The 144,179-nt window shown below is 43.7% G+C and overlaps 1 protein-coding gene across 1 annotated transcript; it reads right to left on the bottom strand.

Annotated features, from left to right (window-relative positions):
- Positions 1 to 37,382: 37,382 nt before the first annotated feature.
- On the bottom strand, positions 37,383 to 133,753 carry ISM1 (isthmin 1). The gene is made up of 6 exons (XM_040429969.1): positions 133,109 to 133,753; positions 83,934 to 84,155; positions 49,511 to 49,775; positions 46,628 to 46,771; positions 42,352 to 42,441; positions 37,383 to 40,628 (listed from the first exon to the last, which is right to left on the bottom strand). Exons 1-6 carry the CDS (start codon positions 133,223 to 133,225, stop codon positions 40,111 to 40,113), a joined length of 1,356 nt encoding a protein of 451 aa, XP_040285903.1. The 5' UTR covers positions 133,226 to 133,753; the 3' UTR covers positions 37,383 to 40,110.
- Between the last annotated feature and the right edge of the window lie 10,426 nt (positions 133,754 to 144,179).

Raw genomic sequence — 144,179 nt, 5'->3', positions numbered from 1 at the left:
GGCAATTTTCTTAAAAATTTTAAGAATTGCTTCTAAACTTCTAAGCCTTCTAATGTCCTTAAAAAAATAAAATGACATTTCCAAAATGATGCCAACATAATGTAGACATATGGGGAATGTTAAGTAATAAATATTTTATGAGGTATCACTTTCTGTTTTAAAAGCAGAGAAGTTGAAATTTTGAAAATTGCGAATTTTTTTAATTTTTTGGTAAATTTGGGATGTTTTCATAAATAAAGGGGAAATATATTGACTAAAATTTATGGCTATCATGAAGTACAATGTGTCACGAGAAAACAATCTCTGAATGGCTTGGATAAGTCTTCTAACGTTATTACCACATAAAGTGAGATAAGTCAGATTTGCTAAATTAGGCCTGGTCAGGAAGGGGGCAAATGGCCCAGATGTGAAGTGGTTAATGATAAATGTGTTATCATTTTTTTTATTTATTTTTTTAATGAACACCATTCTTGTTTTGTGTTGTTCTAATAGTGGACAGATGAACAGAGGTCTTTATAGTTTGTAGACTCTTCTGTATTCCCTTTGCTGTTACCCTTGGGTTCTTTCTCACCTCTTTCAGTACAGTGATTTTTACAGGACTAGGGGTTAGCGAATCGAGCTTCTGATCCAAGATACAATGTCGACTAGTTGCAAAACTTGACCTGTCTTCGTATAGCATTAAAATGTATGTGCTTCGCGGAGGCAAAATTAGTTAAGTCTGAAGTCGCGCAAGACTTCATTCAATAACCAAGTTTTGCAACAAATCTACTTTGGATCTTGAATCAGAAGTTCGATTTGCTCATCCCTTAACAGGACGCCCACTCCTAGAAAGAATAGCAACAGTCTTGATTCCATTTTTAGACGGGCTTGTCTAGCTATGTACTCCCAGGTCTTCAGGAGTGCTTTTGTAGCCTTTTCCAGCTTGACACATCTCTATAATGTGTCTTCTGAAAGTAGTTTGCATGGAGGCACGGTTCACTCTAACGAATATTTCTTGAGTCGAACCGATTTGTCGGAAATCAGACTGTGTGCCTTTCTTTAGCCCTTGCAGCCCAGCGATTTAACGTTTTTTTTTTTCTTTAGTTTTTTTTTTTCTTTAGTTTTTTTTTTTTACTTCCGGCCCTCCCCCAGTCATAACTTTTTTTTTTTCGTTCACACAGTCGCATGATGACTTATTTTTTCCAAGTTGTACTTTCTGATGTCACCATTTATTGTTGCATACAATGTAGTGGGAAGCTGGAAAAGAAACTCCAATTGAAGTGGAATTGGAAACAAAATGCAATTCCACCAGTTTTGTTTTTATGGTGTTCCCTATGCTGTAAAACTGACCTGTGCCTTCCATTCTTTGGTTCAGTAATATTGCAGCGATACCACATTTGTATTTTTAGTATTTTAATACTTTTTTTTTTTTATTAATAAATTTTTATTTTATATCCACAACATGAAATTTTTTTAAGAAAACATGATGTTACACAAATACAGTAATTATCCACAAAATTTACACCACATTTCCATCATGAATACAGAGTTAGTATATATAAAAATAAAGGACCTATTTATTCCCATACCCCTATTCCCTCCCCCTCCCTCATTATCGCTGCCTCGGAGCACATCCACGCCGAACAGGGCCCCATGACCATGTTGACCAGGTTCTATCCCATCAAATTTTCTGGCTCATAGTAAAACTGGTGAATTTCTCATATTTCTTCACTTTATCCACCAAATGATGCCCTTCAGATACCAACAGGGGACTTATTAGAGCCCCAATTCCTAGCAATTACCACCCTGGCCAGCATCAATGACTTCATCCAGAACATATTTTCCCGTCCCTGCTCATCAAGTAAAGAAGCACCTAAGACTGCGGTTATTATGTCTACATCATAGTTATATAAGGAGCATCTCTGTAGCTCAGAAGTAACATTAGTCCAGAAATCCTGAAATAAAATGCAATTCCACCACAGTTTTGTTTTTATGGTGTTCCCTATGCTGTAAAACTGACCTGTGCCTTCCATTCTCTGGTTCAGTAATATTGCAGCGATACCACATTTTTATTTTTGGTATTTTAATACTTAACAAAAAACTTTGGAAATAATGTTTTTCTTTTTCAGCACCATATTCTGACCCCCATCAGTTTTTTATAGTTACGTCTAGAGAGCTGTGTAAGGGCTCTTTTTTTGTGGGGAGATTGATTTTTCGGTGTTTATTACGTTTTAATAACTTTTTATTCAAGGTTTTGGGGAGGTGAAGCAATGCCGTTGGCCATATGGGATAAGTATTTATGTTTTAATAGTACGGGTGTTTTGGGACACAGTGATGCCTATGTTGTTTATTTTAATTATGGGGAAGGGGGGGTGATTACAATTTTTACATTTTTATTTTAGTTTTTTATGTTTAGCCCCCCTAGGGGACCTGAACATGCGCTCATCAAGTTCCTATACACTAATTAAATTTAATACATTTTAATTGATAGGAAATTCTGTATATTCCAATGTAGTGCTCTCACCTGCACATTGGAAAATACCTGTGATAGGCCTGGTAGCCTTCTACAGACTCTGGCCTTTCCCCACCAAGGAATAGCTTCCCTCATCTTAGCACGGGGAAGCTGTCCTGGCCCCGGGGGCACAGCACTCCCTGGGAAGACCACCTCAGATGCTGTGGTCACAACTGACCATTGCATCTGGGGGGTTAAATGTTAGCGCTGGGTCTCTGCTGTGTAAAACATGTACGGCAGCGATCTTGAAGACGTTAATTGGCAAAGCATCCCTATCGATTAGCTGTTTGAAGACTCCTGTAATTGCTGACTTCTCTTCACTGTTTACCTGCTCGCTGTCGACATTAATTGGACGGCAGTGCTGTAATTACACCGGCTCGCTGTCGACATTGCAGCAAGAGAAGAGAACACAGTTTGCTCGTACTATTCTGTGTTCTCTTCAAACAGCTGATCGACAGGAGTGCTGGGCGTCAGACTCCCGCCGATCTGATATTGATGACCTATCCTGAGGATAGGTCATCAATATAGAAAACGGGACAACCCCTTTAACACGTCAGTAAATCACGAACCTGTGCTGTCCTTGTTCTCCATGGACAGCACACACCGTCATTAACTTTAATGTGTTTATTCACAATTCAGTGGTTTTCAGTGGAAAAACCACGAAGACATAAACTACTTTGGTCTGTGGTATGAACTAAACACGCCCATTGAAGACTGTAGGTCAGTGAAAACCACTGACTCAACACAAATGACATCTGAAAATTAATTATCAGCGTGGCAGTGTATGTAAAATACAGATAACGCACAGAGGGCAAAAAATGGACACAAGGACCAAACAGATTCTTCACAGACATCTTCTCTGGTGAACCATTAACCATCTTGTCACAGCTATCGTCACATACGTGTGAAAGGGGCCTAACTGAAATCAATGAACTGTCTGTATAAAGCTTGGTTCTTCAGAGTGAGTAATGTTCTTCATCGCTGTTCTGAACCAAACACCTTCATCTGTTGACTTCTCTAGGGTTAGCTATTCTTGTCTGGAAAACAGACAAGAACAGAACATGTTCTATTTTGCGGAATAGCCACATGGATACGGACAGCACACAGATGAAATCCACGCGCTCTCTACATTTTTTAGTAGACCCATACAAATTCCAGTCCGGGTGCGATCCCCAAGAAATGTGGATCGGGTGTGGATCCAGAATATGGTTGTGTGCATGAAGCCTTACGCAGTATTGCCCATGGGTCGGCAATTTTTTTTTCAGACAACCCCTTTATCAGTTATGGTTTGCATCTCTAAAAAGTAAGATTTGTCTCCTATTACACCATGCAGTATGTTCTATAGAAGTCCAACATGCTGATGTCTTCTTTCAGTTCTCCTCGATGCTTATACTTTCATTAAACCGTTGCTGCAGATGGAAAGTTACAGTGGAAATTGTGACCCATAATCCACACATTTATTAGGATAAACAGACGAATAAGTCAACTTGCCAATAGGCTTGCATCTACAAGTGTCATATCAGGTTATTTCTAGACTATACAAAAGCCAGCGGTAAATACTCTCCTTTCAAACATACTTCATTTCTGACTTTGATGACTCATTACTTTGTGATAATTGCAATGTACCATGTAAGCAAAATGGAGAAATCACCACAGTACCCAAGAATCGCTAGTGTTGGCCTTTATGGTTCCCAATTATTCAAAACGTATTTTAATTGGGTTTTTGAGAACTGAGTATATATTTTTTTCAGCTTTAATCTTGGCAAAATGTACAGAACTCCAGCGCTGACGAGGCACGATGGGAACACAAAAATGCACTTTGGCTGTAAACTGTATAAGTGAAGGAAGGATTAAATCTAAAATTGGCAGCACCATACACTACAGAAATTTAATGACAGCAGATCATGTTCAGAAATGTCAAAGAGAAGCCAAAGATGGCTCAATGCAAAGTAAACGCAAAGCTGTAGTAGTGAAGAATTACCTTGCGGTTTTCACATTGAGGGCTAAGAACAATACTCAACGGGGGTTGCTGGGAGTATGTCCAAGCTAGATTTACCCCGAGCTTTGCCAAAGGAACCAGGATTGCGAAGGGAGCCAATACAATGGTCACCCCTCCAATGATACATTGTTTGTCTAAAGCCATCATAACTCTTCTGTATAGAATGAAATGAAATCCCGGTTAAAGGATCGTGCAAAATTTGAAAAAAAATTAAATTATCTTGATTGTAAGTATGTCAAAACATACTGAGGCAATTAAGAGATTATACGAGGACTTAAGGGAGGCCAGTGGATCTCTTTCTGGATCAAGATGTTTCCTTTCTTGCAGACTCTGTACAAGTCTTCTGTGACCTGTGATACATATTCTGAATTAATTGCAGTATTCCCGTTTCTTTTTAGCTTTTTTTGCTATTTTTTTGCACTCGGAGGTCTACAGAGGGGACATGCCATGAAGCACACAGGACCACAATGTTCATGTATGTATAAAGCCCCATGCACATGACCATATCCGGTCTATGTTGCATCCGCATTTTTTGTGTACCCTTATGAGACAGTGACAGGTCTCACGCAGGTTGGAGGCAAGGAAGGGGTGGATAGTGCGGTCCACACCCCTATTTCACCACAGGTGAGACCAGCTGGAGGTACTCATCCTGGCATAAAGCACCTCCCAGAATGTCAGCAAGGGGGGAGTGTGTTACCTGTGGATAGAGGCCTGGTGTCAGTGTGCTCTCAGCTGGGCAAGGCTGAGGGACCACAAGGCTGGGAGATAGCCTGGAATTGGGTGACGAAGCGACGCCTTGGAGGGTCGCAGGGCTATAGTTAGGCGGACTACTAAGCCCCAGTCCCCCACAAGAAACACTGAACTGGAGAGGCTGTGGGACATTGGCTGACAAAGCCGCATGGGTTCACAGGGTGTGGACTGTGACTTAGGTGAGTCAGGAACTTCATGTTTAGTTAGAGCCCAGCCGGGCAGGTGTTTATTTTGTATGTATGTTTGGTTTGCTGAAGCGCAATAAATGCACTGTTTGGACCTGAAACCTGGTGTCCTGAAGTCGTATCTGTGAGAATGACCCCCGGAGAAGAGCTAACTCCCCACAATTGGTTTCGGATGCGGGCAAGCGTCCCTGCTGACAAGTAAAAGGGCTGGAAGCCTGCTAGTTTGCAGGAGCAGGGACTGCTGGTGTTAATCTGTAGATTTTTTTTTCTGTGGTGCAAACTGTGCAGGATTTAAAGGGCCAGAAGCCAGCGAGAGAGACTGACCTGTGGAAGTTTTTTGGTCAAAATGGCGACCTGGATGAAAGATGGTCCGGTATGGTGGAAAGTTCGCATACCGGAGGTGATGTCCTTTGGGGGAAGTGGCCCGGTTTGGCAGAAAACCGAGGCCACCAAGAAAGAAATTAAGCAGCTGTTACAGGAAACAAATTCCTTGTTGAGGAAGCCGAGTGCTGCGCTTGGAGAGGCTTCTCTAAACTTGCCTGAGAGTGGAGTGCTAGAGGAAAAAATGCATGCCGTTGCCAAGGGAAACCGACGGGAAGAAAGCGAGATAGAGAGTGGTGCGACTTTCAGGAGTTCCGGTATTCCCTGCCAGTGGGTAAAGAGTTCTAAAGTGTGCGGCTGGAGTGACCGTCCGGAAGGAGACTGGAGTCGAGGTTTCCAATGGCAACGACTGCACTGAGGAGCCTGTGTGTGTTCAGGTGACCAGGAACCAAGGGCTGGAGGTTCCCAACATCCTGGAGAAGGAAGATGACTGCTATGGAGACGTGCGTACAGCACTTGGGAGCGCCAAACCCATGACTGCTGTGGGTAAGAGCGTTCCAGTTGTTTCTTATGCATCAATTAAAGTGACAGGCAGCAGGGCTCTGGAGGTTGGGCATGTTGCTGACCAGAGCCCTAATGCCTCAGAAGCCCTGTGCTGTGGTATGAGCCGGCAGCAGTTGCTATCTGCCGAGCCAGTCGGTGTAAAAACACCCAGACTAGAGACTGCTACGCCAATGTGTGACCTTGTGGAGAAGGGCAGTCCAGTCCAGGCGTTGGACGCAAAGAGCCAGGTGACCCTGGTACCTGCCAGCCGGGTGGCTGAGACCTGTGTGCGGGACTTTCATGGAGTTAGCATGAACTTTCCGGTGGCTCTCCCTGAGTATGAGACTCCAGTGCAATCTGGGACTTGTGAACTTATTGATATTGTTTTGTTGCTGTGGGGTAAGGTAGACACTTCTGCAGATAGTGACAAAACTCCTGCAGAACCTGTACCTGTCCCTTTAAGTGAAGATTTAAGGGAGCTGCACTTTGACCTGCATGGGGAAAGAATATTGACCATTGAAAACAATGGTGCTGGTAAAGTGCAAAGTGATGGTGACAAGAGTGCGGAAATGCATAGTGAAAGTATGATGTCATATGAAATATGTGGTGACAGTGATATACCTTTTTCGATGCAGGTTGTGATCAGGGGAGAAGCGCCCCCTGGTGGTAAAAATGTAAATGTTGATGAAGCTGTATTTTCTGCATCTGCTATTTTTCATGAAGAGCTATATGACTTGATCAAAAGATTTGAAGAAATGCATATAAGTAGTGTGGAGCAAAGCCCAGCTCCAGCTCAGTGTTTGAAGGTGCAGGAAAATATGATGGTGTTAGAGGGTGTACCGCATGTACCAGAGGTGGATATGCAGTTTCCACAATGTTTATTGGTTACTAAGGAAGTGTCCCTGGTGGGGATTAGCTCATCAGTGCCCCTAGAGGTCAGGATTAATAATGACACGAGCGGTAGGGGTGACGTATGTGCTGTGACCGATAGCAACTCAGAGAGTGAAGCTACCATGTCAAGGTCCTGCGAAACAAAGGTGGTTACTAGTAGCGACCAGACAATTATATCTGACGAGATGAGAATTACGTCAGGTGACGTCAGCCTAGTGTCTGAGGCCCATGTCCAGGCAGTTATAGATGACCTGACACGACAGTACAGCTGCAAACAGGAGGATGATCTCTATCTCTCTCCTCACACTCCCTAGAAACGTTAGAGATGGGACTAGCTGTCTTCACAGAGCAACTGAAGAAGGTTTCAGAAAGGGCAAAGGAGGAGAGACAGAAAGAGAATGGTGATACTCCTACATTTGCTGCAGCAGAGCCGAGCAAGGAGCAGCTGGAACCGAAGGCCCAAACGCGAGGCACTTCCCACAAGCTTGTGCAAAAAGCTGAAAAAAAACTGTTGAAAAACATGGAGTTGATGGTTCAGCGCCTGGAGAAAAAGGGTGTGACATGCGAAAAGGTGGAGAAAACCAAGAACAAACTTCAGCGAGAATTGGATGATCTGATGGTGGACCTGGACCACCAGAAGCAAATTATGTCTAATCTAGCGAAGAAACAGAAGTTTGACTGGCTCCTAGCTGAAGAGAAATACATCTCAGCTCGATATGCTTGGAAAAAGGAGACCAAAGCCCTCTCCTTGGCTAGAGCCCTTGAAGCGCTTGAGGAGCCTGCTGAATTTGAGAGGCTGAACAAGCAACTCAGGGCAGAGATAGATGATCTCGTGAGCTCAAAGGATGACGTCGGGAAGAACGTCTATGAGTTGGAGAAGTCTAAGTTAAAGCCTATTAAGAATGGGTCTGGAGATGGTGGCACTGCGGTGCTGGCTGTGGCAGAGAAGATGGAAGATGCTTCTGCTGAACCAGTTGATGGGGCTGATGTGGATGCCGAAGACCACAGACCCGTGGTAGAGTGTAGCCCAGGCCTGGAAGACGTCCCCTCTGCCTACAAGGCCTTCCAAATAGCCAGCAGCCTGCTGGGGAAGAAGTACGAGGAGGTGAAGGATCAGTTTTTGGATCCGGGCTATTACAATGGGCTGTCTCCTCCCCAAAAGGAGACCAGTGTCCTGGGTGAGCCTCTGGAGAAAATGCCAGAAGACTAGAAGTATGCTGAAGACCCCGGTGCCTCCTGCCTCGATGAGAAAGAGGGGGAGGAGTTAAGAGGGCAAGCGTATGGTGCCATGTCTGAGAAGGCTCTCAAAGAGACTGGAGACTCCGAGAAGACAAAGGCTGAAGAAGTTAAGGCCGATGTGTTGAACGTGAAGTCCCCAGGTGCTGCAGAGACCAAAGTTAAGACAAAGGGTGGAAAAAGCCGCTAAAGAAGCGGAGGACTCTGAAACTGCCACCGTAGCTGGGGTAACTACTGCTGGAAAGAAGGAAGAAGTGACCCAGATGCACGTAAAAGAAGCGAGCTGGGGCAAGCATGCTCTGCTGAAGGAGCCCTGCAAAGCAAAGGAGAAAGTGTCGGGACATGACCATGACTGGGAACAGTTTAGTCAAGAGCTGCAGCAGTCCAAGAAAGGACATGAGGCGCATGTGCGGGAGCCAGAGGATCAAAAAAGAGAGAGAGATCAAAGAGTGCGAGAGTGCATCATTATCACCCTAGAAAGAGTACCTGGCCATGGGATGGGCACATGAGGCCTTTAGGCAGTTTAGACTGGGCAAGATGCTAGTTTTGGTGATAAACCAAAGTCTGCTAGCGTGGGTGTGGCAGAACAAGGGGAAGGTACGTGTCACCAAGGTTCCTGGCCTCAGTGAAATAAGAACCGGTAATTTTCTGTGTCAGCGGCAGCTAGTGCTCGCTGACACTGTGTTACTTAGTGTGGCTGTAAAGCCAATCTGGGCCGGTTCTTATTGGGAGCAGCCATAGAGCAGGGTGGGTAGCTGTTCCCCACGTCCAGGCCAGGTGGATGCCCTCTCACCAGCCTCCCGTGGTTATGCAGGTGTTCACCCTCATGGGCTTGAACAAAAGGGGGGGGGGGGGTATGTGAGACAGTGACAGGTTTCACGCAGGTTGGAGGCAAGGAAGGGGTGGATAGACCAGATGGAGGTACTCAGCCTGGCATAAAGCACCTCTCAGAATGTCAGCAAGGGGGGAGTGTGTTACCTGTGGATAGAGGCCTGGAGGCTCTGTCAGTGTGCTCTCAGCTGGGCAAGGCTGGGAGATAGCCTGGAGTTGGGTGACGATCGACGCCTGGGAGGGTCGCAGGGCTATAGTCAGGCAAACTACTAAGCCCCAGTCCCCTACAAGAAACACTGAACTGGAGACAGTGGGCGTACTGGAACTTCATGGAAGTCAGGAACTTCATGTTTAGATAGAGCCCAACCGGGCAGGTGTTTATTTTGTATTTATGTTTGGTTTGCTGAGGCGCAATAAATGCACTGTTTGAACCTGAAACCTGGTGTCCTGAAGCCGTATCTGTGAGGATGACTCCTGCAGAAGAGCTAACCCCTTACAACCCATTGACTTCAATGGGTCTGCGGTCAGCATTTTGCAGCCAAATTCCGGACATGTTCTATCTTTTTGCAGAATGGACGTACAGATGCGGAAATATGCCTAAATTAGGCGTATTTCTGGCGCAGATTGTGGCACAAAGGTGCTGCAATCTGAGACTTTTCCCTGCTCAAACCAGGTTTAAAAAAGTAGGCGTGGTGGGGAAGGGGACAGGCCAGCAGGCCCGTCTCATTCCGTAGAAAATGGTCTAAATGTAAGACAGCCAGGAAGCGGTCTTACATTTAGAAGCGGCGGTGGATCTGCCGAAGTTATGGATCTGCGCCTCTTTATAGCTCCTATGGATCCACAGCCAGGTATAAGGCTTATTAAGACTGGGTTCTAAAACGCCAGTCTTAATAAATGTGCCCCTATGTCTACAAAATACGGAGATTGATCAAAACTGGCGTAAAAGAAAGCTGGCTTAGTTGCCCAGAGCAACCAATCAGATTACACCTTTCATTTTTCAGCGCTCCTTTTGAAAATGAAAGGTGGAATCTAATTGATATGGGCAACTAAGACAGTTTTCCTTTACGCCCGTTTTGATAAATCTACCCCTGTGGGTCTGCAAATAAAATGCGGACAGCACATGGACCTCATTTGTATTTTGTGGACCGCAAAACTAATATGGTCGTGTATATGGGGCCTAATGATGATTTTTGTTGCAGATATGTTTTATACCATCATAAAATCAATATTCTACTTGATATTACACAGAAAGGTAAAGTAAATCCACCCTGATATTGTTTTAAAGGGCATCTGTCAGCAGATTTGTACCTATGCCACTGGCTGATCTGTTACATGTGCACTTGGCAGCTGAAGGCATCTGTGTTGGTTCCATGTTTATATGTCTCTGCATTGCTGAAAAAAATGATGTTTTAGTATATGCAAATGAGCAATGGGGATGTTGCCATTACACCTAGAGGCTCTGCAATTGCCGCACCCTCTGCATTTTAATTGACAGGACCAGGCGTGATGGTGGTATCACTACCTGGCCCTGCCAATCAAAGTGGAGAGGGTGTGGCAGTTACAGAGAAAACTGAGCCTCTAGGTGTAATGGCAACGCCCCGGGTGCTCCTAGAGGTTCATCTGCATATGTATAGGCTTCTGTATAGGCCTTATTCACGCATCCGTGTTTGGTCAGTGATTTCCATGATTGTGATTTCCGTGACTGTAAGCCAAAACCAGGTGTGGGTCAAAAACACAGAACAGGTACAAATCTTTCTATTATACCTCACCTTGGTGGAGGATCCACTCCTGGAAATCACTTAAAAAACGCTAAGGGCTCATGTTGCGGCCCGCAATACACATGCACTGACCATGTTGCCGCTGTATGCGGATGTGGACCCATTGACTTGACAGTCCACACCGCAAAAAAGTAGTGCATGCCTTACTTTTTTGTAGTTCTGAGGCACGGACAAAAAACCGCGGGCTTCCGATCCATGCCTCTGTTCCGCACCGTATCTTCTGGATTGTGGACCCATTCAAGTCAATAGGTCCATAGCGTGATACGATGTGCACGCAGCCGATGCCTGTATATTATATGTATACAGGCACGGCCGGGCAACGGCCCTAACTATGTGAATTAAGCGTTACGTTAGACTGTTTTTTGGGGAACTGAGGCGTTTTCTAAACATTTTGGGAAAGCAGGGACTGTTGGGAAGGTGAGGGAGTTTCTAATTTCCTGAAAAAATTGACACTTTTTGTATTCACATATGATACTGTTCATTTACTCAAACACATCATATTATATAGCGAAGGGTACGCTTTGAATAATTTATACCTACTAATCATGCTCAACAATATATAGACCACTGATGATACACAACCAGATCTAAATGATGAAAATGAATACTCATAGCTTGTAGCCTATATGACTATGTGAGGAAGAAAGTGTCCTCCAATACAAGGCTATTTGCATCAGTAGCTACCCTTGAGATTGCAGTTTTCCTGCTGATCTGATGACATATTCTATGGTCAGCTATACTCCGCTCCAACAACATTCTCTGACATTGTGATCTTTTTCTTCTTTCTCCAGCTGCGAGGGTTAAGAAACAAACCGACTCTTCAAGCATATAATAACTAGGCAGAGAAAAGAAAAGGTTAATAAAATGGAAAGCCAGTGATTGTACTGCTGAAATGTGCACTAAAGCCTGCTCAGCAGAAAGTGAAGTTGGCTGCGGAGCTTTGATCATGAAGTTTAAGACAGATAAGGCCTTTTTTCCTTGTCCATGGGAACCATCCCAGGTGCACCGTTTGATCCCTGGCAATCTTAAATGCAGAACAGACTGGAGTACCCGGTGATCAAAAGCAGCACTCAAGCAAATGTATGGACAACCTAAAAAGCATTAACACAGCATAAAAAATTTAAAAAAACTTGCAATAACTACTCCTTTCAGTAAGTGTCACATGAGCTCAAAGCCTTAGGGACATGAAGCGCTCTTCACCATTATCTGGGGGTCATAACAGTGACCCAAAAATAGAGTAAACTAAAAACAAAACAAAGCAAAATAAAAAATCTCATACTTTTTATGTACCCGTCTATGACCATCCAATAATCTAGAATATTTTAAAATCAGTTTTTCATTTATGCTAGATTAAATGAACTTTATTTTCCTTTCCTTCTTTGGCTCCTAATGAATATTATTTATTAACAGGATCAGACACATTTCCTAAGACTGGCTTTTTACGTGTTAGTGTCCTCCATGGACTGCCAATATATGCGTCTATTTTATGATGAGGCATGCACCTCCTCATAAATTAGAAGCATCTGTGACCGACTGTGCGCCTGGCGTAAAACATTTGCGTCAGTTTTAAGGCATAAATGTCTAACTATTTTACGCCTTGATATCTAATATGTAAACCTTTAGGGGCACATTTATTAAGACCAGTGGCATTTTAGACACCGCTCTTAATGAAGCCCTATAGCTGGTGGAGGATCCACTAAAGTTATGAAGAGGCGCCAGCCTCTACATAACTTTACTGCATCCAGCTCCAGTTCACACTTTTGCGTCTCCCTGTATGTATATTATATTACATACAGTAAGAGATGAGTGGGAGGAGGAGGGGATGATGCTGCAGTCTCTCTGTACTCAAACATGAGTCCTCCCATTTAGCATATTTTAAGAAAGGACACAAAAGGAAGGAAAATACCCAAAATCTGCACAAAATTACTAGCTGTGGTGGTTCGGCCAAAGCTGCCTATATTTTTTTTATTTTGCTGTGATGATTACTTGCGCAATTAGATACTGTTTTTATACACTGCCTGTCCCAAAAAGTCGCCACAAAAAAAAAGGTCACACACTAATATTTCATTGGACCGCCTTTAGCTTTGATTACGGCACGCATTCGCTGTGGCATTGTTTCGATAAGCTTCTTCAATGTCACAAGATTTATTTCCATCCAGTGTTGCATTAATTTTTTACCAAGATCTTGCATTGATGATGGTAGAGTCTGGTACTGCTGCGCAAAGCCTTCTCCAGCACATCCCAAAGATTCTCAATGGGTTTAATGTTTGGACTCTCTGGTGGCCAATCCATGTATGAAAATGATGTCTCATGCTCCCTGAACCACTCTTTCACAATTTGAGCCCGATGAATCCTGGCATTGTCATCTTGGAATATGCCCGTGCCATCAGGGAAGAAAAAATCCATTGATGGAATAACCTGGTCATTCATTATGTTCAGGTAGTCAGCTGACCTCATTCTTGGAGCACATACTGTTGCTGAACCTAGACCTGACCAACTGCAGCAACCCCAGATCATATCACTGCCCCCACAGCATTGTACAGTAGGCACTAGGTATGATGGATGCATCACTTCATCTGCCTCTCTTCTTACCCTGATGCACCCATCACTCTGGAACAGGGTAAATCTGGACTCATCAGACCACATGACCTTCTTCCATTGCTCCAGAGTCCAATCTTTATGCTCCCTAGCAAATTAAAGCCTTTTTTTCTGGTTTGCCTCACTGATTAGTGGTTTTCTTACGGCTACACAGCTGTTCAGTCCCAATCTCTTGAGTTCCCTTCGCATTTTGCGTGTGGAAATGCTCTTACTTTCACTATTAAACATAGCTCTGAGTTCTACTGTTGTTTTCCTTCGATTTGATTTCACCAAACATTTAAGTGATCGCCGATCATAATCATTCAGGATTTTGTTCCTGACACATTTATTCCTCAAATACGATGGGTCCCCACTATCCTTCCACTTTTTAATTATGCGTTGTACAGTTACCAACCCAATTTTAGTAGTTTCTACAATTTCCTTAGATGTATTCTCTGCTTGATGCATGCCAATGATTTGACCCTTCTCAAACAGACTAACATCTTTTCCACGACCACAACCATCTTTCGACATGGTTGTTTAAGAACTGAGAAGCAACTCATTGCACCAGTTGGGGTTAAATAACTTATTGCCAGCTGAAAGATAATCGCCCATGCAGTAATTATCCAATAGAAGGCTGATAACTATTTGCTTAGTTAAATCCAGGTGGCAACTGTTTTTTTGGACAGGCAGTGTATGTCAGTCTTTTTGAGGATCACAACTGTTTGAGGTGGCACCTCAAACTTCCACTAGAGTACCAGCATGGGATTTCTTCATATCATCTGTAGTCAATTGGTTTTGAACTGGTTGAGCAAATTAGAATTTCTTAGAACTGGTTATTAATACAGCAAATGCTTCCTTCTGGATGTAGAACACGGTATCAAAGCTATGGCAAGAACATTATAAAAACAAAAAAGGCCAGAACTGGTCCTAATAACCAGGACCAGCCAGCAGCAGGCTTTCCAACCTTTCATGTACTGTTGTGTTGACTGTTCTCTTTACTTTTTCTTCTGTTTTGATGCTCTTGTGGCTTTTTGTTGGTTAGTGGACGTATCTTTTCTTCTTCTGGCATATTTCTTGTGTTTTTGAAGGTTGTATGCCAATTTTTGCTTCTATTACTGTGAGTTATATTGAACAGATGGTAGTCATCTCATGAATGTGTAAACTACAGGGATGCGAGATATGAGACGGGGTGAAATATGGCGTGCTTACGTGCAAACAAGGAGATTTTGTGTAATGAGAGAAGTCAAAGCTTTAATTGGAGTAGACATTCAGTCTTCGGACGTTCTTGATTCCTTCATAGCTTTAAGCTAGCGAGCTCACGCACCATAAAGATTGGTGTACTCAAGCAGATTCCACCTAAGAAAGAATTGTCCAGAACAATGTTATTGTGTACAGCAACCCTTAACTATTGCTGGTGTGATTGTGCTGCAGATGCTCTGCACACTCTCTGGATCAGCCGCCTTATGAGAAGCCCATGTTTAAAGTGTTGAAACCACTTTCAGGATACATCCACACAAGATGCCGCCCCAGATTTGTGTATAACCGAAACAATCATCACAAAGATGAAAAGCTATGTGTGAAAATATACTCAATATTACCAAAAAAACTGAGACACACATATATGATAATAATACATTTTATTAGATGACATCATAAAAGACAACATATAAATAAATAATTGTATGAATATTGAATAGCAGCAATGCAGTTAACGCTGCGAATCAGCAGCTCACCAGTAGGTGCACAAGGTAACAATACCCCCTAAGAACCACTCTTTGGCTTAGTACCAACATGCATGAGAAGACCTCCTCAACAAGCCAGAGGAGGGAGTATGTTGCAATGATCCAGGTAAAAAACAATGCAGGCAAGAACCACAGAAGTTACAACAGCCAAAGAAGGGTAACAAAAATAATGGCATTGAAAACCAATTGCATAATGAGACCCATACAAAGCCTAATAACATCAGATAACAGATCAATACCTGATAAAGTAGGGGAAGAAACCTTGGATCTCTGGAGAGCGCACCCCGACGCGCATTTCGCTCTGCTTTTTCAAGGGCCGCCTTATGAGAAGCCCTTGTTTAAAGTGTTGAAACCACTTTCAGGGTACATCCACACAAGATGCCGCCCCACATTTGTGTGCAGCAAATCCGCAACACTTTACAGTACCAGCAGGGTGAATGAGATTTTAAAGAATCACATCCACATGATGTGAAAAATAAAAATCTGCAGCATAAATTGGCCATGTAATCTACAAAAAAAATCTGCGGCTACATACATAACACCGTCTGTATTTTGTAGTCTGAAAAAAACAGATGACGTTTGTGTGATGTCTGTTTTGCATCAGTTTTTTTGCAGACCCACTGGCTTCAATAGGTTCACGAACCACATTTTGTGGCCAAGTATAGGACACGTTCTATTTTTTTGCAGAACAGACATATGGATGAAGAATGAACACTGATGATCCGTGTGATTTCGGCATTCCGTTCTGCAAAAAAGAGAACATTTCCTATACTTGGCCACAAAATGCGGTTCACTGACCCTTTCAATTCAATGAGTACGCAAAACCCACTTATTTATCACAAAGTGCCCACACGCCAATTTAACCTGAATACTACAGTCCAATATAGTATATCTTTCTATGTACTTTATCATTTAGCTATAATAGCCTGCCTGCATTCAATGAGCTGCCTGTGCTATTCAGGCAGTGCGCCCTGAGCTGATAAATGGCAGGAAAAGTCTAAGGCATACTGGTACATCATAGACTTTTTCCAGGGTGCGGGTGTCCACAGAGAGGGCTCTGAGTGCCGCCTCTGGCACCTTTGCCAAAGGTTCGCCACCACTAGCATAGGGTGATGTATAGCAAAAATAGTGTGGTACCGTGTAAGACTGCTTTCACATCACCATTTCACCATTTTTCTGTTCTTCTGTATTATAGGAAAATAACGGAAGTGCTGGATTTGGCACATAACTGACATGAACGGAACCTAACAGATCTCATTGACTATAATGGGATCGGTTTGGGAGGGTTTTTCTCTCTGCTACTTTTCACAATTTCTGTGACAGAAGCCCCAAAAGGAGTCTTAGCCAGAAACATCTATGCAATGTTTAATAGTTTTGCGTTAAAAAAGACAAAAGTACTATAGCAGTGATCCCTATATTGACTAACCAGAGGCTCCTTCGTCAGGCTATACACAAAAAAATGTATGTGTTTGGTCCACCATCTTCCTGACTGTTTTACTGATGCATCTCATCCACGCTCGTATATGCTTATAGGATTTATAAGTGTTGTTTGTTGCTTTTTCATGATTTCTATGATACTGCACTGTACCATTTGTGCCTGTTTCTATTTTGTTATTTGACATTTTTATGTCTGATATCCTCTTGGGCTGAGATCCTATATATCTGGTTGGTATTGGCCGCCATCTATCTGATTGCCCTTCTAATGTATCTCACCCATGATGTGTACATGTTTATATATTGTATCAGTGTCGTTTGATGCTTTTCATGATTTCCATGATATTAGACTGTACCATTGGTGCCTTTTTCTATTTTGCTCTTTAATAAAAGATATTTAACATAAAAATAATGTATGTGCCGGATGAAGGAGCCTCTGTGCTCTGAAAGTTTGCAAAAATAATTTTATTGGCTAACCAAAAAAGCATCACTGCTATAGTACCTTTGTCTTATATTAACGGAAAACTATTTAAAATCACAATGCATAGGATGATATTAACAGCAAATCCGCAACAAAGCATAATATAAGGGCTTGTTCACATGACCGTGACGTTTTTTTGCAGTCCACAAAAAACAGATGCCGCCCGTGTGCCTTCCGCAATTTGCGGAACGGAACAGGAGGCCCATTATAGAAATTTCATTCAAATAAACAGTATTCCAGCACGAAGGAGATAAGATCTTGCATGTTCTTGACTAAGAGTCGGCTGGCTCAAAACACGTCGGTCTGCTATACGAACTGCAAGGGTACCTGACCACATCAACAGGCACAGGAGTCATTGTCTTGCATGGGCCAGGGAGCATCTACACTGGACAAAGGGACCAGTGGGCCTCAGTGCTGTTCCCTGATGAAAGTCGATTCATGTCATTGGCGACATCAAGGAGAGCACTATGCATCAGCCTCAAATGGAGTGGCCTGCACTTTCTCCAGACCTGACTACCATTGAAGTTCTATGGAATCAGCTGAGTCGCCGTGTAGAGGCTCGTAACTCTGTACCCCAGAACAGGGGAGGGCTGGCAGCCTTAGTCCTTGGGGGCAAATCCAGTCAAGTGGCCATTTTAGCCCCACCCATTATTAAAATCCCCTCCTACATATCATAGGCCACTCCCAACAAACACTGTACAGCTGAAATTCTATTGTTGAGGCCTGTCTCTACACATCATACGGAGAGGGGAGGCCTGTTCTGGCTGCACTGCCTGCTTCACATTATACAATAAACAGCAGGCTACAGCCAGGAAGCTCCTCCGCTCTCCTCCCTACCCAGATCCTGCTCAAGGCTTGTGGTTCCCCCCACCATCTGCCACCCACCCGTGGCCTGCTGCCCCCTTTGGCCATCCTCACCCAGCTCTGAATCCTCCTTCTGCAAATGGCAGGTGGAGGAGTCGGAGCATCTCTCCTACATAGCACCTAATACCTCTTACATCCAGTGATGTCACCTTTGTTGTAAATGTTCTCTTTCCTCATCTTCTCCATTCAGACCAGACCACCATGATGATTTTTCAGCCATCTCCCGTCTCTGCAGAGATTGACAAACAGACATTAGTTTCCCACATTTCCATCATCTTCACATCTTCTGAACACCCTTTCCTGCCACCCCCAATACTATACTGCAGAAACAGTCCCCCTGGAAATACTGGTACCACACAGATAGCGCCCCCTTCAACAATTATTGGCACACAGTGCTCTAAAAAATAACTGCGCCCAGACACTAATAGTATAAAGATAATGTCCCCCAAAAATAATTGTGCTAAGCTGATACTATGCCAGGGTGCCCCCTAAAGTAACAGTGCTCCCCAAACTCCCACCAATAGAAATAATTCTCTGCCAGAGCACACTTAGTAGTAATAATGCCCCTATAGTGCCCATACTAGTAATCATGTTCCTCATAGCCCCCCAGTAGTAGTAAAGCTCAGCATAATACCCCCTAGTAGTAATAATTCTCCCTATAATATGACAGTACATGAAATACCCCTGCTTAGTGCCCGCAGTTGAGCTAATGTCCCCATAATGTATGCCAGTATAAAATACCCCTATATAGTGCCCCAGTAAATGCCCTCATGGTGCTCCTCTCCCCGTTCCCCATAGTGTCCCCCATGATATGCCAGTAAAAAAATGCCCCTTCTTAGTGCCCCCAGCAGATGTCCCTAAAGTGCTTCTCTCCCCCATAATGTGCCAGTAAAAAATGCCCCTTCTTAGTGCTACCATATGCCCCAAATAATGCCCCATAGTGCCGCTCTCCCCTATAGTGCCACCAATAATGTGCCAGTAAAAAATGCCCCCTTAGTGCCATCAGATGCCATAGTGCCCCCCCATAATGTGCCAATAAAAAAGGCCCCTTTAGAGCCCCCACTTCCCCATAGTGCCCCCAAATAATGCCCCTATAGTGACACCAGATGCCCCATAGTGCCGCTCTCCCCTATAGTGTCCCCCATAATGTGCCAATAATAAAAAAAAAGCCCCATTAGAGCCCCCAGATACCCTTATAGTACTCCTCTACCCCATGGTGCCCCTCTTACAATGTGCCAGTAAGAAATGCCCTCATAGTGCCCCCCCCAAAATGGGCAAGAAATAAATGCCCCCAGAATGCCACCACCAAAAAAATGGTGCTGTAAGAAATGCCAGCTCCCCCCATAGTGCCAGCCCCCCCCCTATACTGCCAGCTCCCCCCATAGTGCCAGCCCCCCCCCCATACTGCCAGCTCCCCCCGCAAAGAAAAAACAAAACAAAAAAACACAAAGGCCTCTTTCACACGGGTGTCACGTTTTGGCTCCGGAGGCTTCCCGGGTGCAATGCGGCAAACCCGCGCAAGTAGGTACCCAATTGCAGTCAGTTTTGACTGCGATTGCGTTCCGCTGTTCAGTTTTTATCGCGCGGGTGCAATGTGTTTTCTTCACAGAAGTTCAGGTTTGGGTTCAAGATTGTGTTGATTGTATTATTTTCCCTTATAACATGGTTATAAGGGAAAATAATAGCATTCTTAATACAGAATGCATAGTACAATAGGGCTGGAGGGGTTAAAAAAAAAAAAAAAACATTTTTAACTCACCTTAATCCACTTGTTCGTGCAGCCCGGCATCTCTTCTGTCTTCTTCTTTAAGGAATAGGACCTTTGATGACATCACTGCGCGCATCACATGGTCCATCAAATGATCTTTTACCATGGTGATGGATCATGTGACGGACCATGTGATGAGCGTAGTGACATCACCACAGGTCCTTTTCCTGTGCACAGCAAAGATGAAGACAGAAGAGAAGCCGGGCTGCGCGAACAAGTGGATTAAGGTGAGTTAATTATTTTTTGTTTATTTTTTTTAACCCCTCCAGTCCTATTGTACTATGCATTCTGTATTAAGAATGCTATTATTTTCCCTTATAACCATGTTATAAGGGAAAATAATAATGATCGGGTCTCCATCCCGATCGTCTCCTAGCAACCGTGTGTGAAAATCGCACCGCATCCCCACTTGCTTGCGAATGCTTGCGATTTTCACGCAGCCCCATTCACTTCTATGGGGCCTGCTTTGCGTGGAAAACGCACAAAGAGGAGCATGCTGCGATTTTCACGCAACGCACAAGTGATGCGCGAAAATCACCGCTCATGTGCACAGCCCCATAGAAATGAATGGGTCCGGATTCAGTGCGGGTGCAATGCGTTCACCTCATTGCCCGTGTGAAAGGGGCCTAATACTTACCTCCATCAGCAGCGATGCACTGCAGGCCTCTTCCGGCCTGTGTCCCGCGCTGTGTGCTGCCCGGCTCAGGCGGCGCGATGATAATGACGTCATCGCGCCGCCTGAGCCGACCTCTGATAGGCTGCAGGCATTAGTGCCTGTGGCCTATCAGAAGAACAGGGGAGGGAGACGCCTCTCCCTCCCCTGCCCCACAGCACAGCCATCTGTATCGCTGTGCTGAGGACAGTGATACAGATGAATATGGAGATGAGCGCTTCCATAATGGAAGTGCTCATCTCCTACTGCCCGCCGCCAACACCGCCGCAATTACATCCAGGGCTGCGCCGCCTGTGGTGATCGGCGGTGCGGCCCTGAAGAATTAAAAAAAATTATAATAATTTGTTAAAGACGGCCCAGCGGCCATTTTTTAGGGCGGCCAGGGGGGCAATTGCCTCCCTGCCCCCCATCCCAGTCCGCCCCTGCCCCATAACCTCAATGACCTGAGGGCCGCCCTTCAAGAACAGTGGGTTGCCATGCCTCAGCAGACGATAAGTCGACTTGTGAACAGCGCGAGACGTCGTTATCAAGCTGTAATTGATGCTCAAGGTCACATGACAAGTTATTGAGACATAGACATTTTTTGTGGGGGTATACCCATCACTGTTGTTGGCTTTTGTTTCAATAAATTGTTCTAATTGTAGCCTGTTCTTCTACTTAACTGCCCTACTTTCATGAAATAATATCACTGTAGCGTGAACTTTTTACGCTTTCCATAAATTTCACATGAAAGCAAAGTATCCCTAACTTTTTGTGAGTAGTGTGAGTAAAATCATTAAGTAAGAAAGTTCCACGAATTGTATATTTGTGGTGCAAATAAGGATTTATGCAAGCAAATGCAGGATGATGCTCTATAACAGGGATCAGCAACCTTCTGCACTCCAGCTGCTGTGAAACTACAACTCCCAGCATGTACACTCCCTTGGCTGCTCTTGTAACTTCCATAGAAGTTAAAGGATGATTCTGGGAGCCAGTGGCGTACCGCCAATATAGGCAGACCACGCTGTTGCTACGGGGCCTGCAGCACAGGGGGGCCCGTAGCGCGTGGAAGGCCCCGCCCCCTATATCTACTCTGCACAGAGAGTTTATTCCTCATAGTTAATATTGGCCGGCATTGAGGCCCACCCACTTGTATTCCTTCCCACTGCTGGCTGCGCATGTTCCTGCGCTGCGATCTGATACCCACTCACTTTTAAGTTACTGTTTGCTGTGGCCAAGACATCTAAAGGCAGAATCGGGATGCTGCTTGCTTGCAGCCAGGATGCGCTGCCCGCCCTGTTATCTCCGTGGGAACACACTTACCTGCGCACCGCCAGTGCTGCCATTAGGGAGACTTTGTGGGAGAGTGCAGAGAGCACCTGAGCAGTGAGCAAACCGCATTGACTGCCGTCAGTACTATTAGTGCCAGTAAGTTTTGGGGGTAAATAATGATGGGCTGCTGCTTGGACATAACATAAGATAAGTGATTCGGTGGAGTGGGCATGATAAAAAAAATAATAATACAGTGCCATATAATTAAAGGGGTTGTAACATCTCAGACAATGGGGCCATATCGCTAGGATATGCTCCCATTGTCTGGTTGGTGCAGGTCCCACCTCTGGGACCTTTACCTACACCGAGAACAGAGGCTTGTAAGTCACGGAGGGCACAGGGCGCTTGCGCGGCCACTGTTCTCATTAATTTCTATTGGACCGACGAAAATAGCAGAGCCAATGCTCAGCTATTTTCAGCAGCCCCATAGAAATTAATGGAGGGCAACAAAAATTCCAAATGAGGTGGAATTTGAAAAAAAACAAAACACGCAATTTCTCCACCGTTTTACGGGTTTTGTTCCTACGACATTCCCTTTGTGGCAAAACTGACATGTGACCTTCATTCTCTGGGTCAGTACGTTTACAATGATATCCCATATGTATAGGTTTTTTATGTCTAAATAGTGTAAAAATTTATTTTAACTTTGAAAAAAAAAAAAAGTATTTACTTTTTTCATCACCAGTAGGTCATGTATACATTTCTTTATTAGCAAGTAGGGGTGTGGCAGGGGAGGAGCCAGGACAGGGGGTGGGATGGGCCAGGGGTGGGTAATGGGCAGGGTTAGGGGGCCCAATTCAGATTCTTGCTATGGAGCCCAGTGATTTCTATGTACGCCCCTGCTGGGAGCTGTAGTTTAAAAACAGCTGGAGTGCCAGAGGTTGCTGATCCCTGCACTACGAGCTCAGAATTGTACAATGCAACACAGCACATGTGGACTTCTATAGGGCCCTGGTGTATTTCTGTATGTCACTGATACATGCACTGAATGAGTTATTATGGAGATATCCCCCTCTAGAAGCATTGCTTCTAGGGTAAAATATGTTGTAATATGTTGCCGTACAGAAGTCCCCATATGGCGGCATACAGATTGTCTTCAGCTCCACATTCTATAGCGGTTTGTACATCTCATATTTAACTGTAAGAGCTAATTTGGGCAGCACCAAATAAAATGACATATAAGATAATTAGTCTTATTTTTAGTGTTATGCCAGAATAACCTATGAAGCATTTGATGCGAGCTTTGCCAAAAGAAATATTTATTTTTGAAGGGAGAAAACATAGGCCGAGTTGTAAGAAGTTTACCCTCCTTGCTTCCTCCAAGGTTTCTTTTGGCTGCTATATATTAGAAACAGTCATAGTCTTCATTCATTTTCATGGTCTGCTTGGGAGGGAGACTTTTGCATTAAGTGACTGGCAGCCTTTAAGCTTTATGTGTTTGAATGGCCTCTCTCTTTTACATACACAAATTGCAGTCAAGAGGATATAAAAATGCAGAACACATCTGCTCACAACTGACAAACAAACGTTAAGTGTTCCAGATCTTTGGGATAATTTTCTCACTATGTCGAGTAAAATACCAAGACGTTAGTGAAGCACTTTCATAAACTCTGTCCATCCATTGACCTGCAGCTCTTCTAGAACATCCTCCTTTTTTTTTTGTCTTTTTTTACAAAGCTTGGAACTTTGTCAAGAGCCAAACAATTCTGTAAAATTCTTTGGCCGGCAATTGTTTGATGGTGACGTTCCAAGCGCTTTTACTAGCAATACAGTTTGGAGTCTTCAAAGCAAACTATTTCTGTAGCTACTCCAAAAACGACCTACTCACATTCCTTTCGTAAATTTGCTGCAGGTGATTTTGTAAGGATACGATGGATGATATTGTCAAAAGTTGTGCAATTGCTCTCCATCTTGTACTTTTAAAGAATTATTAAGAGTGTTGAGAAATGGAAAAAAAAATGATACAGTAATTCTGTGCTCACAGAAAGGATTTTCAGACCTGGATATTTAAAGGGGTATTCTGGTAAAGTAACTTAATTTTTGAAAAACTGCATTAAGGCTGCAAGCTGTGACCCAATCAAAGCCCATACCTATATATATATATAACCAGAGTTTCAATTTTCCTTCCATTTGTCTAGCTCCTGTGTGAGCCTGCAACACACTGAGAGTATAATGGCACCTGATCTTCCCTCACAAAACTTCAAAGACTACAATCCCCACAATCCCTAGCTTTCCTGCTGTGAGTGTTGATGTTTACTGATTGGCTGCCTGATATACAGTCCGGTCACGCCCCCTCTACTCAGTAATCACCAGCACACTAACACGCCCTTTGTTTCACAAGACATTTAGCTAGAGAACTGATAGCAACACACTGAGCATGCTCGACCTAACAAAGGCTCAGAACTACAGGTCGATGCCATGGTAATTTATGAGGAAACACAGTGGGTAGCAGAGGAAGAAAACTACTTTTATAACTAATGAACAGTAAATATGTGAAATGTACATTATATTAGGTAATTATTGATGATGAATTAGTCTAAAACAGTTATATTTAGAAAAAATGTGGGGGATTGAGTCAGCACAACCTGTATGTAGGTGCACATCACTATGGCGAAATACATATACAAACGGAGAATACAAATGTGATAGCACTCTGCATCCAGCATTCTGCCCTGCCTCCATGCTGGATGAGGCATTGGTGTACATTTTGGCCAAAGCGTAATAAGCCACTCACCACGTCAAGGTCGCCTCTATTGAGTGATCCCTAACACTAGTTCCTACCTGTTTATGGGCCATGACAGCCACACAAAGTCCAGGGAATGCAGGTCAGCATGCACGCCAAGCACACTCTGCTTTTAACCCCGTCCCGTGCCATTACAGCTTTCATCGGATCCAGGGATGCAAGTACCAACATGCACGTTGAGCCCACCATATACTTCTCCTGGAGCCAAATGGCTACTGGTAGGTTCTATATAAGCAGACTCAGTTTTATACTGACTTTAAAACTAGCCTCCAGGACAGATTGACTGGTCAGGTGTGCATGACTCCAAGGAGATCGCCACACCTCCAATATATACTACAAAGAAAAAATGTGGGGGATTGAGTCAGCACAACCTGTATGTAGGTGCACATCACTATGGCGAAATACATATACAAACGGAAAATACAAATGTGATAGCACTCTGCATCCAGCATTCTGCCCTGCCTCCATGCTGGATGAGGCATTGGTGTACATTTTGGCCAAAGCGTAATAAGCCACTCACCACGTCAAGGTCGCCTCTATTGAGTGGTTAGAGGAGTGGTTATATTTATAGTAACCGGAATTCCCCTTTAAGCAGAGCTGTCGACTTTCCCTATGTATTAAAGGGGAACATGGATGACATATAGCTAGCATATTCCACCTCTGGGACCTACTGCTATCTCTACAACAGGGCCCCAGGAGTGATGGAAGAGCAGCCGTGCATGCACAGACACCCTCCCTTCACCGATATGGGAGTTCAGAAAATAGCCGAGTTCTGGCTTGGTTATTTCCAGCAGTTGCATAGCAGTGAATAGAGAGGAGGCTGGGCTTGCGCTGTTTGCTCTCTATTTACCGCTATAGGACTTCCTAAAATAGCCGTGCCAGCACTCATCTATTTTCGGAACTCTCATAGCGATGAAGAGGAGGGTGATTATTATCAGAAGTCCTATATCAGTCAATGGAGGGGAAGCTGCGCATGCGTGGTTCGCTCTCCCTCACTTCAGGACTTTGTTCAGGAGATAGAAGGGATGGCATATCCTAACAATATATCTTCAATGTCCCACATGAGAATACCCCTTTAAATGTAAAGGTATTGAAGATATGTTTAAAAGGAATGTATTATCAGAGACTGACCGATTATTTAAATCATGCTTTTATTATAAACCTTTTTTATATTTGGTGTTTTTGTTTTTTTTAATTTTATCGATTTCCAAAAAATCCTAATATGCAAGTTTCACAACGACATAAAAAAATTTAAACGTGTGGAGGCCCCCTAAGGGTACGGCCACACAGAGTTTTTTGGGCGAGGTTTTGAGTCAGATGTACCTGCAGCATTTTTTGCCAAAATCAAAAGTGGATCTGAACGGAATCAGAAATATAAAGGAATGATTTATACTTCTCCTTCCTGGTAAATCCACTTTTGGCTTTGGCTGAAAATCCTGCAGGCAGATCTGCCTGCAAACCCCATCCAAAAAACTCTGTTGACAATTTTCTGTCCATTAACTCCCATTTATTGCAGCTGCCATAAAGCATATGCACCCTGGTATGCAACCTTTGCATAAAACGCATTGTATTTTTCGCCAGTATGGTGATTACAGCAGCCTCTGCACTGAGCCGTGCAGTATATGTCCGTGTACTAGGGAAAGAGTAGAAATAGAAAGCGTAATGTGATCTAGCAGGCTTGTAGAACTGGTTGACTGGGCTTATTTTCACTGTATCTGTGACATGGCAGACGATGATAATTTCCTGAAATTAAAGGATAGTTCTGCAGCACAAATGGCTAAGCTATGAGGATCTAAGAGCACTGTAAAGTTTTTTTTTTACTTGACATGCTTTAAAGTGCCCAGATCATAGGTGCATTAATGTCCTTTTTAATATAGACTAAGCATTTTAGCATCTGTTTCAAACCCGCACTGAAGTAAATGGGAACTGTCACTTGGTACATTTTATTATTGTACAAAAAACAAAGCTAAACAGCTAGCAAGAACAAGGCTTTACATAATAGGAACAAAATTTAGTATTCAGAGGTGCAGAAAGATAGATTTATGGATGAAGTCATGTAAGCTGCTTGTAAAGTCAAAAATAAAACAGATATTTTTTTTTTACCGTCCACAATGTTTTTTTCTAATGTACATTTCAGTACTTGCCATCAATTTATGTTCTTTGCACATGCAATTCTTCGAGAGTAGGAAACCTGTCAATCATCAAAGCATTTCCAGCCTTTTTAGTCTGAATTGCTCTTTTACAAATGCAGAGATCCATCAGCAGCCCGAGAGTGTGGCCGTCGTTAAAATAGTTTTACTGGTGTTACCAGTGTAGTCGTACAGGAGTCGGCGAAACACAAGAGCACTCTGTGTCATGGACTCATGTTCTAGTAAGATATTTTATGGCTCTACCTGTGTGCTTTATTTTTCCTTCGCTGCATAAAAATGGATTCTGAAATATGAATGGATAAACGAGATGTGGAATGACTGGCTGAACGTCTGAAGCCGGAAAGGTAGAAAAAATAAATATGAAGTATAAAATCAGTCATTTCCACTTGAAACAGAAAGTTTGCTGTCACACTGCCAACAAAAATACAGGGGATGTTGTTTTTAAGGAACAGAAATCTACTTTTATTGGCAGAAATGCCTTTACTGTGAATAAGGGCGTGATTGTCGTGTTAACGTAATACATGGAATATATATAGTAGGAAAGAAACATACACAAAAAGATCACAAAATGATACAAACCTGTAAGAGGATCGAAGTGGTTTTGCTTTATTTTTATTTTGTGGCTACATGATAAGGCCTTATGTACACGACCGTTGTTGTGTTCCGTGTCCGTTGTTCCATTTTCCGTGATTTTCTGCGGACCCTTTGACTTTTAATGGGTCCGTTGAAAACTCAGATAATGCACAGTTTGTCATCTGTGTCCGTGATCCGTGTTTCCAGTCCGTCAAAAAAATATGACATGTCCTATTTTTTTCACGGACAACGGTTCGTCAATGGGTCCGTGAAAAATCACGGAGGCACACAAGATTGTCATCCGCGTCCGTGCGTCCGCATCCGTTTTTTTCCTATCATTTGCAAGGCAAACTTGACTTAGATTTTTTTTTTCATGTCTGGTGATCCTCCAAAAATCAAAGAAGACACACGGAAACAAAAACGGAAACAGATCACGGAACAACGGAACCCCGTTTTGCGACCGTGAAAAAATACTGTCGTGTGCATGAGGCCTAACTATGTGAGATCAAGTGGCTAAAGTGGATGACCACTCAGTGTCCTATAGAGTCCCACCCCCATCCCATCATGAATGGTCACAGTTGGTTACCCAAGGTCTGATCTCCAGATCAAAATAAATCAGATTCAATCATTAGCCCAGGATAAATACCATCAGGGATGTCTAGGTGACACTCATGTCTCCAGATCGTTTGGCTTAAAGGGAATGTGTCATCTGAAAATGATCCATTGTTTAAATCACATTTTATGTTACAGTGCATCTGTCAGCAGATTTGTATCTATAACACTAGCTGATCTGTTCCATGTGCGCTTGGCAGCTGAAGGCATCTGTGTTGGTCCCATGTTCATATGTGCCTGCATTGCTGAGAAGAATGAAGTTTTAATATATGCAAATGAGCCTCTATGAGCAACGGGGGCGTTGTCATTACACCTAGAGACTCTGCAACTGCTGGGCCCTCTCCACTTTGATTGACAGGGTCAGGCAGTGAAAACAAAACCATGTCTGGCCCTGTCAATCAAAGTGCAGAGGGTGCAGTAGTAGCCTCTAGGTGTAACGGCAACACCCCAGTTGCTCTAGAGCAGGGATGGCCAACCTGTGGCTCTCCAGCTGTTGTAAAACTACAATTCCCACCATGCCCTGCTGTAGGCTGATAGCTGTTGGCAGTCCGAGCATGCTGGGAGTTGTAGTTTTGCAACATCTGGAGAGCCTCAGGTTGGCCATCCCTGCTCTAGAGACTAATTTGCACATATTAAAACATAGTTTGGCACATATGACCATGGAACCAACACAGATGCCTTATAGATGAAATAACATTTCACTGGCAATTATCTGTCTGTATAGCCAGCTTTACCTTACCATCAAATACTCTCACCTGGTATGATCCTCATTTTCAAAGAATTTCTTGGCCGATTAGTATATAACACTGAGAACTTCTTTTCCCTGTCTCAAACATAAACCAGTTTTTGGGTAAAATCCACATTAAGGTGTTGTCCAAGTTCAGAAGGAAACCAGACCCTCAGGATCAGCCTTAAAGGGCTTCTGTCACCCCACTAAAGTCATTTTTTTTTTTTGGGCTAGTTAAATTCCTTATAGTGCGATACATGAAAATATAATGGTGTTACTTACTTTCCTTCAGCAGTTTCTTATAAAAACTAACTTTTATAATATGTAAATTAGGTCTCTACCAGCAAGTAGGGCGTCTACTTGCTGGTAGCCGCCGCAAAAAACCGCCCCCTCGTCGTGTTGATTGACAAGGCCAGCCGCGATCTCCTCCTCCGGCCGGCCCTGTCAGCATTTAAAAAATTGCGCACCTGTGTTCATTTGGTGCAGGCGCTCTGAGATGAGGAGGCTCGCCTCCTCAGAACTCCCTCAGTGCGCCTGCGCCGATGACATCACCGAAAGAGAAGACGTCATCGGCGCAGGCGCACTGAGGGAGTGCTGAGGAGGCGAGCCTCCTCATCTCAGAGCGCCTGCGCCGAATGAACACAGGCGCGCGAGACCTAATTTACATATTATAAAAGTTCGTTTTTATAAGAAACTGCTGAAGGAAAGTAAGTAAGACCATTATATTTTCATATAACTAGCCCAAAAAAAAAAATGACTTTAGTGGGGTGACAGAAGCCCTTTAAATAAATAAAAAAGTAAGTACTGACTGGCCTCAGTGGTGCACATCATGAGGCCAATGATTGGCAGCAGTGTCGTCAACGTGACGTCACTGCTGCAGCCAGATAAATATATCCCGGTCTGGAGAACCAGAGTGGGATCTTAATTTTAGGCGGATCCACGGCCTTGTTTGGTTTCTTCCTAATATACAAGAGCATCTATATTAGTAGTACTGGTAATAAGTCAGAGCATCTGGATTTGTTGTATTTTCTCTTGAAAACATTTCACTAGTGATCAGACTGTCTTTCTCAGTTTGAATGACTTATGCAAGAAATCTCAGGCATTAAATAATTAAAGAGGAGCATGCAAACTCAGTGTAGTTAACTTACTACCCATATCAGATTCAAGTCTATGGATAGTTATTCAGTTTTGTGGTATCTGTGATGGCACTGGGTGTGGAACCACTGTGTCCACCAACCGGTTTGACTTTGGGCTAAACCTAAGTCCTTTATTCTGGAAGTTCCCTGGTATTTATTCTTTAACCCCTATACAGGGATGTGGACTTTGCTGCTGGGAGCCAACAGGCCACCACCCCCTGGTGTAGTTGAAAGCTGACCCATGGGGGTCAGAGACTCCGGTGTGAAGGGACCAGGCAAAACTTGCAGTCAGTTACAGGCCAAGGTCAGGGCGGGCAGAGTATGTGCGAATCTCAGGCAGAGGTTGGTACACGGGCAAACAGATAAAGCCCACCTTTGCAGGAATAAGCAAGCTAGACAACCTATTGCTCAGGCACCCACCCCTAGGGGAAGGTGCCTTAATTAGCCAGAGGGGGTCAGCCATAACAGTGCAAAACTTTGAGGGGTGATACTCATCTCCAAAGGGTGTTCACCTCCTTATACTGTAAACCTGGAAATACTATCATCAATGCATGTAGTTGCCACCTAAATTAAACCATTAAAGCTATCCCCACAGTTGAATATATAAGAGCAAAAAAAGGAGCTGTAGCATGGCAGATACAGTCAGGTCCATAAATATTGGGACATTGACGCAATTCTAACATTTTTGGCTTTATACACCACCACAATGGATTTGAAATGAAACGAACAAGATGTGCTTTAACTGCAGTCTGTCAGCTTTAATTTGATGGTATTTACATCCAAATCAGGTAAACGGTGTAGGAATTACAACAGTTTGCATATGTGCCTCCCACTTGTTAAGGAACCAAAAGTAATGGGACAATTGGCTTCTCAGCTGTTCCATGGCTAGGTGTGTGTTATTCCCTCATTATCCCAATTACAATGAGCTGATAAAAGGTCCAGAGTTCATTTCAAGTGTGCGATTTGCATTTGGAATCTGTTGCTGTCAACTCTCCAAACAAGACATCATTAGGCTGAAAAAACAAAACAAACCCATCAGAGATATAGCAAAAACATTATCTGTGGCCAAAACAACTGTTTGGAACATTCTTAAAAAGAAGGAACGCACCGGTGAGGTCAGCAACACCAAAAGACCCGGAAGACCACGGAAAACAACTGTGGTGGATGACCGAAGAATTCTTTCCCTGGTAAAGAAAACATCCTTCACAACAGTTGGCCAGATCAAGAACACTCTCCAGGAGGTAGGTGTATGTGTGTCAAAGTCAACAATCAAGAGAAGACTTCACCAGAGTTAATACAGAGGGTTCACCACAAGATGTAAACCATTGGTGAGCCTCAAAAACAGGAAGGCGAGATTAGAGTTTGCCAAACGACATCTAAAAATGCCTTCACAGTTCTGGAACAACATCCTATGGACAGATGAGACCAAGATCAACTTGTACCAGAGTGATGGGAAGAGAAGAGTATGGAGAAAGAAAGGAACTGCTCATGATCCTAAGCATACCAACTCATCAGTGCAGCATGGTGGTAGTAGTGTCATGGCGTGGGCATGTATGGCTGCCAATGGAACTGGTTCTCTTGTATTTATTGATGATGTGACTGCTGACAAAAGCAGCAGAATGAATTCTGGAGTGTTTCGGGCAATATTATCTGCTCATATTCAGCCAAAAGCTTCAGAACTCATTGGACGGCATTTCACAGTGCAGATGGACAATGACCCAAAGCATACTGCAAAAGCAACCAAAGAGTTTTTTAAGGGAAATAAGTGGAATGTTATGCAATGGCCAAGTCAATCACCTGACCTGAATCCGATTGAGCATGCATTTCACTTGCTGAAGACAAAACTGAAGGGAAAATGCCCCAAGAACAAGCAGGAACTGAAGACAGTTGCAGTAGAGGCCTGGCAGAGCATCACCAGGGATGAAACCCAGTGTCTGGTGATGTCTATGTGTTCCAGACTTCAGGCTGTAATTGACTGCAAAGGATTTGCAACCAAGTATTAAAAAATGAAAGTTTGATTTATGATTATTATGTCCCATTACTTTTGGTCCCTTAACAAGTGGGAGGCACATGTGCAAACTGCTGTAATTCCTACACCTTTCACCTGATTTAGATGTAAATACCCTCAAATTAAAGCTGTCAGTCTGCAGTTAAAGCACATCTTGTTTGTTTCATTTCAAATCCATTGTGGTGGTGTATAGAGCCAGAAATGTTAGTATTGTGTTGGAGTCCAAATATTTATGGACCTGACTGAAGTCTTATTGCAACATGTAATGATATTGGAAAAAGGCTGTTATCAAGAGGATACAAAAGATGAATGTTGACGAAGGAAAAGGGAGAGCTAGACGCAGGTCACACTGTGCGTTATTGCAGGATGCATCAGCGAAACTTAAGGAGAGGAAAGGAAGAAATGTAGTTTTCTCTACAGCTTACAGTAATAACTTTAAAGCCATTAAGAAAAACAATTTCAAGTATTTACCAGTTTTGCGCAAGGATGAAATCCTGAACAATATGTGTGGCAAAATGTGTGAAATGTGCGGCAAAACAATAACTCTGGGAGATATTCTGTCACCCAGTCTTTTCAAATCCCCAGCAACAATATAAACAGCAAGCAATATCATAGTGGAGACTTCATGAACTAACACAGATCATGTGCTCTACAAAATAGACTGTACTTTTTGTACTGTAATAATAAATCGTACGTGGCATGTACCACAACAAAATTTAAAGTTGGTATAGCGAGCATGTTGCCAACATTGCAAAGAGGAGAAGTGTGGCAAAGGACTTTATAGAAAATCATGATGGATCTTTGGAAAGTTTTAGGTTCTGTGGAATAAGAAGGGTGTACAAACCCCTAAGAGGGGGCAATCATCATAAGATGTTTAGTCAAGAAGCCTTCTGGATTTTATGTCTGGGGATAGTAGATTTCCTATGAGTCTGAATTATAAAACAGATTTATTACTTTTGTATTAAAACATCTTTTTACCAGTGTCTTCATATGCCCCTGTTCACATTGTTGGTGTTTCAGCCACACTACAACATTCATTTTATCTGATGGCCTCATGTTTCTTTAGTGTAATGACCGATCTAGATCCTTATGCCCCTGTTCACACTGCTTGTGCTTCAGCCAAACGATAATATCTATTTTAACTGATGCCTCATGTGTCTTCTTTTTTTTTTTTTTAAACAGATCCAGATATGCCTCTCTTCACATTTCCTGTGCTTCAGCTAGACTACAATATCCATTTCATTTGATGCCTTGTGTTCTTTATCTGTAATGACAGATCCGGATTGGGTTTTCTCTATGTACCACAAAAAAGGAGGGATCCGGTGCATGGGTGTAACCCTTTTTGCTTTTAAATAGTATTTACATGTATTAAATATTATACCGTGAACACGTAGATTATGGATGAACTACTACTGTACCGCTAATTTTATTCAGAAGATGAAATAAAAGCTGGATGATTTTAAAAAAGGCTTCAGATTTGGCTTTCTGAAAGTGGTCAGCCATAGGCCAGGGAAGATGTTGGGTGTGTGGGCGCTGGCTTTTTAGGAGCCAGAGGGAGCAAGTGTCCTATAGGCAGTCTGTGAAGCCCTAGTCAGAGAGGGACCCAGTGAACTCCGGTGGCCGTGCCAACTGCATAACGAAAGAAGAGGGCCAGCAGGTCTGGACTGCTGGGAAGTACAAGTGCAATGGTTTAGTATAGGTTGTCAGCACCTAAAAAAAAAAAAAAAAAACACTATACCAAAACCAGCATTACCAACAATAAACACTATAAGAGACAAATAATACTGCCAAGATCATGAACACACATTAACACCGCATCTTGACTTCATATTACTCCAAACTGATACTGGGGGTCTCGTGTCCCCAATCTGCTCAATTCATTCTCTAACAGACTGCTGGAGATAGCCGAGTGTAGCGCTGCCCCATAGAGAGTGACTGTCACTCCATCAGATTGGGGGAACAGGGCCACCATTCTCAGGATCAGTTAAGGTCCCTGCTGGGGGTCCCCACTGGATAGGGGATAAATTCAAAATTAGGGCACAATGTTTTTAATTAATTCCCAATCCCAATTTATGCACCATGCAGCAGTCCTCTGATATTCACCATTTAATCTCTGTACGGGCATCTGGATTTCTCTGTAGGGGAGCCACAAATCCCCTACCTCTTTGAGCAGGTGTGGTTGACCGCTGACCCACAGGTGTCACTAGTGCAGAGCACTGAGGGATCAGTAAGGCCCCTTTAACAACAGCGAGTTTTCCACTCAGGTGCGATGCGTGACGTAAACGCATAGCACCCGCACTGAATCCTGACCCATTCATTTCAATGGTTCTGTGTACATGAGCATTTTTTTCATGCATCAGTTCTGCGTTGCGTGAAAAACGCAGCATGTTCTATATTCTGCGTTTTTCACGCAGCCCTGGTCCCATAGAAGTGAATGGGGCTTCAGTGAAAAATGCATTGCAAGTGCGGATGCAATGCGTTTTTCACTGATGGTTGCTAAGAGATGTTGTTTGTAAACCTTCCGTTTTTTATCACGTGCGTGAAAAATGCATCAAAACGCATTGTACCCGCACGGAAAAAACTGAACGCAATCGCAGACAAAACTGACTGAACTTGCTTGCAAAATGGTGCAAATTTCACCCTGAACACATCCGGAGCCAATCTGTATTGTTCATGTGAGAGGCCTAAGGGTGCCTTCACAAGCGGCAGAAAATTCTGAGACTGAAAATCAGTTCCATTCACCTAAATGTGGCTTACTGAAATCCATGTGCTTGCTGCCCCATTTAAATGAATGGAACTGATTTTCAATTGTGGAATTTTCTGCCACAAAATCTGCCGCTTGTGAAGGCACCCTAAACAGGTGAAGTCAGGCCTGGCAGAGTTCATGTAAATATGTGAAGCAGGTCTGAGGTCAGGGCTGGCAGCAGAGGATCACCACAGTAAACAGGCACAGGTCAGGTCAAAATGCAGTAAACAGGCAGACGTCGGCGCATGGGCAGAAAATAGGAATAAACTCCTTATCAAAGGAACATGTAACTGATGTACGGCAACATCACATGACCTACAGTAGTTGTAGCTCAGCCCCATTGAAGTGCATGGGGCTGAGCTGCAATACCAAGCACAACCACTATACTATGTACGGCGTTGTGCTGGGAAAGATTCCAGTGAGAGCGGCGGCTTCCTGGAACAGTTGATTGGTGGGGGTGCCAGGACTCGGACCCCTGCCAATGTGATAATGATGACCTATCTATCATCAATTCCTGGATAACCTCTTTAATAATTAATAAACATTTTGCAAACTAAAGAACCTCACAGTTCGGAGGCGTAATATCCGAAAAATGAAGCATATCTGTGTTGAATGGGGTTTTGTATCCCATGAATGAGCAGTATATCAATAGCCAAGGACGGTCCCATCGTCTGAGATAAGAAAACCCTACATTGGGAGACATGTTACATGATCTTGCACAATGAACTCTAGCCTAGTAATTTGTTCTACACAGAGCTGTAAACTGGTTGTATCGAGATATCTTCAGAACTCTGAACCAGAATGTGCACTGGTGGACTTCTCAGAACCTCTATACTGAGCTGCTCCAAGATAACTAGCAAGTCACATTGCCATCACGTATAGCACCCCGCTTCCAGTCTGTAGAAAATACAGTATTCTGCTTTCTTGGCCATATAATTGCCAACCAGATCTGCTTGCTCTGTGGTGAAGTGCCAATAGTAGTTTTCACTATCCGTCAAAGAGGAAGACACCGAGGTTAACCATGTGGCGTATTGTAAGGGCTCTTTCACACGAGCGAGTTTTCCAGCCAGATGCAATGTGTGTAGCAAATGCACAGCATCTGGACTAAATTCTGACCCGTTCATTTATTGGTCTGTGCACATGAGCGTTGTTTTTTAGGCACTAACTTTGCGTTAAAAAAAAAAAAAAACGCAGCATGTTCTTTATTGTGCATTTCACATACAGCTCTGGCTCCATAGAAGTGAATGGGGCTTGCGTGAAAAACAGAGGGCATTGTTATTCTTCAGTTTTTCTTCACACGCGTGAAAAACGCATGATCCGGATCTGAACGGGGAAAAAAACACACACACACTGAACGAAATCGCTGAAAAAATTGATTAAACTTGACTGCAAACCATCAGTTTCTCCTTGAACAGATCCTGACACAATGCGAATCGCTCATGTGAAAGAGGCGTTAAAGGGGTTGTGTCACTTCATTAGTTATATAGAGAAAGTTACTACAAGACATAGAAACATAGAATGTGTCGGCAGATAAGAACCATTTGGCCCATCTAGTCTGCCCAATATACTGAATACTATGGATAGCCCCTGGCCCTATCTTATATGAAGGATGGCCTTATGCCTATCCCATGCATGCTTAAACTCCTTCACTGTATTTGCAGCTACCACTTCTGCAGGAAGGCTATTCCATGCATCCACTACTCTCTCAGTAAAGTAATACTTCCTGATATTAGTTTTAAACCTTTGCCCCTCTAATTTAAAACTTATGTCCTCTTGTAGCAGTTTTTCTTCTTTTAAATATTCTCTCCTCTTTTACCTTGTTGATTCCCTTTATGTATTTAAAAGTTTCTCTCATATCCCCTCTGTCTCGTCTTTCTTCCAAGCTATACATGTTAAGGTAATTTAATCTTTCCTGGTAAGTTTTATCCTGCAATCCATGTACCAGTTTAGTAGCTCTTCTCTGAACTCTCTCTAGAGTATCTATATCCTTCTGGAGATATGGTCTCCAGTACTGCGCACAATACTCCAAATGAGGTCTTACTAGTACTCTGTAGAGCGGCATGAGCACCTCCCTCTTTCTACTAGTAATGCCTCTCCCTATACACCCAAGCATTCTGCTAGCATTTCCTGCTGCTCTGTGACATTGTCTGCCTACCTTTAAGCCTTCTGAAATAATGATCCCTAAATCCCTTTCCTCAGATACTGAGGTTAGGACTGTATCACTGATTTTATATTCTGCTCTTGGGTTTTTACGCCCCAGGTGCATTATCTTGCACTTCAAGACACTTACTAATGTATTGTGATTGACCATATTGCCTCCTTTGCTGGCTGGCTTGCTTAATTTTTCCACCACATTATACACTGCTCGTTTCCATGGTTACAACCACCCTGCACTCAATCAGCAGTGGCCGTGCTTGCACACTATAGGAGAAAATGCCAGCCTGTCTGGTGGCCGGGACCATGAGAGCTCACATAGGCTGGTGCTTTTCTCTATAGTATGCAAGCACGACCACCGCTGATGGATTGCAGAATGGTCGTAACCATGGAAACCAGCAGTGTATAATGTGATGGAAAAATAAAGCCAGCCAGCAAAGGAAGCAATATGGAGACTCACAATACATTAGTAAGTGCCTTGTATTAACTTTCCCTACATAATAAATGCTATTTGTTGAAGTGAGACAACCCCTTTACTGTTCTTTTTGAACAAATTCCTAATTCTTGAAGGCATATTGTCAATTTGAATGAAAACTTTGAAAAGATCAAAGATGCAAAAACAAAAAAAGGCAAGGGGAAAAAAAGACAGAAAAAACTCTTTGGGTGAATTTATTTAGCATTGCGTCTTAATGGACATCAAAAATAACAGATGGCCAGCTTCAAACTTGGTGGTTGTGTCCCACATATGTGATCACATTCCAACAGAGGAAAAATAAAAACAAAGCAAAAAAAAAACAACATAAAAACACAATACAATAGACATGCGCATCGCATGATATAACTACAACGTAATAAATACTTTACAAAAATATGGTAGTATTTGTAAACAGCAAGAACAGAAGAACCCCACACACTTTCCAAATAAACTCTTCTCTTAAACTCCATTTGGTTGACGCCTACCCAAAAATAAAATGTGAGGCCTAAAACACCAAAATATTGTAGAACAAGACAAAAACACTGAATTTACTGTCTTTTTGAGAAAGTGCCACTTTTCTTAATTTTTTTTAGTCCCTGAAAAATAAGTCACATGTAATGAGCTACCCTGAATTCCCCCAGTTGTGTATAATTAACCATGGTGTGGAGTCCATTTTGAAAAAAGTAGCATGCTGTAGGTCACCCACTCTAATAGGAAGAAATAAAAATAATACAGACAATAAACTTTCCCTTCACATATTTTGTTTAAAAAAAAAAATAAAAATCCACTTTCAAAAGCTAAAAAATGTAAAGATTTGGATGGATTTTTACACTGATCATTTCCAAAGAAATGGAAGTTCCATGGAAAAGACGACTAAACCTGAAACCTAAGAGTCGTATATGAATGATATTTTAAATATGTACATTTTTCATTAAACCTCTCAGACCAACGAGTAGGTTTGAAAGATGTGGCTGGAAGAGAAAGGATATTTTACATAGTAACAAATAGGAACGTCAATAGTTTTGTAATTAAAGGGGTATTCCGGTTATATCAAGTTCTAACTATTATCTGTGGGGGGTCTGACCACTGGGACCACCATCTACCACAAGAACGGGGCAGTTGTAACCTGCAGGCCCACCCGAAATGAATGGAGCAGCAAGTCGAGAATGCATACTGCCACTCCATTCTTCTCTAGGGGACTGTTAGAAACAGCGGAGTGCTCTACTCTGCTATCTCCGGCCATCCTAAAAGAAGTGAATGGAGCAGCACAGTGCCTGCTCAACCTGCCGCTCCATATATTTCAGAGGGCCCCAGTTCCTGTGACTGGCGGGGGTCTCGTGGGTAGAACCTCCACAAATCTAATAGTTATCCTCTGTTCTTTGCATAGAAGAATAACTTGATACAACAGAAATACCCATTTAATAGCTTGTTAAAGGAGTTATCTAACATTCATAAAAAATTTGTGGTTGGAAAAAACATCACTCCCTTTTTGAAGGTCCCACCATTCTAGCACCACAGTTATCATCCCGGCACGTGACCTCTAAGCCTGTGCCTCACTTCTGGTCCAGTGGGGACAAGGGCCGTAGTACTGGAATTGTGTGACTTTGAAAAAGATACAAAAAAAACCCTCAAAAAAGTACTCATCTTTGGAAACGCTATCCAGCCAGCTACTCATTTTTGATGGATGTCAGACAATCCATTTAATACTTTGTTTTCTATTTTACTTGCCCATTAACTGGGATGAGATGTATAAATAAATCATCTATGGGCTTGACCCCCAACAGAAGTCTGAAAATTTGATTTTACTAAACCAGACAACCCCTTTAAAAGTTTATAAATACCCTATTAGGGAAATATGAGTTAATTGGGGGGTCTTCTGTTCAGGGTTAACACCTATTAGTCATCCATTGCTCTAGAGGACCCAACCCAGCCATCCCATTGACTTCAATAGGAGCTTTGTAGACTACCAATTCCAATCCCATTCCCTTTAAGACGACATTCAGGTCAGTCAATTATACACGTTATATTTATGGGGGCAGCCAGATCTCCAATACTGATTACTTGGTAAGGAGCAGAAAATTTTGCTGTGAGAATGAAAGGACGGTGGGATGCTTGAATGCTGATAATTAGCCTAGTTATAAAGAAATATGCCAGGGCAACAGGGACTTAAAGGGGGTTTCTGGTTATAATGACTTTTGAGCAAGTACCTGCAGTTCAGGCATACGCACCTGCTCCATGCCAATCCATCCCTCTGTGCTGCCTCCATCTTCTGGTCCCAGCACTGCTTACCGGTAGTGCATGGGCATGGTCATATGCACTGCTCCAGCCTGTGATTAGCTTCAGCGGTGATGTCCACCATGCTCATGCACCACTGGATGTAAACAGTGCGGGAACAGGAAAATGGAGGATCACAGAGGTGTGGAGCTGCTTCAGCAGGCAGGCTGCGGGCACTTGCCTAAAAAATCATTATAACTGGAAAAACCCTTTAATGGGCAAAGTATAAACAGCCCATGTGGTCCTTAAAATTAGGACTTCTAACAGTAAATCTCAGGCAGCAACTGGAGGACTATCTGGCCATTGTGGCAGCATCACAGTCAGTCTATGCAGCAGCAAGCAATGGCAGGTCATCAGGTTACATAACCAAAAGCTGTCTTCTACACAGAGCTCCAGCTTTAACAGGGCCAGTATAAGCAAAATGTAATTACGTAAATAATTCACAGGATCGATTAAAAATTACCATCTGCCATTTTTTTTTTTTATAGAGATGCCTAGGGTAGTCTAGATACACACATGTATCCACATTGGTTACAAATAAGGTAGATATTTGCACAAGTCTTGTACACCCCAAGACAAGAATGAAGATGGTGACCCCATCGTGCTATAAATATCTTTCCATCATGGCAAGTGTCTAGAATTCTTGGGCCTCTTGGAACTGTTTTAAATAGTCTTCTTCTGAGGGGTTTTCTGTGCATTTTTGTCCATTGTTCGGAGGTCGCACCTCATTATACCGACTCCAGTCACCTTTGCACATGATCCATGGTAATATGTCCACCTTGTAATGCAGCTCTGCAGAAAACTCTATGCTGATCAGATTTGGGGAGCCTGCGCCTTTACCCCGAGTGATTAATTGCATGCTGTCATCAAAGCAACAGTGCTGGGCAGCTAGAGTTGTGCTATCCAAAGAAAGCATTGACCGTATGCAGTACCGCGCTGTTGGCTTGTAAATCTCAAGTTTCTCTTTCGGACCACTTGCATCCTTCCAGCGAAATTCTTTCCGTTTAATGCGGTCATATATATCCGCGGTGCTGTAGGCAACTTCTGTAGGATAAGAGCAAGGACAGCTTGGAAGATCGTTAGCTACTTTATGCATATACTTCTTGAGGAACTCGCTTTTGCAGTTCATCCAACGTTCACAACTGTCAGTATCTAGGAACAGAGAAAAAGAAATATTACAGTTGATAGACTGACTTGTAGTGAACACAAAATAGATAATTGGCAGACATAGCCTACTAGTATGGTTGCTAAGGGACTACGGTCTACTTAATATATTATTAGCCATTGCCCAATTAGCCCACCATGCTTTTAGGGCGTTTCACAAAAACATTACAAATACAGTGAAATGTCTTTAAGGGTACTTTCACACTAGCGTTTTTCTTTTCCGGCGCTGAGTTCCGTCCTAGGGGCTCAAATCCGGAAAAGAACTGATCAGTTTTATCCTAATGCATTCTGAATGGAGAGTAATCCGTTCAGGATGCATCAGGAGGTCTTCAGTTCAGTCTTTTTGACTGATGAGACTTTTCAGAAAACCGTAGCATGTTGTATTTTTACCTCCGGCCAAAAATCCTGAACACTTTGACTGAACGGTCTGGATCCGGTCTTTTTCCCATTGACTTGCATTAACGCCGGATCCGGCGCCGTGTGTTCAGTCAAACCGGATCCAGCTTTTGCATGTTAAACCCGAAAAATGTGAAAAAAATTTAAAGTCTATAAATGGCGGATCCGTTTTTTCCAATGCATTTTTTCATTGTGATCAAAATCCTGATCAGGATTCAAATGTAATCCGTTTTCACACGTTTTTCCGGATCCGGCGGGCAGTTCCGGTGTCGGAATTGAACGCCGGATTTAAACAACGCTAGTGTGAAAGTAGCCTAAGACGAGCAGCAAATAATGCATTGAAAAGTGGTCTTCTGGGGGTGTTCTTCTCAAAGAAGCTGGCCAACATGCAGGCTAGATGGGGGAGATCTGTTGAGGGAAATCTCGATAAGGGATGGCCCTCTCAAAGAGGTGGACAGCTGTAGACGTTGTACTGTATATTGGTTCCTTCTCCTACAAGGTGTCACTGGAAGATCCAGCATGTACATGCATTACATAAAAAGCCCAAAGAGATTTTGTTCCAAGATACAGGCCCACGGGTTCCCTTGGCAGCACAGGTAGTTTTGCTAGCCACAAAAAGGTGTATCCTAACGCATTGGTTGCAGTCAACGATCCCGACAATGGAAGAAATAACAAAGCATACAAAGAAATGCATACTGGCAGATAAATGGGTGGCAGACAGGGAGGGCCAGAAAGCCACAAAAAGATACCAAGCAAAATGGCTTACGTTTATACTTGCATTCTTTTCCGAAGACGACACTAAGGATTTGATATAAATAAGCCATAGGACTAGGGTCGCACAATGGTTATATTCACAAAATAAATTAACTGAAGAGATAGTGATGGCATGAAACATGAGTCTAGGTTAGAAGGATTATATTCGATTTACCCAATTGGGTTATTAATATTTACTGTAGGCGCAAGCACTTAGGGAGGGGGGAGGGGGGAAGGCAGGGATTATTGTTTGGTATACCTGAATGATCTGTGTTACGTAATTGTCTTGATCACATGTGTATGTGTAAACTTTTGCAAGTTTTGTATTACAGATAACTTTGTAATTTTGTGGAAAATTAATAAAAATATGTTAAAAAAAAAAAAAAAGCCCAATAAAGCCCAACAGGCACCATGTAATACCATGTTTCACCTACAGGGACCTTAAATATTTGCTGTCGTTCCCTCACAGATTACGCCTCATTTATGGGGGATCTCTGCAGTTGGACACCCTGTGAAGAGTTTAACATCAGGATAACCCCTTTAAAAACATTATACCACTTACCAACTCCAAACAACTTTGTGGCATTAAATTCGTCATTCCCGGCGAGGAGACTCACTTCTGTTGCTGCTGTTCTAAATGTGTCTTCAATTCCTGGTGAAAGAAAGCCAGTTAATAAAGGGCAGTGAGAGCCTTTCTTGTAGACCGTGCACATAGAAATCTGATTTGCACACAAGTATTTGCAGGTGCTTTAAACAGATCAAAGCAGGTGGCAAAGCATGGCTTTCATTGAGTAGGGGGCACAAGGGTCATCCAGAACAAACATTAAAAACTTGCATAGTTTTTTAAGTGGCCTTCACTGTACAAGCTATAATTCAGTCAAAAAGCCATCCCTGTCACCTGCATCCCAGGCAGAGAGTATTAAAACAAGGTGCATAGAACAAGTCTGTACGGTATGGTCTAGCCGCAAGTTAATAGCATTGAAGCTTCTAAGGCTATGTTCACATATATGAAAAACAGGGGATCGGCACTTCTGTCAGTCCGTAAAACATCTTCACTGTGGCATCTTAAAATCATATATTGATATACTGATGCCCAGATTTTAAGATGCTAGAATAAACTTAATAGTTTTATGGATTAACAGAACTGTCGATCCCATTCAACTGTGTTTTTTTCTAGTAGTTGCATTTTTTTTTTTTACAATTGAAACCCCATCAAAAACACAGAAAACTGCAGTTCTTCAGAAGCGCCCACGTGGTTTCCAGTTCTTTCAGTAGAAAGCTGACTGCTGGATCCATCACACAACTGATACCAACTGCTCCTAATAGCCCCACTCACTTAGGCCTCATGTAAACAGCAGATCCGCAATATGTGGTCACCAGCCGTGTGGGTCCGCAATCCGGAAGGTGCGGTGCGAAACAGAGGCATGGAACGGAGTGCCTTCGTGGGGTTTCTCTCCGTGCCTCCGCAACACAAAAAAGAGGGCATGTTCTAATTTTTTGTGGCGCGGACGGATCACGGACCCATTCAAGTTGAATGGGTCTGGATCTGTCGCGGCAGCCACACGGATAGTGCCTGTGCAAATTTCGGTCCCAAATGCACAGAACGGCCGTGTGCATGAGGCCTTATAATGAGGTCAGTGGTGACCAGCATTTTGATAGGAATAACAGTGCTGCATGCTGGGCTATTCTTCCCGTCAAATATGACAATCTGGGATGGAGGCTCCTAGTGGAAGCTCTGACACAGATGTGAACAGAGCCTAAAGCTACATTTACAGTGAAAAACGGATGTATGACAACTGTTTTAAGAACAAGGGCAGTCTATGGGGTTATTGACACACAGTTTTTTTTGATGGCCAGTGAATAATGGACATAAAAAAAATAGAACGTGTTCTATTTTGTCCATTTTCAGGGACCAACAGCCCCTATACAACTGAAGGGGATCGTCCATTTCTCAGAAAGGCATCGGTGAAAATAACGTCTGTTAAAAATGGTTTGGAACTCAACAGATATTTGCCATCCTCTGGGCAGTGGCAGGTGTTTCTGGCTTACAGTGTAACGCCCACCGCACTGTACAGGCACATGGGTTTACGCCATGGCATAGCTTCTTTGAACTAGTTGAAACAGTTGGACAGCAAAGAAATCAAAGCCAATATCTTCCAACTGTTACGCTGGGTTCAGACCTGAGCGTCTTTGATATGCGCGTTTAACGCGCGTTTTTGACGCGCGTTTTTGACGAGCGTTTTTTGCAATAGTAAACGCGCGTTTGACACGCGTTTGTGTGATTGACTGCAATGTCCTATGGCCACAAACGCGCGTCAAAACGCCCCAAAGAAGCTCAAGTACTTGTTTGAGCGTAGGGCGTTTTACAGCGCGTTTTTCAGCGCTGTAAAACGCTCAAGTGAGGACCAGGGCCATAGGGAAGCATTGGTTTTCATGTGTTGAGCGTTTTACAGCGCGTTCAAACGCGCTGTAAAACGCTCAACACATGAAAACCAATGCTTCCCTATGGCCCTGGTTCTCACTTAAGCGTTTTACAGCGCGTTTGAACGCGCTGAAAAACGCCCTACGCTCAAACAAGTTCTTGAGCTTCTTTGGGGCGTTTTGATGCGCGTTTGTGGCCATAGGACACTGCAGTCAATCACACAAACGCGCGTCAAACGCACGTTTACCATTGCAAAAAACGCGCATAAAAACGCGCGACAAAAACGCGCATATAAAATGCGCTCAAGTGTAAACCCAGCCTAATAGTTGCAATTTGTGCAGTAGGCTCAAAACTCAAGTTGCAGAACAGTTTTGTGCTCGGAAAGTAGCCAACACCAGAAAAATAAAAGCTGCCACCTGGCATTCCGCAGACAGAACAGATTTTGACCCACAAGAACTGGCGACATGATATTTAATACAAACTTCTTGGCAACATAAAAAAATAATCCAAAAAACACACCAGTAATAGACAACAGATGCCAAATGTTGGGTGACAAATCTACGCTGCTACAGCTCTGACATATGCAGATTTGGAGTTCTGTACTCCAGGACTGATAAGCAGCCATATTGAATTTAATAAACCTTTTCGAAATAACTGTCCGGAAAAATATTTTTGTTTAGCTTGTGTGGGAATCGGTGTCGCCTGTAGTCATTACCAAAAATGCAGATTTTTTTTTTGGTCTCTTTCATCGATTTTCTAAGGACTTTGGACAACGCTCCCTTATGTGAACAGCAATGGTGATCATATTGGTAATCGCCCAAGTTTTTTTGAATCGTAGACTTAACCAAGAAATAGTTGAATAGAATATTTCAAGACTGCACACAAGTGGACAGCTCAAGGACTCCAATTTTATGAAGTGTATACAGTTTCATTATAAATATAACAGCCTTCCCTAATTTTAGCAACCTCAATGGGTTGACGCCAGGTGACGCCGGTGGTAGATTAGCTACAAGTGTAGTGAACCGAATACTGTGAGATTTCCTGTCCTTATGTTATTTCTGTGATGATGCCAGTCACAAAGAGACAACAAAACGATTCGCCCTTATAATTGGTGTGACAAGGCACAGCACCGCTTAATTGTACCCAGGCGCGTTCGGTCGTTAGCCAAAGACAGCAATCTGTGTATTCGTATAAAAATCACCCCTAACCCTGCATCCTGTGAAACATAAAATCAAACTTACTGTAAATGTATTGTGCTGGAAATGGCAGCTTTGTAAAAAGCTCAGAGGCTCAGAGACCACACAGAACTTTAATTACAAACACCTCATTGGTTATGAAACGCTACACTTTTCTTACCGACTTTCGGAAACGCCCTTAACTGCCAAAAAATGACTTATTTGAAAGGAATTAAGTGGAACTGGACTTTAAGTGAAGAAATAAAACAAAACTTTTATACCAAATCCTCCATTACGCCTGCTCTACTGCTGCTGTGTAAAATCTGATCACCAGATGCCACCTGTGCTCCAAACGTAAAGAGTGCAAAATGGCTTAATAAGGCTACTTGCACATCTGCGGCACTGCAATCCGGCCGCCAGTTCCGCCAGAGAATGCTGGGATCAACCGGACACAAACAACAATCCAGACGATTCTCTGCATATTTGCCGGACCTCCACCGGACCCCATTATATTTATTCTCCATCTTGGGACAAAAATTTGGATTAAAACAAAGCCATAGATGGCTATAGTCATTTATTACATCTCTAGTGATTTAGGTGGGCATAACTCGCTGCACTGTGACCTTCATAGCTGCACCCTTCGACAGGAAAGGGATATGGACCAAAATATCAAGCCACATCATTTATTTATTAGCCAAAACATTCCAGGTTTTGCACACTAACCAAATTAACAGAAAACATTTAGAGAAACATACTAGCCACATATACATGACATGTCCCTTTCAAAGTGAAAAATTGCAGCAGAAATTGTCAGATTCTGCCTCTGTAATATCCAGTGTGTGTACATACAGTAAGGCTTCATGCACACACCTGTATTATGAACCTCAGTAACTTTGTAGTAAGAAAATGTGTACGCTCAGTATACAGACGCCTATGAAGGTTCTCATTCATCCAGGTCATGGTATATCAGTAGTAAAAAAATCAAACTGGACTTTTTTCCTCTCTTAAAGACGTTTTGACTTTCTTAATCATAATAATTTGTACAAAGAATCTCCGGCATTAAATACTGGCATTAAATCCTGAGTCACCAGAATTTTACGTCGGAGATTATTTGTTATTCTGAGAAAGCCAGTTGGACGACTAGCAAAATATCTTAAAGAAAAAATACAAGTCCAATTGCTTTGGCTTACTACTGATATAAGTATAAATATATTAAGGCCACAAAATTCTTTTTGACAGACCTGGACAATTTGGCATATCACACGTCCTGGACTCCGTGGCTGTGCAGGCATATCCGCAGGACCTGGTACGTTTCTGGTTTCCACTGCCGCATGTAACACTGCAAACAGACCATGTGCTCCAGTCACCTTCTCCATCTGCATAATCTATGGAGAAAAGCAAAAATAACATTCTTTTTGAAGGGCTATAACTAGTAAAAATGAATGAATAAAATCATTATTATATTTGAATGCAATAAAACTGTGACACTAACTTATAGGTGGGTCCATAAAACCATGGAGCTGTCTAAGACTGAAAACTCCATAATGCTGCTGGTCATAAAAAAAAAGAAAAAAAAAAAAACGTACAAAAACTTTCCAAACACCTATCTGCATCCTGGTCCCCCATTGCCAACTCTGCTTTGATGAAATACGGTGATGTCACTCCACTGTGGCAGCCAATCACAGCTCGTCATGATAATATGCCTACTATGTCATTTAGTGACTGCATGCCATGACCATTCAAAGAGACATCACAATAGTAGTCTTGCTACTACTTTTTGATAATCCTTGGGTTAAAGAAGGTCAGGGTGGACTATACAGAATAGAGAAATACTGACCCTCATAAATTCCTATAAAGCTTATCCTAATAATATCGTCCATGAGGGACATTGGGGGTGCAGCCCACCGTGGTTTCACTGCATTGAAATAAGTTTAAAAAGGTACCTAGCTATTAATGGCTATCGACATCTAAGAACCTATTGGGAGAACATACTCATGGGCAGATAATGTGCTGTAGCCCAATTAAGGCTACTTTTACACTTGCGTTCGGAGCGGATCCGTATGGTGTCTGCACAGACGGATCCGCTCCTATAATGCAAATGACGGTATCCGTTCAGAACAGATCCGTCTGCATTATATTTCAGAAAAAAATCTGTGAAAGTGTAAAAGTTAGTCAGACGGATCCGTCCAGATTTTGCATTGAAAGTCAATGGGGGACGGATCCGTTTGAAATTGCACCATATTGTGTCAACTTCAAACGGATCCGTCCCCATTGACTTACATTGTAAGTCTGGACAGATCCGTTTGGCTCCGCACGGCCAGGCGGACACCCGAACACTGCAAGCTGCGTTCGGGTGTCCGCCTGCTGAGCGGAACGGAGGCCAAGCGGAGACATCCTGATGCATTCTGAGCGGATCCGCATCCACTCAGAATGCATTGGGGCTGTACGGATCCGTTCGGGGCCGCTTGTGAGAGCCTTCAAACGGAACTCACAAGCGGAACCCCGAACGCAAGTGTGAAAGTAGCCTAACCTTACATACAACTGAAAATATACACTGAACAAAAATATAAACGCAACACTTTCGGTTTTGCTCCTATTTTGCATGAGCTGAACTCAAAGATCTGAAACATTTTCTACATACACAAAAGACCCATTACTCTCAATTATTGTTCACAAATCTGTCTAAATCTGTGTTAGTGAGCACTTCTCCTTTGCCGAGATATTCCATCCCACCTCACAGGTGTGGCATATCAAGGTGCTGATTAGACAGCATGAATATTGCACAGGTGTGCCTTAGACTGCCCACAATAAAAGGCCACTCTGAAATGTGCAGTTTGATCACACAGCACAATGCCACAGATGTCGCAACGTTTGAGGGAGCGTACAATTGGCATGCTGACTGCAGGAATGTCTACCAGAGCTGTTGCCCATGCAATGAATGTTCTTTTCTCTACCATAAGCCGTCTCCAAAGACGTTTCAGAGAATTTGGCAGTACATCCAACCAGCCTCACAACCGCAGACCACGTGTAACCACACCAGCCCAGGACCTCCACATCCAGCATGTTCACCTCCATGATGATCTGAGACCAGCCACCCGGACAGCTGCAGCAACAATCGGTTTGCATAACCAAAGAATTTCTGCACAAACTTTTAGAAACCGTTTCAGGGAAGCTCATCTGCATGCTCGTCGTCCTCATCGGGGTCTGGACCTGACTGCAGTCCGCCGTCGTATCCTACTTGAGTGGGAAAATGCTCACATTCGATGGTGTCTGGCATGTTGGAGAGACGTTTTGTTCACGGACGAGTCCCGGTTTTCACTGTTCAGGGCAGATGGCAGACAGGGTGTGTGGCGTTGTGTGGATGAGCGGTTTGCTGACATCAACGTTGTGGGTCGAGTGGCCCATGGTGGCGGTGGGGTTATGGTATGGGCAGGCGTATGTTATGGACAACGAACACAGGTGCATTTTATTGATGGCCTTTTGAATGCACAGAGATACCGTGACGAGATCCTGAGGCCCATTGTTGTGCCATTCATACTCGACCATAACCTCATGTTGCAGCATGATAATGCACAGCCCCATATTGCAAGGATCTGTACACAATTCCTGGAAGCTGAAAACATCCCAGTTCTTGCATGGCCAGCGTACTCATCGGACATGTCACCCATTGAGCGTGTTTGGGATGCTCTAGATCGGCGTATACGACAGCGTGTTCCAGTTCCTGCCAATATTCTGAAACTTCGCACATCTATTGTAGAGGAGTGGACCAACATTCCACAGGCCACAATCAACAACCTGATTAACTCTATGCGATGGAGATGTGTTGCACTGCGTGAGGCAAATGGTGGCCACACCAGATACTGACTTGTTTTCCTGCCCCCCCCGTGCAATATTCATGCTGTCTAATCAGCACCTTGCTATGCCACACCTGTGAGGTGGGATGGATTATCTCAGCAAAGGAGAAGTGCTCACTAACACAGATTTAGACAGATTTGTGAACAATAATTGAGAGTAATGGGTCTTTTGTGTATGTAGAAAACCTCTCAGACTTCTGAAATACACAGACTGTACTGTATTAACCCCTCATCTGTGTGTATAGGACGAGCCGTGTAATGTGAACTTACCATACTCTGGCTGTTCCTTCAGATCAAGTGTACGGTGACTGGGAACTTGCCTGTTCCACCCACTCAGAGGGTTTAAGAAGTTGCTATCCTCAGTGGTGCTGTCATATTTGTAATCCTGGCCTCCATAATTTATCCTGGGTAGTGTTGATGACCTCTGCCACCAACTTCTCCAGTCAGGTGATGGAACTGGCCAGCTGGGCTTGTTGTCCTTTGGCATTTCATTTTCCGGCTCTATGTCTGCTCCGTCAACTACTTCAATTGTAACCTGAGAAAGTACAAAGTAATGGGGTAAAAAGTGAGGCCAATTTCATGTACAAGAGGAAGCTTGACATTACAGTGATCAGTTATAATTTAGGTTTGGCATGTATTATTTTGTATTACATGTACTAGGTCCTCTTTAGTGTCAAGTACATTGTTATATGATCACCTCTCCTGACAAGTCTGATTTAGTAATTACTTGCATTTCCCATCTACTAACAATACATAAGTAAATGCTTATAAATGAATTGCCAGCAGTCTGCAATAAAGTTCCCACTAGGTGTTGCAGGTTGGCGCATGTGTCCTTTTACAGTCTGCCAGTGGCTTCTGACTGTGCAGGGACAAACTTCCCTCCAAGACTATGTAAGTGGTTACCAAATGCGCATATACATGCGACGATGGAGCAGTCAATTATTGGGAGGGGACCATTCCTTCCTAATAATTGCCTGCTCATCAACATGCAGAAATCTCCAGGGATGAGCGATGGCTACTGCCATCGCTCGCCCTCATACAGATTATTTCTGGACAGCAGATTACTGTTCACCCAACAGGATCTGCTGCCCGGAAACAATGATTTAATGTGCTGCAGGAAAGATCATTTCACTTGATTAATGACTGCTTTGCTTGTTTATCAGGTGATTGGGAGCACCTTTACATGGGCAGATTATCAGGAACGAGCATTCGTAGTAACATTCCTTCCTGATAATCTGCCCGACAATTGTGCGATGTAATGGCCTCATCTAAGACATTGATGGCATCCAGTCAGAACAGGGCCCCCAATGTGAAGGAGAGCACACCACGCAAGCCGCGACCCGATTTCCACTAATCACTATGGGAGTTCCAAAAAATAGCCAAACAAGAATGCACCACGCAAAGGGCCACCTTTCCATGTGCTCAGCGTTTTTCGGAACTGTTCTCTGTTCACTGTTCTCTGTTCACTGTTCTCTGTTCATTCCAATATGACTTGTGTTTGTAAAATATTTGTTTGTAAAAAAAACATATATATTATAAATTCCCTGATTGTTTATATTTTTTATTATTATGTTTTTGACAAAGACAAACTAATATATATATATTTTATAATAAAATATAACATTATATGAAATTATAAAAAACATACAACAGCTATCTGGAAGGGGAAATGCATTTTCAGCTCATTTTACATTATGGCCCATTGACAGCAGGTAAAATTTCCACAAGGAGAGTTGGGAATTTGGGTTTTATTATAATAAAGCTTAAACGGGTTCTTTAGTTTAATAATGATTTTTTGTTCTGCCCAAAGTACCCCAAACAATGGATATTTTTACCCTTTATACCTTTTTTCATGTTGGCACTTTCCTTCCTCTTTTCTGAGTATTACTGAATCCTGGCAGGATGTTTACATACAGAACTTCCTGTTTTCATCAACTTTCTGCTGGGTTTGCTAGCCAATCCCAGCATGTTTTGCTCTCTAGTATTTCACTGGGCTTACTCCACCTGGCTGACATAGAAAGGATAGATGTAGGGGGACTACTACAGCAGAGGGAACAGTGTGGCAGGCAGAGCAAGCATTACAGTGAAAAGCATGCTGGGTTTGGTTAGGAAACCCATGTAGCGTTATACTACCCTACCTCGTGAGTTTTCCCTACCCTCTGACTTCCTGTCGCATCGGCGATGACGTATGGAGGCGTGTCTTTGTTTTTACTATCTGCGCATGCGCAAAAGGCTAGTCTAGGCAAAATCTCATTGCCGATTTTAGCAGCACACTGGGACACTGCGCATGCGTCGGGGAGCCGAGGTAGGGAAAAATTACGGCCCAGTGCGCAAGCGCGGTTAACTCCTGAAAATCCACCCGATATACGCGCCTGCGCAGTGTGGGGGTAGGGAAAAATTACGTCCCAGTGCGCAAGCGCCGAGGGTAGTATAAATATCCATTTCACAATAGCGCTTTTAACCCTTTGCAGGAGCAATTGTCATATTGTTCGCTTATAAATAGGTTCTGTTATATAGGGGGTCTGCACAGTATATGGGGGTAGGTCTGCACAGTATATGGGGGGGGGTCTGCACAGTATATGGGGGTAGGTCTGCACAGTATATAGGGGGGTCTGTCTGCACAGTATATGGGGGGGTCTGTCTGCACAGTATATGGGGGGGGTCTGCACAGTATATGGGAGGGGTCTGCACAGTATATGGGGGGGGGGTCTGTCTGCACAGTATATGGGGGGGAGTCTGTCTGCACAGTATATGGGGGGGGGGGGTCTGTCTTCACAGTATATGGGGGGGGCTGTCTGCACAGTATATTGGGTGGTGTCCGCCCAGTATATTGAAGTTGTGGGGTCTACGCAGTTTATTGGGGGGCTATCTATGCAGTATATGGGGGGTTATCTGCGCAGCATATTGGTGTTCGTTCTGCGCAGTATATTGGGGTCTGTCTGCGCAGTATATTGGGGGATGGATGTGCAGTATATTGGGGGGGGGGGCAGTGTACTATATTTGTGGGCTGTGCGTTAGATGTGGAGCTGTGCACCACGTGTGGCCTGTGTGTTCCATGTGTACAACCCTAGTTTAACAAAAAATAAAAAATTCCCAGCCAGAGGGACGGCCCCACATCTGCCACCAAATCCGTCGCTCCTGGATTCTGTCATCTCCGTCTCTGTGTCTCCCACAGTCTGTGTGTCTGTCTGCTGTATATATGTGGACCGTCCGTCTGCTGCACTGCGTCTGTTCTGCCATTTACTCTAACCATTTTAATTATTTTTTGTGTGTCCCAACTCTGACCAGCATGTTCTCCTATGGAACACGAAGTACCTGAAGTGGAATGAAGAAGCCCATGTTTGAGGCCCGCGCCCTCTGACAGATGACAAGCTGCTCCTGTTTGCACCGCTACTTCAGCATTGTGTACGGTGATCACCGCGAGGTCAGAGGTCGGCAACCATAGGCCGTCCAGATGCTGTGAATTACATCTCCCATCATGCTGGCAAAGCATTATGGGAGGTGTAGTCCAAAACATCTGGAATACCAAATGCGTATGAATGAAAAGCATGGTGTGTGTGACTGGTCAGTAACAAGGGTTGGAGCCTTGACGTGGCGTTACTGCTCACATGTGTATCCATGTGCGAATTCAACCAATGTGACTAATACTGATGAGGTAACTAAATACTGGGACGATGGAGAATTGAACGTCCGTATCTCCTACACACTGCTTACACCGTGACCGTATCTCCTACACACTGCTTACACCGTGACCGTATCTCCTACACACTCCTTACACCGTGACCGTATCACCTACACACTCCTTACACCGTGACCGTATCTCCTACACACCGCTTACACCGTGACCGTATCTCCTACACACTGCTTACACCGTGACCGTATCTCCTACACACTGCTTACACCGTGACCGTATCTCCTACACACTGCTTACACCGTGACCGTATCTCCTACACACTCCTTACACCGTGACCGTATCTCCTACACACTCCTTACACCGTGACCGTATCTCCTACACACCGCTTACACCGTGACCGTATCTCCTACACACCGCTTACACCGTGACCGTATCTCCTACACACCGCTTACACCGTGACCGTATCTCCTACACACCGCTTACACCGTGACTGTATCTCCTACACACCGCTTACACCGTGACTGTATCTCCTACACACCGCTTACACCGTGACCGTATCTCCTACACACCGCTTACACCGTGACCGTATCTCCTACACACTGCTTACACCGTGACTGTATCTCCTACACACTGCTTACACCGTGACTGTATCTCCTACACACTGCTTACACCGTGACCGTATCACCTACACACTGCTTACACCGTGACCGTATCTCCTACACACCGCTTACACCGTGACTGTATCTCCTACACACTGCTTACACCGTGACTGTATCTCCTACACACCGCTTACACCGTGACCGTATCACCTACACACCGCTTACACCGTGACCGTATCTCCTACACACCGCTTACACCGTGACCGTATCACCTACACACCGCTTACACCGTGACCGTATCACCTACACACCGCTTACACCGTGACCGTATCAACTACACACCGCTTACACCGTGACTGTATCTCCTACACACCGCTTACACCGTGACTGTATCTCCTACACACTGCATATAAAATGACTAAATGGAAACGTACGAAAGCCATTCCGAGGATCCGTAATGCGGATCATTTTGTCACGTTCGTTTCCATTTTTGCCTCCGTTCAGCGGATCCTTTCTTGATTGAGTAGGATTACAGTCTGTCCCCCCCACCTCATGTATTCAGATCCCAGGGTTGTCATTTGCTTTGAATCCTGTAAATGCTCCGTTGCTAATTTCTCGGGGGGGCCGTCTTCTTGAAATTTTAATTATGTCCGGTTTCAGCTCTGATCACGGACCACACCTTTTGGAGTCTTGTACACGACTATATGCACTAAAACATGTCTAGTGTTAGTTAACGGGCTATATTGATGGTGCGGACAGGAGTACATGGCATCATGATGTTGTCCATGCCGAAAGGTGCCATTGCTGCGGCGCTCTCAGGCTACACTAACACCGATTGGCGTCATCTCGCGTGAGCCGAGATTTCCTGTGAACGCGTGCACACAGGATCGGAAGGTAAGCGAGTGGATCTCCAGCCTGCCAGCGGCGATCGTTCGCTGGCAGGCTGGAGATGTGATTTTTTTAACCCCTAACAGGTATATTAGACGCTGTTTTGATAACAGCGTCTAATATACCTGCTACCTGGTCCTCTGGTGGTCCCCTTTGCTTGGATCGACCACCAGAGGACACAGGCAGCTCAGTAATAAGTAGCACCAAACACCACTACACTACACTACACCCCCCCTGTCACTTATTAACCCCTAATCACCCCATATAGACTCCCTGATCACCCCCCTGTCATTGATCACCCCCCTGTCATTGATCACCCCCCTGTCAGGCTGCATTCAGACGTCTGTATGTTTTTTACGGATCCACTGATACATGGATCGGATCCACAAAACACATACGGACATCTGAATGGAGCCTTATAGGGGGGTGATCAATGACAGGGGGGTGGTCAGGGAGTCTATATGGGGTGATCAGGGGTGAATAAGGGGTTAATAAGTGACAGGGGGGGGTGTAGTGTAGTGTAGTGGTGCTTGGTGCTACTTATTACTGAGCTGCCTGTGTCCTCTGGTGGTCCATCCAAGCAAAAGGGACCACCAGAAGACCAGGTAGCAGGTATATTAGACGCTGTTATCAAAACAGCGTCTAATATACCTGTTAGGGGTTAAAAAAATCACATCTCCAGCCTGCCAGCGAACGATCGCCGCTGGCAGGCTGGAGATCCACTCGCTTACCTTCCGATCCTGTGTGCACGCGTTCACAGGAAATCTCGGCTCACGCGAGATGACGCCAATTGGTGTTAGTGTAGCCTGAAAGCGCCGCAGCAATGGCACCTTTCGGCATGGACAACATCATGATGCCATGTACTCCTGTCCGCACCATCAATATAGCCCGTTAACTAACACTAGACATGTTTTAGTGCATATAGTCGTGTACAAGACTCCAAAAGGTGTGGTCCGTGATCAGAGCTGAAACCGGACATAATTAAAATTTCAAGAAGACGGCCCCCCGAGAAATTAGCAACGGAGCATTTACAGGATTCAAAGCAAATGACAACCCTGGGATCTGAATACATGAGGTGGGGGGGACAGACTGTAATCCTACTCAATCAAGAAAGGATCTGCTGAACGGAGGCAAAAATGGAAACGAACGTGACAAAATGATCCGCATTACGGATCCTCGGAATGGCTTTCGTACGTTTCCATTTAGTCATTTTATATGCAGTGTGTAGGAGATACAGTCACGGTGTAAGCGGTGTGTAGGAGATACAGTCACGGTGTAAGCGGTGTGTAGGAGATACAGTCACGGTGTAAGCGGTGTGTAGGAGATACAGTCACGGTGTAAGCGGTGTGTAGGAGATACGGTCACGGTGTAAGCGGTGTGTAGGAGATACGGTCACGGTGTAAGCAGTGTGTAGGAGATACGGTCACGGTGTAAGCGGTGTGTAGGAGATACGGTCACGGTGTAAGCGGTGTGTAGGAGATACAGTCACGGTGTAAGTGGTGTGTAGGTGATACGGTCACGGTGTAAGCGGTGTGTAGGTGATACGGTCACGGTGTAAGCGGTGTGTAGGAGATACGGTCACGGTGTAAGCGGTGTGTAGGTGATACGGTCACGGTGTAAGCGGTGTGTAGGAGATACAGTCACGGTGTAAGCAGTGTGTAGGAGATACAGTCACGGTGTAAGCGGTGTGTAGGTGATACGGTCACGGTGTAAGCGGTGTGTAGGAGATACGGTCACGGTGTAAGCGGTGTGTAGGAGATACGGTCACGGTGTAAGCGGTGTGTAGGAGATACGGTCACGGTGTAAGCGGTGTGTAGGAGATACGGTCACGGTGTAAGCGGTGTGTAGGAGATACGGTCACGGTGTAAGCGGTGTGTAGGAGATACGGTAGATTAATTCTCCATCGTCACAGTATTTAGTTACCTCATCAGTATTACAGTCACTCACATTGGTTGAATTGGCACATGGACACACATGTGAGCAGTAACGCCACGTCAAGGCTCCAACCCTTGTTACTGACCAGTCACACACACCATGCTTTTCATTCATACGCATTTGGTATTCCAGATGTTTTGGACTACACCTCCCATAATGCTTTGCCAGCATGATGGGAGATGTAATTCACAGCATCTGGACGGCCTATGGTTGCCGACCTCTGACCTCGCGGTGATCACCGTACACAATGCTGAAGTAGCGGTGCAAACAGGAGCAGCTTGTCATCTGTCAGAGGGCGCGGGCCTCAAACATGGGCTTCTTCATTCCACTTCAGGTACTTCGTGTTCCATAGGAGAACATGCTGGTCAGAGTTGGGACACACAAAAAATAATTAAAATGGTTAGAGTAAATGGCAGAACAGACGCAGTGCAGCAGACGGACGGTCCACATATATACAGCAGACAGACACACAGACTGTGGGAGACACAGAGACGGAGATGACAGAATCCAGGAGCGACGGATTTGGTGGCAGATGTGGGGCCGTCCCTCTGGCTGGGAATTTTTTATTTTTTGTTAAACTAGGGTTGTACACATGGAACACACAGGCCACACGTGGTGCACAGCTCCACATCTAACGCACAGCCCACAAATATAGTACACTGCCCCCCCCCCAATATACTGCACATCCATCCCCCAATATACTGCGCAGACAGACCCCAATATACTGCGCAGAACGAACACCAATATGCTGCGCAGATAACCCCCCATATACTGCATAGATAGCCCCCCAATAAACTGCGTAGACCCCACAACTTCAATATACTGGGCGGACACCACCCAATATACTGTGCAGACAGACCCCCCCATATACTGTGAAGACAGACCCCCCCCCATATACTGCGCAGACAGACCCCCCCATATACTGTGCAGACAGACTCCCCCCCATATACTGTGCAGACAGACTCCCCCCCATATACTGTGCAGACAGACCCCCCCCATATACTGTGCAGACCCCTCCCATATACTGTGCAGACCCCCCCCCATATACTGTGCAGACAGACCCCCCCATATAGTGTGCAGACAGACCCCCCGATATACTGTGCAGACCCCCCCAATATACTGTGCAGACCCCCCCCATATACTGTGCAGACACCCCCCCCCCCATATACTGTGCAGACAGACCCCCCCCATATACTGTGCAGACCCCCCCCCCATATACTGTGCAGACAGACCCCCCCATATACTGTGCAGACAGACCCCCCCATATACTGTGCAGACAGACCCCCCCATATACTGTGCAGACCCCCCCCATATACTGTGCAGACAGACCCCCCCATATACTGTGCAGACCCCCCCCATATACTGTGCAGACCTACCCCCATATACTGTGCAGACCCCCCCCCATATACTGTGCAGACCCCCCCCCATATACTGTGCAGACCCCCCCCATATACTGTGCAGACCTACCCCCATATACTGTGCAGACCCCCCCCCCATATACTGTGCAGACCCCCCCCCATATACTGTGCAGACCTACCCCCATATACTGTGCAGACCCCCCCCATATACTGTGCAGACCCCCCCCCCCATATACTGTGCAGACCTACCCTCATATACTGTGCAGACCCCCCCCCCATATACTGTGCAGACCCCCCCCCCCATATACTGTGCAGACCCCCCCCATATACTGTGCAGACAGACCCCCCCATATACTGTGCAGACCCCCCCCCATATACTGTGCAGACCTACCCCCATATACTGTGCAGACCTACCCCCATATACTGTGCAGACCCCCCCCCATATACTGTGCAGACCTACCCCCATATACTGTGCAGACCCCCTATATAATAGAACCTATTTATAAGCGAACAATATGACAATTGCTCCTGCAAAGGGTTAAAAGCGCTTTTGTGAAATGGATATTTATACTACCCTCGGCGCTTGCGCACTGGGACGTAATTTTTCCCTACCCCCACACTGCGCAGGCGCGTATATCGGGTGGATTTTCAGGAGTTAACCGCGCTTGCGCACTGGGCCGTAATTTTTCCCTACCTCGGCTCCCCGACGCATGCGCAGTGTCCCAGTGTGCTGCTGAAATCGGCAATGAGATTTTGCCTAGACTAGCCTTTTGCGCATGCGCAGATAGTAAAAACAAAGACACGCCTCCATACGTCATCGCCGATGCGACAGGAAGTCAGAGGGTAGGGAAAACTTACGAGGTAGGGTAGTATAACGCTACACCCAGCAGGAAGCAGATGAAAACAGGAAATTCTGCATGTAAACATCCTTCCAAGATGAAATGATGCAGAAACCGGGAAAAGGAAAGTGCTGACTTGAAAGTCAGGTACATGGGTCAAAAATATGCAGTACTCTGGGCGGAAATAAAGTTTCATTATGAATCTGGAGAGCCCCTTTAATCACTGTTCTACAAAGTTCTACAACTTTTTAATATATTTTTGTGTCATTTATCAAAGCCGCCATTTTGTATGCAGGTCTTGATATCCCCTGCAGCAACGGAGGATGCACTTAATTTAAAGAGGACCTTTCACTAGAATAAAACATCTAAACTAACTATACAGACATATACAGCGGCGCCCAGGGATCTCCCTGCACTTACTATTATCCCTGGGCACTGCTCCGTTCTCCCGTTATAGCCTCCGGTATCTTCATAGTTAGGCTCCACCCAGGGGAACCTGCCGGCGTCTCATTCTCCCATGCTGTAGCGCTGGCCAATTGCAGCGCTCAGCTCATAGCCTGAGAGGCTGTATGCTAAAAGCCAGGTATGTGCAAGCCATTAATCTATCCATGAGACAGGTGACAGGCTTAGTCAACATACCTTACCATGGCAGCCTTGTGCACTATGAGATATTCCAAACCAGCTCTCATCTGACTGAGAACCAGTAAACCTCAAAGTTATTTTGCATCTGTTAGATGGCTTGGGTGGACCTGCACACCTAGATCAATATCATTAGGGTGACAAAAAGTTTTCCGATTGTCCTAACATAATATTCAATAACCTTTCTATACAGTTTTGTCATGTAAAAACGAATTTGCATAAACATGGCCATATGGGAATAACATGCAAATGAGCAGAATCTGCCTTGTTTTTCAGCTGTCATAAGACTATGAAAATCAATAGAGGGCGCTATTGAGTTATGAACAGCGCCCTCTATTGGTTTCACAGTCTTATGACAAGACAAATATTCTTGTCAGAAGACTATGAAACCAATAGAGGGCGCTGTTCATAACTCAATAGCGCCCTTTATTGGTTTCATAGTCTTCTGACAAGAATATTATACTGATTCTTATGACAAGCTTATAAGTGTGGCCTTTTGCATGGAAAATTCGCGATTAGAATATTCACGATCTACACTAGGATGATATCTGACACTGGGAAAGCTGGGTAATAACTCAGTGATGAAATCTGACACTGGGAAAGCTGGGTAATAACTTGCAATCTACACCGAGTTAATACCCAGCTTTTCCAGTGTCAGATATTATCACTGACTTACTACATAATTATTACATAATATTTGCTATATATTAGTTTTTTTAGAATATTCGTAATATTCTAAAAAACTAATATATAGCAATATAGCGAATATTATGTAATAATTATGTAGTAAGTCAGTCATAATATCTGACACTGGAAAAGCTGGGTAATAACTCAGTGTAGATCGTGAGTTATTACCCAGCTTTCCCAGTGTCAGATATCATCTTAGTGTAGATCGCGAATATTCTAAATCGTCAATTTCCCATGCAAAAGGCTACACTAATAAGCTTTTCATAAGAATCAGTATAATATTCTTGTCAGAAGACTATGAAACCAATAGAGGGTGCTATTGAGTTATAAACAGCGCCCTCTATTGGTTTCATAGTCTTCTGACAAGAATATTTGTCTTGTCATAAGACTGTGAAACTAATAGAGGGCTGTTTATAATTCAATAGCGCCCTCTATTGGTTTAATAATCTTCTGACAAGAATATTTGTCTTGTAATCACAGGGAACAACCTGTTTAAAACGTAGCCTTTAATCTAATTATAGCATAAAATAACAAAACTCCCACAGACATACATAGAAAAGGAACAAAAAAGAGAATATATCCTTGATGACATGAACAATTATACTTGTAGTTGTCCAGAAGTGCGGGTCAGGTTGAACTGGGGGGACAGAAAAGAATTCTAATCTTTCCCTGTTCCTGGCCCTGGGCTAAATAGCCCTGCCTAAGAACGGAATGGCCGCCCTGATAAGGACGATCCCGTATTCTGGAACCTCCTAGTGACCCTGGTAAGGCCCTGTGAACCTAATGGATATCTACTCAGGGCCTGCTCTAGGTACACAAAACAAAAACAAAGTACGGATAATAACACAAAAAGCAAACAAACCAGCCACCCCACTGGGTGCTCAGTGGTGTGGGCGGAAATGCTGCCAATAATAAATATGTCATAAAGAATATATAGACAACCAAAGATGTGGCTATCTATGAATGTGCATCATCAATGGACGATATAACTGTACAAACCCCACACTCCAGATACACTGTGTGACGTCAATACACGAAGATACGCCGTTAACATTTGTACATATCAGTGTATAATATAAGATGTATATACATGTACGGCACCAGAAGCACTACATCTAGTATGCAATCAGATGCCAGTGTCCCAACGCGTTTCACCCTGATTGATTTTCGGGTTCCTCAGGGGACGTATATCAAAGTACAATGCTTTAATGAGGCATCAAAAAGAGGCTACCCTCCTAGTGGCAAGGTCCTCAATTATGATGACACCATTAGACCAGATAATATACTGGTCACATTATGTTCGTTCACTTAATAGCTTGAAGTGATCAAATACAGGGACCACTACAGGGGGCCTTTTGATTCTGCTAAAAGAAAGCAATAGTTCGCCAGTGTGGCGATATATCCACATGTATGTACCGGACCAGTGAGGCACCACTAACTTTGCGGATGCGGGCCATGGCTGGAGTGATAGTGGACACATGACTATCCCCACAGACTGCTTGGGTCATTCCTGGCCATATATGGACACGCAAGTAGTATCTTGTTACCTGCTCGCCATATCTTGTTACCTGCTCGCCATATCTTGTTATCTGCTCGCCATATGACCACACATGTTATCATGCATATGTGACTGTTTATAGGAGGTCATCACGTTGATCACTTATGTGGGAATCCCTATGTTGACTCACCGCCGGTACATACATGTGGATATATCGCCACACTGGCGAACTATTGCTTTCTTTTAGCAGAATCAAAAGGCCCCCTGTAGTGGTCCCTGTATTTGATCACTTCAAGCTATTAAGTGAACGAACATAATGTGACCAGTATATTATCTGGTCTAATGGTGTCATCATAATTGAGGACCTTGCCACTAGGAGGGTAGCCTCTTTTTGATGCCTCATTAAAGCATTGTACTTTGATATACGTCCCCTGAGGAACCCGAAAATCAATCAGGGTGAAACGCGTTGGGACACTGGCATCTGATTGCATACTAGATGTAGTGCTTCTGGTGCCGTACATGTATATACATCTTATATTATACACTGATATGTACAAATGTTAACGGCGTATCTTCGTGTATTGACGTCACACAGTGTATCTGGAGTGTGGGGTTTGTACAGTTATATCGTCCATTGATGATGCACATTCATAGATAGCCACATCTTTGGTTGTCTATATATTCTTTATGACATATTTATTATTGGCAGCATTTCCGCCCACACCACTGAGCACCCAGTGGGGTGGCTGGTTTGTTTGCTTTTTGTGTTATTATCCGTACTTTGTTTTTGTTTTGTGTACCTAGAGCAGGCCCTGAGTAGATATCCATTAGGTTCACAGGGCCTTACCAGGGTCACTAGGAGGTTCCAGAATACGGGATCGTCCTTATCAGGGCGGCCATTCCGTTCTTAGGCAGGGCTATTTAGCCCAGGGCCAGGAACAGGGAAAGATTAGAATTCTTTTCTGTCCCCCCAGTTCAACCTGACCCGCACTTCTGGACAACTACAAGTATAATTGTTCATGTCATCAAGGATATATTCTCTTTTTTGTTCCTTTTCTATGTATGTCTGTGGGAGTTTTGTTATTTTATGCTATAATTAGATTAAAGGCTACGTTTTAAACAGGTTGTTCCCTGTGATTACATAATTGGATTATACACCACCTGTGGTATTATTCCCTCTGACGGGATATTGTCTTAGCTGTGATCACAAGAATATTTGTCTTGTCATAAGACTGTGAAACCAATAGAGGGCGCTGTTCATATTCATAACTCAATAGCGCCCTCTATTGGTTTCATAGTCTTCTGACAAGAATATTTGTCTTGTCATAAGACTGTGAAATCAATAGAGGGCGCTGTTCATAACTCAATAGCGCCCTCTATTGGTTTTTATAGTCTTATGACAGCTGAAAAACAAGGCAGATTCTGCTTACATGACAAAACTGTATAGAAAGGTTATTAAATATCATGTTAGGACAATAGGAAAACTTTTTGTCGACCTAATGATATTGATCTAGGTGTGCAGGTCCACCCAAGCCATCTAACAGATGCAAAATAGCTGTGGTTTACTGGTTCTCAGTCAGATGAAAGCTGGTTTGGAATATCTCATAGTGCACAAGGCTGCCATGGTAAGGTATGCTGGCTGTTATCTGTCTCATAGATAGATGGATGGCTTGCACATAGCTGGCTTTTGGCATATAGCTTTTGTGTGGTTGTCTATTGTATGTTGTACATAATAGGAGTCTAAGGCCTCATGCACACGACCGTTGTGTGCATCCGCGGCCGTTGTTCAGTTTTCCGTTTTTTTTCGCGGACCCATTGACTTTCAATGGGTCCGTGGAAAAATCGGAAAATGCACCGTTTGGCTTCCGCGTCCGTGATCCGTTTTTCCAGTCCATGAAAAAAATAGGACCTGTCCTATTTTTTTCACTGACAACGGTTCACTGACCCATTAAAGTCAATGGGTCCGTGAAAAATCACGGATGCGCACAAGATAGTCATCCGCGTCCGTGATCCGTGTCCGTGATCCGTGTCCGTTTTTCCTATCATTTTCAATGCAAACTTGACTCTTTTTTTTTTTTTCACTTTTCATGTCCGTGGATCCTCCAAAAATCAAGGAAGACCCACGAAAGAAAAAACGGTCACAGATCACGGAACAACAGAAATCCGTTTTGCGGACCGCAAAAAAAAAACAGTCGTGTGCATGAGGCCTTAGACCGTTGTTCCGTTTTCCGTGATTTTCTGTGGACCTATTGACTTTCAATGGGTCCGTTGAAAACTCTGAAAATGCACCGTTTGTCATCCGCGTCCGTGATCCGTGTTTCCAGTCCGTCAAAAAAATATGACCTGTCCTATTTTTTTCACGGACAACGGTTCGTGGACCCATTCAAGTCAATGGGTCCGTGAAAAAACACGGAGGCACACAAGATTGTCATCCGCGTCCGTGATCCGTGTCCGTTTTTTTCCTATCATTTTCAAGGCAAACTTGACTTAGATTTTTTTTTCACTTTTCATGTCTGGTGATCCTCCAAAAATCAAGGAAGACACACGGAAAAAAAACGGATCACGGATCCCGGAACAACGGAACCCCGTTTTGCGGACCGTGAAAAAAAACTGTCGTGTGCATGAGGCCTAATGCTGTTGCCAAACCTTTTTGAAGGGGTTTCCATCAATTTCTAACCTTTTTTTTATGAACCAGACACCCTCTTCTCTTCCGAGCAGGGGGTGCCTGGTTGTCTCCCATTGACTTCCATTGTATTCGAGCACCCAAATTATTCGGCCGAGCACTCGGATCTGCCGAGCATAGCGATGCTCGCTCATCACTACTTCATATACATTACACTGCACTTCCGAGACGAGTACTCGCTTCATTCACTTGAATGGAGCGAGTACTTGTAATTACACTATGCCGCCACTTCACAGGAGATGATGTGTAGTGTAAAGACCAGGAAGTGGTGCCAATCAGATATTGAGGACCTATCCTGTTGATAGCTCATCAATATAAATCGCTGCACTACCCCATTTAAGGCACGTGCTCAGGCAGACAGTGCACCTAGAATGAAATCTATGTCAGGTGTGAGCTGGTATAAATGATGACAAATGTTCTGGGACCAATGACCCTGCCCACACAACAGTCCCTTTTTGGAAAAGGTAAAGACGACTCCTAAACTTAGATTCAGACCTCAAATTAGACCCCAAAACTCATTAACTCCCTAAACAGGCCACTAAAATTAATTAACAACGCAGATCAGACCTCTAAAATTAATTAGACCTACGACCTGTCCCAAACCACTAAAATGAATCTGAACACAAACCCCTCAAATCCAGCCCCTAAAATTAATCAGACCCCATCAGTCCAAGGGTATGTTCATGTGATTATTAAGTCATGTTGAAAATTTAGATGCAGAATCTGTCACAGAAACCTGAGGCTGACCCTGTCGCAGATTTGCAATTTGAATTGGTGCTATTTAATGGGAGCATTCTGCGTGCGGTTACTCCTCTGAGGAAACTGCTTCAAGAAGAGACATGTCACTTCTAGATGCCAATTTCAAATCTTTTTTTTTTCTAGACCTTCTACAATATTCTTTTAAACATTGTATTATAGGATAGATTGATAGATACACATTACATTTAGATATTATGGATCTCTCTACTGACAAATACATGTGCATCACAGATGTTTTAGAGTACCAGCAATTTCAAGGACGGTAACATCTGCTATAAACCCAGGATTTTTAGTACGTGTGCGCATACACCCAAGGGTCAGACAGTTCTCACTAATAAAAGAAGGTTTTGGAGATCACAAAAAATGTGACATAGAAGTGAATATGTTCCTGAGACTTATCATAAAAATATGATCTGGGAATTGTATGGCTGAAAGCTAGAACAATTCTTGCATAATTTCGCTGAACTTGGTGCCAAAAACTGAGAGCTCAAAGACTTCTTCATCCTTTCATGGGAAGCCAAAACACCTTCTTCACACGTGATTGAAGGGAACCTGTCATCAACTTTATGCTGCCCATACTAACGGCAGCATAAAGTAGAGACAGGTGAGTTGATTTCAGGGGTCTGTCATTTATAAGTTAAAAGTAAGTGGTTGCCAAGAACCAACATAACGGCCACCTGAGAAGAGTCATGGTTATTCATGAATTCCTGCTCTCCTGCCCACCTGCTGATGATTGACAGTCTTCTACCTAGTTTTCTCCCTTTCTCTCTAAGAGAGAACTGCCAATAATCAGCAGATCGGTGAGAGAGCAGGAGATTATGAATAACTCAGACTCTTTTCAGGTAGATTTGACTCTTCTCAATAATTATGATGCTGGTTCTCAGCAACCACTTACATTTAGCTCATGAGTGACACACCGCTGACATCAGCATTTCTGTCACTATTTTATGCTGCCCTCAGTGAGGTCAGCATAAAGTTGATGACAGGTTCCCATATTTAGGAACCCATATTTAGTCACCCTAAACCAGATTCTGGTGTAACCAAAGGTTATCCTGAACACTGTGGCTTACTACCCCTGTGGTTAACATTCATTTGTAAGTTTCAAGCACATTTTGAGGTCTTAAAGGGCTATTCTCATCTGGGGCATTTATGGCATATTAATAGGATATGCCAAAATGTCCAATAAGTGTGGGTCTCACTTCTGGAACTCGCTTCTATTGCAAAAACCGGGCCCCAAAGTAAAAAGAAAGCAAGCCATGCATGCATGGGCACTCCTTGCTTCAGCGCTATGGGACTTCTGAAAATAACCGAGTGACTATTTTCAGAATACCCATAGCAGTGAATGAAAAGGACGCAGCGCACGCAAGTTCCCTTTAAAGCTTCTGAAAGAATTCTCAAAGGATATGAACCTACAAAATTTAGTCTTGGATAGCGAGAAACTAAACATACTTCTAACTAATGTCAAAAATACATTCAATGATGTTAAAGGCTTTGAGTTGGTTAGTTCATGTTCTGAGAACATTGGGGCAGATTTACTAATAGTGTCATACTTTAAACTGTCTAAGAATACAAATTACAGTCTTTATATTGGACAAATTTACTAATCTGGCGCATGGACCTTTATAAATTTGGAGTATCATAAATCCTGCACAAGATTCAGGTTAGAATTCCATTAGTTCTGTTTTCTGTGTGTCAAAAAATATTTGCCGTTGCGCCATTGCCGTTTGGCAGACAAGACATAAAATGCTTAGAAAAGTGTGTAAAACAGTTGGTAAAAGTGATGCAAAGCATGCGCACCAGGGGCCAGATTCATCATTAGCTCAAGTCAGAATAATGAAGTGAAAAAGTAAAAAAAAAAAAGCGCAATCGCTAAAACTGTGCAAAAATTTGCGACTTTTTTCTGCTCTGCACTATGCTCGCCAGTTTTCTAAAAGTGGGTGTGTTTTCCTGTGTAAATGAATCTCTAGACAGATTTACTATTGCGACTATTTAAAAAGTCGCAAAAAAGTCGCAAAAAAAAAGCGCAATTTCACTCCAGTGAGGACCTTGCTTATCTTATGAGACTTTTTAATAGAACATGCAACTTTTGTAAAGCTGCTTACTGACGGATAAACTGCTACCATCAAACCACATTTATCACATTATTAAAGGGTCGATCATGAATCTGACTTAGCTAAAACTGACTTTAGTCATATGTGAAAGTGGAGTGAGCTGTCAGAGTAATGATAAATCTGGCCCCAGGTTTTTAGCACAAAATGTGCATAAAAACTGGCGTATTTGCAACAGTAAATATGCACCACTTTTTTATACAATGGTACTGAGGATATTGAGCAATATGCTGAAACTGTTTTCTACTCATTGGCATTCATAATATATTAAAATAAATCGATTCCAGATATTACTCTCAGACATACCTAGATACCCCATCATGGATAATTAATTGTTTTAGATATGGGTCAAAAAGTGGTCTTCCTGTAGTAGCATACATATTATCTTTGGTTACGTATAAAAATCTTAAATTTAGACCCTGTCCATGAAGCCACATTTGAGGTGCCTAGTCTGTGTTCTAGTGTAAATGCTCACTTTGGTTGAGGCCTTCAAGTAAAGTTGAGAAGACAGCTGCGTTGAAGTTTCTTCTTAAAGTGGAAGGATGGACAAATTCTTTTGACTCTTTTAAAGATCTAAAGCAAGACTGGAGTTTGAGGTTTCCCCAATCTTACAAATATCAATGGACTACAACCCAGATCCATGGTAATAGGTTGCAGTACAAGAATATAAAAAAAGCAATGCAGTTCTGAATTACAACCAATTTTAAGTAAAATATCATTCAGACGTAACCCACTTCTTATTCCTATTCATGATAAACTGACCCGATTAAAGAAATTACAGGCATTACTGAAATAACTGTTTACATTATTAAAAGGTAGGAAATTGCACTCAAAACAAGATGTTCAAATTGTTAACATCTGTATTTAGCTTTACTGGCTTGAAAAAATTGTGCTATGTCTAGTCTACAATCCAGTTCCCAGTAATCCAGAGCAAACACTAGCCAGGGGAAGAGGAAGTAAATGGTTATAAATTTATAAAATTATTAACACCACAAAACATAATTTTAGTTTTTATTTGTCAAAAATTCTAGCTTGACAAAAATAAAAATAAATTATGTCTTGGTCACAATGCATACAGTACAGTCGTGGCCAAAAGTTTTGAGAATTACATAAATATTGGAAATTCGAAAAGTTGCTGCTTAAGTTTTTATAATAGCAATCGTTAATTTCTAACGATAATTTGTTTTCCCTTAGTCCTAACAGCAGCACAGATGGGGTTAACTGCCCCTGTGGAATGGTAGGACCGGCGGAATTTTAATGAGCCCAAGAACCAATAAAAGATCTTCAGCTCCTTGAAAGAGAGGAGATCACCCCCCAGCCCACCGTGTTTTCAACAAGCATAATGTATCTAGGGTGGGATATTTGTGTGCTGCTGTTAGGACTAAGGGAAAACAAATTATCGTTAGAAATTAACGATTCCCTTACGTCCTACCAGCAGCACAGATGGGGAGATAGCAAGAAGAATCCCCTAGGGAGGGTCCTCATGCCTGGCAGAACTAAGAACAGTCTGCCCAAAAGCCGAAAACTCTGCCATCCTAGCATCTATCCTATAATGGGAGATGAAGGTTGACTCAGAGCTCCAGGAGGCCGCCTTACAGATCAACTCTAAGGGGAGAAGACTTCTCTCCGCAACCGAGGTGGAGACCGCCCTAGTAGAATGGGCTCTCACAAACTCAGGAGGATCTAAGGATTGGGAGACGAAAGCTTCCTTAATGGCCTCCTTGATCCAGCGACTAATGGTAGCTTTAGACGCTTTACGGCCTTTAGACTTACCGGCAAACAGGATAAGGAGATTCTCATCTATCCTGAACTCTCTAGATCTATCCACATAGATCTGGAGGCATCTTGAAATATCCAGCGGGTCTCTAGCTGGAGTATCAGAGGAGGAGGCTGTAAACAAAACTGGTAAAGAGATTACCTGATTGATATTCTGGAAAGTAGGCACCTTAGGCCTGAAGTATGGTAAAAACTTCAGGAGTACTCTATCCTGTAGAAAAATAATGTACGGGTGAACTGCAGAGAAAGCCTGCAGTTCAGAAATTCTTTTGGCTGAAGCTATAGCCAGAAGAAAGACCATCTTAAAAGTCAAAAATTTGAATTTTACCTCCTCCAAGGGCTCGAAGGGGGGAGATGCTAGCCCCCTGAGCACTACTGAAAGATCCCACTGGGGGATAGGTTTCAGTATAGTAGGCTTTAGTCTTTCAGCTCCCTTCAGGAAGCGTTTAATGAGTGGGTCCCGAGAATGTGGTCTGTTGAGACAGGCCGAGATGGCACAAACCTGTACCTTCAAGGTAGCTGGAGATAGGCCTCTATCTAATCCATCTTGAAGAAATTGAAGTATCGCAGGAAGGGGCGGATCTGCGGACGCCACCTGTCTGGAATCACACCATGCCACGAAGATTCTCATTATCCTAGAGTAGGCCTTCTTTGTAGACTCTGCTCGGGAATGCGACAAAGTTCTCAGGACCGACTCGGAAAGCCCCTCTATGTTGGGAAGGGACTGATCAACCTCCAGGCTGTCAGGTTGAACCTGTGCAGATCTGGGCAGAGGTGAGTGTCCCACGACACCAGGGTCTGCTCCGGGGGAAGTCTCCAGTATTGTCCCAGACTCATCTGAATGAGCTGGGTAAACCAGGATCTTCTGGGCCAAAACGGTATGATGGCTATTACCGAGGCCTGATCCTGACGGATTTTCATCAATACCCTCGGTATCATGGAAAACGGAGGGAAGATGTAAGCCAGCCTGAACCTCCACGGTATCGACAGAGCATCTATCGCCAGGGGGTTGTCTTCCCTGTACAGGGAACAGAACCTCAGCACCTTGGCGTTGAACCTGGTCGCCATGAGATCCACCTCTGGCATACCCCATCTGTGAACTAGCTGCCTGAAGATCTCCGGATGCAGAGACCACTCCATGGTCGGTAATCCTCGACTTAAGCGGTCCGCTATCATATTGAGGGAGCCTCGAATATGAACGGCAGATAGATGGGAAAGGTTCATCTCTGCCCACCGAAGAATCACCCCGATCTCTGACAGAAGGGGCAATGATCTTGTGCCTCCCTGCTTGTTTATATAGAGAACCGCAGTCATATTGTCTGACTGGACTTTCACAGCTTTGCCCCGAATCTGAGGGGCGAAGTGAAGGAGGGCTAGCCGGATAGCTCGCATCTCGCGAAGATTGGAAGAAAGACGCCGCTCCAGAGGAGACCAAGATCCCTGTACTGGGGATCCGTCCAGGTGAGCGCCCCAGCCTACAAGGGACGCGTCTGTAGTCAATATGACCCAAGCTGGTTGGGTCATAGACTTCCCTGCTGGTAGCTGAAACCACCATCTGAGGGAACTCCGGGTTTGACTGGACAGGGAGCATAGGGAATCTAGCCCCGCAGGGCTGCCGTTCCATAAGTGTAAGACCTCCGACTGAAGAGGACGGAGGTGCCATAGTGCCCAAGGGACTGCGTCCGCAGCCGCTGACATGAGCCCCAGCATCTTCATGAGAGTCCGGATAGAGACTCGACGAGGGACATAAAGGACCCTTGCCAGGTCCTGAATCCGCGCTTTCCTTTCTAGAGTCAACCGGCGGGACATCCCCACAGAGTCGACCACGAATCCTAAATAATGGATTGAAGTCGATGGGCTCACATTCGACTTCTGCCAGTTGATAATCCAGCCCAAGCGGAGGAGAAAGGAAATTGCGATCTGAAGATGGTGGGTAAGGATCGGAACTGAAGAGGCTATGAAAAGCCAATCGTCCAGATAAGGAATAATAGTCAGTCCTTGAAGTCTCAAAGCTGCCACCACCGACACCACCACCTTGGTGAAGATAAGGGGGGCAGAAGAGATTCCGAAGGGAAGCGCGGCGAACTGAAAGTGCCTGCGAACCCCTGAAATCTGGACCGCGATCCTGAGGAGTTTCCGGGACGCGGAATGGATCGGAATGTGAAGATACGCATCCTTGAGGTCCAGAGTAGCCATGACATCCCCGAGGTTGAGGATATGGCTGACTGACCTTATGGTTTCCATACGAAACCTTGTTTTTCCTATAAATCGATTGAGAAATCTCAAGTCGATGATCATCCGGAGATCTCCCGTCTTTTTGGGAACCAGGAACACTGGTGAATAAATCCCTAGGCCCCTCTCCCCTGCCGGTACCTCCTCTAGGGCTCCCTTGGAGATATAGTCCTGAATGTAAGATTCTAGGACCACTTGTTTGGCAGACCCGAAGTTTCGTGTGGCGATGAATCTCTCTGGGGGGAGAGAGATAAGATCTTCCCGGTACCCGACAGAAACTATGTCCTGGACCCAGGGGTCTGCAATCAACCGGCTCCAAGAGTCTTTGAAATGGGTAAGACGGCCCCCCACGGGAATCTGGGGGAGGGGTACGGGAAAATCTAGAGGAGACACTGCAGGGGCAGCAGGGCTTATCCAAGAGCCTCGAGGAGGCCCATAGTCAGGAGGGTTTTGCCTCCCTGGTGGGTTTGCGGTGGCGTCTCGAATATTTACGAGACGGCCCCCCCCCAATCTCTGCGCCTAGACTGCTGCCCTGGACGGCCTCCGCCTTTCTTTTCCTGTCTGGGGCGCCCCCGAAAGGGTTGCTGGGGGAGGCTCTTCCCCTTTTTATCGGAGAGCCCCTCCATTATCTTGTCCAATTCGGACCCGAATAGCCTATCCGGTTCGAAGGGGAGCCCACAAAAGGTTGAACTTGGACGCGTTGTCCACGATCCACGGTTTCAGCCAGAGTGGTCTGCGGGCAGCCGAAACTAGGGCCATAGTTTTGGAGGCCAGCTTCAGCTGCATCTGGGTGGAATCAACCAGAAAGTCCATAGCCAGATTGGCTGACTTGAAGGCTGCCAGGATGTCATCTCTTGATACGCTCTGATCCACGTCCGTCTGGATTTGGTTAAGCTTGGAGCGTAAATAGGCGGCTACCTCCGTGGCCGCAATTGAAGTTGATGCGGAGGCAGCAGCCGCCGCGTAACTCCTTCTAAGGGTGCACTCTGCCCTCCGGTCTAGAGGGTCCTGCAGACTAGACCCATCGTCTGCAGGGACTAGAGTGCGCCGGGACAACTTGGCTATAGCCATGTCCACCTTAGGAACGGAACCCCCCGATTCCACCAAGGGTTTAGCCATCGGGTACATCAGTTTGAATTTTCTGGTGAGCACTGAACCTTTCTCAGGCTTTCTCCACTCTGTGCGCATCACAGAGAGGAGGGTCTCATCCGCTCTAAAGACACGCTGTGTCCGTCCAGCGGGATCGGAAGACTCCCCCATGTCAACATCCTGGTCCCCCGACCTGATGGACTTGAGTAACTTCTGCGTCTTTTCTGGAGGGAAAAAGCAAGAAGTAAATTCTTCTTCCTCGGAAGAAGACCCCACAGAACAGGGGGTAGGTCTGTCGACCGGTGCGACCACCTCCATGGGAGTCTGAGAGGGACCTGGTAGCCTCTCATTAAGCAGCCGTACCACTCCCTTAATGGAATCATCCACGTATGTCTTTGTCCACTGGAACATTTCCTGCATCGTGGGTTCCGTGGATGCCGTGCGACAACTCTCACATCTGGAGTAAGGACAGCTGTCGTCTAAGGGTGTGTTACATTCGTAACACGCCAAATGCTTCCTCTTGGCCCCAGCCTTCCGCTGATCCGGATCTTTAGGGGAAGCCATAGTCTGTAATTGAAAAGAAAAAAACAGGTCATAACACCTACAATACCTGGAGGTGGAGAAACAAGACCTTAAGGGGGCCCACCAGCACTAGAAGAAATTAGAGCTGTGAAAAGAGGAACAACAACAAAAACCCAAGCCAAGCAATAGTAATACTATCTCAAGGCACAGGGAACTCTGGAGCTAACTTGTGAAAGCGACGCAACCAGAGCACTGACTGATAGGCTCTGGGCGCTTAAAAGGAGGAAGCCCCGCCCCCTGGGCGGGTCCCTGATCGCAATTAGCCTAGAGATATAACAGAGCCTATACTGGCTCAGATTATCCTAAATGTCTCCCCAGATTAATCCTGGATCCCAGGATGTCTATACTGTATTGGGAGGCAGTTTAATAGAAATGGTGAGTCTTTAACCTCACCGCATCGCTCCGGAAAACCGGAAGTGACATAGCGCACCTAGTGCGCGTCACTTAGGGAAGATGGCGGCGCCCATAGCGCCGCACACATGCGGTATGGAGAGACGGGACACCGCATACTGAGATAAAAGAAGAGGGGACACACCCCTCCCCGACGGTACCCCAGAGGCGAAAAACGCCACGATCAGGCCTAAAATAAAGGCACTGAGACCCCAGAAAGCGATGCTTTAGCTTTAAGGAAAAAAAGAGCCCCTAAGCACTCTTCAGCTCCCTGAGGGGGAGCGACACGCCAGTCCACCTGTCCAGAGGACAGAAAAAAACACGGTGGGCTGGGGGGTGATCTCCTCCCTTTCAGGGAGCTGAAGATCGTTTATTGGTTCTTGGTCCTACCAGTCCACAGGGGCAGTTAACCCCATCTGTGCTGCTGGTAGGACGTAAGGGAATTTGCATATACTCCAGAATGTTATGAAGAGTGATCAGATGAGTTGCATAGTCCTTCTTTGCCATGAAAATTAACTTAATCCCCAAAAAACCTTTCCACTGCATTTCATTGCTGTCATTAAAGGACCTGCTGAGATCATTTCAGTAATCGTCTTGTTAACTCAGGTGAGAATGTTGACGAGCAAAAGGCTGGAGATCATTATGTCAGGCTGATTGGGTTAAAATGGCAGACTTGACACGTTAAAAGGAGGGTGATGCTTGAAATCATTGTTCTTCCATTGTTAACCATGGTGACCTGCAAAGAAACGCGTGCAGCCATCATTGCGTTGCATAAAAATGGCTTCACAGGCAAGGATATTGTGGCTACTAAGATTGCACCTCAATCAACAATTTATAGGATCATCAAGAACTTCAAGGAAAGAGGTTAAATTCTTGTTAAGAAGGCTTCAGGGCGTTCAAGAAAGTCCAGCAAGCGCCAGGATCGTCTCCTAAAGAGGATTCAGCTGCGGGATCGGAGTGCCACCAGTGCAGAGCTTGCTCAGGAATGGCAGCAGGGAGGTGTGGGCGCATCTGCACGCACAGTGAGGCAAAGACTTTTGGAAGATGGCCTGGTGTCACGAAGGGCAGCAAAAAAGTCACTTCTCTCCAAAAAAAACCATCAGGCACAGATTGATCTTCTGCAGAAAGTATGGTGAATGGACTGCTGAGGACTGGGGCAAAGTCATATTCTCCGATGAATCCTCTTTCCGATTGTTTGGGGCATCTGGAAAAAGGTTTGTCCGGAGAAGAAAAGGTGAGCGCTACCATCAGTCCTGTGTCATGCCAACAGTAAAGCATCCTGAGACCATTCATGTGTGGGGTTGCTTCTCATCCAAGGGAGTGGGCTCACTCACAATTTTGCCCAAAAACACAGCCATGAATAAAGAATGGTACCAAAACACCCTCCAACAGCAACTTCTTCCAACAATCCAACAACAGTTTGGTGAAGAACAATGCATTTTCCAGCACGATGGAGCACCGTGCCATAAGGCAAAAGTGATAACTAAGTGGCTCGGGGACCAAAACCCTTGACATTTTGGGTCCATGGCCTGGAAACTCCCCAGATCTTAATCCCATTGAGAACTTGTGGTCAATCCTCAAGAGGCCGGTGAACAAACTCCAAGAAGTGATTATGAAAGAATGGGTTGCTATCAGTCAGGAATTGTCCCAGAAGTTGATTGAGAACATGCCCAGTCGAATTGCAGAGGTCCTGAAAAAGAAGGGCCAAAACTGCAAATACTGACTCTTTGCATAAATGTCATGTAATTGTCAATAAAAGCCTTTGAAGCGTATGAAGTGCATGTAATTATATTTCACTACATCACAGAAACAACTGAAACAAAGATCTAAAAGCAGTTTAGCAGCAAACTTTGTGAAAACTAATATTTTTGTCATTCTCAATACTTTTGGCCACGACTGTATATATAAAACGATCCCTCAAACTTGTTCTGTTCGTTTTGGAAGCGGTGACAACAGCTACTAACTGATCTTCACTAGTTTTACTTAAAGGGGGCTCCATGGCTGCTTTCTTCCAGAAGTAGTACCACTCTTGCCCGTGGACTGTGTTTGAGATTGCATCTCAGTCCCGCTGACTTGAATAGGGCTTTGCTGCAATACCATCCCCGTCCTATGGACAAGAATGGCACTGCTTTTAGACGCAAGCATTTCTGTATTTTCTACAAGATAAACACCTGCAATTATAGAAAATTTGAATATATCTGAAAAATATCTTTATTGCCTTCTCTGGAGTTTTCACAATGTATAAACCCCCCCTTTCCAAAAAATTAATAAAAAAATACTGAAATCTGTCACACTATTTAGACATGGTAAATTTGCACCCTTGTGCAGTCAGAGTACTAAATAGCTTGTTGATATGATTTTTTTTCTACAACATTTTGGAATTGAAAATTAGAAGGCAAAATAACATTTTTTAATACTTTATGACTATACAGTTTATGAAGCTTCATATCAACTAAAATGGAAAGGGAGGAGCATGCAGAAGGATTAAGCTAGGTGTGCCAATCCCGATTCTATAGAGAGAGGTGATAATTTGGCTGTACAAAGGAGAGGTAACAAGCCATATAGAAGATGGCGTTCCATTACATACACCCAAGACTCAACAGATAACTTAAAAAGCTAGTGGTTCTTGACCAAATTATTTCATTATCCCACAACAGCTGTTAGAAATTCAGGATCTCCAGCTGCTCATTTATACAATTGCCAGCAAGATAAGAAATGAGACGGTTCTAAGTGCAGTGTAGCAATCTTACGTCAACTGCTCAACGTGTGTTAACCATTCTGCAGCATGTTATGCATCATCAACAGAATCAAGACAGCTGTTGTAACTAGTATCCCACACAGATCACAAAATGATCTGCTACTCACGTCAGCACATGTAAACTTGCAGTCTGTCTAGTATTCATGAAATGGCAGTACCAGGTCAGCAGCACGGAGGAGACCCAACAACACAAGAGAATATAGCTCATACGGGGTAATGCATCATGCGGTTAAGGGTACTTTCACACTAGCGTTATTCTTTTCTGGCATTGAGTTCCGTCCTAGGGGCTCTATACCGGAAAATAACTGATCAGTTTTATCCTAATGCATTCTGAATGGAGAGCAATCCGTTCAGGATGCATCAGGATGTCTTCAGTTCTGTCTTTTTGCCATTTCAGGACGGAGAAAATACCGCAGCATGCTACAGTTTTCTCTCTGGCCAAAAAAACGGACCACTTGCCGGAATGCAAGATCCAGCATTAATTTACATTGAAGTGTATTAGTGCCGGATCAGTCATTAAGTGTTCCAGCAAAACGGATCTGGCATTCAGCATGCGCAGACCGATAAAAAAATGCAAAAAAAATTTATACCGGATCCGTTTTTCCGGATGACACCAGAGAGACGGATCCGGCATTTCAATGCATTTGTCAGACGGATCTGCATCCGGATCAGTCTGACAAATGCCATCAGTTTGCATACGTTTTGCCGGAATCCTCTGCCGCAAGTGTAAAAGTACCCTAAGGCTACTTTCACACTTGCATTTCTGTTTGGTCCTTATGCATTCTGAATGGAAAGAGATGCTTCTGCAAGCTGTGGTTTTGTATCAGGTCATAAAAATTGAAAAAAACGGATCCGGCACTGAAAACAATGTAAGTCAATGATGACTGATCCGTTTTTTTAGGAGCCTAATAAACCGAATCCGTCACCCTTTGACTTTTAATGTATTTAAAGGCAGATCCGCTTTTTTCCGTTTTGATTTCACACAACCGCATTCTAACGGATGCAATCTGATGTGTAAAATCAAAATGGATCACTTTAATTCCGGTATTGAGATCCTCTGCCGGATCTCAATACTGGAATTAACAAAGCAAGTGTGAAAGTAGACTAAGACACTGCAATCATTTCATTGTATTAGTCTAGTCCACGGGTGTCAAACACAAGGCCCGCGGGCCTCGTCATGTGGCCCGCGCAGCCGCCGCCGATATGCGGCAGGCGAGCGAGCTGGCGGCGGCGGCTGGGCACAGGGAGATGAGCGCTTCCATTGTGGAAGCGCTCATCTCCAGTCATCTGTATCGCCGTCCTCAGGACAGCGATATAGATGCCTGCCTGTGCTGCGGTAGGGAAGGGAGAGGCGTGTCCCTTTCCCTTCCTCTGATAGGCTGCCGGCCTAGTGCCTGCAGCCTATCAGAGGCCGGCGCAGGCGGTGCGATGACGTCATCGCGCTGCCTGAGCCATACAGCGTGGGACACAGGCCAGAAGAGGCCTGCATCGCATCACTGACATGGAGGTAAGTATGTGTTTTTTTTTTATTTTTTTATTATGTACAATACTTTTACTGGCAGGGGCTGTTATTACTGGCAAAGGGGGGGCTGTTTGTTATTACTGGCAAAGGGGGGGCTGTTATTACTGGCAAAGGGGGGGCTGTTATTACTGGCAAAGGGGGGGCTGTTATTACTGGCAAAGGGGGGGCTGTTATTACTGGCAAAGGGGGGGCTGTTATTACTGGCAAAGGGGGGGCTGTTATTACTGGCAAAGGGGGGCTGTTATTACTGGCAAAGCGGGGGCTGTTATTACTGGCAAAGCGGGGGCTGTTTGTTATTACTGGCAAAGGGGGGCTGTTATTACTGGCACAGAGGGGCTGTTATTACTGACACAGAGGGGCTGTTATTACTGACACAGAGGGGCTGTTATTACTGACACAGAGGGGCTGTTATTACTGACACAGAGGGGCTGTTATTACTGACACAGAGGGGCTGTTATTACTGACACAGAGGGGCTGTTATTACTGACACAGAGGGGCTGTTATTACTGACACAGAGGGGCTGTTATTACTGACACAGAGGGGCTGTTATTACTGACACAGAGGGGCTGTTATTACTGACACAGAGGGGCTGTTATTACTGACACAGAGGGGCTGTTATTACTGACACAGAGGGGCTGTTATTACTGACACAGAGGGGCTCTTATTACTGGGGGCTGTTATTACTGGCACAGAGGGGCTGTTATTACTGGGGGCTGTCATTACTGACACAGAGGGGCTGTTATTACTGACACAGAGGGGCTGTTATTACTGACACAGAGGGGCTGTTATTACTGGCGGGGGCTGTTATTACTGACACAGAGGGGCTGTTATTACTGACACAGAGGGGCTCTTATTACTGACACAGAGGGGCTGTTATTACTGACACAGAGGGGCTCTTATTACTGGGGGCTGTTATTACTGGCACAGAGGGGCTGTTATTACTGGGGGCTGTTATTACTGACACAGAGGGGCTGTTATTACTGGGGGCTGTTATTACTGACACAGAGGGGCTCTTATTACTGGGGGCTGTTATTACTGACACAGAGGGGCTCTTATTACTGGGGGCTGTTATTACTGGCACAGAGGGGCTGTTATTACTGGGGGCTGTTATTACTGGCACAGAGGGGCTGTTATTACTGGGGGCTGTTATTACTGGCAAAGGGGGGGGGCTGTTATTACTGGCAAAGGGGGGGCTGTTATTACTGGCAAAGTGGGCTGTTATTACTGGCGGGGGCTGTTATTACTGGCACAGAGGGGCTGTTATTACTGGGGGCTGTTATTACTGGGGGCTGCTATTATCTCCAAATACTTATTATGAAATCTTTCTCATTAGGATAAAACACCTCATCAGCTCCACCGAGCCCCCGGCCAAAGTGTGGAAGTGGCGTCCGAGATCCCCAAGGGCCAAGCCAAGTAACTGTAAGTTTTCCGGCCCTTTGAGGGTGACCAAACTGCTGATGCGGCCCCCTGTTGAATTTGAGTTTGACACCCCTGGTCTAGTCCAAGGTCTCCCCCCGTGCTACTTATTTGCCACACTGCACAAAGGAAGGAGTAGCTCAGCGTATACAGCACCAGATAGGTGTTGCATCAGGTAGGGAACAGTGCAGACCTAACCTCCACCAAAACTACTTGGATGATCTGCCCTAAAAGGCGGCCGCCCACTAGGCAACAGCCCCAGACCTGACTAAGTGCGCAGGACCTAGTTAGGGGAAGTCACACACACAGAGTCAAAACCAGAAAATATCATCAGAAACAAGGAAGAAACAAACACAGAATAATAAACCAAGCAGGGTCAAAACCAGGAGGTAATGTCACAACCAGAATCAGCAGTCAGAGGCAAAGTCACTAAAAGGCAGAAGGTCAGAAATCTGGTAATCTACATGAAACACAAACTAAGCATGTGAAGCAAGAAAACCAAATCACAGGCAACTGTGGCCAAAAGTTGCCTGTTTAAGTATCCCGTCTTCAGGAAGAACATGACACTGGTGCTGACCACCATAGGTTTAAGCATCATTTAACCACCTCAGCCCCCAGTGCTTAAACACCCTGAAAGACCAGGCCACTTTTTACACTTCTGACCTACACTACTTTCACCGTTTATTGCTCGGTCATGCAACTTACCACCCAAATGAATTTTACCTCCTTTTCTTCTCACTAATAGAGCTTTCATTTGGTGGTATTTCATTGCTGCTGACATTTTTACATTTTTTGTTATTAATCGAAATTTAACGATTTTTTTGCAAAAAAATGACATTTTTCACTTTCAGTTGTAACATTTTGCAAAAAAAACGACATCCATATATAAATTTTGCTCTAAATTTATTGTTCTACATGTCTTCGATAAAAAAAAAATGTTTGGGTAAAAAAAAATGGTTTGGGTAAAAGTTATAGCGTTTACAAACTATGGTACAAAAATGTGAATTTCCGCTTTTTGAAGCAGCTCTGACTTTCTGAGCACCTGTCATGTTTCCTGAGGTTCTACAATGGCCAGACAGTACAAACACCCCACAAATGACCCTATTTCGGAAAGTACACACCCTAAGGTATTCGCTGATGGGCATAGTGAGTTCATAGAACTTTTTATTTTTTGTCACAAGTTAGTGGAAAATGATGATTTTTTTTTTTTTTTCTTTTCTTACAAAGTCTCATATTCCACTAACTTGTGACAAAAAATAAAAACTTCTATGAACTCACTATGCCCATCACGAAATACCTTGGGGTCTCTTCTTTCCAAAATGGGGTCACTTGTGGGGTAGTTATACTGCCCTGGCATTCTAGGGGCCCAAATGTGTGGTAAGGAGTTTGAAATCAAATTCTGTAAAAAATGACCTGTGAAATCCGAAAGGTGCTCTTTGGAATATGGGCCCCTTTGCCCACCTAGGCTGCAAAAAAGTGTCACACATCTGGTATCTCCGTACTCAGGAGAAGGTGGGGAATGTGTTTTGGGGTGTCATTTTATATATACCCATGCTGGGTGAGAGAAATATCTTGGTCAAATGCCAACTTTGTATACAAAAATGGGAAAAGTTGTCTTTTGCCAAGATATTTCTCTCACCCAGCATGGGTATATGTAAAATGACACCCCAAAACACATTCCCCAACTTCTCCTGAGTACGGAGATACCAGATGTGTGACACTTTTTTGCAGCTTAGGTGGGCAAAGGGGCCCATATTCCAAAGAGCACCTTTCGGATTTCACAGGTCATTTTTTACAGAATTTGATTTCAAACTCCTTACCACACATTTGGGCCCCTAGAATGCCAGGGCAGTATAACTACCCCACAAGTGACCCCATTTTGGAAAGAAGACACCCCAAGGTATTCCGTGAGGGGCATGGCAAGTTCCTAGAATTTTTTATTTTTTGTCACAAGTTAGTGGAAAATGATGATTTTTTTTTTATTTATTTTTTTCATACAAAGTCTCATATTCCACTAACTTGTGACAAAAAATAAAAACTTCCATGAACTCACTATGCCCATCAGCGAATTCTAGGAACTCGCCATGCCCCTCACGGAATACCTTGGGGTGTCTTCTTTCCAAAATGGGGTCACTTGTGGGGTAGTTATACTGCCCTAATGTGTGGTAAGTAGGTAAATGACCTGTGAAATCCTAAAGGTGCTCTTTGGAATATGGGCCCCTTTGCCCACCTAGGCTGCAAAAAAGTGTCACACATGTGGTATCGCCGTATTCAGGAGAAGTTGGGGAATGTGTTTTGGGGTGTAATTTTACATATACCCTTGCTGGGTGAGAGAAATATCTTGACAAAAGACAACTTTTCCCATTTTTTTATACAAAGTTGGCATTTGACCAAGATATTTCTCTCACCCAGCATGGGTATATGTAAAATGACACGGCGATACCAGATGTGTGACACTTTTTTGCAGCCTAGATGCGCAAAGGTGCCCAAATTCCTTTTAGGAGGGCATTTTTAGACATTTGGATACCAGACTTCTTCTCACGCTTTGGGGCCCCTAGAATGCCAGGGCAGTATAAATACCCCACATGTGACCCCATTTTGGAAAGAAGACACCCCAAGGTATTCAATGAGGGGCATGGCGAGTTCATAGAATTTTTTTTTTTTTGGCACAAGTTAGCGGAAATTGATATTTTTAATTTTTTTCTCACAAAGTCTCCCGTTCCGCTAACTTGGGACAAAAATTTCAATCTTTCATGGACTCAATATGCCCCTCACGGAATACCTGGGGGTGTCTTCTTTCCGAAATGGGGTCACATGTGGGGTATTTATACTGCCCTGGTATTCTAGGGGCCCTAAAGCGTGAGAAGAAGTCTGGAATATAAATGTCTAAAAAATTTTACGCATTTGGATTCCGTGAGGGGTATGGTGAGTTCATGTGAGATTTTATTTTTTGACACAAGTTAGTGGAATATGAGACTTTGTAAGAAAAAAAATAAATAATTCCGCTAACTTGGGCCAAAAAAATGTCTGTATGGAGCCTTACAGAGGGGTGATCAATGACAAGGGGGGGGATCAATGACAGGGGGGGTGATCAATGACAGGGGGGGTGATCAATGACAGGGGGGGTGATCAATGACAGGGGGGTGATCAGGGAGTCTATATGGGGTGATAACCACAGTCATTGATCATGCCCCTGTAAGGCTTCATTCAGACGTCCGGATGCGTTTTGCGGATCCGATCCATCTATCAGTGCATCCGTAAAAATCATGCGGACATCTGAATGGAGCTTTACGGGGGGTGATCAATGACAGGGGGGTAATCAATGACAGGGGGGTGATCAGGGAGTCTATATGGGGTGATCACCACAGTCATTGATCATGCCCCTGTAAGGCTTCATTCAGACATCCGGATGCGTTTTGCGGATCCGATCCATCTATCAGTGGATCCGTAAAAATCATGCGGACGTCTGAATGGAGCTTTACAGGGGGGTGATCAATGACAGGGGGGTTATCAATGACAGGGGGGTGATCAGGGAGTCTATATGGGGTGATCAGGGGTGATCAGGGGCTAATAAGGGGTTAATAAGTGACGGGGGGGGGGGGGTGTAGTGTAGTGTAGTGGTGCTTGGTGCTACTTTACTGAGCTACCTGTGTCCTCTGGTGGTCGATCCAAACAAAGGGGACCACCAGAGGACCAGGTAGCAGGTATATTAGACGCTGTTATCAAAACAGCGTCTAATATACCTGTTAGGGGTTAAAAAAAACACATCTCCAGCCTGCCAGCGAACGATCGCCGCTGGCAGGCTGGAGATCAACTCTCTTACCTTCCGTTCCTGTGAGCGCGCGCGCCTGTGTGCGCGCGTTCACAGGAAATCTCGCGTCTCGCGAGAGGACGCGCCGGCGCGTCCAGGAGGAATGAATCAACCACCTCCAGGACGCGTCTGTGCGTACAGCGGTCCGGAGGTGGTTAAAGGATAACTGTCATATTATTATTTTTTTTGTTTTTTTTTTTTAGTCTGTCAATGATTGCCAAAAGATCTGTAACTAATTACCTTATAATAACAGCTTTCATTAATGTCCCTTTCCACTGCTCCCTTAAAAGACTGTTGCTATGGCTCATATGTCTTCAGCTAGGAAGACGGAGGGGCGGTCCTTCACACTGCATGCCTGCATTAGGCTTCAGAGTGAGGAGGCGTGTCTCTCAGTAATCCAATCTGATTGGCTACAGCAAGTTTGTATGTGACCTGAGGGAATGCAGTTTTGGCCTTAGAGAGCTGGCAGAGGAGCCATCTTGAAGATCCTCATAATGTAGGATTCAAAACAGCCGTAACTGAGGGGGAAACTCAAGAAAAACAGTGGTAAGTGAAGAAACTAAAGATTGCTTTATGCATAATGCTGCTGCAGCGGTAACATATGCTAAAATTGTTTTTTTGCTGAAAATATGACAGTTATCCTTAAAATTTATGAACCAACTCAAATTTTTTACACTCTAAGTCATTATGCCGGGATAATTGTTTGCTTCTTGAAACAAAATCACTGTGATAAGGAATATCACAATGAGAAAAGTTTGTTTATCTTTACATTCCACAAATACTACCTGCAGGATCCGGCAATCCGGACGCAAACCGATGGCATTTGTCAGACGGATCCGGATGCGGATCTATCTGACAAATGGATTGAAATACCGGATCCGTCTCTCCGGTGTTATCCGGGAAAACGGATCCGGTATTAATTTTTTTTGCATTTTTAAAGGTCTGAGCATACGCAGACCGGAAAGCCGGATCAGTTTTTCCGGAAAACTTAATTCCGGATCCTGTACTAATACACTTCAATGTAAATTAATTCCGGATCCGGCAAGTGATCAGTATTTTTGGCCAGAGAGAAAACTGCAGCATGCTGCGGAATTTTCTCCGTCCAAAAAACTTAAGAGGGACTGAACGAATGCATCCTGAACGGAATGCTCTCCATTCAGAATGCATTAGGATAAAACTGATAGTTTGTTTTCCAGTATTGAGCTCCTGTGACTGAACTCAATACCGGAAAACAAAAACGCTAGTGTGAAAGTACCCTAAAGCAGCCCTTGGCAATCTAGTGGGATACAGACACTATGAGGTTTAGTTTTTAGCTACTGTATATGGTTGCAAGACTATACTGTGTAGAATATTGCTATATATGAAATACTGGATACAGCTGCCATAGGACTCGAATGAAGCTTCCACATTTAGAATGATGACCAAGCTAGTGGCACTATGGCCCACCGTTTCCACCGCCTACACTTCCAAATAAATGAGTTGCCTTTTACCTGAATGTTTGGATTTTGACCTTCAACATCAGCCTTGGACAGGTCCGGAAAGTTTGGGAGATCCAAAAGGAATGAGCCTGGTCCATCTCTTTGTAAAGAGGAGTGTCCATTGGTCATAAGATGATGTTTAGGTAGAGACCTACGTGTAGCCTGGTCTTCTAGATATTCTTGTCTTTCACCATTGGAAAATGGAAAGCTGGATTCTGAAGATGATTCACCATTCTGCAGAAGAAATCCCATACAAGTCGATGTTAATAAATTCTCAATGTGGCCTTTGATAAAGTTAGAGAAAACAAACTTTAGTCACATATGCAAATGAGTTTGCAAGCGCTTAACAGGCAATCCCAAGCACAGAAATTTTATCAGCTCTCCTAATTGAACCCTCCACAACATAGCGCCTGATAGCGCCAGCCCTTGGCTACATCATTGTGTGTGTGGCATAGAACGCTAGAGCCAAAGGAGTGGCCTTGTGGAGGGTTCAATGGGGGCGAGACAGAGCAGAACAGACAGAGCTGTGCTTGGGACCATCCACTCAACATTTGCAAGCTCATCCGCATATGGGAATATGGCGCTGTCATTGCATTATTAGTCATAACTGATCGGGGGAATGGTATGAGCAGTCGTAATTAAAACGCAAAGCTTTTATAAAGGAGACGGCATGCATGTAATTTTGAAGTAGTAACACTCGTATGAGCAAAGCTACCCCTTTAAACAGTTGAAAGATAAGTTGGACCAGGAGTCAGGACCCCCCCCACCCCCCGATCTGATATTGATGGTCCATCCTGACGATAGGTCAACATCAACCCACTGCAACATCTTTAAAATGGATTGTACAATTTAAAAGGGCTTTTCCAAGGCTTTATTTTACTGATGACCTATCCTCTGGATCTGATCTGATCAGTGGGGTTCTGACACCCGGGACCCCTGCTGATTAGCTGCTTAAGGAGGCACCGGAGCTCACAGTAGTGCCACCCCCTTCTCTCAGCTCACCAACCCCATTCCCTTCAATGGGGTTGAGCTGCGCCCAGGCCATATGACCGATAAATGTGATGCCACATGGCTCAGGGAAAGCTGTAAGAAAGCTGGGGTGCTACTGCGAGCACCAGTGCCTTCACCGATCAGATACTGATGACCTATCCAGAGGAAGGTCATCAGTAAAAAAAGGGTCAGAAAAACCCTTTAAATTAATACGTTCCGAGTAGCGGCAAGTGTAATAACATAACACAGGCATGCTCAACCTGCGGCCCTCCAGCTGTTGTAAAACTACAACTCCCACAATGCCCTGATGTAGGCTGTTCGGGAATGCTGGGAGTTCGGGCATGCTCGGGCATGCTGGAGAGCCGCAGGTTGAGCATGCCTGACATAACAAATGTAGTCATACTTACCACTATTCTCTCCTGCTTCTTCCAGCACTGTGTCTGGTCCTCCAGCACTAACGTCATCTTCCTGGCCTCAGTGGCAGTCCATACACACCAAGTCACCGTGCAGCCAATGACTGACCTTAGCGGTATACAGGATATAACTGCTGAGGCCGGTGATTGGCTTCAGCAGTGATGTGCATGAAAAGTCATGCTGCAGCCAGGAAAACAGATACATATGAGGAGAAACCAGAGCATGGTGCGGGAGGCTGCAGGGGAGAAGACTGGTAAGTATGACTTATATTGTTATTTTCTCACATTTACTGCTGCTGGGACAACCCCTTTAAGCCTCCTGCATATCACATTTTAGAGACTTGCTCTTCCATACATCATTTTCATAACAAAAGGATGATTGAGGCAGAAGAGAGGGGAAAAGAGTCCCTTACTGTGTTCTGCAATTATCATAATCCATTAACAGTTTTCTACATCTGCAAGGGATGTAGCAAATGGGATTTTTACAAATCTGGTCCTGCTGCAGTAAAATACAAAGGTGTCCTGAATGTGAAAAAGCGTTGTATAATTCACTATAAATACAGCCACACTGTACTTTGTACGTCCCTTGACACTTCGATAGATGGGACACAGAAGAAGAAAGCGGGACAATTACGTCTCTGTGCTGACAAATAAACATATCACGGCATAGACTGTCAGATGGCAATTCCTGCACTTTAAATGAGGAGTTTAAATAACCTTGCCCCAACACACAGGAATGAAAGGAATGTCAGAGGCGGCAGTGTACAGTGCACCCTGCCGAGTGCATTAAAGTGATGTCCACGTTATAGCAGCGGAACTGGGAACAACTCAATCAATTTATACAGCAACCCCCCAGGGGGCAAGCCATAAAATGTGGCACTTAGACAACCGCTCAATCCTCTACCCTGGGTGTTATAATTCACAAATTCCATATTCATGTCAAATTTACGGCATAGCAACAGCTCAAGTGACAATAAGGTGACTACCATCGTGTGTTTAGGTTTCAGTGTATTATGGTGGTCACCTTGCTTGGCTTACAAAATTGTGCATATCACCGGAATATTTGGATGGGTTTGCGATTTTTTTTTAACAATCACTATCACAGAATTACTGAATTCTCTTAAAACATAACTTTTACTAGCATTAAATTTAGAAAATAACCCCATAACAAAAATAAATAACAATTCGGCTTGTGGCAATAGATAATGTGGAAGAGCCTTACTTTATCTTGGATATGATGATCCCAAATATATTAAGCAAAATATTATAACTTACAGTTTTGAAGACCGCTGATTGGCACACCAGATAATAGAGAAGTAAGGTCAGGGCAGGGGTGGAGGGGGGAACTTCACCCTACATTAACCCTCACACTACCCCTGCCTACAAGCAGAGCACCCGCCCCGAAAGGAGCGACCCCACTTCTCGGTGGCTAAGCCGTCAACTGTCACCTGGTTTAGCCCTGTAGGTAAGTAAGGTATAATCCTCCACGGTATATTCGTCCCTCGTCCCGACCCGTTTCCCCAGTCAGTAAAGGCTGGTTCATTAGGGGATCAAAGATGAGGTGAAGATGGCAACTATGATAATTGCATGATGGTCCGGTATTGGTGTCAAGATAAAGTAAAGCACACTGTTAGACTAAAGACCATATCTTAAATAACTCACATCGGGCACCAAAAGGCGAGTCCGCCCTCTTGCTAAGCCAATGAGCGCTGCTGGCTTCCTAATCGCGCCAATTCCGGTATTTGAAACGCACGCCCGCCGTGTGGAACGCACACACGTGCGTCTGAAACCGGAAGTGACGCAAATGTGGTCCCCATGTGATCTTTGATGCGCAGAACACATTACAGTTAGTATGAAGCTATCCAATCTTTAAGAAGGAGCGGAACTAAGTGTGAATAAAAGCTAAGATAGGAATAGAAATATATTGTCTGTTGTGAGCTGTCTGAAAACAAGCTAAACAATACTGACACTCCAAAAATACCTCTACTGGGGCTGAGGCATCATAATCAAGTCACTGGAGGCAAAAGATAATACCACAAGGGACGCCCCATATTGTATGATAAACAGCCTGTAGGAACCAATCCTGGTTTGATACCTGGCAGGAGTGCAGGCCTAACAATAAACATAATGATCCCATATATCGAATTAACATCAAAAATTGCAACTACGGCCTGGTTAAATAAAGCAACTAAATGAAATTTGCTCATTAAGGCCAAATGGATGCACCGTTTTGAGGCGGTATATCCACTGGGCCTCCTTGCAGAGGATTCTGTTGTCCCAATCTCCACCTCTTAGTGACTGTCGTATCACGATATTCAAGGTATTAAAGTCACCATTATGTACTTCTAAGGGTACTTTCACACTAGCGTTTTTCTTTTCCGGCGCTGATCAGTTTTATCCTAATGCATTCTGAATGGAGAGTCCGTCCTTCAGGATGCATCAGGATGTCTTCAGTTCAGTCTTTTTGACTGATCAGGCTTTTCAGAAAAACGTAGCATGCAGTATTTTTACCTCCGGCCAAAAATCCTGAACACTTTGACTGAACACCGGATCCGATCTTTTTCCCATTGACTTGCATTAACGCCGGATCTGGCGCTGTGTGTTCAGTCAAACCGGATCCGGCTTTTGCATGTTAAACCCGAAAAATGTGAAAAAAAAGTTAAAGTCCATAAATGGCGGATCCGTTTTTTCCAATGCATTTTTTCATTGTGATCAAAATCCTGATCAGGATTCAAATATAATCCGTTTTCACACGTTTTTCCGGATCCGGCGGGCAGTTCCGGTGTCGGAACTGAACGCCGGATTAAAACAACGCTAGTGTGAAAGTAGCCTTAGACGTGGCGTGCAATGAGTTTATCTCTCCGATTTCTAACATCGCTCAGGTGTTCGCCTACTCGTTTTCTGAGTTTGCATTTGGTCTTTCCCATATAATTAAGTGGGCATGCACAGGTGCATAAATAAATGACACCCTGTGTGCGACAGTTAGAAAAGTCGCACATCACATACGTTAAACCTGTGCTTGCACTGGAGAAATTTTTGGACTTAAGAATGAAAGGGCAGCAGATACAATCGCTGCCACATTTATAAGTACCCATTGGTTTATTAAGCCATGTTTTTTCACTTGCCGATTTCTGATAATGGCTATGTACAAGCCTATCATTCAGTGACCTACCATGTCTATAAGTTATGGCAGGTGAGGGGGATACAACATCACGCAAATCAGGATCAGTAAGGAGAATGTCTCAATATCTTCTAAAGATATTCCTTACTCTATTCTCATAATCAAATGTTCCAATAACTCTAATGATTCTTTCTGTGTCTTTATATCGTTGTCTCTGAGTAGAGTTAGTTAAGAGGGAATGTCGATCCACTCTGGTGGAATGATGGAACGAGTCCCTAAGTACTTCAGGGGGATATCCTTGTTGTTCAAATCTATGTTGTAAGTCCATGGCTTGTGTATAAAATGACTCAGAGGAGGAGCAGTTCCTTCCAACCCGAAGGTATGGCCCTTAGGAATGCCACGCTTTAAACTCGGAGGGTGATGACTGTCCCATTGTAAAAGGCTATTTGTGGCCGTAGGTTTCCTGTAGATTTTAGTGTGCAATTCCCCTTGATGCTTGGTAATACATACATCCAGGAATGCAATACTGTCTTTATCAATCTCATAGGTAAAATGTAAACCTATTATGTTCACATTTAGTTGGGCCACAAATTCAGAAAAAAAGAGTCCCTGGTACCGTCCCACAAGATAAAAATGACGACAATGTATCTCCCCCAGAATAAAATCCTGGGGGTCCATTGACGGCAAGCCTCATTAAAGACAATAGTGTCCTCCCACCAGCCCAGGAACAAATTACTATAACTGGGGGCACATGGGCTCCCCATAACTGTACCCCTGAGCTGGTGGAAGAACCGTGTCTCAAATATGAAGTAATTATGGGACAGAATGAACTCAAGCGCCTCAATAACGAATGCATTGTGTAAATGGAATTGTGTGCCACGAGTTTTTAAAAAGTGTTTGACCGCCATGATGCCCCATTCGTGCGGAATACTCGTATAGAGAGCTTCTACATCAATAGAGGCCAAGAGTACATTCTCGTCCACATAGATATTTTCAATTTTGAGCAACAAATCTGATGCATCTCTAATATACGACGTAAGAGATGAGACAAAAGGGCGCAAAATTATGTCAAGATAATGCTCATACTATGAGAGATGGATCCTACACCTGACACTATTGGTCAGGATACCCTTTGTGAATTTTAGGAAGGGCATAAAAAGTGGGGATCTGAGGATAGCGTGGTACCAGAAACTTCACCTCATCCTTTGAGAGTTTACCATTTTCAAAGGCCTCACAATCATAGACTTCAATAGATCAGAAAACTGGACCGTAGGGTTAGATACAAGAATGGAATAACATATTCTATAATTTAAAAGACTCATGCACATATTACGATATGTAGGGTGATCCAACAGTACGACATTTCCTCCCTTATCTGAAGATTTGCATACAATAGAGGAACCTGCTTCCAATTTTCTCAATGCATCCATTTCTCCCTTGTCTAAATTATTAAGCCCTCTACTCTTTTTTATTTGTATTTTATTTGCATTTCTGCAGGAGACAGCACTAAGTAGCGCATGTGTACCACCTCCTGTGCTACATGCTAAATGAGGCATTAGTGTACATTTTGATCAAAAGGCATAAGCCCACTCACCATGCCAAGGTTGCCTCTATGAGTGGGTCCTAACCTAACATATGGCGCGGCGCTGCCCGGCGACCACCGACGCTGCGGCGCCATCCCAGCCGGCGGCGGGGCCCATGATAGGGAAGAATGTGCCAAACTAGGGATTACCATGGAGGATCTGGAGGGTGTGCGTACGTCGAGCTCACTCTTAACCGAGAATGAACGAAACCCTGAGCAAGGTCCCTTACGGATCTCAAATTGAAAAGCATTAGGATGCCACCCCCACAAGATACTCCAGACTTAGATCTATTCAGCAAATTAGTAATAGACCAGTTGGAAAAAATACAAGTAAAAAAGAGTAGAGGGCTTAATAATTTAGACAAGGGAGAAATGGATGCATTGAGAAAATTGGAAGCAGATTCCTCTATTGTATGCAAACCTTCAGATAAGGGAGGAAATGTCGTTCTGATGGATCACCCTACATATCGTAATATGTGCCCGAGTCTTTTGAATGATAGAATATATTATTCCATTCTCGTATCTAACCCTACGGTCCAGTTTTCTGATCTATTGGAGTCTATGATTGTGAGGGCATTTGAAAATGGTAAACTCTCAAAGGATGAGGTAAAGTTTATGGTACCACGCTATCCTCAGATCCCCACTTTTTATGCCCTTCCTAAAATTCACAAAGTGTATCCCCCCTTAAAGGACGACCAATAGTGTCAGGTGTAGGATCCATCACTTCATAGTATGAGCACTTATGTTGACAATATTTTGCGCCCTTTTGTCGCATCTCTTCCGTCGTATATTAGAGATACATCAGATTTGTTGCTCAAAATTGAAAATATCTACGTGGACGAGAATGTACTCTTGGCATCTATTGATGTAGAAGCTCTCTATATGAGTATTCCGCACGAATGAGGCATCATGGCGGTCAAACACTTTTTAAAAACTCGAGGCACACAATTCCATTTACACAATGCATTCGTTAATGAGGCGCTTGAGTTCATTCTGTCCCATAATTACTTCATATTTGAGACACGGTTCTTCTTCCAGCTCACGGGTACAGCTATGGGGAGCCCATGTGCCCCCAGTTATGCTAATTTGTTCCTGGACTGGTGGGAGGACACTATTGTCTTCAATGAGGCTTGCCGTCAATGGACCTCCAGGATTTTATTTTGGGGGAGATACATTGCCGACATTTTTATCTTGTGGGACGGTACCAGGGACTCTTTTTCTGTATTTGTGGCCCAACTTAATGGGAGCATAATAGGTTTACCTTTTACTTATGAGATTGATAAAGACAGTATTGCATTCCTGGATGTATGTATTACCAAGCATCAAGGGGAATTGCACACTAAAATCTACAGGAAACCTACGGCCACAAATAGCCTTTTACAATGGGACAGTCATCACCCTCCGAGTTTAAAGCGTGGCATTCCTAAGGGCCATACCTTCGGGTTTGAAGGAACTTCTCCTCCTCTGAGTCATTTTATACACAAGCCAGGGACTTACAACATAGATTTGAACAACGAGGATATCCCCCTGAATTCTCCTTACTGATCCTGATTTGCGTGATGTTCTATCCCCCTCACCTGCCATAACTTATAGACGTGGTAGGTCACTGAAGGATAGGCTTGTAAATAGCCATTATCAGAAACCGGCAAGTGCAAAAACATGGCTTAATAAACCAATGGGTACTTATAAATGTGGCAGCGATTGTATCTGCTGCCCTTTCATTCTTAAGTCCAAAAATTTCTCCAGCGCAAGCACAGGTTTAACGTATGTGATGCGCGACTTTTCCAACTGTCGTACACAGGGTGTCATTTATTTATGCACCTGTGCATGCCCACTTAATTATATGGGAAAGACCAAACGCAAACTCAGAAGACGAGTAGGTGAACACCTGGGTGATGTTAGAAATCGGAGAGATAAACCCATTGCACGCCACGTCTTAGAAGTACATAATGGTGACTTTAATACCTTGAAATTCCAGGTAATTGAGGTGATACGACCGCAAGGAGGCCCAGTGGATATACCACCGCATGGGCGATCCCCGTGCATTGGGGACCGCAAAATGGGGTTCCCAATGCACGGAATGGATGCACAACGTTCGTGTACAAGAGGCCTAATACTGATGATCGACCCTCTGAATAGGTCATCAGTATCTGATCACGGGGTGGGGGGGGGGGGGGGAACCCTGCCGAACATGGCCTACACACAGCTCAGCTGCATAGTAGTGAATGGGGCCGTGCTTGGTGAGCACGGAAAAATCTAAGGTGCTCACAGGAGCGCCGATGCCTTCTCAAACAGCTGATCAGTGGGGGTCCAGGGAGTCAGACCCAGACCAATCAGATACTGATGACTCATCCCGAGGATAGGTCATCAGTATTAAAGTCTTGGAAAACCCTTATAAGTGAGACTCAGTTGTGCTGACAATCCAGAAAAGAGCTTTTAATGGTATATACACACATTGAGGTTCAATCTTGAATTTTTTTCACATATTCCACAAACCGTCAGTATGAATTTGAATATAACCTTCTAAGAATTTAAACTTCTAAATGCTGATAAAGAATATATTATTTTTATAATTTTATAGAGTTGTAGTTTTACAACAGCTGGAGGGCCGCAGGTTGAGCATCCCTGATCTAGAGCTATGATGAGAACAATAGAGCTGTCACTCTTGTCACTCCAGTCCTCCTATTTTAATTAACCTTTACCTTGCCGATAAATCCTTCCAGAACTTACCGTATTTTTCGCCGTATAAGACACACTTTGCGTCTTATACGGCGAATGCTGCTGATTTTGCCGAGTTTTCAATGATACACCCGCCGCGATGCCGTGCGGCGGGTGTATCAGCTGTGAGGGAGGAGGGGCTGGGGGCCGGCATCTGCTTTTATAATGACAGCGGGGCCTGTGCAGTGACTGTATTCTACTACACGGGCCCCGCTCACTGTATATTATTGTATCTCTAATAGTAAATTGTTATGCATATAATCGCATAATGAGCGCTGTGTATTACTTACAACTACAAGCGCTCGGTAGGTAGCAGAGAGGAGGGAGGAGGCAGGCCGGGAGGACGGGCGCTGGCAGCGTGAGTCATACGTCACGCGCCTGCGCCGCCTACTTTATGAATGAAGCAGGCGCGTGACGTATGACTCACGCTGCCAGCGCCCGTCCTCCCGGCCTGCCTCCTCCCTCCTCTCTGCTACCTACCGAGCGGCGAGCGCTTGTACTGTAGTTGTAAGTAATACACAGCACTCATTATGCGATTATATGCATAACAATTTACTATTAGAGATACAATAATATACAGTGAGCGGGGCCCGTGTAGTAGAATACAGTCACTGCACGGGCCCCGCTGTCATTATAAAAGCAGATGCCAGCCCCCTTCCCGTGTATTGAGGGTCATTCACTACAGGGACACTTAGGGAGGGGATCTGTGGATGACACATAGCATAAGATGCTATATATGTGTCATCCACAGATCCCCCCCATAACTGTCATACACAGATCCCCCATAAGTGTCCCCCACAGATCCCCCATAAGTGTCCCCCACAGATCCCCCATAAGTGTCACCCACAGATCCCCCATAACAGTGCCATCCACAGACCACAATTAGTTCAAAACCCAACAAAAGCACACCTTTTGGTTCAAAATATTTTTTTTCTTATTTTCCTCCTCAAAAACCTAGGTGCGTCTTATGTGCCGGTGCGTCTTATAGGGCGAAAAATACTACTTTATCTGAGAGTGCCTCTACATAGGATACAGTATTGATGAAATAAAAAAGGCACAAATTGTGGAAAAAATTATAATCTATGATTATTGAATTTAAAAAAAATATACTAGCTTCTAATAGAAGTGTTCCTTTAAATCCACTCTCCTGGGGCTTCAGACAAAAAAAATGAAAAACAATAAAAATAAACAAAATACACAGCAAGAGGCTGGCTTTTTTTTATGCATTTTTCCCTAAATTGCTGAAAATAGCTGATCTGCAGCTTCCACAAATTTGAGATTAATGACCTATCTGGAGGACAGGACATCAGTACTTAAAAGGTGGACAATCCCCTTAAGATAAGAATGTTTGATTGGCTTTTGGATCGTGGGAGATCAGCACAGTGAAGGCAATCCTAAGGAAAAACCATTGTGACAATGTAAATCTTAACCCCTTAGGGACCCATGACGTATCGGTACGGCATGGTTCCCGAGTCCTTAAGGACCCATGACGTACCGGTACGTCATGTTTTGTTCCGATCACCGCCGCCTGGCGGGCGGTGATCGTAACAAGGTGCCTGCTCAAATCATTGAGCAGGCACCTCGGCTAAATGCGCGCGGGGGGGGTCCCGTGTCGGCGATCGCCGCAAACCGCAGGTCAATTCAGACCTGCGGTTTGCGGCTTTTACCTGGTGGTCGGCGGTGCCATCGGGTCCCCATGCGGCTGTAGGGGGGACTCGATGGCATGGAAGGCATTGCGCTGCCTTCCGATGAAGAGCCTGTGAGATCTAGCCCCCTGGATCTCACAGGCCGGAAGCTGTATGAGTAATACACACTGTATTACTCATACAGCCAATGCATTCCAATACAGAAGTATTGGAATGCATTGTAAAGGATTAGACCCCCAAAAGTTCAAGTCCCAAAGTGGGACATAAAATAAAATGAGAAAAAAAGTTGGAAAAATAAAGTTTTCCTCCCCAAAAATTAAAAGTTTCAAGTAAAAATAAACAAAAACGTAATTTTCCCCAAATAAAGTTAAAAAAATTGGTAAATAAAGTATACATATTAGGTATCGCCGCGCCCGTATCGACCGGCTCTATAAACCTATCACATGACCTAACCCTTCAGATGAACACCGTAAAAAATAAAAAATAAAAACTGTGCTAAATAGACCATTTTTTGTCACCTTACATCACAAAAAGTACAACAGCAAGCGATCAAAAAGGCGTTTGCCCACCAAAATAGTACCAATCTAACCGTCACCTCATCCCGCAAAAAATGAGCCCCTACCTGAGACAATCGCCCAAAAAATAAAAAAACTATGGCTCAGAATATGGAGACACTAAAACATCATTTTTTTTGTTTTAAAAAAGCTGTTATTGTGTAAAACTTACATAAATAAAAAAAAGTATACATATTAGGTATCGCCGCGTCTGTATCGACAGGCTCTATAAAAATATCACATGACCTAACCCCTCAGATGAACACCGTAAAAAAATTTAAATAAAAACTGTGCTAAATAAACCATTTTTGGTCACCTTACATCACAAAAAGTGTAATAGCAAGCGATCAAAAAGTCACACGCACCCCAAAATAGTGCCAATAAAACCGTCATCTCATCCCGCAAAAATCATACCCTACCAAAGGTAATCACCCAAAAACAGAAAAAATTATGGCTCTCAGACTATGGAAACACTAAAACATGTTTGTTTTTTTCTTCAAAAAAGAAATCATTGTGTAAAACTTACATAAATAAAAAAAAGTATACATATTAGGTATCGCCGCATCCGTGAGAACCTAGTCTATAAAAATATAACATGATCGAACCTGTCAGATGAATGTTGTAAATAACAAAAAATAAAAACGGTGCCAAAACAGCTATTTCTTTTTATCTTGCCTCACAAAAAGTGTAAAATAGAGCAACCAAAAATCATATGTACCCTAAACTAGTACTAACAATACTGCCACCCTATCCTGTAGTTTATAAAATGGGGGCACTTTTTTGGAGTTTCTACTCTAGGGGCGCATCAGGGGGGCTTCAAATGGGACATGGTGTAAAAAAAAAAAACAGTCCAGCAAAATTTGCTTTCCAAAAACCGTATGGCATTCCTTTCTTTCTGCGCCCTGCCGTGTGCCCGTACAGCGGTTTACGACAACATATGGGGTGTTTCTGTAAACTACAGAATCAGGGCCATAAATATTGAGTTTGGTTTGGCTATTAACCCTTGCTTTGTAACTGGAAAAAAATTATTAAAATGGAAAATCTGCCAAAAAAGTGAAATTTTGACATTGTATCTCTATTTTCCATTAATTGTTGTGCAACACCTAAAGGGTTAACAAAGTTTGTAAAATCAGTTTTGAATACCTTGAGGGGTGTAGTTTATAGAATGGGGTCATTTTTGGGTGGTTTCTATTATGTAAGCCTCGCAAAGTGACTTCAGACCTGAACTGGTCCCTAAAAATTGGGTTTTTGAAAATTTCTCAAAAATTTCAAGATTTGCTTCTAAACTTCTAAGCCTTGTAACATCCCCAAAAAATAAAATATCATCCCCAAAATGATCCAAACATGAAGTAGACATATGGGGAATGTAAAGTAATAACTATTTTTGGAGGTATTACTATGTATTATAGAAGTAGTGAAATTGAAACTTGGAAATTGGCAATTTCTTACAAATTTTTGGTAAATTTGGTATTTTTTTTATAAATAAAAATGAATTATTTTTACTTCATTTTACCAGTGTCATGAAGTACAATATGTGACAAAAAAACAATCTCAGAATGGGCTGGATAAGTCAAAGCGTTTTAAAGTTATCAGCACTTAAAGTGACACTGGTCAGATTTGCAAAAAATGGCCAAGTCCAGAAGGTGAAATAGGGCCGAGTCCTTAAGGGGTTAAGGGTGATGCAGGTGCTCAAGTGAAAACTGCAGTACCTTCACAATGCTGATTGGCTGGAATTCAGACTGCCGCCAAACACTGATCGAAAGGAAAGGACAAATATTACAGTTTTTGACCCTTTTAAGAAGGGATCTGACCACCAGGTTGTAGACGATTTTCGATCAGAAGAACTGTGACTGCAGCTCTGAACTTCAGTATCGGATCAGTGCAAAATGTACAGTACTTTTATAAAGTTACTCAGCTTTTTATGTATATTATACATGGAGATTACATTTTTAAATTTCAAGTTTCATTTGTATACGATTAGCATTCACTTTCAGGTTAATTTGGAAAAGTTGAGATTTATTTTTCTAAATTGATGTGAGTAGGTGAATTAAATGGAAAGTGACCAGGCATGGACACATACTTCTATTCTTCCAGCAAGAAGATATTTGAGAAACTCTTTACCTTATATTTAACATAAAGCTAGAATTTCTTTTAATCCCCAAGGATATTAAAGTCTTCCTATATTAGAAGCTTGTTTAGTTTTGATAATTTAATATATGTAACACTCTTTAAGCCTTTAACAACCAAACTCTTTTTGGGAGTATCGAATGATGCACATTTTCCTGATCGGATTTCCTTAAAATCTAAGTTAGTGGTTCAGGATTTCGTTATTGACCATGTTCCTGTATTTCGGCCTATACATTCCAGCAGCTTTCCATCCACACCCTCCTCACAATTATCACCAGGAAGCATTATAGTACCGCCAGATAGGAACAGTGCCGATCTCAGACACTGGTCCCAAGTAAGTAATGGATAGGCCCCTGAGGAAAAAGTCTATAGGGCTTCACTTCAACAGTCAAAGCGACTTTCTACAAAGTGTTTCAAGTAGTTCCAAATGTCCAAGTTTTTTGTACAAAGCTCATTTCTTTATACATAAACAATTATTCCATGTGAGTAAAGATGATCACAGTAATACTTCCACAATCTATAAAAACTACAACACAAAAAATATATGATCAAAGCAACCTAAAATAGTCACTCACCAAAATAATACAAACAGATTACAGGCTGCCGTAAAAGTCATGTACGAGTAATTTTATAGATAAAGCGATTGTCTCATGGTCATATTTGCCGAGTAGTGGCCAGATCCTATTATAATCAATGAGGTTCGGCAGGCAGGTGGCAGTGTCCGGCAATGCCGGATCCAGAGAACTCTGGGTCCCCCTCTCATGACCTATATGAGTCTAAAGGGAGAACAGCTAACAACCAGCTGCTCTTGCAAACCTTATGGGACACTTCTATCAGAAAGGGGTATTTTTTATTTATTTTTTTATTCAATATTCATAGAAATTATATTTTTTATGTATATTTTTTTAATTTGTTTTTCTTTTCAACAGTAGTATGCCATTGAAAATTAGATATAACATTTTGTCCTTCTGTAGTCTGTAGTCAACACAAATGATAAGACCTGCTACATATATGTCAGTTCACTGCTGCTGTGAGGGAAGGATGTTATCTGAAGGGTAATCCACATCATAATAGTTAATGCAGAATTGGGTTAAGGCCCTTTTCACACAGTCAGTGTCTGATCAGTAATTTCCATCAGTGATAGGGAGCCAAAGCCAAGAGTGGAGGCTGCACAGAGATAAGGTATAATGAAAAGATTTCCACCTGTTCTGTGTCTTGAACCTGCACCTGGTTTTGGATCAAACAACCTATGTAAATTATTGATCAAACACTGACTGTGTGAAAGCGGCCTTACATGACGGCAGCTCTTTTGCTAAATGCCCATGTAGCATCCCTGCATTGATAAGGCTAGGTTCACATCTGTGGCAGAGGATATGGCAAAAAAGATAAAAAATACTGCAGCATGCAACAGAATTTTGTCCAACGAAATGCCAGTATTTATGCCGGAAACCCAATGGACACCATTATAGTCAATGAGATCCTCCAGAATATCCTGGATCTGGTAATTCCAGTTTTCTGTTCCTATACCACATGTAAACCTAGCCTTAGTATAATGTTTAATACCCGAGTCACTCCCTTCCATCTGTGGCCAGACAGAGTTAAATTTGGCATTACACCGACAGATGAGACAGACAATTGTCGGGAAGGAAGCATTCCATCCCAGCAATCTCCTGCTCGTCAGTGGAGGAGACTGCTGTTATTACATGCAGCGATCTTCAAAACAGTATCACTAATGCCATCGCCCGTCCCCATACAGAATCATTATTTGCCGCCACAGATCGTGATTAGACAGCACGATCTGCTGCCATTGATTTTTTAACCTGCTTAATCAGGTAATTGTCGGCATTATTACAAAGGCTGATCACCGCTAACAAGTGTCCCTACGAACGTTTGTTAGCGATGATCTGCCCAGTTTGAGGATTTAGTATTACTGCAGAGTGCACCTGTGTTCGTCATTGTTTTGTTATATTGTTATATTAATTATTACATCCGCACTTGTTACCTTGTGTAGGATGTCTATTGTGGTACTTGTGGTTCGCTGCGGGCATCCTCCATTGTATGCATTTTGCTGGGGATTGCCATTAGCAACGGGCCACAAATGCAGGATCTGCTCCCCTATATATATGCACAACTGCATGTGGGTTTGAAGCACCTCCTGCTAATGCCAACCTGTCTTCTTAGTTTGTATATATAGATTTCTGGAGGTGTATAAACTCCTATTTAAATGTGCCTGTTTTCCATCTACAGGTCACATTAAGGTGCACCTGTGAGGCCTGGGACATATCAGCAAGTCTTGAGTGGGACTCACAGACTCCTCCCTCCTCCCATTGCAGGCATGGCCACATGCTGGAGGTAACTGGTGAGTTGTTTGTGAGTCGGCCCAATGCTCCTGTAATTTGCCCACTGGCTCCTGGTATTGCCCATATGGCTCAGGTTGGAGAGTGTAGGGTCCCGGGCTACTTGAGAAACCTTGTCGCGGTGTCCGGGCTTAAGACATGTTCTACACCGTGGGACATGTTGACTAATCTCTCAATTTTAAAATCAGTTTGAGGATTTAGTATTACTGCAGAGTGCACCTGTGTTCGTTATTGTTTTGTTATATTGTTATATTAATTATTACATCCGCACTTGTTACCTTGTGTAGGATGTCTATTGTGGTACTTGTGGTTCGCTGCGGGCATCCTCCATTGTATGCATTTTGCTGGGGATTGCCATTAGCAACGGGCCACAAATGCAGGATCTGCTCCCCTATATATATGCACAACTGCATGTGGGTTTGAAGCACCTCCTGCTAATGCCAACCTGTCTTCTTAGTTTGTATATATAGATTTCTGGAGGTGTATAAACTCCTATTTAAATGTGCCTGTTTTCCATCTACAGGTCACATTAAGGTGCACCTGTGAGGCCTGGGACATATCAGCAAGTCTTGAGTGGGACTCACAGACTCCTCCCTCCTCCCATTGCAGGCATGGCCACATGCTGGAGGTAACTGGTGAGTTGTTTGTGAGTCGGCCCAATGCTCCTGTAATTTGCCCACTGGCTCCTGGTATTGCCCATATGGCTCAGGTTGGAGAGTGTAGGGTCCCGGGCTACTTGAGAAACCTTGTCGCGGTGTCCGGGCTTAAGACATGTTCTACACCGTGGGACATGTTGACTAATCTCTCAATTTTAAAATCAGTTTGAGGATTTAGTATTACTGCAGAGTGCACCTGTGTTCGTCATTGTTTTGTTATATTGTTATATTAATTATTACATCCGCACTTGTTACCTTGTGTAGGATGTCTATTGTGGTACTTGTGGTTCGCTGCGGGCATCCTCCATTGTATGCATTTTGCTGGGGATTGCCATTAGCAACGGGCCACAAATGCAGGATCTGCTCCCCTATATATATGCACAACTGCATGTGGGTTTGAAGCACCTCCTGCTAATGCCAACCTGTCTTCTTAGTTTGTCGATGATCTGCCCAACTATCACTAGGTCTAATTGGACCTTAAGAGAGACTATCTGCTCTACTAAATGTCCAAAGAGGAAGGTAAAGAGCCAGGACTAAAAAGGTAGGATATATGGAGCGACTTTAAATGATTAAATCCAGAAAACCATCCACCAGCTTTTTTTTTTTTACTATAATTACATAGAATATTTACATACAGGTTGTCCCTGTGAAATGTCCCTTTAAGCCATTCATGTTTTTTTAGGGAAGGGCATTCATTTGAATGGCTGCTTAGGACTCTTTCCCTGCACAGGGCACTGCAAGGCAAAAGGGTGGCTGGTAGATCTCAGAAGCCAAACCCAAGGTTGACCGGCTGATCAATCAAATGTGATGAGACAGCCCCTTTAATTTGATGACGCAATGTAGTCTTGGAGCTTTACTTTGAGGAATATGGTCAATGTCAACATGCTAATGTTTCACAGTTCATTTTTGCCTACACATTCTAATAGGTGCTGCAGAGTTACGGAGATTGTGCTGTGTAGAGAAGCCATGGCGGTAGTCAAACAAAGAGTTACTGCAAGGGCTCTCTTGGTATTCCTCAAGGGCCCTAATCTTACACCATGTCAGTGTTCTATTGTTACAAGATCAAAGACTCCATGCTGCGAGAGACGGTCATTGTGAAAAGGGTGAACAGTGAATTTACTGCTTGACTTCATTCCCTTTAAATAGGACAGTCACACTCATCAACTCCTAAAGAAAGGTCTGTCCGGTAGAACCTCCCGTTAAGATCCTGTATGAAAACTCCGCTTACAAAAGAAGCACCACACGGATACCAGAGCAAAGCCCACAGGGATACGGAGTAAGGTTTTCCATAAATCCCTCAACGTCCAACATAGATTATCGGAATGTGAAATATCATTAGTACCTTCAGTCTACAAGCATGGACCTTGTAAAGTGACTGAAAAACATTAAGGCCACGTGTTTTTGTGTGTTTTACGAGCGGATTTCCAGGCAGAAAATTTGCAACTTAATACAGTGCCAGCTAAGTAGACGAAGCTTTTAAAATCTCATCTACACAATGTGGAAGTTATCCACGCAGAAATTGACCTGTTGTGCCAATGTTAAAAAATCAAAACAACAAAATCTGCAAGTAACACAAAAAAAAAAACAACGCAAAATCTGCATGCACATTCTTACAGAAAATCTGCATTAACTCCACTCCCATTTGCATGTAGCCTCCGGGTACATGCACCTTGGATTTTCGTGCCGATTTCATTGTGTTTCCGCACCATGTGTTACTTGCAGATTTTGTCACACCCTTGCCCACAGATTTCACCCTTTGCATTGCAAAGGTTTAAATTTGCACTGAAAATCCACACAAACGATTGACATGCGGCGGATTTCAAAATCCACACCTCAGGACAATTTCTGCACTGAAAATTTCTGCACCAGGTTGATGAGATTTTCAAAATCTTATCTATTTAGCCGGTACGACAATCCGAGCATAATACACACCGTGTGCATGTAGCCTTAGGGTGCCTTGTCTTCTCATGTGCTGTATGGCAGCAGTATGGTGCCGTAATGCTGCAACGCAGTTTCTGTCCATATAGCATCGCAGGTAAAACGGGTTTAAAGTCCTTGTCTTACCTGTATAAGCCACAGAGATGTATTAAACTGGAGTAAAGGAAAAATGGTTTAGTCGCCAATAGCAACCAACCAGATTCCACCTTTTATTTTACAAAGAAGTTCTGAAAAGTGAAAGGCGGAATCTGATTGGTCTCATTTCCATCCTCTGCAGCAAATGCTTCACTCTCCTCATTCTAGAGATCAAAGGGGATCTCAGCACTCAACGGATCCGTTTTCTATGACAGTGTTTCCCAACCAGTGTGCCTCCAGCTGTTGCAAAACTACAACTCCCAGCATGCCCGGACAGCCTTTGGCTGTGCGAACATGCTGGGAGTCGTAGTTTTGCAACAGCTGGAGGCACACTAGTTGGGAAACCCTGTTCTATGACACAATCGAAAATGGATCCGTCCTCCATTGACTTTTAATGGTGTTCAAGACGGATCCGTCTTGGCTATGTTAAAGATAATACAAACGGATCCGTTCTGAACATTTGCAGACGGTTGTATTATCTGAACGGATCCGTCTGTGCAGATCCAAACGCGAGTGTGAAAGTAGCCTAAAACTTTTAATATCTCTATGACATATCAAAGCTTTTTTTGAAAACTCAGTGACCCTTTTAAATTTACATTCCCAAGAACCCTTTGATCCTATGCCCTCGCCCTATCCTTCATTTTAGGCTGGAGCCAAGACACATTGGGGCAGATTTACTAATCTTAAAGACGGTGTAAGCCCAGACAGATATTCTAGAACTGCACCAAATTTATCACAGGGGCTCAGGCTGTATGATAAATGTGGTGTAGGGATACGAAGTTCTCTGACTCTATACCAGCTAATGATTGGCTTAGGGCTGTATTAAATTAAAAGATCAGGAAGACTTCCCTCCCGGCAATCACCCGCTCTGTATTGGAGGAGACTGCTGCTATTACATGCAGTGATCTCCTTCACAGAATGGGGAGGAGAGCTCGCTATACCATCGCTTACTCCCATACTGACTTGTTGTTTGCCGGCAGCAGACCGTGATTAGACAGCACAATCTGCCGCCAGCAAACAATGTTTTTTTTTAAGCCAGATGAAAAATCCCGACTGCTCGATGAACGATTTGCTCGTTTGTCGGGTAATCAGCGGCAGCATTACACTGCCAGATCATCAGCCAGTGTAATACAAGCTTTAGGCCTCTTGCACACGAACGCATTTTCATTCCGTGTCCATTCCGTTTTCTTTGCGGATCGTATACGGAACAATTCATTTCAATGGGTCCTCAAAAAAAAACGGAAGGTACTCCTTGTGCATTCCGTTTCCGTATTTCCATTCCGCAAAAGAATAGAACATGTCCTATTATTGTCCGCATTACGGACAAGGATAGTGCTGTTCTATTAGGGGCCAGATGTTCCGTTCCGCAAAATACGGAATGCACACTGACAGCATCCGTATTTTTTGCGGATCCGTTTTTTGCGCACCGCAAAATACATACGGTCATGTGCAAGAGACCCAGAGACAGATTTTTATGCCAGAATTGTGGTGCAATCTTGGCACATCTTCGACCCTGCCCCTTTCTCCAGAAAGCCTCAACCCCCTTCCGCAAGACCCCAAACTTCTGTCAAGAATGTTGGTAAAAAGTGTAGAAACCCTAAACGTACCAATTCTTTCCACTTTTTAGACAGATTTTTGGCAAAGACAAATTAAAGAATGAAAGCCATTTTTTTGGCTGCAGTGGTGATGCTCTGTATACTTCTGTGATGTCCCTACTATGTACGGTGACACCTGTGCATTAGGTAAACCGGACTTGTCTGGTGAGATGACAGGCATTGCCACTTTCCGACCTGTATCGCATTGGGTATACAGAAATGAAGAAGGCAGAGATGGCAAAAAAAACAAAAACATTCCTGCCTTCTTTATGGGGGGCCCCTGCATTGGGCTCCCGGCTCCTACATGATTAGCGTCAGAGGTGGACTGGGAACTTTAAGTCGCCCTGGAAAAACTAAAAGTGGCACCATGTTGTAGGTGGGACTAGATTGACAGAAGGTGGGGCAACACAAGGAAGCGGTACCAACAGAAGTAGGCAGGGCCAACAGTACCATAGTGCAGCATAAAATACAGCCCCAGCAGAACCAAATACCACAGTGCAGCATAAAAATAATGCTGCCCCAGCCACAGTATTCAACTGTATCTCTGTTCTGATGACAGAAATAAAGTTGAATTCAGGAGGGCAGCTGCAGTACCTGATGCTCCTATCATTAATTAATGCTGAGAGCATCAGACTGATATGAACCCGGTCCTCAGGAGGGCTCAGATGGCCCCCTGGGCATCGGCCCACCGCGGAATTTCCCTAAAGGGTCTATGGCCAGTCCGCCCAATTAGCGTGCAGATGCAATCTTTGCAAAGATGTTTAGAAATTCCTCGCAGAGTAAAGTACGAACCGGCTCAATGTTTAGACTCTGTGGGGAGTCCGAAAGTGGTAATGAGGAGAGTGTGTGTGTGTGTGTGTGTGTGTGTGGCTGACCAAATAAGGAAAACTTGCATTATTATTCTGACTCCCTTTCCCAGGTTACAATCCTGGATCTAACCCGGCCTACGATGATGCTACATGTAGAGACCTTGTTTTGAAAGTTGACATGGCTGGAGGCGAGTGAAGTCCTTCATTTCCAACATGTTTTGTGGGCACAAGCATATTCCAAACACCAGATCTGAATAAAACCTCAAGTGAGCCTGAAGGGGTGTATTTTTTTTTTACTCTGGCAGAGTACCTGAAACTGTATTCTTCCCTTCCTGAATCCCCTCTGTTCAAGTGTCACCACTCCTGTTTTTGCATAATATACCTATTTCTACATGGAACTAGATCCTTAGCCTGCGACTGTACAATGATAAATGTCTCACTGTTCTATCTGATTATCTTTGTATACTGTATGTGTATGCTCACTTTTCATTCTCACAAAACTCAATAAAAAGAGATTTGTTAAAAAAAAAAAAAAAGTGTCACCACTCCTCTCCTCCCCGACGCTGCTGCAGCTGCGATGACGTGCTCTATATCCAAAGTGGTCACTGCAGCCAATCACCAGCCTCAGCAGTATACTATACAGCATGCAGTAGCGGACTTTCCCACCCCACATACCAAAAACGTGCCTAAAGAGGAAGGACATACAGCTTGTGCAGCCAATTCAGCTGCACCTGGAACCAGCTCTAGAGCAATGGAAGAAATGTTCAAGCTACTAAGCTAAGAGTGGGGTTTAGTGGGTTAACATGGCAGAACTCAGAAGCGAGGTGGGGCAAAGCTCCGTTCTGTGACAGGGCGCAGCTTATAGATGCAACCGGTTCCACTAGAAATACTATATCTGCCCCTGACGGCACAACACCACTGAGGCCAGTGATTGGCTGCAGCTGCTACATGCCGTATGCATGCACATCACTGCTACAGTCAGGAAAACAAACACCACTGCACAGGATGGAATGGTGGCGTGGGAATGGAAGTTCGAAAAGGTAAATCCTTTTTTTTTTTATTTAAAAAATTCAAGCCGATATATATTTTTTTAAAGTAGCAAGGAATCTAATAACCAAGTCCTTTAAGCTTTGCAGACTGCATTTGGTATTTACTTGACTTTCATGTTGCTCAAAACCATTTAATGACATACACAAGTCTAAAACACAAATTCTCAAAATAATGCAGATTGTATAAAAGAACTAAGAAGAACATTATATACACAAACAAAAAAAAAATAACCAAGGCCCCCTTCTGCATGGTTACATACATTATCTAGTATGAGCTTTAAATTTGAACCAGGCCCTGCTAGAAGGATAACGCCTTCAGATCAAGGTGGGTCAGTTTAAGAATGAAACAATCCTTAAAAAATATGGGAACCATTACATGTGGCAAACATATAAAATGCTGCAGTTTAAAAAGAAATACGTTTGCCAAAAAAAATAAAAATAAAAAAATAATAATTGTAGTCAGACAGTATCTGATATATTTGCTGAAAAGCAGATTTTTTTTTTTTTACCACAAATAAAAATTAATCATGCTTTAATAAATCTCATTTGAGCATTTTATAATCTTCTATATTTTTTATGGTCAGCCAGCACCTGCTTTAGGATGGAATGGCACAGCGCTAGAAAATCTATTAATTGCAACAATTTAAACCACCTGGATAAACCAAGAAAACCCCAAAAACATGTCCTTCAGGATATACTGGGAGGTTTAAAATGGGATTAGTGGAACAGTTTTACAATTCAAAGCATCATGAGAACTCCTAAAACCTATAAGGCTGGAGGTTGAAGGGTTATTCTGGCTGTTAAAAGTTATCCCCTATTCCCCAGTGATCACGACAATGGGTGCCCCACGGAGCGTCCCGAAATGAACGGAGCAGTAGGTCGGGCATGCAAACTACCACTCCATTCATCTCTATGGAAGTTGTAGAAATAGCTGAGCGTTGTAGTCAGCTGTCTCCAGATCTCCTGTACAGATGAATGGAGCATCAGTACATATGCTCGACTTGACTTTCTATTCATTTCAGGGTTCTCATTCTCTTGATCGGTGGTGGTCCCAGTGGTAGGATCCCCACCTCATAATTAGCCTCTATACTGTGGATAGGGCATAACTTAACAACCGGAATATTCCTTTAAGACATTGCTCATGGCATCACAGGTTCATTCATATTAAGAAAGACCACTACAGTCCACTAAATAACTCGACATTTTCACAATTTTTATAACCATGAAGGTTACATGCATAGTCTACTTCTAATCTGACACAACCAGCACTACAATCTTAGTTTTCTAGGACAACAGGTTAATCAATGAGCCTATGTACAGTTAAGTCCACTAAAATGAATGGAGGCACCAACACAGATGACTCTGACACCGTGCACGGCCCTCATAATAAAAACAGCAACTGGAAAATTGTACACGATGGGTTTACTAATTCATACTTTGGAGCAAAATTCTGGTGTAAGGTTAGCCAACTAATAGGTGGCATAAATATAGGACCCTTTTACATGAGTCAGTACTCAGGGCAATCAATGATCGGGAACCAACCATTCATCCCAGATTATTGCCCGCTCATTCTGCTTTTACATGCCGCCATCACTCCCATACACATCCAATGATCTTCAGCCACACTTCCCTGTTTACACAGGGTGACGTGCTGCCCACAAATGAGAAGCTTAGGTTCCCCCCTTCAAACAGGACAATTATTGAAAACAAGCATTTGTATGAATCTTTGTATTTGACAATTGGTGTAAAAGAGTCTTTAGACTAAGTCTAAGGCCTTATTCACACAAATGTATTGTTTGTGGATCGGAATGTGGACCTGTTCTTTTCAATGGGGCTCCAAAAGATGACGGGTCTGGTTCCATTGAATGTAGGCCACTGCATAACTTGAAAGAACATCCCTTACACCTCATACCTCACTTGCCTGAGATTCCATTATTTAGGGACCTTAGATTCTGACCTGATGCAATGTTGTCATTGTAATCCACCTGGTCATCTGTGCAAAGAAATACTGTATGTGACCTTGTACTTAGAAGATGAGGCATTACTATACCCGAGAAGAGGAAGCAGGCCAAGAGAAGTAGAGATCTCCAAACAGAAGTCTCAGTGTAGTAGGTCACCCCTCATTTCACTTCCTGCCTTCCAGAAGAAATACATTTTTTATTATTTTTTCATTCACATAGCGCATTAGGGCTTGTTTTTTGCGAGGCAAGTTGTACTTTCGTAGAACCATTTTATATTGCAAAAAAAGTAGTGGGAAGCTGTAAAAAAAATCCAAATGGGCACAATTTTTATGGGTTTTGTTTTTATGGCGCAGTATGAAGTAAAACTGACCTGTTAGGCTACTTTCACACTAGCGTTCGGGTGTCCGCTTGTGAGTTCCGTTTGAAGGGGCTCACAAGCGGCCCCGAATGGATCCGTCCAGCCCTAATGCATTCTGAGTGGACGTGGATCCTCTGAGAATGCATCAGTCTGGCAGCGTTCAGCCTCCGCTCTGCTCAGCAAGTGGACACCTGAACGCTGCTTGCAGCGTTCGGGTGTCCGCCTGGCCGTGCGGAGGCAAGCGGATCCGTCCAGACTTACAATGTAAGTCAATGGGGACGGATCCGTTTGAAGTTGACACAGTATGGCTCAATTTTCAAACGGATCCGTCCCCCATTGACTTTCAATGTAAAGTCTGGACGGATCCGTTCTGAACGGATCCCAAGTCTGCATTATATGAGCGGATCCGCCTGGGCAGACCCCAGACGGATCCACTCTGAACGGTAGTGGGAAAGTAGCCTTACCTTTATTCTCCAGGTCAGTATAATTAAAACAATAACAAATTGTCGTTTTTATTGTGTTTTAATGCTGAAAAAAATAAAATCTTTGGAAAAAATTATTTTTCTCTCAGCATGGACATATTTAGACCCCCATAACTTTTTACTGAGCTGTGTGAGGGCTCAGATTTAGTAGGACAAAGTGCAGTTTTCAGATATACCATTTTGGAGAGTTTATGACTTTTTGAGCACTTCTTATTAAATTTTTTGGGGAGGTGATGACCACTACTTAAAGCGAACCTGCTACTGTGCATGACACATACAGTGCAACCTGGAGGTAGCTGGATATAGAGCAGGAGGAGCTGAGCACATCGCTATACAGATAAACATTTGATCCAGCTCACCTCCGTAGTAGAGTATATGGTCCCGGCTCCAGAGGCCCTAGGGGAGTGTTCCCGTGGCAGGCTGCAGGTAAGGAGAAAGAAGGTCCCGGAGACAAATAGAGTTCCTCTATCAGCTTTCTTTTATTTCGCATAAGTTGACAGACGTAACCACCCTCCACATGACACAATATTGACGCGTTTCGGGTAAGCACCCTTAGTCGTAACTTACGACTAAGGGTGCTTACCCGAAACACGTCAATATTGTGTCATGTGGAGGGTGGTTACGTCTGTCAACTTATGCGAAATAAAAGAAAGCTGATAGAGGAACTCTATTTGTCTCCGGGACCTTCTTTCTCCTTACCTGCACATCGCTATACAGTTTTATGGGAAAAGTTGCAGTATAATGGCTCATGCACACAACCGTAGTTTCAGTCCGCATTTTATGAGGATCAGATGCAGACCCATTCATTTCAATGGGTCCCCAAAGATGCTGACAGTACACCATGTCCATGTTCCTTGGCCCCGCAAAAAGATAGAACCTGTCCTATTCTTGTCTGTTTTGCGGACAAGAATAGGTATTTCTAACAAAGGGAAGGACGTGCTAATCAGCAAAATGCAGAACACACATTGCCGGTGTCAGTGTTTTGCGGACTGCAAAACCATACAGTTGTGTGCATGAGGCCTAACTTGTAATTAATTGATTTAAATCTTTGCTCTATGCTTAAGAGTCCAGAAAGTGATCTTGTCAATGACTGACTGCTATCAGTGTATGCTCATTTTGTGGAACGGCACAGCCAGCCCTAAATAGAACAGTCCTATCCTTGTCCGCGTACAATAATAGGACATAGGGCTAAAATGATTACTCGACTGAGTCGAATAATTAGACCAAAAAAAATTCTCGGTACAAATTTTACAGAGCGGTAGTGAAGCGCTTGCAACTACTCACTGCTCCATGGTCATCTGCCGGCCTGTGTGCTGCAACGGCCTCCTGACACATCGATAGAATACTCGATTTCTAAAATAATCGTTTACTGCAGCCCTAATGCACGCATAGTGCATTAGGGCTGCAGTAAACGATTATTTTAGAAATCGAGTATTCTATCGATAAAATTTTAAGATTACTCGACTGATCTAATAAGAGAAAATGAATTAATAGACTGTTTTCCTTTATAAAAACTCAGACCCCCTGCCATCAGTCCCCAACACCCTTTGTTCCCCCCTGTGCGATCAGCCCAAGTGCATCATTTCCCCCTAGTGCCATCAGCTCCGTTCCCTCAGTGCCTTCAGCTCTTCCCTACTCCAGTGCCATCAGCTGCCCCCCTAGTGCCATCAGTTTGCCCCTTATTACCATCAGCTTTCCCCCAGTGCCATCCGCTTACCCCCCAGTGCCACCAGCTTGCCCCCCCAGTGCCAGCTTGCCCTCCCAGTGCCACCAACTGCCCCCCAATGCTACCAGCTTGCCCCCCCAGTGCCACCAACTGCCCCCAGCTTGCCCCCCAGTGCCACCATCTCCCCCTCCTAGCCATGTCCTCAGCAACAGTACTTACCTTTCCTATAGGGGCGCCGCTCCACAGCTCCTTCATCTTATTCTCTGCGTGCTACACTGTCGTCCTGACGTCACACAGCGTCGGGTCATAGTGCGTGCTTACGTGCACTATGACCTGACGATGCGGCGCCCCTATAGGAAAGTGCAGCGCGGTGCGGGCCGGCGGGTGGCCACGGAGTAGTAAGTAATAGTAAGTGCTTCACTCCTGCTCTGTGGTCATATGACACAAACGAATCCTCGATACAAAAAATTTGCATCAAGGATTTGTTTGTGTCGAATTGCTCGATCCAATCGAGTAATTGTTTCAGCCATAGTGTGCATTATGACCTGACGCTGCGTGATGTCAGGACCACAGTGCAGCATGCGGAGAAGAAGACAGAGGAGTTGTGGAGCGGTGCTCCTACAGGAGAGGTAAGTATTGAGGGGGTTCTGGAGACTAGGAGCGGAGATGGTGGCATCTGAGGGCATGCTGGCACAAAGGACACATGACATTGGGGACAGATGGCATAGAGGAATAATGGCATTGAGGGGGGCTGATGGCACAGAGGACTCATGGCATGGGGGAGCTGATGGCACTGGGGGGGTGATGGCACTGGGGGGGCTGAAGGCACTGGGGGACTGATGGCACAGAGGATTTATGGCATGGGGGAGCTGATGGCACAGAGGACTGATGGCATGGAGGGAGCTGATGGCACATAGAGCTGATGGCAGAGTGGATTGATGGCACGGAGGGTTAATGGCATGGGGGAACTCTGATGGCACAGAGGATTGATGGCACTGGGGGGGCTAATGGAATGGGGGAGCTGATGGCACAGAAGACTGATGGCAGTGGAGCTGATGGCAACCGGGGGGGAGGCGGTTGAGCTGATGGCATGGGGGGGGGGGGACAGATGGCACAAAGGACTGATGGCACTGGGGGGAGCTGATGGCACAGAGGTCTGATGACATTTTATAGAGGAAAACGTTCTTTTTTATTAGTTTTTTCTTTTTAGAGTACTCGATTAATCGTTGGATGAATCAATAGATTACTTGATTACTAAAATAATCAATAGCTGCAGCCCTAATAGGATATGTTCTATTTTTCTGTGGAACGGCCATGTGGACACACAGACACGGAGTGCACATGGAGTAATTTCCGTTTTTTTGCGACCCCATTTAAGTGAATGGTTTCGCATATAGGCTTGAGGCCAGTGTATACTTTATCAATATTATTTCCCAGATAACCACTTTAACCCCTTAAGGACTTAGGACGTACCGGTACGCCATGTTTGCAGAGTCCTTAGGGGCCCAGGGCGTACCGGTACGTCCTAAGTTTAAAACTAGATTGCGGCGCTGCGGGGGTTAATCGGAACAGGATGTCCACTGAAATCATTCAGCGGGCATCCTGTCACAACGCCGGGGGGGTCCCGTGACCCCCCCGTGTCGGCGATCGCCGCAAACCGCAGGTCAATTCAGACCTGCGGTTTGCGGCTTTTACCTTATGCGCTGATCGGAGGTGCCATCGGGTCCCCATGCGGCTGTAGGGGGGACCCGATGGCATGGAAGGCAGTGCGATGCCTTCCTTAGGCATCTGCGCTGCCTTCCAGTGACGAGCCTGTGAGATCCAGCCCCCTGGATCTCACAGACCGGAAGCTGTATGAGTAATACTCACTGTATTACTCATACAGCCAATGCATTCCAATACAGAACTATTGGAATGCATTGTAAAAGGGATTAGACCCCCAAAAGTTGAAGTCCCAAAGTGGGACAAAAAATAAGGTTGAAAAAAAAAAGTTTTCCCCCCAAAAAATTAAAAGTTTTAAGTAAAAATAAACAAAAATTAAATTTTCCCCAAATAAAGTTAAAAAAAATTGGTAAAACATAGGAAAAAAAAAAAGTTTACATATTAGGTATCGACCGGCTCTATAAACATATCACATGACCTAACCCCTCAGATGAAAACCGTAGAAAATAAAAACTGTGCTAAATAAACCATTTTTTTGTCACCTTACATCACAAAAAGTACAACAGCAAGCGATAAAAAAGGCGTTTGTCCACCAAAATAGTACCAATCTAACGGTCACCTCATCCCGCAAAAAATGAGCCACTACCTGAGACAATCGCCCAAAAAATAAAAAAAACTATGGCTCAGAATATGGAGACACTAAAACATCATTTTTTTGTTTCCAAAATGATATTTTTGTGTAAAACTTACATAAATAAAAAAAAGTATACATATTAGGTATCGCCGCGTCCGGATCAACCGGCTCTATAAAAATATCACATGACCTAACCCCTCAGATAAACACCGTAAAAAATAAAAAAACTGTGCTAAATAAACCATTTTTTGTTACCTTACATCACAAAAAGTGTAATAGCAAGCGATCAAAAAGTCATATGTACCCCAAAATAGTGCCAATAAAACCGTCATCTCATCCCACAAAAATCATACCCTACCCAAGGTAATCGCCCAAAAACTGAAAAAATTATGGCTCTCAGACTATGGAAACACTAAAACATGGTTTTTTTTGTTTAAAAAAAGAAATCATTGTGTAAAACTTATATAAATAAAAAAAAAAAAGTATACATATTAGGTATCGCCACGTCAGTGACATCTTGGTCTATAAAAATACCACATGATCTAACCTGTAAGATGAATGTTGTAAATAACAAAAAATAAAAACGGTGCCAAAATATAGAGCAACCAAAAATCATATGTACCCTAAACTAGTACCAACAAAACTGCCACCCTATCCCATAGTTTCTACTCTAGGGGTGCATCAGAAAAAAAAACAGTCCAGCAAAATCTGCCTTCGAAAAAACAGTATGGCATTCCTTTCCTTCTGCGCCCTGCCGTGTGCCCGTACAGCTGTTTACGACCACATATGGGGTGTTTCTGTAAACTACAGAATCAGGGCCATAAATATGGAGTTTGGTTTGGCTGTTAACCCTTGCTTTGTTACTGGGAAAAATGGAAAATTTGCTGAAAAATTTAAATTCTGAAATTTCATCTCCATTTGCCAATAACTCTTGTGGAACACCTAAAGGGTTAACGACGTTTGTAAAATCAGTTTTAAATACCTTGAGGGGTGTTGTTTCTTAGATGGGGTCACTTTTATGGAGTTTCTACTCTAGGAGTGCATCAGGGGGGCTTCAAAAGGGACATGGTGTCAAAAAAACAGTTCAGCAAAACCTGCCTTCCAATAACCGTATGGCATTCCTTTCCTTCTGTGCCCTGCCGTGTGCCCGTACAGCGGTTTACGACCACATATGGGGTGTTTCTGGGCCATAAATATTGAGTTTGGTTTGGCTGTTAATCCTTGCTTTGTAACTGGAAAAAAATTATTAAAATGGAAAATCTGCCAAAAATGTTAAAAAATTGTATCTCTATTTTCCATTAATACTTGTGGAACACCTAAAGGGTTAACAAAGTTTGTAAAATCAGTTTTGAATACCTTGAGGGGTGTAGTTTATAGAATGGGGTCATTTTTGGGTGGTTTCTATTATGTAAGCCTCGCAAAGTGACTTCAGACCTGAACTGGTCCCTAAAAATGGGTTTTTGGACGTTCTACCCAGACTTCTTTATTTATTCCAGACAATCCCCTGTCGGATCCCGGCCTCTTACTTCACACGTTTGAGGAAACTCACTTCTCGCTTTATATGGGGTAGATCCAAAGCCAGGTTGAGCTACAATCTTATGATCAAGTCCAAGGAACACGGAGGCACGGGTTTGCCTAACTTCCTATCATACTACAGAGCAGCGGTCGCCAACTGCGTGATTGACCTTACCCATAATCTTGAGGGGAAACTTTGGGTTGAATTAGAACACACTCTAGCCCCTGGTCTTATCCCAGGCGTTTTCTGGTATCCGACAAGTACACTGACCCAAATGCCTATTCAAAGGTTATCACCTTTTCTATCTTCTCTAGTACACATTTGGACCAGGTTCGCCCCTACAACTCGATTGGTTACGATCCCTGGCCCTCTCACAAACATATCTGGTCATCCGTTGATGCCAGCCGCACTGTTAGCTCTACCAGCCCTCAGCTTACATTCTGGACCCCAGATTAGAGTCAAAGATATTTACTCAGTTAGAGGGTTGAAAGATCTTACAGATCTAGGCCATATTATACCTGACTCACCAGGGCGATGGTTTCACTACCTACAATTACGCAGTTTCACTGGATCTCTGGCACCCGGTATGCAACTTCAATCCTCGGTGACTGATTTTGAGAAACTATGCCTAGCTTCCTCTGCTCCTGGGCATTCCATATCTCTTATATATGCCATTCTGAACTCGGGAGAGATCGGGGATGACACAGAAGAGTTCCCTCCCCCAACTAAGAAAATTATGCTATCATGGGAATCTGAGTTGGGATACCCTCTTACACCTGATCAATGGAAAAGATCTCTTCTTTTCACCCATAAATCTTCAATTTCCTGCAAGATTCAGGAACTTAATTATAAGATTTGGTCTAGATGGTATAGGACCCCGGTTAAACTTAACCAGTTTTATCCTTCGGTACCAGACACGTGTTGGAGGTGTTCGAAAGATAGAGGCACTATGCTACACATCTGGTGGGAGTGTACGGGAGTAGCAACACTATGGAATGACATCTTCAAGCTACATGAATATTTGTACAAAATCCATATCCCTATGTCGCCCCAGATAGCTCTCCTTTCAGTTTACCCGGGCAGAATTAAGATAGTCAAGAAGGGCATTTTTAGATTTTTTGTTATAGCAATGCGTCAAATAATTCCCAGAGCCTGGAGATCATCAGATAGTCCCCTTAGGATCACTTGGGTTAATGCTTTGGATTCTCTAGCACGTCTAGGAGGAGCTGGGAGCTGAAGATCAAGGTCTTGGAGTTGCTCACTCTAAACAATGGGAGGCCTGGTACCAGTTCCGTGCATCAGCAGGTTTCTCGGGTTGGTTGTCCTCAGGATCTACCACTTGAAATATTCTGTCCAGTCTGACTGCAGTCATATCTTGTATGGACTGCCAGTTCAATCTCATTCCCCCCCCCCCCCTCCCTCCTTACCCTTCCCCCTGGATCCCTTGTCTTGTCTTCCCCTGTTCTACTTCATCCATCTAATATTGATGTTTGATAACTCTTTTTTCAATGTACTGACTTGATATGTACTATTGTAATGCCCACATAATACATATACTGAAATGTAACTAGCTCATACTGTATGTTTTCAAATGTATATGGTTTTTCAATAAAAACAAATTGAACCATAAAAATGGGTTTTTGAAAATTTCAGAAAAATTTCAAAATTTGCTTCTAAGCCTTGTAACATCCCTAAAAAATAAAATATCATTCCCAAAATGATCCAAACATGAAGTAGACATATGGGGAATGTAAAGTAATAACTATTTTTGGAGGTATTACTATGTAATTTTACAAATTTTTGGTAAATTTGGTATGTTTTTATAAATAAAAATGAAATTTTTTTTACTTCATTTTACCAGTGTCATGAAGTACAATATGTGACGAAAAAACTATCTCAGAATGGGCTGGATAAGACAGAGTGTTTTAAAGTTATCAGCACTTAAAGAGGACCTTTCACTAGAATAAAAAATCTAAACTAACTATACAGACATGGAGAGCGGCGCCCAGGGATCTCCCTGCACTTACTATTATCCCTGGGCGCCGCTCCGTTCTCCCGGTATAGCCTCCGGTATCTTCATATGTTAGTTTCCACCCAGTGGAACCTGCCGGCGTCTCCTTCTCCCATGCTGTAGCGCTGGCCAATCGCAGCGCTCAGCTCATAGCTTGAGAGAAGAAAAAAAAACTCTCAGTCTTTAAAGCGACACTGGTCAGATTTGCAAAAAATGGCCAAGTCCTTAAAGGGGTATTATCAACACGCCGTTTCATACTTACCTGCTCCCGGCGCGCTGTCTACTTCCTGGTTTCGGCACTCGGCAGGGGGCGGGCTCCATCTTGATTGAAGTCTTCTCCCGGCCGGGCCGCGCACTGGACTGAACACGCACGCCGAGGCCGCGCATGCAATTATACTATACTGGCCAGGAAGAAATTACCATAGCGCATGCGCGGCCTCGGCGTGCGCTTTCGGGACTGCGCGCGGCCGGCCGGGAGAAGAGAAGAAGTCGTCTGCCCAAGCACCGCCACCGCGATTCCTGAGAAGAGTGGTGGCCGTAACCAGGGGAGACGGAAGACAACAGTCAGGTAAGTATATGTTTATTTTCTTCTAAGGGCTGGGAATTAGTTAATTAAATATATTTAGAAAAATGATCACTGTTAAATCATTAACAGATTTAACAGTGATCATTAAGATGAGAATACCCCTTTAAGGTGAAATAGGGCTGAGTCATTAAGGGGTTAAAGCAAAAAGTTCATTTATTCCAATAAAGGTTTGCTGCAAAACAAGGCCTAGAGACCAAAAACTTGTAGCTTCCCCCTCATAAACCATCAATGGTCTCTACAGCTGAGAATTTACCTTTCATGCAGCATCCATGCAGGTACATGAGTCAATGATCTGATTCTGTTGCACCCCCCTCCAATAATGGAAGCTAATAAGACCAGACTTTATAATTATCAGAAGGAAACGTCGGGTCTGGAATATTTATAGACACAAAGCATTTATAGTACCAGTAATGCCACCTGACACTTGTTAAATTGATTGCTCCGGGAAAAAAAAACGTAGTTTAAAATACTTGTGGTAAAAAAAAAAAGTCTTACAGGGAATAAGCCAATAACACTTTGCAGCTACAAACCAAGTTTCATTTGTATATAGGAGAGTCTTAATGTATTGCCAGCTATTTGTTCAATTTTAAACATCATTTTACAAAAAAAGACCTCCATGTGCCTCTATATATTAGAAGCATACAGAAGTACAGTAGGGACCTCTATGGCCACATACTGTATACAAAGCTGAGACGTCACATGGCCATGTGCATTGCTTAGGCTACTTTCACACTAGCGCTTCTATTTTCCGGTATTGTCAACTGGGACAAAAATGTAACTGAACAGAACGGAATGCTCCAAAATGCATTCCGTTCTGTTTGGTTGTGTTCCCATATCGGAGAGCAAACCACAGCAATCTGCAGTTTTCTTTCCGTTATGGAATGCGAAGTAAGATGCATCCGGCATGAACCGCAATGCAAGTGAATGGGGACGGATCCGTTTAACTCTGACACAATAGAAAACGGATCCATCCCCCATTGACTTTTTAATGGTGTTCAAGACGTCTTGGCTATGTTAAAAATAACACAACCGGGTCCGTTCATAACGGATGCAGACGGTTGTATTATCAATAACGGAAGCGTTTTTTGTTAAGCCCTGCCCGATCCAGCAAAAACGCTAGTGTGAAAGTCGGATAAATCCATGACAGAAGCTAAATTATAAGTCTAACATACATAAAATACACAAAAAGGGGGGTTAGGAGTTTTGAGATCACCTTTAGTAGTTAATGACAGAATTTACAAAAGAATGGGCAGCAGAACATGACCTATAGTTTAGGTCAATTTTTAAAAAACGAGGTTTTAAAAATTGTTGTTGTTGTGAATTTCTTTATGTCGCTATATAAAAAAACATAAAAAAATCTTGCAGTTTTCACTGTGACTACTGAGCCTCATAACAGACTGACATTTCTTTCTCTGTAGAGATCACTTCTCAGCAGTCATCTCATTATCATCACAGGCAAGATTACAATATAAGGTTACACTTCTGTTATAAAGCTGTAGGAAGACAGCCTGTGATTCGGCAATGACAAAAGCTGATTTAGAGCCCACTTCCTCCCCCTCTCTGCACATTTCACAGAGCATGCCTAGAACACCTTCCCATAGAAGACAATGAACATCTCCAGTCTAGTTTCCCATGGCCCACCTGACTTCTGTAAAGCTAAATGTTGTTACCAGCAGCACAGGCAAAATGCCTATCCACAGAATCATGTACAGAAAATTGCAGAAAAAGATAAAAGGAGAATAAATAATATTTCAGTGTCTGTTTTAATCAGTGAAAAATACTAAAAGGTGATATATTACCATTAAAAGCTTTCACTAGTGAGCACATTGCACCTGTTAGCGATGTAACACTTATTGCGATTAAAGAAAATAACCTATTGCTTAAATCACATTTTTATGTTACACGTCTTTTTATTTTATTTTGGCAATTTGGTTTTAATTTTACATGTCACTAGCTATATATATATATAAAAAAAAAAAGTTAAAAAAAATAAAATGTTTTTATATATATATACACACAGTTGCAAGAAAAAGTATGTGAACCCTTTGGAATGATATGGATTTCTGCACAAATTGGTCATAAAATGTGATCTGATCTTCATCTAAGTCACAACAATAGACATTCACCTTCTGCTTAAACTAATAACACACAAAGAATTAAATGTTACCATGTTTTTATTGAACACATAATGTAAACATTCACAGTGCAGGTGGAAAAAGTATGTGAACCCCTAGACTAATGACATCGCCAAGAGCTAATTGGAGGGAGGTGTCAGCCAACTGGAGTCCAATCAATGAGATGAGATTGGAGGTGTTGGTTACAGCTGCCCTGCCCTATAAAAAACACACACCAGTTCTGGGTTTGCTTTTCACAAGAAGCATTGCCTGATGTGAATGATGCCTCGCACAAAAGACCTACGATTAAGAATTGTTGACTTGCATAAAGCTGGAAAGGGTTATAAAAGTATCTCCAAAAGCCTTGCTGTTCATCAGTCCACGGTAAGACAAATGGTCTATAAATGGAGAAAGTTCAGCACTGCTGCTACTCTGCCTAGGAGTGGCCGTCCTGTAAAGATGACTGCAAGAGCACAGCGCAGACTGCTCAATGGGGTAAAGAAGAATCCTAGAGTGTCAGCTAAAGACTTACAAAAGTCTCTGGCATATGCTAACATCCCTGTTAGCGAATCTACGATACGTAAAACACTAAACAAGAATGGATTTCATGGGAGGATACCACAGAGGAAGCCACTGCTGTCCAAAAAAACATTGCTGCACGTTTACCGTTTGCACAAGAGCACCTGGATGTTCCACAGCAGTACTGGCAAAATATTCTCTGGACAGATGAAACCAAAGTTGAATTGTTTGGAAGAAACACACAACACTATGTGGAGAAAAAGAGGCACAGCACCCCAACATCAAAACCTCATCCCAACTGTGAAGTATGGTGGTGGGGGCATCATGGTTTGGGGCTGCTTTGCTGCGTCAGGGTCTGGACGGATTGCTATCATTGAAGGAAAAATGAATTCCCAAGTTTATCAAGACATTTTGCAGGAGAACTTAAGGCCATCTGTCTACCAGCTGAAGCTCAACAGAAGATGGATGTTGCAACAGGACAACGACCCAAAGCATAGAAGTAAATCAACAACGGAATGGCTTAAACAGAAGAAAATACGCCTTCTGGAGTGGCCCTGTCAGAGTCCTGACCTCAACCCGATTGAGATGCTGTGGCATGACCTCAAGAAAGCGATTCACACCAGACATCCCAAGAATATTGCTGAACTGAAACAGTTCTGTAAAGAGGAATGGTCAAGAATTACTCCTGACCGTTGTGTACGTCTGATCTGCAACTACAGGAAACGTTTGGTTGAAGTTATTGCTGCCAAAGGAGGTTCAACCAGCTATTAAATCCATGGGTTCACATACTTTTTCCACCTGCACTGTGAATGTTTACATGGTGTGTTCAATAAAAACATGGTAACATTTAATTCTTTGTGTGTTATTAGTTTAAGCAGACTGTGATTGTCTATTGTTGTGACTTAGATGAAGACCAGATCACATTTTATGACCAATTTGTGCAGAAATCAATATCATTCCAAAGGGTTCACATACTTTTTCTTGCAACTGTATATGCTCATGCAGTTTCCAAACTGGCAAATTCCTGTTCTATGCAGGTACCTTTCAGTAGCTATTGCATTATCATCACAGCCATGACAACACATAATCCACCATTCACAACAAATGATATCACAGCTTATCTACTCCCTCCTGACCGCTGCACAGGTCACAGAGCATGCCTAGAAAACTCTCCTATAAAAGTCAATGAGTCCAAGTCTTGACATATTTTAGACCTAGTGGTCAATGTGAATACTGCACCATTTTATGATTATTTTTAAATATAGATAGGGATATGGAAAATGAAAAACACCAAAAAAAAAAAAAAAGTTTAACATAAAACCTAAATTTAAACAATATGTCATTACACATTCCCTTTAGGTCCAGCATAATTGTGGATGTACTATGGTCATCCGGGCAACTTGCTCAGTTTATGCCAATTGCTACTGAACCACCATGTGTCTCTAGGTTTTGGATTAAAAATATTTGCCCCATTAAGTGAGCATACCTTAAAGGGGTATTCCAATACTAGCATCCAATGACGATGTGTTGTCCAAAGCCTCACATTGATGGTGTCTGTGAGCTGCTACTGATCTCCTCAAAATGTCCCGAATCAACCTCTGATTTTAAAGCCACTTGTTTGGCATACGGCAGGGCTTGACAAATTTCCTTGGAATTTAGGAGCCAGGCGGAGCCGCGTCATAAAATCTATATTGCGATATAATTTTAAGCATGTGCGATATGCGATATATTGTTTTTTATATTTGGGGGGGGGGGGGGGGGGGTGTTTAAACTTTTTTTTTTTTTTTACTTTTTATTTAATAACTATTGGCCTCCTTAAGGGCTAGAACCCTTGTCATATTCACCCTAATAGAGCTCTATTAGGGTGAATAGGACTTTACACTCTCCCTACTGCCCTGTGCTTTGTGCACACAACAGCAGGGAGCTGACCATGGCAGCCAGCCTATCATGTGCCCTCCAGCCTCTGATCAGCCCCTCCGGCCTCTGATCAGCGCCCCCCCCCCCGCTCTGATCAGACACCCCCCCTCCCTCTTATCAGCCCCCTCTGGTAACAAACCCACCCCCCCTCCCTCCCCAGTATTAATCATTGGTGGCAGTGGCCACAGGGTCCCCCTCCTCCTCCCCCCCCATCATTGGTGGCAGTGGGCAGTTCCGATCGGAGTCCCAGCAGTGTAATGCTGGGGCTCCGATCGGTTACCATGGCAGCCAGGACGCTACTGAAGTCCTGGCTGCGATGGTATGTTAGTGAGCAGCATTATACTCACGTGCACCGTGATCGCCGGGAGCTCCTTCTTCTCATAGGTCTGTGCGGCACATTGCTAATGCTATAAGCATTAGCAATGAGCCGCACAGACAGAAGAAGGAGCGCCCGGCGGCCACGGCGCACGTGAGTATAATGCTGCTCACTAACATACCATGGCAGCCAGGACTTCAGTAGCGTGACTCCTGGCTGCCATGGTAACCGATCGGAGCCCCAGCATTACACTGCTGGGACTCCGATCGGAACTGCCCACTGCCACCAATGCAGACAAACATTCCCGGCACCCGACCTCTGACAGGACGCTGTGATCCGCGCGATTAACCCCTCAACTGAGGGGTTAATCGCGCAGATCGCAGCGTGCAGTCATAGGGGCCGGGATATGGCCGGCACATTGGTATTCAGGCATTCATTGGTTGCGCAGTGGCCACAGTCCCTCCCCTCCTCCTCCTACTCTGTTCTCATTGGTGGTCAGCGGCAGCCGCGCACAGTGGGGAGAGAAGGGACTCCTCTCCTTCTCCACTGTGCCGGCTCAGGAAACCATGGTGCGCGCCGAGAGCGCATCTTTGAAAACGGGCTGACAAATACCCAAGCGCCAGGACCAAATTCCTGGTCGCCATGGCGACCTGGCGCCTGGGATTTGTCGAGCCCTGGCATACGGCACTATGAACACAGATTTTTTTCCTTTTTCAAGTTTATAACAATTTTTTAATGATACTTTTATGCTGTTGTAACGAGTCAATTTTCTTTAAAAAAATAAAAAATAAAAATCAATAATTTTTTCTTGTAAAGACTTGCAGGGCACCTTATCACTGCAATTCCAGAGCTGCCTGTTATGGGGAAGGGAAAGAATGGAGGCTGTTGACGAAATCCTTTAAATATTTATATTTTAATTTTTTTTTGCATAAATAAAAAGAGATGAGACATAGCGATCATTCCTGGAACATGCACGCTAAATAGTGATGAAACACAACAGCGCGGCATAATGAAATATCAACAGAGCTGCCATATTCATTATAGGGTGCGGAAAGAAGGCCCTGCATTGTGATCTCAAATATCACACACCACGGCACATGCTACCTCAGAAGAAATCCACTTCAATGCCGCACAGATGTTCACTTAAATTGTCAGGGGAAAATCAATGATCTTTTCAACAGAAGGATTTTGTTCGGGGATGGTCAGTGGTTTTCTTTTTAGAAGTGCCATCATTTCTTTATCACTTCTCCAGCTGTGACTGCTCTTCTCCAATTCATCAGGAGCAAAGTCAAGTTCAAAGCTACTGGCAAAATCGCTTAAGGAAAATCCTCCTGTATATCCCCAGACTATGTCTACTCTTAAATAACGCTGAGCACACTTCCAAAATCAAACATTAGTACTTCCTCCTTCAGCCTTATGATCACTTTCTTACAGCAGCGGTGGTTTTCAGATCTTTAGGGTATAGGTCACGACATCATTTTTGGCACCTTTTTTTTGCAAAAAAAAAAAAAAAACAGCACAATTCTTTACTGGGATAAAAAAAAAAAAAGTTTTGCAAGAACAAACCTCCTCCTTTGCACATACGGAAGCAGAACATTCTACATTTTTGCTTGTCGGACTACATAGAAAAAAAAAGACAGCAATATGCGGGCACCGGCCATGTGATGACCGCATCACGGATGTGGACCCGTTCACTTGAATGGGTCTGCAATACGGAAGGTGAGGTGCAGAACGGAGGCGCGGAATCACAACGGAGTGCTTCTGTGAGGTTTCTCTCCGTGCCTCCGCACCGCAAAAAGGTAATTTTTTGCGGTGCGGATGGATCACTGACCCATTCAAGTTGAATAGGTCTGGATCAGTCTGCGGAATCTGCATGGATGTTGCCCGTGCATTGGGGTTCACACATTGCAGTCCCTGATGCAGGGAACAGTTGACCAATGGCCATGTGCATGAGGCCTAAAAAAAAAAAAAAAAAAAAAAGGATAAAACTACAAAGATAAATAAATAAAAAAAGAGAAATACAGGATATGTAACTCCACCTTATAACCGATTCCTGACCTAGTGATTTTATGTTTTTGCTGTTCACTCTCTGCCTTCCGAGAGCCATAACTTTTTTTTATTTTTCCGTTCACATAGCCGTATGAGGGCTTGTTTTCGCGGGACAAGTTGTACTTTCTAATGCCGCAATTTAATATTGCATACAATGTAGTGGGCAGCGTCCAAAAAAATCCAAATAGGGTAGAATTTGCAAAAAATAAAAAAAAAACAATTTTGCCACAGTTTTATGGGTTTTGATTTTACAGAGTTCACTATGCGGTAAAACTGACTTGTGCTCTTCATGCTCCAGGTCAGTGCGATTACGATGATACCCCATAGGTATGGTTTTTCTTGCGTTTTAACACTCAAAAAAAAATAAAGATCTGTAGTTTTTGCTAATACCATTTTGGGGTGTGTATAACTTTTTGATCACTTTTTGATCAATTCACCGTATGGGATTTTTAAAAATATTTTAACAGCACGTGTGTTTTCCACATGGTGATGCCCATGATGTTATTTTTTTTGTTTATTTTTATTTCGGGGAAAGGGAAGGGATTTGAATTTTTATATATTTTTTTTTATATTTTTCAAAACTTTTTTTATATTTTGTTGGACCTCAACTTGCAGTCATCAGATTGCAATTTGTATAGAATAATGGAATTTGCTCCATTAGGGCTATTTCACAGGAGCATGTGCAGTCCGGAAATCACACTCCGTGTGCGAGTGTGATCCTCCGTTCTGGACACTGCTCGTCTTGCAGGAGCGCACGGCATTGTACTGATTTATAATGCCATGTGCCTTTGCTCAATCTTTTTGCTACAGAATCACAGTGACAGCGTTATCTCAGTATGATTCTGTAGTAAGTAAGGTCATGCATTATAAATCAGTATATAATATACTGCCGAGCGCTCCTTCTACGAACAGTGTCCAGAATGGAGGATTACACTCACACACAGAGCATGATTTCCGCTCTTGCGGGAATCACGCTCTGTGTGAGAGGGATCATGCTATATAAGATGTGCCATGAATCTTGAGGGGCCCAAGAAAGTGTAAAGAAGTGTCTGTACTTGCTCGTGTACTTTTAATTTAAAGGGGTTGTCCATTTTTCTCATATTGATGACCTATAGACAGGATAGGTCATCAATATCAGATTGGTGGAGGTCTCACTCCTGGCACATCCACCAATGAGCTGTTTGAAGAGAACATAGCACTTGTATGAGATCTGGGTTCTCCTCACTGTTTACCTTCTCGCTGTTGACATTGCAGCGGCAAACTGGTGTAATTACAGCATCTCCGTTCCATTCAAGTGAATTCAATCATCCGGGAATCGGACCCCCGCTGATCTGATGATGATGACCAATCCTGAGGATAGGTCATCAATAAAGGATAAAATGGACAACCCCTGTAAGTCTTTAAAGATATGAAAATGGCCAAGTGAACAGCCTGTGCTCTCCTATAAACCTTAATCAGGAGTGACATGCTCACCTTGCCGACTGTTCACGCCTCCAGTCAGACATTTACTGCATATCCCATCAAAGTGTCATAAATGTCTCTTAGGGCTCATGCACACGAACGTATTTTCTTTCCGTGTCCGTTCCGTTTTTTTTTACGGAACCATTCATTCCAATGGGTACGCAAAAAACAAACAAAAAAAAACGGGAGTTACTCCGTGTGCATTCCGTTCCCTAAAAAAATAGAGCATGTCCTATTATTGTCCACATTACGGACAAGGATAGTACTGTTCTATTAGGGGCCAGCTGTTCTGTTCCGCAAAATACGGAATGCACACGGACATCATCCGTATTTTTTGCGGATCGCAAAATACATACGATCGTGTGCATGAGGCCTTATGAGAAGTCCCCTGTAGGCTCCACATGAAACTTCTTATAATACCAAGGGTAAGCTCCACAGCCCATAATGATTTGATGGTGGTCGTAATCTTGGGCCATGTTGACATGGTGCTAAATCAAGGAAAAATATTCTGGTTTTCTGGTGCAGAATCTCCCCAGAAGTACAGTAAAATGTAAGAGAAAGTAGTTTTCCGAACGCTCTTTCCCACACTATGGAAGTCAGTAGCATGCCCCTATCTGTGGTGGGTTCCCAGAAGAAAAGAAGATCGTATCAAAATCTGCAGGATATTCATACTACAACACATAAGAACCCACATCTTGCAGGACTTCAAGAAGAACATTCAATCTTGATAACATTTGGCATATGTAATTTAAACTTCGGTCAGTTGCTCCTCAGCAATCAGACTGGCTGGTAACTGCTGAGAAAGTGGTTGTTGCCAAGGAGCAACCGAACAAATTTCAAATGACATTTAGTCCTTTATGATGGGCTATTTCATCACACATACCCCAATTACATGGTCTGTTTGCCAGGGAGCATGTAAGGAAGACCTGCGGTAAAGAGCTGATTTTCGCCATTTTGCATTAAATGGCTGGAAGAAATTGCAGACAGTCCATGTCCTTAAGGGTCACAGCTCAAGAAGGCCCATAGAGAGGTGTTAAGTCCTTACAGTTGCAAGAAAAAGTATGTGAACCCTTTGGAATGATATGGATTTCTGCACAAATTGGTCATAAAATGTGATCTGATCTTCATCTAAGTCACAACAATAGACAATCACAGTCTGCTTAAACTAATAACACACAAAGAATTAAATGTTACCATGTTTTTATTGAACACACCATGTAAACATTCACAGTGCAGGTGGAAAAAGTATGTGAACCCTTGGATTTAATAACTGGTTGAACTTCCTTTGGCAGCAATAACTTCAACCAAACGTTTCCTGTAGTTGCAGATCAGACGTGCACAATGGTCAGGAGTAATTCTTGACCATTCCTCTTTACAGAACTGTTTCAGTTCAGCAATATTCTTGGGATGTCGGGTGTGAATCGCTTTCTTGAGGTCATGCCACAGCATCTCAAATCGGGTTGAGGTCAGGACTCTGACTGGGCCACTCCAGAAGGCGTATTTTCTTCTGTTTAATCCATTCTGTTGTTGATTTACTTCTATGCTTTGGGTCGTTGTCCTGTTGCAACACCCATCTTCTGTTGAGCTTCAGCTGGTGGACAGATGGCCTTAAGTTCTCCTGCAAAATGTCTTGATAAACTTGGGAATTCATTTTTCCTTCGATGATAGCAATCCGTCCAGGCCCAGCAAAGCAGCCCCAAACCATGATGCCCCCACCTCCATACTTCACAGTTGGGATGAGGTTTTGATGTTGGTGTGCTGTGCCTCTTTTTCTCCACACATAGTGTTGTGTGTTTCTTCCAAACAACTCAACTTTGGTTTCATCTGTCCACAGAATATTTTGCCAGTACTGCTGTGGAACATCCAGGTGCTCTTGTGCAAACTGTAAAAGTGCAGCAATGTTTTTTTTGGACAGCAGTGGCTTCCTCTGTGGTATCCTCCCATGAAATCCATTCTTGTTTAGTGTTTTATGTATCGTAGATTCGCTAACAGGGATGTTAGCATATGCCAGAGACTTTTGTAAGTCTTTAGCTGACACTCTAGGAGTCTTCTTCACCTCATTGAGCAGTCTGCGCTGTGCTCTTGCTCATCTTTACAGGACGGCCACTCCTAGGCAGAGTAGCAGCAGTGCTGAACTTTATCCATTTATAGACAATTTGTCTTACCGTGGACTGATGAACAGCAAGGCTTTTGGAGATACTTTTATAACCCTTTCCAGCTTTATGCAAGTCAACAATTCTTAATCGTAGGTCTTCTGAGAGCTCTTTTGTGCGAGGCATCATTCACATTAGGCAATGCTTCTTGTGAAAAGCAAACCCAGAACTGGTGTGTGTTTTTTTATAGGGCAGGGCAGCTGTAACCAACACCTCCAATCTCAACTCATTGATTGGACTCCAGTTGGCTGACACCTCACTCCAATTAGCTCTTGGAGATGTCATTAGTCTAGGGGTTCACATACTTTTCCCACCTGCACTATAAATGTTTACATGGTGTGTTCAATAAAAACATGGTAACATTTAATTATTTGTGTGTTATTAGTTTAAGCAGACTGTGATTGTCTATTGTTGTGACTTAGATGAAGATCAGATCACATTTTATGACCAATTTGTGCAGAAATCCATATCATTCCAAAGGGTTCACATACTTTTTCTTGCAACTGTATATGCCACATGAAAAGGGATAGTCCAGGCAATCCCTTTAAGAATGGAGAGTGCTCATGGCCAGATTCTTTCCTCATACCAAACAGACTCATTACAAGGTGCTGGACGTTCATTACATGGTTGCACAGTCAGTGTAGACATTTAGCTCCTGTGCAGTATGCTTCTTGATTGCGTCCCAATCCGTATGCAGTTTCCAAGGTAACACTTTGTATTTGAAATGAGAAATGAAATTCTATTTAAAGGGTTATCCTGAAAAAGATAATGATGACCTATCCTCAGGATAGATCATTATTATTGCATTGGTGAGGGTCCGAGTACCGGCATCCGAGCCGATCACTTGTTTCAGCAGCTTTCCAAGCACAGCGCCGTACGTTGTATAGTGGCAGTGCTTGGAATTGTGGCTCAGCCCCATTGACTTGAGTGGGGCTGAGCAGCAACTAAGCCATGTGACTAATGTACAGTGACGTCACTGGCCTAGGAAGAGGCTGCGGCGCTCATGGGAGCTCCAGGCCTCTTCTAACAGATGATCGGCGGGTATACCTAGTGGCGAACTCCCACAGATCTGATACTGATGACCTATCCTGAGGATAGGTCATCAATAGCTTTTCCTAGATAACCCCTTTAATCTTCAGAATTGCAATACCATAGTCGGCACTGAGCAATGAACTGGGAATAGATTTTAGCCATAGAAGATTTTAGCATCCTTGGGATTATCCAATTTCTCAAAAAAAAAAAAAAAACATGTGCCAGGCCCCTCACCGCTAATATACTTACCCGGCTCCTGGCACGGCACCTGGTCCCTGCACCTCCGCTGCTACTTCTCACTATACACGGATGAAAACATCCGATGTCGGGGGGGAGCTGCCAATGGCAAGCGGGGACAAGCCTCCCTAGCGTCATCCGCGAGGCTAGGGGGCTCGCCCCCATCCCCGCCTACCATTGGCTCATCCCCCCTGCCCCCCCCCCCCCAACACTGGATGTTTTCATCCGTGTGCAGGGAGAGGCAGCAGGGATGGAGCAAGGACCAGGAGGACCAGGAGGACCAGGAGCGGCGCCGGGAGTGGGGTAAGTATATTACCAGTGAGGGGCCTGGTACATGGGGGGGGAAATTGGATAACCCCTTTAAAATAAAGGGAATGAAAGGAGACACCTCTACTCTGCCCATCAGCATCCATGAAGACAGTGGCATCTGTGCAGACATTGTACCAAAAACTTCATCAGTTTATGGTGGAACATCAATCTCTGAAATGACCTAATACTTCTCTATATACTGAGCAGCAACAACATCTGATTTTTTTGTAAGACCCATAAAACGTTGATACAGGATTATGTACATTAATGTGCAGAAGTTTTAGGCAGGTGTGGGGGAAAATGCTGCAAAAAAAAGAACGCTTTCAAAAATAGAAGTGTTAATAGTTTAAATGTAAATTTATTCTGCAGCAGGACAACCACTCCAAACATACAGCCAATGTAATTAAGAACTATCCTCAGTGTAAGGAAGAGCAAGGAGTCCCGGAAGTGATGACATGGTCTCCAAAGAGCCTTGATCTCAATATCATCAAGTCTGCCTGGGATTAGATGAAGAGACAGAAGGATTTGAGTAAGCCTACATCCACAGAAGATCTGTGATTAGTTCTCCAAGATGTTTGGAATAAGGCTACTATCACACTAGCGTTTTTTGCGCATCCGTCATGGATCTGCAAAAACGCTTCCGTTCCAATAATACAACCGCATGCATCCGTCATGAATGGATCCGGTTGTATTATGTCTTCTATAGCCATGACGGATCCGTCTTGAACACCATTGAAAGTCAATAGGGGACGGATCCATTTAGTATTGTGCCAGATTGTGTCAGAGAAAACGGATCCGTCCCCATTGACTTACATTGTGTGCCAGGACAGATCCGTCTGGCGCCGCACCACATCGCGGACAGAAAAACGCTGCAGGCAACGTTTTGGTGTTCTCCTCCAGAGCGGAATGGTGACAGAACGGAGGCAAACTGATGCATTCTGAGCGGATCCTTTTCCATTCAGAATGCATAAGGGCAAAACTGATCCGTTTTTGACCGCTTGTGAGAGCCCTGAACGGATCTCATAAACGGAAAACCAAAACGCCAGTGTGAAAGTAGCCTAAGCTCCTTACTGAGTTCCTTCAAAAACTGTGCGCAAGTGTACCTACAAAAACGTATGTTGTTTTGAAGACAAAGGCAGGTCACACCAAATATTGACTTGATTTAGATTTCTTTATTTACTTTGCATTTAATTAATTGATAAAAATAAACTATTAAAACTTCTATTTTTGAAATCATTGTTACTTAGCTGCATATTGTCCACACCTGCCTACAACTTTTGCACAGTATATACAGTATGTATATATGATGGACCTTTACGGTACAGTTATAGAGCCAAAACAGTTTACTTGAAAGGACTCGAGGAGATAGAATTACAAGACTGAAGATTTCAAACCCTTTTACATTGAAGAGTATAATTTAAACCATTCAGTACTATAGGGAAGATTTTCAAGTTGAAGTTTTTAGGAATGCCAGAGTGTTTTGGAGTAGATATAGTATATACCAAGAGCAGCATTCAAGTTTCAGGAGGTGGGGGTTGACTTTCTAATAATAATCTGTTTTACTGTTAGGAGAATGCTGCCTAAAGGTCAAGACCCTGAGGTCGCCTTGGTATGGCTGATCTAGAAGAGCATGGACTTTAAGAACCATCGTCAGATTATATTTCTATAGCTATGTTTTCTATGTAAAGTCTTCTAATCTTTGCAGTCTTGTATATTTGCATCTTTATTCTGTACTGTTTATGTGCCATAAACTTTTTGACCTATGGTGCCCAGGAGTCACCGGTGTTTAGGATGATCATGTATGAGACAACAAGCTGAACCTAGATCCAGTAATACCCATCATATGTACAGTACATTGCACATGTTCTAACATGGAGACATGGGTGACCATGTTACACTTTCACTGGCATCTAAGCAGTGAAGTCGCTCTCCAGAGTTTTTGTTTTCTAATTTCTCTTTGCTTTGCTGTCACCCATTTCTTCTGGTTATCTTTCAAGATTGAGGACCCTTAGGTTAGGGGTCTTCAACCTGTGGTTCTTCTACGCTTCTTAAAGTTAGAACACCCATCATGACCAGAGAGTCATAGGTTGAATGCCACCTCCCTACATTATAGACGTGTTAGAAGAGGTTATTGAGAGGTTGCATGAGACCAGATCCCTAGGAATTGCTAAGACAATAGGGATGAGGTGTCCTCATGAGCAGAGTGTCCCATCTGTTGGCTTTACTAAGAGATTTATGAACATATGAATGAAGGAGCTTCAATAAAATCAATAGGAGCGTAATGCCCATTAGCATCAGTACTTGAAACTTTCTAGCAAGGCTTTTATTTTGGGTGGAAGCTCAGATCAAAGAGCTACCACCAACAATGTCTTTGACATATCAGATGATTTTGAAAGGTTCACAAAGCATCATTGAGTTATTATACATTTGGTCCAGTAGGGGGTACAATGAAAAAGGGTCTCTAAACATCTGCCAAATATTATAATCCAGAATAACTAAGATACAGGCACATGTCCTCAAGACAACAGAATGAGCATATAGGGTGCAGCCAGGGTGGCCAACCATGCAAAAAGAATTCCTTGACAGTCCGTAAAAAGAGGACACCCTTTTTTCACTAGAGGTGTCCATGATTTTTTTGAGGCTGGTAGTACTTCAGCAGATCACAGTGACTGTAAATATTTTATGGCTCACACTAAATACCGGTAATGAGTTCTTATCAGTCTATTGAGCTACAGACATCTATTGCTTATAGTCTTTATCATTCATTATGGTTTGTCCATAAAAAATGTTGGCTGTCCTGGACTTTTGGATAAGTTATCCAGAGAAAAAGAAACATTCAAAACTAGGTGCAGTTATTTTGTATAACAGTTATAGAAATAGGATCTACATTGCTTTCTAGATCAGTGTGAAGGTAACACAACCTCAGAGATGAGCACACAGTAGTAGCTGAACCTCGCTGTGCGCCTTTCAACTTCCTCGCTACAATTGCTTCAACATGTGTTCAGAGTGAATGGGAAGGGGGAGGACATGCACATAAACCCGATTCGCTGAAACAAGGCTATATAGTCAAAAGTCAGGGACTACTTGCCCAAGGTTCAATCCCTTATCCAGAGTATGAGAAATCTCACTATTCAGGTATCAAGAATTGGCATCTATCACCTCAATGTCAAGCCGATGGGGATACAGCATAAACATATTCATCCAATCCACTTTAGATATGGTTGTAATGTCTAAATACTGTATTCCAACCACCACACTAGAAGATCTTCAATGTGTATCCTGGATCTAGTATTAAAGATCTTCATCTCAGCTCATATCTACAGTTTTCAACAGTATAAAATAGGACCAAGTTCTGGAACAACACACATGTATCTGATGCCAACTTTTCCAGTGTTTCACTGTGAAGTTTTACTATGATACATGGGATGAATATTACTTTTGGGCTATCTCAGTGCAGAAGATGGTTCTTTCCTCTAGAGATTAAATGTAGTATCTAGATGTTCTGATGGTTCGGGTAATGGGTTTTGTTAAAGTGCTAGTAATATATAGACTACCCACCAGGATAATTGTTACACTACAGAGCAGTTGTCACTACTTCATGGCTGACCTGTAGAAGACAACCTAAGAAGTTGGGTGCCTGCAGCAGATTTCTAGATATATGGGCTCCTCAAGATTTACCCATTCGTTGCTTATGGTGCCGGTAAAATTACATTTCCACAACATTAAGACAAGACAGATTTTGGGTTTGTGTAGAAGGATCTGCCAAGGTATATTTTCAGCGGGGATCTTCGATAACCCATGGAGGACATGATTCTTGTCTCCGATACCCTTATTTGTGGTTGTACATAAGACTGGATCTAAATCTTAACCTCAAAGCTTTGCCCAATCCATACAGTCCAACAAAGTCGGTTCTGCTACACAACTTTAGTAGGGGATCTTCTCTTCTTCTGTGATCAGACCCCTGAATCCAAGCATTGATCACAAAGCTAACCACATCTCCCTGGCTCAGGCTGGCATTGGTACACTGTTTTTTATGCCAGGTCTATGGTACTGGTCATCAAAGACGGATTGCCTTGTACCTGCAACATACCACAAAGTATCTGCCAAAGTAACAATTAAGGAATGACAAGATATACCAGCATAATAATAGTCATATATCTACACAAAAACTGAACTTCACACAGGCAGATCCTTCACAACCCCAAGAGATGTACGGGTGCCCATTGAGCGGGAGGTTCCCCGCTGTCGGCCGGGCATGGGTTAAGAGTAGGGATTATGCAGAATTGTGATGATGGAGGCTAGATCTTAATAAAATACATGTCAGATGTCAATCACAATGCATGACCTATGGTCATGGACAATATTCTCTATTCCAACCCATAAGAACTACACCAAGTAGCAGAGCTGGATCTGGTTTGTAGTAAGTTTACCTGCAGAACTAGGTACTGATATAAAGTTATGCAGAGGGTCCCTGACAAAGGACACAGTCAGCTCGGGCAGTGCCCTGCTCTCACCTGGTGCTGGCTGCTGACATTGGCAGGGCTGGCAGGGCTCCCTCTCAGCACAGTGATGTGCAGTGTGAGCAGCACAAGTCCCAGCAGCAGCAGGAGCTCCGCTGCCAGCCGCACCATCCTCTTGATGCGTCCAGTTTTCAGTGCCCGCTCGCTGGGGCCAGCTGAGCCCCCGTTCTCCGGGTCCAGGGGCGCCGGCTCGGTGGAGGAGCCGCCGCCAGCACCGCAGCAGCAGCACTTGGGAGCCACTGCGGGACAGGAAGGAACAAAGCCCCAGGGAAAGCTTCAGGAGAGGGAGGAGGAGGCGAGTCAGGGTCTCCCCAAGCCGAGGGTAGAGGCAGATCAGCAGCGGAGGTCCAGATTCAACATGGGCTGCACCCCACGACGCCCGTATCCCCAGGTGTGCAGTACCGCGGTCCACCAGCTCCAGCGCGGGGGTCGCTGTGCAGCTCGGTGCAGAAGGTTAGGACAGTGTTCGGCTCCCAGCTGGCTGCATTGCATCCATCCCGCACGACTCCATCCGCTCGCCTACCTGCCGCACGTAAAAAAGTTCCCCGTGCAGCACAGCGCCCTCCTCCGGTCAGCTGGCCCCGTCCCCACTACTACTCCTCCTCGGCTCTGCCAGTCTGTCCGCACAGGCGCCCAGCGTGTCAAATGGTGTTTATAGTGCAGTCCCCGGGCTGCAGTGTGTGTTCCCCCTCCCCCTGTCATTACCCTCCCCTCCATGCTCCCCTTCCCTCCGCTCAGTCAGGGACATTACAAACAGCCTCCCTTCTCCTCTGCACAGGAGTAGGATGATGCCGCCTCTCACAGCTCTGTATGGCGGCCGGGGGGTCGACAGGGTCAGGGCAAAGGATTTCTGACTGACAGCGGAAAGCCTCACATGTCTGCCGTGTAATGGGGGATGCACTCAGCTGCTGCAGAACCTCTCTATTAGGCCCCCTTCACACGGGCATCGCGGGTGAGTTCCGGATGCGATAAGGGAAAATCGTGCGAGAAGGCACGCAATTTCAGTCAGTTTTGACTTCAGTTTTTCCGGCGCAAGTGAAATGCGTTTTCCACGCGCGTGAGAAAAAACTAAATGTGGTACCCAGACCCGAACCCGGACTTCTTCACTGAAGTTCGGGTTTGGGATCGGTGTTATGTAGATTTTATTATTTTCCATTATAACGCAACGCAGGCCCTATAGAAATGAATGGGGCTGCGTGAAAATCGCATCGCATCGCATTTTCACGCATGGTTGCTAAGGAGACAAGGGATGTATGACCCATGAAAATGGAATGTAATAGAATTGTAATGCAAAATAATAGCATTCTTTAATACCGAATGCTAAGTATAATGTCAATTGAGGGTTAAAAAAATAATAAAAACATAATTCACCTCATCCACTTGATCGCGCAGCCGGGATCCTCTTCTTTGTTCTTCTTGAAGGACCTGCAATCCTTCTATCTTCATTCAGCAGGACCTGCGCTGACATCACCATACTCACCACGTGGTGAGCGCGATGACATCAGTGAAGGTCCTTTTGCAGGTCCTTTAAAGGGAGTCTGTAACCACTATATGACCATATACAGCACTTACATGGCGCTGTAGCACACCTATACAGGATTCTAATGGTACCTTTGTTATTTTCTTTATACATCCAGAAGCAGGAAAAACGACGTTTATTTCATATGCAAATGAGCACTCGCAAGTGCCCAGGGGCGGCTTTCTGTGTGTAGGTGCCCAGGCTGCTCTGCCTTTTTAACCGTTACTCCTCCCCCAGCCTCTTCCTTTGCCCGCCTCCTATTCCCTTGTATCATCCCTAAGTCCGGCCGAGATCCCGCGCCTGCGCACTGCTTCGCCGGGCCGGGGCATGCACACTGCAATGCCCATTTTGGGTACAGCATCAATTCAACTAGTGTGCATGCGCCAGCCGGCGAAGCAGTGCGCAGGCGCGGGATCTCGGCCGGACCAAGGGATGATACAAGGGAATAGGAGGCGGGCAAAGGTAGAGACTGGGGAGGAGTAAAGTGAAAAGAAAGCAGGGCAGCCTGGGCACCTACACACAGAACGCCGCCCCTGGGCACTTGCGAGTGCTCATTTGCATATGAATTAAACTTTGTTTTTCCTGCTTCTGGATGTCTAAAGAAAATAACAAAGGTACCGTTACAATCCTGTATAGGTGTGCTACAGCGCCATGTAAGCGCTGTATATGGTCATATAGTGGTTACAGACTCCCTTTAAAGGACCTGCAAAAGGACCTTCGCTGATGTCATCGCGCTCACCACGTGGTGAGCATGGTGATGTCAGCGCAGGTCCTGCTGAATGAAGATAGAAGGATTGCAGGTCCTTCAAGAAAAACAAAGAAGAGGATCCCGGCTGCGCAATCAGGTGGATGAGGTGAATTATGTTTTTATTATTTTTTTAACCCTCAATTGACATTATACTTAGCATTCGGTATTAAAGAATGCTATTATTTTCCATTACAATTCTATTACATTCCATTTTCATGGGTCATACATCCCTTGTCTCCTTAGCAACCAAGCGTGAAAATCGCACCGTATCCGCACTTGCTTGCGGATGCAATGCGATTTTCACGCAGCCCCATTCATTTCTATAGGGCCTGCGTTGCGTTAAAAACGCAGAATATAGAACATGCTGCGATTTTCACGCAACGCACAAAGGATACGTGAAAAACATCGCTCATGTACACAGCCCTATTGAAATGAATGGGGCAGGATTCAGTGCGGGTGCAATGCGTTCACCTCACGCATTGCACCCGCGTGGAATACTCGCCCGTGTGAAAGGGGCCTTACTGTGAGGGTAACGGGTGATTCACATGACCACGCTCCCTCTGGGAAGCACGGTCCATGTGTCGGTCACATCTCTCAGACTGACCACTTCTCCCCTGACTCGAACTTTTCCCTCACTCAGAGTCATGTGAACGTACCTCAAGGGGTGAGTCATACGACCGCGCTCGCTCCGGGAAACTCAGGCTGTGCATGTGCAACATCTCCCGGACCGACCACTTCGAACTGACTGCATCATAGTGATTTATGAAACAGTTGGTCTCTATATGATCAGGGGTCTGTCGTACTGTACTGATATGATGATGTGAGCACAGTACAATAGACCCACAATCAGATAGGAACTGACTGTCCTAAAATTCGATGAGGCAGTCAGTTTGGGTCAGGAAAGCCGAAGGCAAACACAGGCCATGTGTCCACATCTCCTGGACAGATCACTTCTCCCCTGACCCGAACTGACTGCATCATAGTGATTGATGATACAATCAGTTCCTATGTGATCGGGGTTTATTGTACTGTACTAACATGATGTGAGCACAGTCCAACAGACCCACAATCCGATAGGAACTGACTGTGTCATAAATTACTATGATGCAGTCAGTTCTGCCAGGAGAGCTGCATTTGGTTCGGGAGAGGCCCCCAACACACGGCATGTGATTCCCGGACCGAGCACGGTAGTGTGAATAAGCCCTTGGGGTACGTTCGCATAAAAATTTGATGCAGGATCCACCTTAGAAATCTGAGGCTCTAACCCTTTGGTTTCTGCCATGGATTTGCATTTTGCACTGCTGTGGCTCCCTCCACATGTGGATTAGCCCCAACTATCCGCTAAGGTTTCCATGCAGAATCCGCTTCAAGAATGGACAGGTCACTGCTGCGGATTTTAAATCTATGTGAAAAAAAATTATGGACACTTGAATAGCAACAAAGATTTTCTTTGAAAATAATTGGATGTGGGGTTCATGTTGATTTTGCTGCAGACTACCTACTGAAATCCATTTTAGGCTACTTTCACACTTGCGGCAGTGTGATCTGGCGGGCAGTTCCGTCGTCGGAGCTGCCCGCCGGATCCGCCAATTTGGATGTGACCGAAAGCATTTGTGAGGCTTGTATTTTTTTTAAACATTTTTACCAGTCTGCCCATGCGTAGGCCGGAAGGACGGATCCGGCATTCCGGTATTTTGAATGCTGGATCCGACACTAATACATTCCTATGGGGAAAAATGCTGAATCCGGCATTCAGGCAAGTGTTCAGTTTTTTTCGCCGGAGATAAAACCGTAGCATACTGCGGTTTTATCTTTTGCCTGATCAGTCAAAACGACTGAACTGAAGATATCCTGATGCATCCTGAACGGATTACTCTCCATTCAGAATGCATGGGGATATGCCTAATCAGTTATTTTCCGGTATAGAGCCCCTGTGACGGAACTCTATGCCGGAAAAGAAAAACGCTAATGTGAAAGTACCCTTAGTACAAAAAATGTAATAGTTGAACCAGTGTGATGTTAAATGCATAGTTCAAAGACTTTTCACCGCAAGCATTGTCAGTGCCAGTGCGCAGTGTGTTTGTAAAAGGGGAGGGACATTGAAATGCACCTTTGTCTTTAACCCCTTCACGACTGCCATACGGCACCTTTGTCTTTAACCCTTTCTACCCCGAGCCAGTTTTCACCTTTCTGCCCAGGCCATTTTTTGCAAATCCGACATGTGTCACTCTATGTGGTAATAACTTTGGAACACTTTTATTTATCCAAGCCATTCAGAGATTGTTTTCTCGTGACACATTGTACTTCATGATAGTCATAAATTTGAGTCAATATAGTTCACCTTTAGTTATGAAAAAAATCCCAAATTTACCAAAAATGTTGGAAAAATTCTCAATTTTCTAAATTTCAATTTCTCTGCTTTTAAAACAGAAAGTGATACTTTATAAAATATTTATTACTTAACATTCCCCATATGTCTACTTTATGTTGGCATCATTTTGTAAATGTCATTTTATTTTTTTAGGATGTTAGATGGCTTAGAATTTTAGAAGCAATTCTTAAAATTTTTAAGAAAATTGCCAAAACCCACCTTTTAAGGACCAGTTCAAGTCTGAAGTCACTTTGTGGGGCTTAAATAGTTGATACCCCCAGATTTTCCATTTTAATCCATTTTTTTCTTTAACACATCGAAGGTTAACAGCCAAACAAAACTCAATATTTATTACCCTGATTCTGCGGTTTACAGAAACACCCCACATGTGGTCATACACTGATGTAAGGGCACACGGTAGGGCGCAGAAGGAAAGGAACGCCATATGGTTTTTGGAAGGCAGATTTTGCTGGACTGGTTTTTAGATGCCATGTCCCATTTTAAGCCCCCTGATTCACCCTTAGGGCTGTTTCACACGAGCGAGTCCATTGCGGGAATCACGCTCCGTGTGTGAGTGTGATCCTCTGCTCTGGACTTGCAGGAGCGCATGGCATTATCATGATTTATAATGCTATGTGCCTCTGCATGGCCTTTTTTCCACATAATCATAGTGACATAAAGCTGTCAGTATGATTCTGTAGAAATAAGGCCATGCAGAGACACATAGCATTATAAATCATGATAATGCCGTGCGCTCCAGCAATTCCAGAGCGGAGGATCACACTCACACACGGAGCATGATTCCCGCAATGGACTCGCTCGTGTGAAACAGACCTTACAGTAGAGACTCCCAAAAAGTGACCCCATTTTGGAAACTAGGGGATAAGGTGACAGTTTTATTGGTACTATTTTGGGGTACATATGATTTTTTATTGCTCTATATTAGGTTTTTTGTGAGGCAAGGTAACCAAAAAATGTTTGTTTTTGCACCGTTTTTTTATTTTATTTTTTACAACATTCATCTGACAGGGTAGATCATGTGCTATTTTTATAGAGCAGGTTGTTACGGACGCAATGATATCAAATATGTCTACTTTCTTTGTTTGTTTTAGTTTTAAATAATAGAGCATTTAAAATAAAAAAAATTTTGGTGTCTCCATTTTCTGTACGCCTTATTTTTATTTTTTTTCTGCCGATCGTCTTGTGCAGGGGCTTGTTTTTTGCAGGAAGAGTTGATGTTTTTATTGGTACCATTTTTGGGTACATATGATTTTTTGATCATTCATTATTACACTTTATGGGGCAAGGTGACCAAAAAATTTGTAATTTTGGCACAGTTTTTATTTATTTATTTTTCCAGCGTTCTAGGTCATATGGTATTTTTATAGAGCAGATTGTTATGGACGTGGTAATACCTAATATACAACCGGATTCCAAAAAAGTTGGGACACTAAACAAATTGTGAATAAAAACTGAATGCAATGATGTGGAGATGGCAAATGTCAATATTTTATTTGTAATAGAACGTAGATGACAGATAAACGTTTAATCCGAGTAAATGTATCATTTTAAAGGAAAAATAAGTTTGATTCCAATTTTCACGGTGTCAACAAATCCCCAAAAAGTTGGGACAAGTAGCAATAAGAGGCTGGAAAAAGTAAATTTGACTATAACGAAGAGCTGGAAGACCAATTAACACTAATTAGGTCAATTGGCAACATGATTGGGTATAAAAAGAGCTTCTCAGAGTGGCAGTGTCTCTCAGAAGCCAAGATGGGTAGAGGATCACCAATTCCCACAATGTTGCGCAGAAAGATAGTGGAGCAATATCAGAAAGGTGTTACCCAGCGAAAAATTGCAAAGACTTTGCATCTATCATCATCAACTGTGCATAACATCATCCGAAGATTCAGAGAATCTGGAACAATCTCTGTGCGTAAGGGTCAAGGCCGTAAAACCATACTGGATGCCCGTGATCTCCGGGCCCTTAAACGACACTGCACCACAAACAGGAATGCTACTGTAAAGGAAATCACAGAATGGGCTCAGGAATACTTCCAGAAACCATTGTCAGTGAACACAATCCACATCCGCCGTTGCCAGCTGAAACTCTACAGTGCAAAGAAGAAGCCATTTCTAAGCAAGATCCACAAGCTCAGGCGTTTTCACTAGGCCGGGGATCATTTAAAATGGAGTGTGGCAAAATGGAAGACTGTTCTGTGGTCAGACGAGTCACGATTCAAAGTTCTTTTTGGAAATCTGGGACGCCATGTCATCCGGACCAAAGAGGACAAGGACAACCCAAGTTGTTATCAACGCTCAGTTCAGAAGCCTGCATCTCTGATGGTATGGGGCTGCATGAGTGCGTGTGGCATGGGCAGCTTGCATGTCTGGAAAGGCACCATCAATGCAGAAAAATATATTCAGGTTCTAGAACAACATATGCTCCCATCCAGACGTCATCTCTTTCAGGGAAGACCCTGCATTTTTCAACAAGATAATACCAGACCACATTCTGCATCAATCACAACATCATGGCTGCGTAGGAGAAGGATCCGGGTACTGAAATGGCCAGTCTGCAGTCCAGATCTTTCACCTATAGAGAACATTTGGCGCATCATAAAAAGGAAGGTGCAACAAAGAAGGCCCAAGACGATTGAACAGTTAGAGGCCTGTATTAGACAAGAATGGGAGAGCATTCCTATTTCTAAACTTGAGAAACTGGTCTCCTCGGTCCCCAGACGTCTGTGGAGTGTTGTAAGAAGAAGGGGAGATGCCACACAGTGGTGAAAATGGCCTTGTCCCAACTTTTTGGGGATTTGTTGACACCATGAAATTCTGATTCAACATATTTTTCCCTTAAGGCTCCATTCACACGTCCGCAATGTGTTTTGCGGATACACGGATCCGCAAAACACGGAAAGCGGCAATGTGTGTTCCGCATTTTGCGGACCGCACATTGCCGACATAATAGAATATGCCTGTTCTTGTCCGCAATTGCGGACAAGAATAGGACATGTTCTATTTTTTTGCGGAAACGGAAGCACGGATGCGGAAGTGCGGATCCGCAAATGTGGATGCGGACAGCACATTCCGTCCCCATAGAGAATGAATGGGTCCGCACCCTTTCCGCAAAATTGCGGAAAGGATGCGGACCCATTTTGCGGACGTGTGAATGGAGCCTTAAATGGTACATTTTCTCAGTTTAAACTTTTGTTCCATGATTTATGTTCTATTCTGAATAAAATATTAGAAGTTGGCACCTCCACATCATTGCATTCAGTTTTTATTCACGATTTGTATAGTGTCCCAACTTTTTTGGAATCCGGTTTGTATATACTTTTTCCTATTTATTTAAGTTTTACACAATAATAGCATTTTTGAAACTAAAAAAATGATGTTTTAGTGTCTCCATAGTCTGAGAGCCATAGCTTTTTTATTTTTTGACCAATTGCCTTAGTTGGGGTCTCCTTTTATGCAGGATGAGGTGATGGTTTGATTGGTACTATTTGGGGGGGCATATGCCTTTTTGATCGCTTGGTGTTGCAATTTTTTTGATGTAAAGTGACAAAAATGGCTTTTTTGGCAGTCTCTTTTTGTTTATTATTGTAATGCATTGCCTCTTAGTGTATTACACAGAGTAAGGCCTCATGTACACGACCGTGCTGTTTTTTGAGGACCGCAAACCGTGGATCCGCAAAAAACGGAAGCCGCCCGTGTGCCTTCCGCAATTTGCGGAACGGAACGGGCGGCCCATTGCATTGTAGACATGCCTATTCTTGTCCGCAAAACGGTCAAGAATAGGACATGCTATATTTTTTTTGCGGGGCCTCGGAACGGAGCAACGGATGCGGACAGCACACGGAGTGCTGTCCGCATCTTTTGCGGCCCCATTGAAGTGAATGGGTCCGCACCCGAGCCGCAAAAACTGCTGCTCGGATGCGGAACCGAAAAACGGTCGTGTGCATGAGGCCTAATACACTAACAGGTTGCCTAGGAGACCCAGCCTGGGGCTGGATCTCCTGGGCACCCATAGAAGGAAGGTCCCGATGCAGTGCAAGGCATTGGGCAGCCTCTGCACGGCATCGGGCTGCCTTCTCACCCATCGGGTCCCTGCCACAGCAGCGCTGGGACCTGATGGGCTCCCTCACCTGCAGAAAATAGTACGGCGCTGGACGGCAAGTCACGTCCCGCTGCGCCGTACTATTACGCCGCTGGTCGGGAAGCTGCAAAGCGCTTAGATTAAAGCTTCTGCCCCTGCACTGCCGCTGTCAGGGACAGTGCCAAGCCCAGTAATGCCGGCAAGGGACCAATTAGAGTGGTCCCTTGCTGACGATCGCTCCAATCGGAGCAAGGCAGTGTTAAAATGCCGATTTCAGAGCCTGAAATCAGACATTAGCTGATCTTTGCCCCCTGATGTGTCCTCTTCCCCGATCTGTGCCCCCTGCCCTAATATCTCCTGCCTGCCCAGTCTATACCCTGTGCGCAATCTGTGTGCAGTACCTTTAATTTTGCCGGCCGTGCTCTGCACGCGCCGGCCTCTGTATCTAACTGTGCCGCCTGTGTCCCTAACTGTGTCAGTCTGTGCCCTCTGCCCCCATATGAGCACCCTGCCTCCATATGAGCCCAAAAAAAAAATCTAAAGATATGGCCCTTAAAATCTATTTCAGCAAATTCCATTAGAAAATGCAGATACTGCTCCTTTCCTTTTGCATTCTGCCGTCTGCCCATACAGCAGTTTACGACCACGTATGGGGTGTTGCCGTATTCAGGAGAAAATGGGTAACACATTATGGGGTGCATTTTCTCCTGTTATCCCTTCTTAAAGTGAAAAATTTGGGCTTGAGCGACTTTTTCTTGTAAAAAATATAATTTTTCATTTTCACAGTCATGTGTTTCTAAATATTATAAAACGCCTGTGACAGTGGTCAGTGAACCTCTCAATAAATTATTTGAGGAGTGTAGTTTCTTCTGTAGGGGTGCCTTAGTGTGCCTTTAAATATGACACGACACTCAAAAGCCATTCCAGCAAAATCTGCTCTCCAAAAAACATATTTTGCTCCTTTCCTTCTGTGCCCTGCCGTGTGCCCATACAGCAGTTTACGAACATAAATGGGGTGTTTTTGTAAACTGCAGAATCAGGGTAGATATTGAGGTTCATTTTGCTGTTAATCCTTGCTGTGTTATAGGAAAAATTGGATTTAAATAAAAAATCTAAACGGTTAATATAGTTTGTGAAACCAGTTTTGAGTAATCTGAAGGGTGTAGTTTCTAAAATGGGGTCATTTATGGGTGGTTTTTATTATTTAAGGACCTCAAAGTGACTTCAGAACTTAACTGGTTCTTGAAAAAGTTGGTTTTGAAAATTTTATAGAAAATTTGAAAAATTGCTTCTTAAAGGGGTTCTCCGGGCTTTTAATATTGATGACCTATCCTCAGGATAGGCCATCAATATCAGATCGGCGGGGGTCCGACACCCGGCACCCCCGCTGATCAGCTGTTTGAAGAGGAGGCGCGTGCAGTATAGGAGCGATCCGTCCCATTGAAATGAATTGGACGGCTTGGGTGTAATTACACCTGCTCACCGCTGCAGAGGCGACGGCGAGAAGGTAAACAGTGAAGAGAAGGCAGTGCTGGCACGGCGCGCACCTCTTCAAACAGCTGATCGGCGGGGGTGCCGGGTGTCGGACCCCTGCCGATCTGATATTAATGACCTATCCTGAGGATAGGTTATCAATATTAAAAGCCTGTAGAACCCCTTTTAATTGTAAGCCTTCTAACGTCCTAAAAAAATAAAATGTAATTTTTTAAATGATGCCAACATAAAGTAGACATATAGGGAATCTTAAGTAAAAACTATCTAATGATAGTTCTGAAAATGTAGGATTTTTTTATGATATGAAAGGTAAAAGTTATCGACCCAAATTTACCCCTAACATCAATTACGAGATGTCATGAGAAAACTTTCTCAGAATGGCTTGGATAAAAGCATTCTAAAGTTATCACCACATAAAGTGACACATGTCAGATTTGCAAAATTAAGCCTGGTCACGAAGGTGAAAAATGGCTTGGTCTTGAAAGGGTTAAATAACGCAAAACTTGTAATTTCGCTTGTACTGTTACTAATCTGTGTGTATCAAACCTGTGACTTTTAATTTATGGGAAACCTGTGAATTTTCAGTTATAGGCCTAATAATAAAATGTCTGGAAAACAGAAGAAGAAGACGAAACGAACGAAAGACCCAGGCCTCGTCCTCCCAGAGTCAGCATGTGGGTAGGTGGAGCAGTAGCAACACCAGCCATCCTGCTAGTAGTAGTTGGCCAGATTGCGGACTGCCTTAGAAGCCTTTCATGTCCTTTCTTGGCATCGGCTGCCCGAATGACAGCTCTACTACCATTAAAGGGAATATGTCATCTGAAAATGACC

The sequence above is a fragment of the Bufo bufo genome, chromosome 4 (assembly GCF_905171765.1).
Source record: "Bufo bufo chromosome 4, aBufBuf1.1, whole genome shotgun sequence".
NCBI classification, from domain to species: Eukaryota; Metazoa; Chordata; class Amphibia; order Anura; family Bufonidae; genus Bufo; species Bufo bufo.
This window is presented reverse-complemented; position numbering and strand designations above follow the sequence as displayed.

Bases quoted from the DNA above. Each gene is read 5' to 3' on its own strand.
- ISM1 (XM_040429969.1), bottom strand. From the start codon at position 133,225: ATGGTGCGGCTGGCAGCGGAGCTCCTGCTGCTGCTGGGACTTGTGCTG. The intron at 49,776-83,933 runs GTAAAAGGCAAC...GTACTTTCTCAG, and splicing joins GTCAAAATCCAAACATTCAG to GTTACAATTGAAGTAGTTGA. The intron at 42,442-46,627 runs GTCTGTCAAAAA...TTCTTTCACCAG, and splicing joins TGATATGCCAAATTGTCCAG to GAATTGAAGACACATTTAGA.